The 144,179-nt window shown below is 37.4% G+C and overlaps 1 protein-coding gene and 6 pseudogenes across 1 annotated transcript; 3 read left to right on the top strand and 4 right to left on the bottom strand.

The window, feature by feature from the left end:
• The window catches only part of LOC113175349 (protein arginine N-methyltransferase 6-like), a 7,909-nt pseudogene extending 7,589 nt beyond the window's left edge, over positions 1-320 (bottom strand).
• Positions 321-27,707: 27,387 nt separating this feature from the next.
• Positions 27,708-28,986, top strand: LOC144249239 (proline-rich nuclear receptor coactivator 1 pseudogene; annotated as a pseudogene).
• Positions 28,987-35,414: 6,428 nt separating this feature from the next.
• On the bottom strand, positions 35,415-37,584 carry LOC113175352 (BTB/POZ domain-containing protein KCTD5 pseudogene; annotated as a pseudogene).
• A 7,644-nt stretch (positions 37,585-45,228) lies between these two features.
• On the bottom strand, positions 45,229-47,171 carry LOC113175353 (pantothenate kinase 2, mitochondrial pseudogene; annotated as a pseudogene).
• Positions 47,172-57,489: 10,318 nt separating this feature from the next.
• On the bottom strand, positions 57,490-67,274 carry LOC113175354 (protein FAM50A pseudogene; annotated as a pseudogene).
• An 11,648-nt stretch (positions 67,275-78,922) lies between these two features.
• LOC113175355 (uncharacterized) lies at positions 78,923-80,395 on the top strand (annotated as a pseudogene).
• A 2,813-nt stretch (positions 80,396-83,208) lies between these two features.
• Positions 83,209-136,697, top strand: LOC113175356 (mitochondrial adenyl nucleotide antiporter SLC25A24-like). The gene is made up of 10 exons (XM_077791578.1): positions 83,209-83,391; positions 93,147-93,273; positions 98,375-98,462; positions 106,069-106,180; positions 119,378-119,536; positions 124,063-124,215; positions 131,046-131,153; positions 133,168-133,335; positions 135,220-135,370; positions 136,522-136,697. Exons 1-10 carry the CDS (start codon positions 83,209-83,211, stop codon positions 136,695-136,697), a joined length of 1,425 nt encoding a protein of 474 aa, XP_077647704.1.
• Positions 136,698-144,179: the final 7,482 nt, after the last annotated feature.

The following is a 144,179-nucleotide window of genomic DNA, read 5'->3' as shown; positions in this document are numbered from 1 at the left end:
TGCAGAAGCCAAGGCCAGCCTAGATAAACCTATTTGCGTCCTGACTGGTTTCAGACCAGTCCCTGAAGGACAGCGAGCTCAGGAGGCTGGCTGGAATGAAGGGGCCAAGGGAAGGAATGCTGTCCATGAACCAGCCAAGGCTGCGCAGGGGGCGTGGCAGCTCAGGAGGAGCAGGAGGCGCGGAGGGCGCCTTACCTGGAGGACTCCGGGGTGAAGCTGCTGCCCTCTAGCAGCCCCATCTTGCAGAAGAGGACCCCAATGAGGTAGGGTACCGAGGAGAGCTCCTCCAGCTCTAAGTCCACATTAAACTTCATTATCATTGTGAGAGCCAGGCGCCGGCGAGCGGGCTGCGCAGGAGGGCACCCGCCGTCTTAGCTCCGCTGAGCCCGGTCCTCCCAGTCCCATGGCCGGGCCCCAGCTGGGGCCGCGGGCACTGCCGGCAGGCCGGCAGGAAGGCAGCCGCTGCCTCTCCTGGCTGGAGCGGCAAGAACCCGGCCGACCTCCACGAGTGGTTGTGCTGCAGCTGGCCCAGGGAAGGGTGTCCTTAGGTGCGCACCTCGCCGCTGTGGCCATCCTTCTGAGAGCTGTGAAGGGAGAAGTTCAGAGTATGGTCGCTGTCTCAGCCTCAGCGACTGGAGCCCGGGGCGCCCCCAGCGGCAGGGATCTGCAGTGCACTGCCCGGCGGAAGCGGGAAGCACGGGGAGGGCAGAGAGATTCAAAGTGGGCGGGCGCCTGGGGAGGAAACTAATTTTGAAAGCAGTTAGTGAGTCACGCCTCTCTGGGCTTAAAGACAAATGCAGCCAAAAAAGCTTCCTTCTACAGCTTCCTGGGCGCCTTTGGTTTCAGTTTTTGCACCGCCTCTTTTCTCCCCTTCCCCTTCCAGCGATTTCTTTCCCTTGGGTTTCAGAGTTAATAGGGACTGTCAGAATATGACATTGTTTTAGTCAAATTGAAATCCAAAAACTAAAATTTCTTTTAAATACTCAACATTCTCGAACCTTCAAATGTGAAATAAAGAAGAGGAAAAAGGAAAGGGATTAAAATGTGTTGAGGGCCTACCAAGTGCCCAGCCCTGTACTGATACAGGCATTGTTTTTTTTTTGTTTGTTTGTTTTGTTTTGTTTTTCTTTTATCTAATTCCTGTCACCCAGGGTAAAAAAGAGCATAGAAGGAGTTAAAATCACACAATCACACCTTCCCTTTTAAGATTTGCCCATACTTGGAATTGAAAATGCTTAAAATCAAATTCTGCAGGGTAAGCTTAAAAAAAAAAAAAAATCTTGCTACATGCATAGCAATTACCTGTGGTGCATAAGCACATGCAATATCTTATTAAAGTTTATGTTCACTTGATTACATAAAGTTCAGGTTTTTCAACTGAGATTTTTATCCTTTAATCTCAAAGATTCTCTTGCAATAACCTCTGAAAGGGTGTAATTGAAAAGGTTCTCTTTCCCAGTTAATTCATTTATTCATTCATTCATATAAAATATTTTAATTGCATAAAATGACAATCACAAGCTAGTCCCAATGATTAAAAAAAAAAAAAAAAACTAAGAATTTTACCCTCTACTGATGGAGACTTGTTTAGATCCAACATTAAAAAACATGGCATCAAGCCAGGTGCCTAGGAGTCCACTTGGCTCAGCTACCCATCAAGCCCAGTGTCTTCAGAGGCTGAGGCAGGATGATCACAAGTGTCAGCCCAGCCTGGAAACCAAGACCCTGCCTCAAAATTTTAACAAGCATATATGCATATATGCATATATGAACATAGAAAAGTGATATCTGATTCATTCTACTGTCTTTCCTATTCTCATTGCCCCTCCCTTCATTCCCCTTTGTCTAATCCAATGAACTTCTCTTTTTTCCCTTCACCTCCCTCCTTTTTATGTTCTGCATATCAGAACACTTGGACTTTGATTTTGGGGGATTGACTTGTTTCACTTAGCATGATTGTCTACAGTTCCATGCATTTACTGGCAAATGCCATAATTTCATTCTTCTTTATGGCTGAATCCATTATTATGTATACCACATTTTCTTTATTCATTCATCTTTTGAAAGGCACGTAGTTTGGTTCCATAGTTTAGCTATTGTGAATTGAGCTGTTATAAACATTGATGTGGCTGTGTCACTATAGTACTCTGATTTTAAGTCTCCTGGGAATGTGCTGAGGAGTGGGATAACTGGGTCAAATGGTGGTTTTATTCCAAGTTTTCTGAGGAATCCCTTATTGCTTTCCTTAGTACTTGCACAAATTTGCAGTCCCATCAGCAATGTATGAGTGTACCTTTTCCCCCACATCTTCACCAACATTTACTGTTATTTGTATTCTTGATAATTGGCATTCTGACTGGAGTGAGATGAAATCTCAGTGTAGTTTTATTTTGCATTTCTCTAATTGATAGAGATGTTGAACATCTTTTCATATATTTATTAACCAATTGTATTTCTTCTGTGATGTGTACATTCAATTCCTTTGACCATTTATTGACTGGGTTATTTATTTGGTTTATGGTGTTAAGTTTTTTTTTGTTTGTTTGTTTGTTTTTTGGTACCAGGATTGAACTCAGGCCACTGAGCCACATCCCCACCCCTATTTTGTATTTTATTTAGAGACAGAGTCTTACTGAGTTGCTAAGTGCCTCACAGTTGCTGAGGCTGGCTTTGAAATCACAATTCTCCTGTCTCAGCCTCCCAAACTGCTGGGATTATAGGCGTGCAGCACCACGTCCAGATGGTGTTAAGTTTTTTGAGTTCTTTATATATCCTGGAGATTACTGCTCTATCTGAGGTGCAGGTAGCAAAGATTTTTCCCCCATTCTGTAGGCTCTTTCTTCACATTCTTGCTTCTTTTGTGTGACTCATTTACTTCCAAATATAGAAGCTTACATTTCTAGGTCCATATGTAGATAGGACCATGTGACTAATTCTAGCCAATAATATCTGAGAGGAAGTAATGTGTCACTTCCAGGATCACACTGTCACAAGCTTGTGAGCACTCTCTAGACTGTCTCTTCCGTGCCACAAAAGTCATGGAAGAGACCCTGGGGTAACATAGTACCTACAAAATTGAAGCATCCTAGATTCTAAGAACATGGAGAGCAACTGTCCACATCTGCAGTAAACATTTTGGTGTGAGAAAGAAACTTTTACTGCATTAGGCTACTGAGATTTTGGGAATCATTTGTTTTTTTTAAAATTTATTTTAAATTTTAATTGTAATTAAACACAATACCTTTATTTTATTTACTTATTTATTTATTTTTATGTGGTGCTGAGAATTGAACCCAGGGCCTTGCAAGTGCTAGAGGAGTGCTCTACTGCTGAGACACAACGCCCGCCCCCCAATCATTTGTTACTAATAAGCCTGGCTTATTCTGACTAGAATGTACCTAGGATTAGACACTGCTACTGCTGCTGTCAGCACTGATTCTCACACCATGAAGACCACAAGGGGAGTGTGAATGTCACATACATGTCATCACACCTCACAAGTGACCTGCAAATGCAGCAAGGTAACCTTCATTTACATGTACATTTTTTTCTAAGTATATCTCTTTGGCAGACCTTATTTGTACCTAGTAATCAAGTGGGAAGGGATTCTAAGAAATGTCATTTTTAGCTTTTCAACTTCTTCTAACAGGAGGGTGGAGTGGAAGTTGGAAGTAGTGCCAGTAATGTACCCATAATGCAAGTTCTTCAAAGGCAGGGGTTGTTTTGCTAATTATCTTTGTATGTTTTGTATCTAGTCTGGGACCTGACATTAGTGGGTGTCAAAAAATAGTTCTTGAAATAATCTGAATTTATGGACCAATCCTAAGTTTTTTATCTCTCAGGTGAAATAATAGAGATGTAAAATAAGTGCTAAAACTACTCTCTGCTAAAGACTTGAGAGTTCTGAAAGTACTCTAGACTATGACAAGGAAATAGCAGAAGTCATCAATACAAAGGAGTGGAGGAGGGCAGAAGAGAAAATAGCCATACCAAACAATTAGAGAATACCTTGTAAGTTAAGTTAGATTCAACTGCAAATAAAACTCAAAACTGCAGTGGCTTAAATATGACAGGAGCTCATTGTTTCCTTAAAGACAGTGGGTAAACAGCCTGGAACTCTGCCATGGGAGCTCCTTGACCCTCAGGAACTCATGTGCTGTTATGCCATCATCTTTAATGTGTGGTTTTGACCAGATGGTTGATGATAGCTGCTTGTGCTCCAGCTACCACTTCTCAATTTCAGTCAGTGAGAAGATGGTAGGAAGAAAAGTATGCTCCCTCCTTTCAAGAACACTTCCTAGAAGATGCATACTCCTCTTTTATTTAAATCTCATTTAAATGAATGTGTAATGTGAACAGAAGTGATGATACCAATTGAGGCCTGGTCCATAGAGACTGCCCTTACATGATCCTCTTCATTTCTAGCATCTTCTGGTCAGATTTTGCCATCAAGGGAAACATTGGATATCACATATTGGATGACAGAGCCTCTACTAGCCTGGATCCCTAGGTGATTATGAAGCAAAGAGTTACTCCCTTCACCCACCCCCCTTGGCCAGGAAATGCTTACACTGAACTATTAAGTGAGCAAGAAACAAAAATGTATTGTGACCCTTTGAGTTATATTTGCCACAACAACTAGCATTGTCTTCATACAAAAATTGTTACAGAAGCAGGATGCTATTTTAAAAATCTCAATCTAGTCAGGCAGTAGACAGCAAGAAATCTTACCCGAGGCTGGAAAATGGAAATCCATGGCAAAATGTCTTGGTATCATTTCTCCTATTAAAAACCACAATTTGGATAAGTTACAATGAAGAGTGGTTTATTTTGGCTTATAGTTCTGCTTCTAGATCAAAGGGTTGCATCTAGTGATAGCCTTCTTGCTGGCAGAGTCCCAAAGTGGTGCAAGGCATCACAAGGCAGGAGACAGGGACCATGAGAACTGCCTTTTGTAGCAAACCCACTCTCAATCCATTATCCTATTAATGTGTTAATCTATCAATCACATAAAAGAGGTAATAGGTTAGAGCTGTAATCACCTCCTAAAGATCCTCCCTCTTACTATTCCATATGGATTCAATTTCAGTACAAATTTTGGATGTTGAAACATAGTGGGGTATCTAATCCCAGTTTGGATTAGTAAAAGACATTTGGTAAGAATTGCCTGCAGTAACTTGGAAGGACAATAAGATGCCTCCAAATCCCATAGCTCTAGAAGAGGTTGGAAAATGAAATGCTGGTAGGCTGTATCCACTGGCTGTATTTAACAAGATATTGGAAAAATAAGATGAGCTCATAGAATAATTAACAGGTTTCCAAACATGAATGAAAAAGAAATATAGAGAGTTCAGAACTTTGGAGCCTTGAGGGCTTGAAAAAACTGACTGTTCTATACTTCAAAGAATAGGAAATAAATCTGCAAAGGCATTTGAGCAACAAAGTCCCATAAATAGTCAGTCATGCAGCAAAAATTAGATGTAGGGCATGGCCTCACATTGGAGGTCTCAAGTAGCCCCCTCAAATTCAGAGGAAAAGATGCATAGGAGTGAAGAAGCAAAGAAATAGGATCAAGAATTATCTCTAGGAAACTTTCATGTTTACTGGCTTATGGAACTGACTGGGAAGCAAATTGATCAGAAGTCTCTTCAGTGTTTGAGGAATTGTACTGCTAAGAAAATCACTTGAGAGCTTAATTTAAAAGCTGTACTCTCTCTACAGAAGTCATGCTTCTCAATACCCACTTCAAATGCAGGCTTAGAGGAAGTACTTTCAGTACGCAGAGCCAGTGACCACAGAGGACCAAGGACAAGGGGGTTTCCCACTGAGAGTGTTACCAGGGTCTAGTGGAGGAACTTCCCATTCAGGTCCATCACAGTGCCTCCTAGCAGAATCTCATCTTTGCATAGGCCAGTGTCTTCTTTTCCCTGCTTTCCTACCTGGACATGTTGACTGCAGTAAATTTGCTGCATTGTTACATACTGGGTGCCGGGTGGAAAAGATATGAGTTCATGGGTTGCAGTAGAGTTTCTCACCCTCAGCACTGCTGATATGTTGGACTGGAAAGTTCTATTTGTGGGGCTGTCCTGTGTATGTTATAATGTTCAGCAGCCTTCCTGGCCTCTGCACACTAGTTGCCAATAGTATCCACGTCACTCCCCCAATTGTGTCAGTCAAAAAGGTTCCAGACATTCCACAAAACCACCTCTGGTTGAGAATTATTGGGCCACAGGATAATATGGAGTGATATCACGACCAGATGGAGAATCCTGTGCATTACCTGGGAATCCTGTATTTTGAATTTAATGCAGTGGCTAGGTGGGATTTTAGGTTATCTTACTTGATGAGGGAATGAGCATATTATTTGTTTGCAAAAAAGAGGGATGAAATGGTGATTTGGTGGCCAAATGGATGGACTATAGCATAGAATTCAAGGTTATCACCAGACCTGTTTTCTTGTAATTCATGATAGCTAAGATCCAAACTGGGATTAGATACCCCACTATGCTTAGCCCTAAACATAAACATTCAACAAACAAGAATGTTCTCCAGAGTACTACTAGCAATGGCCTAAAACTCAAAGGACTTGGCAGTACTTTACATCCCTCTAGAGGAGCCTATTCTATAATTGATAAGCCCTGATATACCTCCCCACCTTTAGCATTTATCAGCCTACATACTGCCATCTTCAGCAAATCCTAACAAGGCCTTAGAGTAAGCAAGAGAATTTTACATTAATACATTAGATCAAGGTGTAGCCTATAAGGTGGAAAGTAATGGGCTACATTTTCTACCTCCTAGAACAAATCTTCACCACAGCTTTTATGAAACTTAAAAGCCCAAGGAGGATTTAGTAGTAAGTTAAGAATAGAAAGCTTACTGAATTGGGCAATAAAGTATACACACACTGCTTGTCACCCTCTTCAAATATAATTACACAAAACCTGATACATAATCCACTTGATTAGACCTATGAGAAGAGATAAGTCATAACAAGGTAGACATACTGGAAAGTGTGTTTGGAATAACCAAAATGTAGCTTATTCACTAAATCACCCAGCCTATATCCGGGAGATTTCACCCACTATGAACATTTTGAACTAATGCTAGCCCACAGCCCTTTCCTACTAAAATATGATTCATTTTAATAAATAAAACATTTATCTTAAATAAAAGCATAGGAGATAGAAATTATTACCAGGAATTATAGAGAAAGTACCGTAGGGAAAGATGAAAGAAAAATTTTATAGTGTAAAAAAGCAAAGACTAAAACTTTTACCTTTTGCATAATGATTTAACCAGAAAACACTTGACAAAAATAATTTAAGCCAAGCACTCTAATACCAGAGGAGCTACTTATGAGCAGCTAATGAGAGCTCATCCGTCTATATTGCAAAATAGTGGAATGACTTATAAGTAGATGTGAAAAGTCTATGGAGCCTGGTGATAGCTGGTTGTCCAGATTAGAATTTTAGTCTACTTTAAATTTACCTGAAGCCAAATGTAATTTTAAATGTTAATCTAAAGAAGGACAGATCTTTAGAATCAAGGAAAAACCATAATTAGAGAGTACATCTGCTAATTTCCATAGTTGGCCTAAAAGCAGCCATCAATTGAAAAAGCGTTAAAGCTTAACCTAATCATGAAAACTTAGTACCTAACTCTCAATAACCTCCTAAACCAACACTGGACTAATCTATTTTTCTTGTTAAAGAAATTATGTTAAAATGAGTAACAAAAAGAAAGTTCTCCCTGCATAAATTTATATCAGACTGAATAATTCACTGATAGTTAACAACTTCATAATATTAAATAAATCATAAAACCATTATTAATAACATTGTTAACCCACCACTGGTATGCACTTAAGGGAAAGATTAAAAAAAGTAAAAGGAACTCGGCAAACATTAACCTTGCCTATTTACCAAAAACATCACCTCTACCATAATCAGTATTAGAGGCACTGCCTGCCCAGTGACACATGTTTAATGGCCGTGGTATCCTGACTGTGCAAAGGTAGCATAATCACTTGTTCTTTAAATAGGGACTAGTATGAATGGCTTGACTAGGGTGTAACTATCTCTTACTTTTAATCAGTGAAATTGACCTTCCCGTGAAGAGGCAGGAATATTCTAATAAAACGAGAAGACCCTATGGAGCTTAAATTTAATAGTCTAACAGCCTTAACTTCACCTTTGGGGTCAAAATAATTGTTAACAGGCTAAAAATTTTGGTTGGGGGTGACCTCAGAGTACAAATAAGCCTCCGAATGATAATAATCTAAACAGAACATGTCCAAATTACTCATCAATTGACCCAAACTATTTGTCAATGGAACAAGTTACCCTAGGAATAATAGGAAAATCCTACTCAAGAGTTCATATCCACAGCTTAGGGTTTATAACCTTGATGTTGGATCAGGACATCCAAATGGTGTAACCTCTATTTATGGTTCTTTTGTTCAAAGATTAAAGTCCTAGTGATCTGAGTTCAGACCAGAGAAATCCAGGTCGGTTTCTATCTATTACTATATTTCTCCCAGTACGAAAGGACAAGAGAAATGAGGCCAATTAAATACTCATGCCTTAGATAAATAGATGAAATAATCTAAATCTAGTAAACTATTATAAGTACCCTGCCCTAGAGCAGGGCTTGTTAAGATGGCAGAACCCAGTAATTGTGTAAGACTTAAAACTTTATAACAGAGGTTCAATTCCTCTTAAGATTAATGTTTCTAGTAAACCTCCTCCTCCTAATTATCCCAATCCTAGTAGCCATACCTTTCCTAACCCTTATTGAACGAAAAATACTAGGATATATACAACTCCATAAAGGCTCCAGTGTTGTCGGGCCCTACGGCTTACTCCAACCATTTACCGCTGCAATAAAACTATTCATTAAAGAGCCTATAAAACCTTTAACATCATCAATTATACTATTTATTGTTGCTCCTACCCTAACCCTAACCCTGGCATTTACCATGTAAATCCCCCATCCATACCCCAACCCCTGATCAACATAAATATAGGCTTACTATTCATTCTCACTACCTCAAGCCTAGCTGTATATGCAATCCTGTGGTCAGGCTGAGCACTAATCAGAGCATTAGGAGCAGTAGCACAAACAATCTCATATGAAGTAACACTAGCCATTATTCTCCTCTCTGTATTACTAATAAATGGCTCCTTTACTCTATCTACCCTTATTACTACTCAACAGTTCACATGACTACTACTATCGACATGACACCTAGCAATAATGTGATTCATCTCAACACTAGCAAACCAAACGAGCTCCATTTGACTTAACAGAAGGAGAATCACAACTTGTATCAGGCTTCAATGTCGAATATACAGCCAGCCCTTTCACTTATTTTTTACAGCTGAATACACAAATATTATTATAATAAACGCACTAACAGCAACCCTCTTTATAGGGGCATTACTCAACTCTGCCCTTCCCGAAACTTTTATACTCAGTTTCACCCTAAAAACTTTCATTTTAACTTCTGCTTTTCTATGAATTCGAGCATCTTATCAATGATTTCACTATGATTAGATTATGCATCTTTTATGAAAAAACTTCCCACTCCTAACTTTGGCCCTATGTATATGACATAACTCCCTTCCATTGTTACTGCATGTGTACCACCCCTAATCTAAGAAATATGTCTGATAAAAGAGTTAATTTGATAGAGTAAATAATAGAGGTTTAAATCCTCTTATTTCTAGAACCATAGGACATGAACTTATTCCTAGGAATTCAAAATTCTTCGTGCTACCTTTACACTTATGTCCTAAAAAGTAAGGTCAGCTAAATAAGCTATCAGGCCCATACCCCAAAAATGTTGGCTTATAAACTTCCCGTACTAATTAATCCCCTGAACTCCGCAATCTACCTCACCCTATTTTCTGGAACAATAATTACCCTATTCAGCTCCCATTGACTACTTATTTGAGTAGGCTTAGAAATAAGTATACTGGCAATTATTCCCATCCTCATTGATAAAGGGAATCCCTGATCCACAGAAGCTGCGTGCAAATATTTTCTAATTCAAGCCACCACATTGCCGCAGTCCGGCTGCAGCAGAATAACCAGGGGGGTGATGAGCAACTTGTATAGATTGATACAGCAGGAGTGGAAGCCGTTTATTGTAGGACAGGAGCGGTGTATATACATTCCACACAGCTTATCTTAATTAACATAAACTAGATACAGCAGTCAACCAATAAGGAATCTCCACACTTAATGGCTCGCTGGCGTTACTTTACAAACCACTCCCTCTGGCATTTTGCCAGGCACCATCCAGACTTGTTTACAGACTCTAACATTTCTCTGGCAAAATGCCAGGTACCATCCTGACTTGTTTACAGACTCTAATACCGCATCAATAATCTGAATAATAGGCACAATTATTAATGTTACATACTTAGGCCAATGGACCCTATACAAATCATGCAACCAAATCTCATCATTTATATTCACAATAGCACTCTCAATAAAAATGGGACTTGCCCCATTTCACCTCTGAGTATCAGAGGTCACTCAAGGAATACCACTTATCCTACTAACATGACAAAAAATTGCCCCAATCTCCATTGCATATCAAATTGCGTCTTCCATAAACTCCACCCTGATATTACTTATGGGAATCCTATCTATTATGTTAGGAGGCCAAGGAGCACTCAACCAAACTCAACTATGAAAAATCTTTGCATATTCATATATATTTACAGTCTAATGCTTACTCAGCCATTTTACCACCTACCTATGTTCATCAACTGTTGATTCTTTTTTTTTTTTTTTTTGGACATAAAACAACCATTTATTAAGCTTAAAAATTGTGCAGATGGAATTCACACAACTTGTTTGTGTATAATGTCTTTGTTCTTGACTGGAAAACTCAGGGTCGGGGCAGGAAGCATCTGAAGGCTTGCTCAATCCCTACTACTTGAGGCTGGTAAGTAGCTGAAACCTTAACTAGTACTGTCAGCCAGAGTACCTATGTATGGCCTTTCCATGTGGCTGCTTGCCTTCCTCACAGAATGGTGGCTTGGTTCCAAGGTCAGGCATCCAGCCTGGATCAGCCTAAGAACCGTTCGGGTAGCCACGCCCCCTTTGATTGGTTTTAAGGGTTGAAGGGCTTCCTCTGGACTAGAAAGCAGGGCAGGCCGGGCTTCCTCCTCTCGTCTGGGCTGGGCTGAACTGTTGATTCTTCTCAACAAATCACAAAGATAGCGGAACACTTTACCACCTATTTGGCGCTTGAGTCTATTAATTCGGGCTGAATTAGGGCAACCCAGAGTCCTGTTAGGCGATGATCAGATCTATAATGTTATCATAACTACAAACGCATTTGTTATAATTTTCTTTATAGTCATGCCAATTAAGATTCGTGGATTTGGCAACTGATTAGTACCCTTATAATCAGAGCCCCTGATATAGCATTTCCCCATATAAATAACATGAGCTTCTGGCTCCTTCCCCCTTCTTCCTCCTCTTGCTCGATTCTTCTATAGTTGAAACAGGATATACTTATAGTTGAACAGTATATTCCCCACTAGCTGGAAATCTTGCCCATGCAGGAGCCTCCGTAGACTCCCTTCACTTAGCAGGAGTATCATCAATTCTAGGAGTGATTAATTTTATTACTACAATTATTAACATAAAACCCCCTGCTATATCCCAATATCAAACCCCTCTCTTTGTATGATCTGTACTAATCACAGCAGTATTACTTCTTTTATCTCTTCCAGTCCTTGAAGCAGGGATTAGGATACTTCTAACAGATTGAAATCTAAACACTATATTCTTTGACCCGGAAGGAGGTGGAGATCCTATTCTCTATCAACATTTATTCTGATTCTTTGGGCACCCTGAGATCTATATTCTTATTCTACCAGGGTTTGGTATTATCTTCCATATCATAACATACTACTCAGGTAAAGAGGAACCATTCGGTTATATAGGAATAGTATGAGCTAAAATCACTATTGGTTTTCTCAGATTCATTGTATGAGCACACCACATGTTCACTGTTGGGGTAGATATCGGTACAGGGGCTTACTTCACATAGGCAACTATAATTATTGCTATTCCAACAGGGGTAAAAGTATTCAGTTGACTAGCAACCTTATATGGAGATAATGTTAAATAGTCACCAGCAACACTATGAGCCCTCGGCTTCATTTTCTTACTCACCATTGGAGGTCTAACAGGAATCCTTCTGGCTAATTCTTCATTAGATATTGTCTTACATGATACATATTATGTTGTAGCCCACTTTCACTGTGTCTTATCTATAGGAGCCATATTTGCCATCATAGGAGAGTTGGTTCACTGATTTCCCCTTTTTTTCTGGCTATTCACTAAATGATATGTGAGCTAAAATCCACTTTACTGTAATGTTTGTAGGGATAAATTTAACTTTCTTCCCTCAGCACTTCTTGGGATTATCAGGAATACCACATCGATACTCCAACTACCCAGATGCATACATGGCATGAAACACTGTATCTTCAATGGCTCATTCATTTCCCTCATGGCTGTCATAATTATAATTTTTATAATTTGAGAGACATTTGATCAAAACGAGAAGTTCTTACCATAGAGTTAACACCAACTAACTTAGAATGACTACACGGGTACCCTCCACCTTATCACACTTATGAAGAACAGACTTTTATTAAAGCCTAGACCAAGAAAGGGAAGAATTGACCTTCCTAAAACTAGTTTCAAGCCAGCCCATAACAATTATGACTTTCTTTATGAGATATTAGTAAAATAATTACATAATTTTGTCAAAGTTAACTTATAGGTTAAACTCCTTTATATCTCTATGGCATACCCCCTTGACTTAGGATTTCAAGATGCCACATCACCTATTATAGAAGAGCTCCTACATTTCCATGACCACACTCTTATAATTGTGTTCTTAAATAGCTCTCTAGTCCTCTACATTATCTCATTGATATTAACTACAAAACTAACCCATACAAGTACCATTGATGCCCAAGAAGTAGAAACTATCTGAACTATTCTTCCTGCGATTATTCTCATCTTAATTGCCCTTCCCTCACTCTGTATTCTATACATAATAGACAAAATTAACGACCCATCTCTAATGGTAAAAACTATAGGCCATCAGTGAATATTGAAGTTATGAATATACAGACTACAAAGATCTTAATTTTGACTCCTATATTATTCCAACCTCAGATCTGGCCCCAGAAGACCTTCAACTTCTGGAAGTAGATAACTGAGTAGTACTTCTAATAGAGTTACCTGTGTGAATACTAATTTCATCTGAAGACGTGCTCCACTCCTGAGCGGTCCCATCCCTTGGCTTAAAAATGGATGCAATTCCAGGTCGACTTAATCAGGCTACCCTAACATCAACACGGCCAGGGCTTTACCATGGGCAATGTTCTGAAATCTGTAGCTTTATGCCAATAGTCCTTGAACTGGTCCCATTAAAACACTTTGAAAATTGATTCACCAATGTTATAAATTCATTATGAAGCTACAGCAGCATCAGCTTTTAAGTTGAAGATTAGAAGCCAAAATCTCCTCATAATGAGATGCCCCAATTAGACACATCAACATGATTTGTTACAATTTTATCAATGATCCTAGCCCTATTTTTTATATTTCACCTTAAAATTTCAAACCATCTGTACCTGTCTAACCCTTCCCCAAAACACATTAGATTAATTGAACACAAAACCCTATGAGAAGAAAAATGAATGAAAATTTATTTGCCTCTTTCATTACCCCTACAATAATAAGACTTGCTATTATTGTCTTTATTATTATATTCCCCAAAATCCTCTTTCCATCTCCCAACCGACTTATCAACAACCGCCTAAAATCATTCCAACAGTGATTAATTCAACTTGTACTAAAACAAATAATGGCCACACATAACCCAAAAGGACGAACCCTGATCCCTAATACTAATCTCACTGATTATATTCATTGGCTCTACAAATCTCTACGTCTACTCCCTCACTCCTTTATACCAACAACCCAGCTGTCAATGACTTAGGAACTGCTATTCCCCTATGAGCAGATGCAATAATTACTGGTTTCCACAACAAGACTAAATCATCCCTCGCCCATTTTCTTCCACAAGGAACCCCTATTCCCCTCATCCCAATATTAATTATTATTGAAACAATTAGCCTTTTTATTCCACCCATAGCGCTAGCCGAATGACTAACAGCTAATGTTACAGCTGGCCACTTTCTTATACACTTAATCAGAGAAGCCACCCTAGTATTAATATCGATTAGCCCTCCCACAGCTATCCTAACTTGATTCTAGTATTATTAATACTTGAATTTGCTGTAGCACTAATTCAAGCCTATGTCTTTACCCTCCTAGTAAGTTTATATTTACATGATAATACTTAATGACCCACTAAAACCATGCCTATCATATAGTTAATCCTAGCCCCTGATCTTTAATAGGAGCCCTTTCTGCCTACTCTTAACATCCGGTCTAGTAAGATGATTCCACTTTATTTCCCCTTTTCTCCTCATGTTAGGCCTAATAGTTAACATCCTTACAATATACCAATGATGACGAGATATTGTACTTGAAGGTACATTCCAAGGGCACCATACAACAATTGTTCAAAAAGTCTTATGATATGGGATAGTCCAATTCATCATTTCAGAAGTATTCTTCTTCGCTGGATTTTTCTGAGCATTTTATCATTCCAGCCTAGCTCCCACTCCAGAATTATGCAGCTGATGACATCCAATGGGAATTAACCCAATTAATCCCCCAGAAGTTCCACTACTCAACACCTTCGTGCTTTTAGCTTCGGGGGTCTCCATTACCTGGACCCATCACAGTCTAATAGAAGGGGACCAAAAACACATAGTTCAAGCATTATCCAAACGATTGCACTAGGATTATATTTTACCTTACTTCAAGCCTCAGAATACTTAGAAACATCTTTTACAATCTAAGATGGTGTATACGGTTCAACAGTTTTCATGGCTACAGGCTTTCATGGTCTCCACCTTATTATTGGGTCAACCTTCCTCTTAGTATGCCTTATCCATCAACTAAATTTCCACTTTATATCTAATCATCATTTTGGATTTGAAGCAGCCACATGATACTGACATTTTGTAGATGTTGTATGACTATTCCTTTACATATCTATTTATTGATGAGGCTCATATTCCCTTAGTATCAATCTGTATAGTTGACTACCAATCAATAAGCCTTGGTAAAACCCAGGAGAGAGTAATAAACCTTATAATCTCCCTACTTATCAATTCTTCTATTGCACTATTACTAATCTCAGTGGTATTTTGATTGCCCCGGCTGTGTACACTGAAAAAGCAAGTCCCTATGAATGCGGTTTTGATCCCATAGGATCTTCCCACCTACCATTCTCAATGAAATTTTTCCTTGTTGCAATTACATTCCTTCTATTTGACTTAGAAATTGCTCTACTTCTCCCCCTTCTCTGAGGCTCCCAAACAATCTCAATCTTATACTAACTATAGCTTTTCTTCTAGTTCTAATTCTCACCCTTGGATTAGCCTATGAAAGAGTTCAAAAAGCCTTAGAATGAATTGAATATGATAATTAGTTTAAGATAAAACATGTGATTTTGACTCACTAGACTATGGGTTACCATGATTATCAAAATGCCTATTATCATACTTAACACCCTCCTAGCTTATACTACATCTTTACTAGGGATATACATCTATCAGAATCATTTAATATCATCACTCCTATGCCTAGAAGGCAAAATATTATCTATATTTGTCTTATGCTCCCTCCTAATTCTAAACTTTCACTAATTCCTATTGTCTTACTAGTATTTGCAGTGTATGAAGCAGCCATAGGGCTAGCTCTCCTTGTAATAGTGTTTAACACATATGGACTAGACTATGTTCAGAACCTAAATATCCTTCAATGTTAAAAATTATTATACCTACAATTCTACTCACCCCCTTATATGTTTCTCAAAACCCTCAATAATTTGAATCAACCCCTCGATCCATAGTCTGATAATCAGCTTAATTGTGCTCCTTACATTAATTTTCTCACTAACTTTCTTCACAGACCCCCTAAAAAATACCCTTATATGGTCTCCAGCTTTGACTCCCCAAAGCTCGTGTTGAAGCCCCTATTGCTGGCTCCACGTTCCTGACAGCTATTCTACTCAAACTTGGCTGATATGGAATAATCTGCATTTAAGCTCTACTCCACCCTATCACAAGTAATGTGGCATATCCCTTTATTATGTTATCACTATGGGGTATAATTATAACAAGCTCAATGTGCTTACAATAAATAGAACTAAAATCCCTCAATGCATACTCATCAGTAAGTCATATAGCATTTGTTATAATAGCAATTATAATTCAAACATCCTGAAGCTTTATAGGAGCCACAGCGCTAATAATTGCCATGGATTAACATCCTCCATACTATTTTGTCTCTCAAATACTAATTATGAGCGAATTCATAGCCAAACTATAATGCTAGCCTGAGGCTTACAATCCATTCTTCCCCTTATGGCAACATGATGAGTTCTGGCTAGTCTAACTGATCTAGCTCTTCCCCCCACAATTAACTTGATTGGAGAACTATTCATTATCATATCATCATTCACCTGATCAAATATTATGATTATTTTAACTGGTCTTAATATATTAATCACTGCCCTTTGCTCATCATATATATTAATCATAATACAACTGGGAAAATTTACATACCATACGTCTAACATTAATCCTTCTTTTACATGAGAAAACACACTCATGTTACTTCACCTCTTCCCACTTATCATTCAACAAATCCTACTATCATCCTGGGTCATTTATACTCTAAATATAGTTTAAATAAAATTTTAGATTGTGAATCTAACAATAGAGAATCATAACCTCTTATTTACCAAGAAAGTATGCAAGAACTGCTAATTCATGCTCTCCGTTATCACACCCACAGCTTCCTTAACTTTTATAGGATAGAAGTAATTGGTTGGTCTTAGAAGCCAAAAAATTGGTGTAACTCCAAATAAAAGTAATCAATATATTTTCTTCACTCATCCTTATATCACTTGTTACACTAACTTTCCCCATTCTCCTTACCATAACCGACTCCTCTATACACAGCAACTACCCAAACTACGTAAAAACATCTATTATCTGTGCATTTTCATTTTGTATAATTCCAACACTAATACTTATCAATTCAAATTATGAACTTGTTATTTCAAACTGACACTGAATGACAATCCAATCTTTTACTCTCTCCATAAGCTTTAAATTAGATTAATTCTCTATGCTATTCCTGCCCATAGCACTATTTGTTACATAATCAATCATAGAATTCTCAATATGATATGTACACTCAGACCCCTTTATCAACCACTTCTTCAAATATCTACTAATATTCCTTATTACCATGGTACCATGATAATCTTAATCACATCCAACAACCTATTCCAACACTTCATTGGCTGAGAGGGAGTAGGCATTATATCATTCTTACTTATTGGCTGATAATATGGCCATAAAGACACTAATACAGCAGCTCTCCAAGCTATTCTATACAAATAAATAGGTGACATTGGATTTGTTTTAGCCATAACATGATTTCTTTTTCTTTTTTTAAAGAGAGAGAAAGAGAGAGAGAGAGAGAGAGAGAGAGAGAGAGAGAGAGAGAGAATTTTTTAATATTTATTTTTTAGTTTTCAGTGGACACAGCATCTTTATTTTTATGTGGTGCTGAGGACCTAACCCAGCACCCCGCACATGCCAGGTGAGCGTGCTACCACTTGAGCCACATCCCCAGCCCCATAGCATGATTTCTACTCAACTCACACTCATGAGAAGTACAACAGCTCTTCATAATAGATGTATCTCTACTTCCCCTCCTAGGCTTACTTCTAGCAGAAACAGAAAATCCGCCCAATTTGATCTACACCCATGATTACCCTCTGCCATGGAAGGCCCTACTCCCTTATCAGCCCTACTCCACTCCAGCACTATAGTAGTAGCAGGAGTATTTGTCCTTATTCACTTTTATCCCCTAATAGAACATAGTAAGACTATCCAAACACTTACCCTCTGCCTGCTAGCCATTATCACCTTATTCATTGCCATCTGTGCCCTCACCCAAAATGATATTAAGAAAATTATTGCATTTTCTACCTCAAACCAACTAGGATTATTAATAGTCACTATTGGAATTAACCAACCCCACTTAGCATTTCTCCACATCTGCACCCATGCATTCTTCAAAGGCATACTATTTACATGTTCTGGGTCAATCATTCATAACCTAAATGACGAACAAAATATTCGAAAAATAGGATGCCTATTCAAAGCCCTTCCATTCACCTCATCCTCACTCATTATTGGACTACTAGCACTAATGGGGACCCCTTTTCTAACTGGATTTTATTCCAAAGACCTAATTATCAAGTCCGCACACACGTCGTATACCAATGCCTGTGCCCTTACTGTCACACTTCTTGCCACTTCCCTAACTGCTGCCTATAATAAACGAATTATCTTCTATGCTCTTATAGGACAGCCTTGATTTTCAACATTAATCTCTATCAATGAAAACAACCCCCAACTACTTAATTCAGTTAAACACCTTCTGATCAGCAGTATCTTTGCAGGATTTATCCTTTCCTACAACATCTCGCCTATCAATGTTCCAGTACTAACCATGCCTATGTATCTAAAAATCACAGCACTACTAATCCCCATTCTAGGATTTATAATTGCTATGGAACTAAATTTAATAACCCTCTGTCTTAAAACTAAAATGTACTCAAGCACATCAAAGTTTTCCAGACTATTAGGCTATTTCCCTACTATTATTCACTGCTCAGTTCCCTACCTTAACCTTGTTATGAGTCAAAAACTCTCATCAACCCTGCTAGACCTAGTCTGATTAGAAAAAGCCATCCTCAAACTCATGGCCAACCTTCACTCAATGGCCTCTGTTAAAACCTCAAACCAAAAGGGTCTCATCAAATTGTATTTTCTATCCTTCTTAATCTCAACACTACTAGCAATTATCACTGTACTCTTATTTCCACATGTAATTTCAATTACAATAAAAATACTAACAAACAACCATCAACCTGCTACAACCATCAATCAATTCCCATAACTATACATAGCTGCCACCCCATTGAATCCTCATGAATCAACCCTAACTCATCCCCCTCAAACGTCATTCAATTCTCAGAATTCTTAAATTCAATCACAATCTCTACCTCATCATACAATACCATAAACATAACAATCAAAAACTCCACTAAAAACCCTGACAACAGTACACCCCAAATTACTACACTTGACCCCCACGTCTCAGGATATTCTTCCATTGCTATAGCTGTGGTATAACCAAATACCACTAACATATCACCTAAATAAATTAAAAATACTATCAAACCTAAAAAAGACCCTCCAAAATATAATATAACCCCACACCCAATTCCTCCACTAACAATTAACACTAATCTACCATAAATAGGAGATGGCTTTGAGGAAAAGCCCACAAAACCTATAACAAAAAGTATGCTTAATAAATATGTAAAGTATGTCATTATTTTTACATGGAATTAAACCATGACCAATGACATGAAAAATCATCATTGTTATTCAACTATAAAACATTAATGACAAACATCCGCAAAACTCATCCCTTAATTAAAATCGTCAACCACTCCTTTATTGACTTACCTGTACCCTCTAATATTTCCACCTGGTGAAACTTCGGTTCCCTTTTAGGCCTCTGCCTAGCTATCCAAATTCTCACAGGGCTATTTCTAGCAACACACTACACATAAGACACCTTAACAGCCTTCTCATCTGTCACTCACATTTGTGGAGATGTTAATTACAATTGACTCATTCCTTATATACATGCTAACAGCACCTCAATATTCTTTATCTATCTCTTCCTTCACGTAGGCCTAGGGTTGTATTATGGGTCCTACACCTACGTTGAAACATGAAAGATTGGAGTTTATTCTTCTATTAGCTATAATAGCCACAGCATTTATAGGCTATGTTCTTCCCTGAGGCAAAATATCATTCTGAGGGGCAACCGTAATTACAAATCTTCTATCTGCTATCCCCTACATGGGAACCACCCTAGTCGAATGAATTTGAGGAGGGTTCTCAGTTGACAAAGCTACTTTAACATGATTCTTTGCATTTCACTTTGTACTACCATTTATTATTGCAGCACTAGTAATAATTCACCTTCTTTTCCTCCAGGAGACAGGGTAAAACAATCCCTCCGGCCTTATCCCTGACTCAGATAAAATCCCTTTTCACCCATACTATACTATCAAAGATTTCCTCGGGGCCCTTCTCCTTATCCTAGTCCTAATAGTCCTTCTCACCAGACCTTCTAGGAGACCTCGATAATTACACACCTGCTAACCCTTTAAACACACCCCCTCACATTAAACCAGAATGACACTTTCTATTTGCCTACGCCATCCTCCGATCTATTCCTAATGAACTAGGAGGCGTATTGGCCTTAGTTTTCTCTATCCTAATTCTTATACTCTTTCCTATACTCCATATATCTAAGCAAAGTAGCATGATGTTCCAACCATTGAGTCAGTGTATATTCTGAATCCTGATAGCTGACCTATTTACACTAACCTGAATCATCGGAGGCCAAGCTGTAGAATACTCATTCATTATTATTGGTCAACTAGCATCAGTCTTATACTTCACCAGCATCCTCCTTATCCTTCCAACTGCCAGCTTAATTGAAAACAAACTCCTCAAATGAAGAGCTCTAATAGTATAAACATTACCTTGGTCTTGTAAACCAAAAACGAAGTTATAAACTTCTTAGAGCAAATACCTCAGGAAGAAAATAGACTATTCCACCTTCAACTCCCAAAGCTGATATTTCTTATTTAAACTATTCCTCATAATTAGATGTAGCTGCAAGACAATTTCAGTCAACAAAATGTGTGCAACTTCCAAGCCTGGTTTATGAAGAACTCCTGGGTGTGATCCTGTCATTCTTCTTCCCATCTAATGGCTGCATATTAGTGTCAAGAATGACCTTTGAAGCCAGGTATTGTAGTTGGAGAAGGCTCTAAAAGCCGGTTTCCTACTGGAAGTCTATAAAATTGTGTGTGTGTGTGTGTGTGTGTGTGTGTGTGTGAGAGAGAGAGAGAGAGAGAGAGAGAGAGAGATTTAAAAAACACATAGGAGCTCAAAATAATTACATTCCTAGCCAAGAAAAAGCTTTTTTAAAAAAATTTTATTTCCTGGGTTGGAGCTGTGGCTCAGTGATAGAGTGCTTTCATAGCATGTGTGAGACACTGGGTTCAATTCTTAGCACTGTATATAAATAAATGAATAAAATAAAGGTCCATCAACATCTAAAAAGTTTTTAAATTGTTAATTGTTATCCTCCAATTATCAGAGACACGGCGTCTGATAGAAGAAAAAGTTGGCTACGATCTACATACTGTGGGGTCGGGCTCCAAATTCCTCAATAGGACACCCCATAGCACAAGAGTTAATAACTAGAATCAACAAATGGGACTTACTCAAATTAAAAAGTTTTTTTCTCAGCAAAAGAAACAATAAGAGAGGTAAATAGGGAGCCTACATCCTGGGAACAAATCTTTACTCCTCACACTTCACATAGAGCCCTAATATCCAGAGTATACAAAGAACTCAAAAAATTAGACAATAAGATAACAAATAACCCAATCAACAAATGGGCCAAGGACCTGAACAGACACTTCTCAGAGGAGGACATGCAATCAATCAACAAGTACATAAAAAAATACTCAACATCGCTAGCAGTCAGAGCAATGCAAATCAAAACCACCCTAAGATACCATCTCACTCCAATAAGGTTGGCAGCCATTAGGAAGTCAAACAACAACAAGTGCTGGTGAGGATGTGGGGAAAAGGGTACACTTGTTCATTGTTGGTGGGACTGCAAATTGGTGCAGCCAATTTGGAAAGCAGTATGGAGATTTCTTGGAAAGCTGGGAATGGAACCACCATTTGACCCAGCTATTCCCCTTCTCGGTCTATTCCCTAAAGACCTAAAAAGAGCATGCTACAGGGACACTGCTACATCGATGTTCATAGCAGCTCAATTCACGATAGCAAGACTGTGGAACCAACCTAGATGCCCTTCAATAGATGAATGGATAAAAAAAAATGTGGCATTTATACACAAAGGAGTATTACTCTGCATTAAAAAATGACAAAATCATAGAATTTGGAGGGAAATTGATGGCATTAGAGCAGATTATGCTAAGTGAAGCCAGCCAATCCCTAAAAAACAAATGCCAAATGTCTTCTTTGATATAAGGAGAGTAACTAAGAACAGAGTAGGAACGAAGAGCATGAGAAGAAGATTAACATTAAACAGGGATGAGAGGTGGGAGGGAAAGCGAGAGAGAAGGGAAATTGCATGGAAATGGAAGGAGACCCTCAGGGTTATACAAAATTACATACAAGAGGAAGTGAGGGGAAAGGGAAAAATAATACAAGGGGGAGAAATGAATTACAGTAGAGGGGGTAGAGAGAGAAGAGGGGAGGGGAGGGAGATAGTAGAGGATAGGAAAGGCAGCAGAATACAACAGACACTAGTATGGCAATATGTCAATCAATGGAAGTGTAACTGATGTGATTCTGCAATCTGTATACGGGGTAAAAATGGGAGTTCATAATCCACTTGAATCAAAGTGTGAAATATGATATGTCAAGAACTATGTAATGTTTTGAACAACCAACAATAAAAAAAAAGTTCACTTCTGAAGAAATGTGGTGGTAAACACACATTTTTTTTTGGTCTTGTGGTTGAATAGATATTATTGATCCCTAAGAACTAATACATAATCATCTTTAATACTAGTTTACCTGATTGAAGAATAAAGGCTTTCAAATATAGAACCTTTCTGAGTTATCTTTTAATGCTAAAACTTGATCTCTTTCATCACTAGTTCTTTTTGTTTGACCCATGTTGAAATTTCTATGAAAAGATGAAAAATTGCCTTTGTAGCTTTTAAAAACAAATATTAGATTGTAGAATTTTCTATCAGAAACTATAATGTTTAGCCAGGTGTGGCAGTGCACACCTGTAATTCCAGCAACTCAGGAGGTTGAGGCAGGAGAATCACAAGTTAGAGGCCAGCCTGGAAAACTTAGTAAGGACCTAAGCAATTTAAGAGATTAAAATAAAAAATAAAAAAGGGTTGGGGATGTAGCTCCATGGTCAAGTGCCTCTGGGTTCAATTCCTAGAATAAAAACAAAACAAAATAGCATGAATTTGTTGGGATGAACTCAACTACTATGTATAAGTAGAAAGCTCAAATTAACAAATGAAGAGAGAAAAAGAAAGGAGAATGTTTTTTCAAGAATTTTTTTCTAGTTAGGAAATAACTCAAGCGGATCAAGAGTGATCTTCAGCTGAGCAACTGTGAGAGCTCTAAGTCCTCTAGGGGATAACCTGAAGGGGATCTCCAAATTCTTACTTGGTCCTTCCTTTCCTAGCCTTCTTGACAGTCTTCTGTTAGAGAAGCCACAGGAAAGATCCAGTCAATTTTTACAAATCAGTAAACCTAGGACTGCATTAAAAGAAACCAAAACAAAAAGCACCCTTTAAAACCAGAGCCCATTCTACGAATCAATTTTCTATTAAATTGGCACAAACCCAGAATATTTTAATATTTTGTTTTGCTGAACACATTGAAAGCATTTTGAAAGTTAGCATCATTTTTTCCTCATGCACCAGAAGTACAGAACACCTAGATACATTTTGTACCTGCTGAATATTTTTTATAAAACATGCAAATTGATAATTAAAATACAAATAACTTCTATAGCAATCATAAGACAAAGACCATGTTTCATATAATATCACTGGAACTCTAAGTTAAGGTTACACATAATTGGAATTCTGCACTGAATCATCTATAACCTAACAATGGATTTGACTTAGGAGTTCCTGATTTTACTCCCCACTCTGCTTCTAGTAGCTTGTTTTTGTGCAAGTGACAACTTCCCTGAGCTCATTCAGTTCTGCAAATTGAGGGAAATAGTCTAGATCGGCAATGGCCAATAGAACTTTCTACAATGATGGGATTGTTCTCTGCTTATATGGTAGTCACTAGCCACATATGGTGACAGAACACTTGAAATGAGGCTGGTGTGACAAAGGATAAATTTTAAATTTTATTTAATTCTAATTAAATTGCTTATTGGACAACAGAGGGCTACATGCACTCTCACGCCATCACTCAGAAGGCTTTTGAGTGCCTACAATATCCCAAGTAACAGGTGAGCAGGTGAGGTGAAGGCAGGGATGGTGGTCATTATAATGTCTTTGCCCTCAAGGAAGAAGAAAAACTAAATGTTTTTGCTAATACAGATTCAAAACCACTATGTACTCATAGAGGGGAGAGAAATAACTGGAATTATCTCTAAGGTCCTCTTTGGCTCTAAAATTGCATGAATTAAACATAGCAAGTATTTACTGTTATCTGTGGAGCTCTTTATTGGCTTTCTTTCTTAATACAGAGATAGTAGGAACCAAGCTCTTTATTGGCTCTATTTATTAATATGGAGATAGTAGGAAACAAGTACTATGAGCACTCTTATTTCATTGATTGATTATGTGACTGATTAATTCATTCATTCATTCATTTATTCAATATTTACTAAGGTATTGTTTTGTTTTGTTTTAATACCAAGACTTTGCTAGACACATATGGGAAAAAACAAACAAAACAAAATAAGAACAAATCTGATGATGTCTTAAGGGTGATCTAAAAAGTTCATAGTGAAACAAAGTAATGGAAATTATTTTTCAGGAAATGGTTACTACCAGGTGCTGTGTTCACTCGGGGCATAGTTAGAATTGATGGTGTTTCAATGTTATTTGAACAAGCTAGGGCCAAATCAGGAGTATTGCTTCATCTTAATAATAAAGAAAGTAGAATAGTTCTGCATATCAGTCTGTTAGGCAGTAGCTAGCAATGGGTAGTGAAATGCATGGCAAGGTCACAAGTGTTCTTTAAACTACTTTAGGGTCTTCTTTAAACTACTTCCAAAGTAGATGAGAAAGCAAAGAGTGGTAGTTTGTAGAAAATAAACAGAAGCAAAGGTGCTAAAGGGAACACACATCAAGAGAAAAGGATTAATGGGACTAACTCTTGACAGGGCCCATTAAGATTGGTGTGAAGCTAGGAATTACGGCTAGAGGTCTTTCCATCGGTGTGGGAAGGAAGTCTCCTTTAGTAGCACAGGTGCACTAAGGTTACTTCTAACTGGCTATTGACTCCAGTACCCACATTAACATGGGATTGACTTGTAGATGACCACTACCCACCCCCCAAAAGGATGGCCACCATGACAGCTCCAGAGAGGACAGTTAAGGTCAAAACTCCACTGCCTGAGGTGAAGGAGGAGTTGAACATCTGATTGGCAAAGAGTGCAGAAGGCAGTCCCCAGTTCTCCTGGTAAACAGCACACAGTAATGAACCTGGAGACAGCATTGTCTCCTTTGTCATTCTCTGCTGAGAGACAGCCCATCCTCTCTTGACAGTGCTCTCTGCTTAAGCCTCAATTGGATATTACTTTACTTTCACCTCACTTTCTCTTTACATTTACTTATAATAAAGTTCTCTTGAATGGCTTTTCTTGTCTGACTTTAAATTTTCTTTCATCAGAATGCAGAAATAGAGATTTGGAGTTTTAGCTCCCTGCTTTCCTGTGAAATGTCCATTAAAAATTATGCACAAGGACTGGGGTTGTGGCTCAGTGGTAGAGTGCTTGCTGAGCACATGTGAGGCACTGGGTTCAATCCTCAGCACCACAAAAAAGTAAATAAATAGAGAAAAGGTATTCTGTACATGTGGTAGTCGCTAGCCACATATGGTGACAGAACACTTTTTAAAAAATGTTTTTTAAAAAGTGTGCACAAAAGCTGGGCGCCTGCTGGGGTTTTGATTCAGTGGTAGAGCACTCACCTTGCACTTGTGAGACCCTGGGTTCCCATCCTCAGCACCACATAAAAGTAAATAAACAAATAAAGATATTGTGTCCATCTGCAACTAAAAACAAAACAAAATAAAACAAAACAACAAAAAAAAAACAGCTGGGCATGGTGGTACACACCTGTAATCCCAGCAGCTCGGGAGGCAGAGACAGGAGGATCAAAGACAGCCTCAGCAACAGAGAGATGTTAACTCCATGAACCTTCTTCCTTTAAATAAAAAATATACAAAATACGGCTGGGGATTTGGATCAGTCATATTCTGGTTTTAAATGCTAGAGAGGGGCATCTAGATTTTGTTTTGTAGTTTGTAAGGCATTTGAGAAGGGAATGAAAAATCATAGTTGTTCATTAAAAGATTGATTTGACAGAACTATTGCCTTGAGATAGAGAGAGGCTAAATGCAGGGACAAATTGTAGTAGTTATCACAGCAGAGTAGGTAATCCCTCGAGTTAGGGGGATTGGAAAGGAGGGCACTTGAGAGGTTATTGCAAAGCTACAACCAATAGAACCTGGCAACTGAGTGCATATGGTGATGAAATAAGGGAAGAATTTTTAAAAATGACTTTGGTATTAAAAATCTCCCTGATAGATAGGAGGGTGGTACTTCAAGAAAATTTAAGAAATGCAGGAGGAAAATCAGATTTAGGTTGACGTTAGAAAATATGCTCTTGTAAGGAAGAAACATATTTAAACTACATTTTGGAAAAATAACATACATAATTTTTAGGCATCTATATACATATATTCATCTCTCTCTCTTTTTTTTTTTTTTTTTTTTTACTTTAATTGATGCCAATGACGAAAATGAGAAAGGTACTGGGGACATCTTGAATTTTTGCACTGAGGTAATGAGTGTCCAGGTTACTTGTATCTAATACTGTTTCCTTTATTACTTAAGTGTATTTATTCTCTCAGACTGAGGGTTGGAAAAATGCCTCTTGTAACCTTAAGCTGACCTTGCTGGTGAGCTAAGTGTCTGAGGTCTATAGATTTTCTTACTGCATTCAAAATCTTTAGCCAAGGAGATTCTTAAAATAGCACAAAAGATCGTTATTGTAACAACAACAAAAAGTGTCCATCCTGGAAAGAATTGATTTAAGCTTTTAGCTCACATGCTCTTTGAACACTTAAAATGAAGGACTTTCTAGATTAAATCTGATATGCTTAACAAATTTAAAATAAATAGCCCATAGACAATTGCTGTCATGAAATGAAATACAATTTCTCAGTTGGAAATCTCTCTGAGAAGGAGTATTCAGATTTCCGAATTGGTTAAGATTTTAAAATAATAATAATAATAATAATAGCTTAACTAATTGCTTCACAAGGTACAAATAGGGAGGGAATATCTGTTATTAAAAGTGAGTCATTTTATAACACAAAATGTCCTAAGCAATACTTTATTCCATATCTACGGCTTTGCATTTTCAATCTGAAATCACAGTAGGAATATGCGGTAGGCTCAACTAGAATGGTATTTATAATGCAATAGTTAACTTCACTGATTTTTAATTCTCCCTTGAATCTTAAGAGCTGTCTTTATGAGAAGCTCTTCTTTTGTCTGGCTGTTGGAGGGACAGGAGGGCTGAGGCTCAAAGAATGTTGATACACCCAGCACAATTTCCTTTCTGCCTGCCTCCTAGCGCTATGACTGTCGTCTCTGTCCCACAGCAGGAGCCGCTCGTCCTGAGCGGCAGTCTTGCTCCGCTTGGCTTTTCCACCCGAGGTTACTTCCGGGCCCTCCTGATGGTGACCCGGCACCGCTGCCTTTACCTCGGATCCCAGACCCCAGGGCACTGCCCCCAACCCTCTTCCTCCCTCACCTCCTAGGGGGAGACTGCCCCTGTCTGACTCCCCAGCCTCACGCTCCAGCAGCTCTGCCCAATGGTAGCCTGGCCGCGGAGGCTCCCCGCGGGCAGCGCCAAAGAATCGACAAAAAAAAAAAAAAAAAAAAAAAATGGTGCGGGCCAGCCCGGCGGGGCAGCTACCCAGTCGCTTCCATCAGTACCAGCAGCACCAGCTGAACCTGGAGGGCGACCAGAGCCCGGCAACTGGACGGAGTGGAGCGCAGGAGGACCCGGGTCAGGCCACCTTCTGGGTCCAGAATCCTGCAGCCGCTACCAGAACTGAGGAAGGGAGCCCCATCCCTGGGTCACTGAGGCCCGCGGTACCCGGTCAATCCCCGCTGAGAAAAGAGGTTTTAAAATCAAAGATGGGAAAATCAGAGAAAATTGCCTTTCCCCATGGCCAGCTTGTTCATGGTATACACTTGTGTGAACAACCAAAGATAAACAGACAGAAAAGCAAATATCACTTGCCACTAACCAAGATCACCTCTGCAAAAAGGAATGAAAATAACTTTTGGCAGGATTCTGTTTCGCCTGATAGAATTAGAAGCAGGAAAAAAAAAAGCCTTTTAAAAATACTGAGAACATTAAAAATATGCATTTGAAGAAATCACCATTTCTAACTGAAGTGAGCCAAAAGGAAAATTATGCTGAGGCAAAGTTTAGTGATCCACCTTCTCCTAGTGTTCTTCCAAAGCCTCCTAGTCACTGGATGGGAAGCACTGTTGAAAATTCCAACCAAAACAGGGAGCTTATGGCAGTACACTTAAAAACGCTCCTCAAAGTTCAAACTTAAATTTCAGATTTCACTATGTGTGTAAAACAGTTTTCCCCAAATCTTTGGACTCTAAAAAATTGGTACAGAAATGGAAATTTGCCTTGTTGCAACCTATAGGTGCAAAAGATGAGCTTAAAAAGTTACATACAAACAGCTTGTATAATATTTTATATTTTGTAAATACTGTATACCATGTATTATGTGTATATTGTTCATACTTGAGAGGTACATTATAGTTTTGTTATGAAAGTATGTATTTTGACCTGCCAATGTGGTAGGTGTTTTGTATATATACAGTGGAGAAATTTTAAGTGTGTGCTAAGGCACAAGGAAGACTGATTTATTTGCACAAGGTACTGAGATTTTTTTTTTTTTCCAAGAAACAGCTCTCAAATCTCAAAGTGAAGATCCAAATGTGAAGTTTACTAATGCACTACTGAAGTTTAAATCTGTGGCACAATCATTGTAAACATGATTTTGTCTGTTTCCCAAAATTTATTTCTGCCTTCTGATCTGTAATTACTGGAAAACTATTCCCATTTTTGCCAAACTTAATTTCTGAGTTTTGGTACATAAGCCATTATTCAAATTTAAAATGACTCTAATTTTAATGCCAACAAAATTGGTTGTAATCAAATTTCAAAGTAATAATAATAATTCCTCCCCTTAAAAAAGCAAATTTTATAAAAAATATCCATATTTTTGTGCCACAGTCCGGCTACAGCAAAATAACTGGGGGGGGGGGGGGTGACGAACAACTTGTGTACATTGATATGAAAGGGTAAAAGAAACTGAAGTTAAAATGTAAAGGACCAGGTATTGTAAAGTTTCTAAGCTACAAAGCCAGAGTTAAAATGTAAAGGACCAGGTATTGTTAAGTTTCTAAGCTACACTCAAAGCCTGAAATTCCTGTAGCTGTTAAGACAATTACCTGGATTGCCCATTAGATATGTGTAGGAATTCCCCCTGACCACTTAGTTGCTTAACAACTTGGGCCCAGTGCAGCTCAGCACGTAGGCACCTCAGGGCCTAAATCAATCAGTTTGAATGTGTACCCCGCTTTAGGACTGACCTATCACCCCTGCCCGACCTGTTCCCGCCAATGAATGTGCTAATCATGTTTGAGAGTTGTTGTTCGATTTTCCCACGCCTCATGATGATTTGCTCTGATGTCTGCAAAGCCCCCGCCCTCCGCAAAAGGTGTACTTAAGCACTGCTTAACCCCTGTTCCGGGCTCTGGGCTGCTCTCCCTTCTTGAGCATGGAGCCCCAGCATGCTGGATCTGCAATAAACCCCCTTTTGCTGTTGCATGAGTCAGTCTCTTGGTGGTCTCTTCCTCCGACATTCGCTGGTCCCTTACAGATACAGCAGGAGTAGGAGCCATTTATTGTAGGACAACAGAGGTATTTATACATTCCACACAGCTTATCTTAATTAGCATAAACTAGATACAACAGTCAACCAATAAGAAATCTTCACACTTAATGGCTCCCTGGCATCACTTCACAAACCACTGCCCCTGGCAAAATACCAGGCGCCATCCTGACTTGTTTACAGACCTTAACATTAACCACTCCCTCTGGCAAAATGCCAGGCGCCATCCAGACTTGTTTATAGACCCTAACATTTGCCAGGCGCCATCCTGAATTGTTTACAGACTCTAACATTTCCCCATTTTGTTTAATTTAAATAACAACCATAGTGGTTTTTACACAAACACCATAAATAATCTGCTACAAGCAGAAGGAGAGGATACAAAATGCCACAATACCAAGCCAATTGATGGCTCCATGCAAGAAGCCCTTAGAAAAATTATACCAGCAATGACACTGTTAGCAAAGATACCGAGTTACAATTTGTTGTAGATTACAATTTGTTGTCTCAGTCCAGGTAAAGCAGTGTCTCAATAGATTAACTCACAGTCCAGGTAAATCACAGTCCAGGTAAGTTCTGCAGGCAGCTAGCTTGATCCGAAGTCTCCTCCGGTTCTCAGCAACACTGGAAATTCTTCCACCTTCATCTTCACTGGCACTGGGATGAAGGCAGGAACTCCAGATGGCTAAAGAAAATCCTGTAGTATTCCAGCAGGCGCTAAGAAAACAACCTTCTGAACAATTTAGTACATTATCTCAAGGTTTTTTACATTTGAAATAAGCCTTAATAGTGCTCATTACTCATTAGCTTCCAGGTGTGGGAGAACCATTGTAGCTTAGTTATTTGCATTGAAAATGACCAAACCTCAGGGACTCCTAGCGTCTTTTGCCGGCTGTAGCATCCAGATGGCCTGGGGAGTGTCACGGACTCAAACTGCTACTGGACACAGGGAGCAAGAGCCCATGAGACTGTGCCTCCAGGTCAGGTCTAGATTTGGGCTGGCGGCACTGGAAGAGCCGGCTGCCACCACTTGGAAAGTACTTGCTGCGCCATGACCGGCTTGCGCCCTGATTCCAATTCACGCACCCTCCGGTAACGAAAAGTATTTAGTAATAGCCTTTTGCTGCAACTTTTTTCCTGATAATCCTTCTTCTTCTGAACTTTCTTTGTCTTTCTGAATAGAGTTCCTGGGCTTCCATCAACACATGCCCTAATTAATCTTCGGTCCACTGGGGTGCCTCTTTCCCTTAGTAATTTACTTCTCACCCCTTCCATATTTTCATCACAAAGACAATACAATACACCGAGACAAAACAAGACACAAACATACTGTATCAATCTTCTCCATTTTATCAAAATGGCCATTTTTCCTCTCGCCCTATCTGTCTAGGCATGAGCAGATTTGCTCCTGTCCTATCTATGGACGGGCAGCTTTTTTTTTCCGTCACTTACCCCCAAGTGTCCCGGAGCTCCCTGTAACGGGCCACCATCTGCCACAGTCCCGCTGCAGCAAAATAACCAGGGGGTGACGAACAACTTGTATACATTGATACAGCAGGAGAGGGAGCCATTTATTGTAGGACAGGAGGGGTATTTATACATTTCACACAGCTTATCTTAATTAACATGAACTAGCTATAGCAGGCAACCAATAAGGAATCTCCACACTTAATGGCTGGCTGGAGTTACTTCACAAACCACTCCCTCTGGCAAAATGCCAGGCGCCATCCTGACTTGTTTACAGACTCTAACATTTTTGCTTCACGTTTTGGCTTATTTTTAGTGCAGAATTGATAGTTAACACTTAGCTAATCAATCACCTTCATTTGTAGAACCCTTTTTGTGGGTCAACTTTATTGGCTCTGCACTAATGTGATAAGTCTTAGCTGGAGCAAAAATGATGTTGCTTCCTCCAGATCGAAGCTGTTAGTAAAGAGGGACATGCTGATTATGTGTTGTAGAAGGCGAAAAGATAGTGGGAAAGGATCTCATCTTCTGTGGTGATATTGTGGAATTTAGTTTTAAAGATACAGATGTGCTTTGATATATACTGCAATTATTATCTTGCAAAGTTGTATATAAACTAATTTTTTGGTTGTTAATCAAATTCGAATGGCTCCATCATAGTTTCAGACTTCCTTTGTCTTTATTGCTGATTTTTATTTTATTTATTTTTAGTATTGGGGATTCATCTTAGGGGCACTCCAACACTGAGACACATTTAGAGACAGGGTCTCATTGAGTTGCTCAGCACATGCAGGTTGCTTTTCCTGAAGATGGCTTTGAACTTGTGATGCTTCTGCCTTAGCCTCCTAAATGCTGGGATTACAGGCATGCGCCATTGAACCCAGCTGCTGATTGATTTTTAATTGGCAGAGGTTTCTAAGACTTTCATTTCAAGTTTCTCTGCTATTTTTAACCTCTGCTTTGCAAATCCTAATACACATTCATTTGTTATAATTTTCAAATGTCCTTTATAATGTGAAAAATGGCCCTTTCTTCTACCTCCTTAATTTAAACTTTGAAAGTCTAGATTTCTGTAACAATAACAATATCAGGAGGCTGGATATAGCTCAGTTGGTAGGGTGCATACCTCACATGCACAAGCCCCTAGGTTCAATCCCAAGCACCACCAATAAATAAATAAATAAATAAACAAATAAACAAATAAATAAATAAATAAATAAAACCCAATAATATCAGCAAGCACTAATAGAATACTTATATTATTAGGCATTATTCCAGAATAAGCACTTCCTGTATTCATTTATTCAAACCTCATACTCAATGAAATAGGTGACATTTTCTTACATTTCACAGATGAAGAAATTGAGGCACAGGAAGATTAAACAACTCTCCTAAGATTACCCAATCAGTAAGCAATATATAGGGTTTGCTAAATTAGATTCACAACTCTAATTAAGTGAAACAGGCACATTTGTTTAGAATCCATTAATTCATTTGTTCAATATATTTATATATATATATATATATATATATATATATATATATATATATATAGCATTCCTACATCTTTAGAGCATTTTTTCTATGCACTGAAGAAACAGCAGTGGACAAGGCACACAAGATTCCTGTGCTCATGAACTTCCACAGGCTTTAAATGGACACATAATAAGCAAGTGAATATGTAATATCAAGTAGTAATAGTGCAATGGAAAACAGTAAAACAGTGGAAGGAGATGGTCAAAGTGGATGGGGGCCATGGGAAGAGGTAAGATGCTATTCTTGGGGGATTATCAGGGATTGGACCCACAGTTGCTTAACCACTGAGATACATCCCCAGCCCCTTTTGTCTTTTATTTTTTATTATGAGACAAGGTCTTGCTAAGTTGCAGAGGCTGACATTGAACTTGAGATTCTCCTGCCTCAGCCTCTCAAACTGTGAGGATTACAAATGTGCACCACTGCACCTGGCTAAGGTGCTATTTTTTGATAGATTGTCCAGAAAGGCTTCTCTCGGATGTCTGAATGATGTGAGTGAAAAAGCCATGAGCACACATGGTAGAAGAGTATACCAGGCAGAAGAAGTGCTGATGCAAAGGCCCACAGGCAGGAAGGAGCTATTGCCTTCAAGGAACAATCACAAAAGTAGAGAAGAGTAAAGAATCAGGAGAGTGGTAGAAAGTGAAGTCAGAGAGGTATCCAGGAAGGAGGAGGCCATGAAAAAATGTTTGAATTTTACTGAGTGTGAAAGGAGAATGTATGAGGATTCTGCACAAGTGTGTGGCATTATCTGATTTGTGTGGTTTTTTTTTTTCATTCATGAATACACAATTTTATTTGCTATTTTCAGGGGAAACTTAGGCATTAAATGGTAAGCTGATAAAACATGGATACCTAATAAAGTATAAAACTATAACTATCCCCTTAGAATAAATTTTAGTGAATTAAGTCTTAATATCTCTAAGTTAAAAAACAAAAACAAAAACCCCACAAGCCTACCTATTATATCAATGTCAAAATCAAAAAATGCTAAGCACCCAGCAGCTCTCCAAGGCCAACAGGGACACCTTCCCTTGGAGCTCTGCTGGGGAGGACCAGTTCAGCCAGTGACTAAATCTGCCCTATAGAAAGGTTTTTATAAATTGTTTAAGCTGAACCTTTAACAACATAAAAGAGGCCTTATGAAAGGAGGAGGTAAATACTAGATGCTGGAAAACTTGGTTAATCAGGTTATTGGCAAAGAAGAAAAAAAAGAGGACCTAGGCAAGAAGTTTCTGGAAGCATTGACATTAGACAGTGTCAGAGCTCTGACCTCACACAGGCAACTCCAGTGGTCAGTCTTCACAGCTCCACTGGGAAGCAGAGTTCAAGAGGCAGAGCTTGCTCACTGGGACCAGGCCCCCAGCCCCCACTCAAGAGTCTCAGAACCTTCAGGGGGCAGCCTCTATAGCAATCCCAGTAGCCTCCATGGCACACTGGCTGGTTCATGTAGGTTGTGTCAAGTCTCAAATGCTCCAGGAGTATTAGAAAGAAGAACTGCATAGTTTTACAGAAAAAAAAACAGAGCCAGAGAGGATGCACTGTAAACATCCCGACTCTTCAACATGACTCGGAATGTCAGCTCCAGAAGCCAAGGGACAGGCCTCCGCCCAGCCTCCATCCCAGATGCGACAAAGGCACTGGTGGGCACCAGCTCCCCGAAGAGCCCTCAGGTGGAACCCATGAGGCAAAACTTCTACCTCCCTTTAAACTATTTGACAGATCCATCTAAAACATAGCAACACTTTTAGGCATTTCTAAAGAGTATAAACATTGGGTAATCTATCCACACTGATGATGCAGAGTCCACCATTGTCAGGGGTCTTCGCCAAGGTTGAGAAACTGTCAAGTGATCACACTGGAGGCAGAGCAGCTTCCCTGACCCGAGGATGATGTTCAGGTGCTCAAGCAGTGATCACCAGGCATCTGGACCTGAGCCATGGTGCTCTGGACAATCCACATGGCAGCTGCCCCTTCCTCCTGGTGAGGCCTGAACTGCTATTGCAGACTGTGAATGTAGCACCAAGGGCCCTGCCCTTTAAATGGTCTTCAGGACTGCTAAGGCTAGTTGGAAGCACCCTGCCTCAGTCCCAGGCAGCACTCGGAAAGAACAGAGCAGACTCCCAGAGAGAGCCCACCTGGCCCCTGTGCCTCCTCCCTGTGGGGATCCCTGGCCTCAGACAGCTGGGCCATCTCTCACCACCCATCTCTGAGGCAAAAGAGGATGCACACCCAGATCTCTAGAGAAATTATCAAAAGCAGGTTTCTTCTCACAGATGTACTTCCTGGACATGGTGGTTCACTGAATCTTGGGAAAAAGTATATCATTTCTTCGGCTGTCAGTGCTGCATCTCACATCCTTGAGCCCCGTTCCTGAAAAATCTTGGCCTTCTTGCTGGGCTCACTGGTTGTGCCATATGGGGTGTTGGGCAGCTCCTTGGAAACCACACGGAGGAACTCGGCCTGGTCTTCGTTCCCATAGTTGTAAGAGGAGCCGATACTGACCAGCTGCTCAAATTTCCAGCCATCAGGCCTGGTGAACACCATCTGTGTGAGCTCCTCCTCCTGACACTGAACACAGGGTATACATGCTTCACGGGCACCTGTGATGTTTACTGTCTCCTTCTCTAATTTTGTCCTTTACAAGTTTTGTGAGTGAAGTGATGTTGTAAAATTCTGCTTCTCCCCACACTCCTTCCTCAGTGAGGTCTTTGTTAACTACCAGCTTCCCATGTCTCAAGGAGTTCAACACAGCTCCAAGGTCCTTGGGATCTCTGTCAATTAAATAGGCACCCCTTTCACCCCAGGGCCAGAGGCCATGGAGAAAAAGTAGGTCTGCAGCCAAGTCAGGGGTCTGGGGGACCTCCTCCTCCACCACCAAAGGCGGGAGCCCAAGGGCGAGGGGCGCCCATGGCACAGCAATGGGTGTCCCTGAGGCAGCGGGCTCCAGGGCGCCTTGCTGTCCTCTGGTCCAGGGCCGGGGCCAGGCTGGCCTGCGCAGCCCTCACCTTGTCTGAGTCCAGGTCGGGGTCGACCTGGCACAAGCGGTACAGGAAGGACTTTGGGTCCAGGCACAGCATCTGCCAGGTGGTGAGGAAGTAGGTGCCGTCAACGTTGAGCCCAATGAGCCTGACCCACTTGGACATGCCACTGAGCCCTGTGCTGCAGCAGCATAGGCCGCCCCCCCCAGTCCCTCCCTAAGGCCGCCTGGGGCTGGTGGCAGCAGCTCCAAGAGATCCTCTGCCAGGATCTCAGCAAGACCAGCCACTGTGCTGATTTGTGTTTTTAAAAAGGTAACTGACTCTGGATGTTGTGTGAAGAATTTCCTACATGGGGCCCCTTAGAAGATTGTTACTGTGAGTGCCTTGGTGCTTACCTCTAATTCCAGGGACTTGGGAGGCTGAGGCAGGAGGCATGAAAGTTCAAGGCCAGTGTTGGCAATCTAGCAAGACCTTCAGCAATTTAGTGAGATCCTGTCTCAGAATAAAAAGGGCTTGGGATGTGGTTTAGCAGTAAAGTGCCCCTGAGTTCAAAGTCCAGTTGAGAGAAAGAGAGAACTCAATGGATTAATCCAATAAAAACTTGCTTTTGGTTAGAGAATAATCCAACCAGGCTGTTGCTGATGTTTTGAAGATCCTGGACTCTCTCCATTAGCACTAACCCACCTCTGCTTTGCAGTTCTATACTCCTCTGGGTCTTTAAATCTTATCTATGAAGTTGGTGAATGGAAAAAGAGAATGGAGGATTACATGTGGCAGAACTCTGCAGGCTAGACCCAGAAGCTGCTTTTTGCTGCCTGTTTTCCCTTGGTTAGAACAGTCATCTGGCTGCACCTAACAGCAAGTGAGACCAGGAAATGAAGTATAGTTGTATGAGAAAAATGGAAATGCTTTGGCAAATAGTTACAACTTATGATTATAACCTATGATAGAAGCTGTAAAGTAAAATAATATGTTTGGATGAGAATAAAAGAATGAGGGAAGGAAGCAATTTCAGTAAAGTCCTTTGTTATGAGATAAACATAAAAACCCTAGGTCTTAATGCATACCTGGGATCATGCTTAAGAGGCCTAAAAAATGAGAAAGCAAGAAGCAGTGGAAGAGCTGAATGAGGTGGCTCAGGTCTATAATCCTAGCAGTGGGGGAGGCTGAGGCAGGAGGATCACAAGTTCAAGGCCAGCCTCAGCAACTTAGTGAGACCCTGTCTCAAAATAAAAAAAATAAAAAGAACTGAGTGTATACTCAGTGGTAGTGTGCCCCTGGTTTTAATCCCTGCCACAGTCTGGCTGGGCACAAATAACCGAGCCACCAGGAAGCACTTGTAGGTTCAAAACAGCAACTCTTTATTGCCGAACTCCACCAGCACTCCCCACACACTCCACGGGAACACACACGAACATCACCCACGTGGCCCCCAGGAACACCACACCAGGGAACTCCCTCCCCTCACCATCCAACTGGAACTCCCCAGGAAATCTAGTGAGAACTCCAAAGTAGCAGGCGCTGGAGGCAGCAAGAGCCATCCTATTACCGAACAGTTAAGGTCTAATATACAATTGAATCAATCCAGCATCATCTTAATGGCTCCCCTCTCAACCATTACTTCTGGCAAAATGCCAGGGGCCATTCCGACTCTGTGGCTCTCAACAAATCCCCAGTACTTGGAGGGGGGAGACTTTTAAAAATGTACTCTAAAACAAAGTTCCCTTTCTAACCCATTGCCCCACTATTTTGAGGAATTGGGGGAGGGGGAGGTAATTATGTGATAATAGGGGTTTTCTTTCAAGAAGCAAGAATGACCTTAAGGGACAATCAATCCTTGAGTAATATCATTGTCAGAAAGAAAATGGAATGATATTAATAATTCTAAAATGAATGTCATATTTGATGACTTCTCCAAATTTTTATTTTATTTATATTGTATCTTTTGTTGCTGGGGACTAAACCTAGAGCCTTGTACATGCTAATCATGCACTCTAACAACATGCTACTCTCCAAACACCCCCTTCCAAAATGTAATCATTAGAAGTTTTATAAACTTAATAAACTACATAATAAATTTACCTGTGTGGACTGCAATACAGCCTTCAGGCCTTTGTTTCCAAAAGTTCACACATAAATGCACAGGTAAAGTTTTTGGGCCCTGTTATCTTAAACACCTTAAATGGCTTTTCTCCCACACACCCCACCCCTTATCTCCCCTTTTCCTGGTGCTGGGAATTGAACACAGAGCCTCCTATATGCTAGGTAAATCTCTACCACTGAGCTGTATCCTCCTCGGCACTTTTCATTTTCTCTTTTGAGACAGGGTCCCACTAAGTTGCTGAGGCTGGTCTCCAACTTGTTATCCTCCTGCCTCAGCCTCTCTAGTCATTGGGATTGTAAAGGTAGAATTTCTAAGCTGATTCTAAGCCGCAAAGCCTGGGTTAAAGTGTAAAAGACCGGGCATTGTAAAGTTTCCAAGCTGCAGGGCCTGAGCTAAAAAGTAAAGGACCAGGTATTGTTAAACTCCTCTGTTAGGACAATACCCGAACTGCCCAGTAAATATTCCTCCTGATCCTCTGGCTGTTTAATAGCTAAGGGCTCTGAGTAGCTCAGCACATAGGCATCCAGGCCCTAAAACCAATCAGTTTGAATGTGTACCCCGCTTAGAAGTGACCAATCACCCCTGCCCAGTCTGTTCCCGCCAATGAATGTACTAATCATGTCTCAGAGTTGTTGTTCAATTTTCCCGTGCCTCATGATGATTTGTTCTGATGTATGCAAAGCCCCCCGCCCTCCCCAAAAAGTGTACTTAAGCTCTGCTTGACCTCTGCTCTGGGCTCTGGGCTGCTCTCCTTTCTTGAGTGGGCATGGAGCCCCAGCATGCTGGAACAATAAATATCCCCTTGTGCATATTGCATGAAGCTGGTCTCTTGTGGTCTCTTCCTCCGAAGTTTCACCGGACCCTTACAGGATTAGAGGCATGTGGCACCACAGGCCAGTTTGGTTTGGCAATTACCGATGTTGTAGTCAATTGATCTTTGTAACCAGTACAACACACTCATTCCCATGCTAAAGATCTGCTGTGGAGATACAGGAATATTTTGTTGTTTTCTTCCCTTCCTGTCTGGGATAAAAATCAGGGGTAGAGAACCAGAATTTCTCTTTTGCTTGCAGTCTGGACAAAAACTGTCTTTATTATTCCTCCCTGCCGGCTATGGTTTGGAAGAGCATTTGCATCAGTTGCCAAGGCTGACCCATGAATAAGCAGCAGAGGCCACTTTTAGTCTTAGTCCTTGAGTTTTATAGAAACTATGGAAGTGACTCAAAGAACTCTTTGTAGACCTGCCTATCGCTTCCTCATCAGAATTTCCTCCCTGTTCTCTTCCTGGACATCGCTTCACAAAGAGAAGCTGAGCCCTCCAGGGCTCTGTGAGCATGGGGAGAAACTTGCTGTGATAGACCCAACCTGATCTTTTCTTAAAATTGGGAGCCATCTTGCCACAAAGCCATGAAAAGATAATTTCGGCTTTACTATAAATTACTGCAAATTCTGAAACTGCTTGGAATGCCTGCCCATGCCTTGAACTCACCCATGCCTGGCTCTCTGACCAGATAGCAGCCCTCTCTGAAACTTTAAAGACGCCTCAAAAATCTTGGCCTTCCCTGGCCAGATAACGACCTTCTCTGAGGCTCTAATGACCCTCATAAATTCTGATGTTGGGGCCAGAAAAAAATGTAAACTACCATCAGTGTTATGCTCATCAGAGTTCTGTTATCTGTAATCCCCCCTTTGTGTAACTTTCTAGGCTATAAAGCTGGGCTGCAGGAAAGCTGGGGTTGCTGTCTTGTTCCTGTGGTTTTGGGAGGGAGAGGCAGCCCTGCCGGTCAAAATAATAAGCTTGCTTTAATTTGATTTTAATTGGAGTCAGTGGTCTTTTCTTGTGTCCTAGTCTAACAGCTGCTCCCTGAGACCTTGAAGTCCAGCCACACCATTCACCCCGGCTGGGTCCTCATCTTGGCTTAATGACAACAGAGTTCTTGGTGTAGAAAATACTCTTTTAGGTAAGACCAATAAATGTTCTGCTACCTAGTGACAGATGTTTGGCTTGGCATTTTACACTTGTGTTTGGAAATCTCATAAAGAGACCAAGCCAACCATGTGATCCAGAAGGGAGAAAATAAGATCAAATGCTAAAATACTGAACCAGTTCCCCAGCAGCTGACAGGTGGATAAGAGAAGAGGCCCTGATGTCCATATAATGGCTATGTTGTTAATAGAGGGACATTATTAAATCCTTGCGGGTTGACATCAAGAAGTTAAAATGCTTAAAACCAAATGTTTCATGTTATTTTATTAGTGAGCAGCTGGTAATACTTTGAAAATTTCCAAATCTAGCATCATCTCAGTTGTGATGGTACTTTGGGGGTTCTAGTGTACATTTTTTGTATGTGATAGACTGAACTGAAAACTGTTTATTCTTTTCCTTTTAAAAAATTGATTTTCTTTAATTTCCATCAAAGTAAAAATAAAATACTATTGAAAAGTTTTTATAGAAAAACAAGTGTTTTGCCCTCTTCCTAGTCCCACTTGCCAAGGCAAATATTCTCCCCCTTTTTGGCAGGTTAAAAAGACTAAAACCTTTAATACTGATTTTTATTCCTGTATTCCTTTCAACTGATACCTGAAAAATTATGTATGCAAATAATCTGCTGTGTACCATTCAAGAATTCATTTCTCAGCTCATCACAAACATACATACGATCATGCATTGCCTATGGTTAGGCTATGTCCTGAAAAATGTATCTTTAGGCAATTTGTCATTGTATGAACACCACAGTATCTACTTATACAAAGTGGGACAACTACTGTGTCAATAACCACTAGATATCATCTTATAGGGCAACCGTTGTGTTTGTGGACTGCTGTGTTATTCAGCACATGACTGTACATATGTAGTACCAGCAGCCACTTTTTAATCACCAGTACTGCAAAAAATAATTATTTTTTCTTTTTAGTATTCTGGTAATTACCTCCAGACATTCAATTATATGCTTTTGCTGATATTTCTTTATTTCTCAATTTAAAAGTTACTATCTTCTGAGTATGGTGGGTCATACCTATAATCCCAGCTATTCAGGAGGTTGAGGCAGGAGGATTGCATGTTTGAAGCCACACTGGGCCACATAGGGGACCCAGTCTCAAAATAAAAATAAATAAGGGCTAGGGGTATAGCTCAGGGGTGAAGCACCTGCCTAGCATGCAGGAGGCCCTGGGTTGTATCTCTAGGACCACAAAACAAAACCATGAAAGATACTATCTATTCACTTTTCATATTCCATGTGAATACCTTTGGAAGAAAGTTCCAGACAGGGGAAACAGCAAGAGCCTCAAAGGAGGAGTGTGAGAAGGTGGAGGGCCACAAGGATGAATTTAGGGATTTTTTTTAAACTCTAGGTTCAATGGGAAACCACTGCAGGTTTTGAGCAGAGAAGTGACATGGTCTGACCTGTGTTTAGAAGGCTGTGTATGCCTTCCATGTTGAGAGGTGCAGGAAGACGTTGGTGGAGGCAGGGCACTGACCATGCAGCTCATAAGTAACCCAGAAAGATGAGGTTCCTTCTGAGTAGGCAGTGCTCTTAGAGTTAGTGAAGTAGCCCATTCTGGATATGCTTTTTTAAGATATATTTTTGTATATTTAATTGGTATTTTAAAATTTTAATGTATTTTTTTTACTAATCATTCATTTAAAAACAAAACATGCATGTAATTGACTGAAATACATGTAAATAAAAAGCAGATTTGAAAATACTTAGTGTTCAAGTGTGTGCCTTTCAACTCAGAGTAGTTGCCTGGGTAGCAAGACTTGGAATACAAAGGGAAAGGTTATGCTCAAGCAGAGGAGGTAGGTGCTAATGCCTCTGGCCTGTCCACTTCTGTAACAGGCAGTAGTGTGAGAATGCTAGGCTTCAAATGGAGATTACAGTGGAAGTCCAGGCCTTACCAACCACCCTGGCTTCAATTATACAGGCACATGTTGACAGTCTCCAACCGTGAACTCAGGGTGGCCTGAAGTAGCAGGACTAGGCTTTTTCCCATTCAGCCCACATGACCCCAAGGACTCACCCCCAAACCAACCCTCTTGCTAAATATCCCAGACCTGAAAGTATTTGTCTTGAAGAGAAAAAGTCTTGGTCCAAAGTCCTCAAAGCCAGTGCTACTCCTCACTCCTCATTAGGACATCTGTAGCTTAGCTTCAGTCCCATGGCTTCAGGAAAACTTGTTCTGAGGTCATCTATGACCTTATAGTTGAATCTGGACAGCCTCATTCATTCTCCACCAGGTGCCTGAAGACCTGCCCTCAGTCTGAGCCACAGGCCCCTATGAATAGCTTGTTTTTCCTGTTATTCCTTCACTGACCATTTCATTACTATTATTTTTTCTCATGCTTTTGGAATTCACAAAATCTCCTTGGTTTTCCTATCTGCATGCACATTATCCAGCTCCTTATCTCTGACCTAAACTCAGCTGTCTATATGATAGTCCAAAATCAAGCATAGGTGCCCTTACTGCCCTTATCTCCCTACACCCAGCCAACTCCTACCCCTTACCAGCCACCCTCCTCCTATCAGTTCAGGCCATATATTTTACTCTGCACCATAGCCACAGCCCACATACTGCTTCTACTGGGGGTAGGATAAGGTGAGACACTCAGGCCACCAGGTGGAAAGCAGACTAGGACAACTGCAGAGAGCAGACAGTGTGTTGGCCATGGTGACCACCCTGAGTGCACCTTATGGGCTGGAGGTGGTGAGATGGCAGGAAGCTTGGATGAGGAAGTACACATCTGCAGGGACAGCTTGGAAGTTGACAGCTGGAGGGGAAACGGCATCTAGGGCTTGAATTCAAGGGCCAGGTCTGGATGGGGTGCCACCTTGAGGAGATCCAGGATTGTGGAGATGGCTTGAGGAGATCCAGGATGGTGTCTGAGGACTGACACCATCTGTCATCAGAGAACAAGCTGGCATAGAGCTGACACAGGTATGATCCTGAAACACTCATTAGATTTGTAACTTGAGATTCATTAGTGGCCTGTCAAGAACACTCCCATGGAATGACAGGGTGGGCTGAACACAAGGTAAAAAGTGAGGAAAAACAGCTTCTCAAAAAAGAGAGGAGCAGTGGGTTGAAGGAAGGCCAGCGAGACATTCACAGCTCATGCTCTGGGTCCAGACAGATCTGGGCTTGATTCCAGTTCTGACCATTTTCAGCTGTGTGACCTTAGGTAAGTTTGCTCTTCTGGGCTTCAATTTCCTTCTATGCTACACTGTAGGAATAGCCAGGGCTAAAAAGACTGCCCACGTGGAGCACCGTCATAATCTCATGTGCTCCATGACATGGAAGTTCATGGGAATAATCTGCCCAGAGGAGCAGCAAAGCTAATGGCACAGGAGCTGAGAAATCCCTACCTCTAGTCGCAGTACAAGTGGGTAGATGGTGGTGGTGTTTTGGGTAGCAAGGAGAAAGTGCAGCCAACAAGCAGACAACTGAGAGTGGAAGGCCTAGAGATGAGGGGCTGCAATAAGGGTGAACTGCCATCCCAGCAGCATCCCTCTTACTCTGCTGCAGGAGGCTCCAGCCCAGCTGGACCCACCCTCTAGATGTGTCAAGGCACATGCATAAAGGCACATGTCCCTCAGGGAAAAAGCTATGGGATGCCCTGCGTGTGGCCAGCCCTCTGCTGCCATCACACAGCCTATAACAAATCTTTTACCCTACTCACCCCTCCCTTCCACCCCAGAAAGATACTGAGCTACGTGTAGAAATCACAGAATAGGGAGAATCTTGAGACCTTCCTTCTGGTTACAAGGCTGCTTTATACCAGGCCTTTCCTTGCCTTCAACTGTGATTCCCACATCACTTGGTACATTAGATATAAAAGCTGCACTGTCTCCAAGGGGAAGGCTTCTTAAATTATTCTGCACAGCAGAAAGAAAAGGTCCAGCCCTTAGCAAGACACTCAAGTAGTCTGAAACCCACAAGCACCAGAGGCTCCCAGAGTTCATCAGCAGACACCTCAATTCTCCTTTGCTATGAAGCCTGAAAGGATACTCTCTACATGACCCTTTGAAGAGCTGTCAATTCCAGAGGCTCTTTGGTGTCACACTGCCAGCCTCTGCTTTTTCCACTAGCTCATCACCCACTTTGGTCAGGTCATTATGTCCCTTACCCTAGGAAGTTCTGCCAGAAGTTTTCTCCTTCCACAGGGATCTTTCCATGATTTAGAGAAGTAACAAAGAGTTGCCCTTCTAAAAGTTGCTTTGTCAGGAACAGAATTAACCCACCCAATTAAGTTTGCAGAAGCTTAAAATAAACCGTTTTTCAATATGTATAAACAAAGGCTAAATGCAATCCAGAGTAATGCACAAGTGATCTCTAAGGCCTTACTGAGAAAATAGTGATTAGATTATCACACAAAGCAGCCTGTCCTGCACACAGCAAGTCAAAAAAGGATGCACAACCACAGCCAGCTCAACACGGGACAGCTCTTCCAAGGTGTCTGCAGTGAGTTATGCTGAGATTTCCAAAAACACCACAGGTGTAACAGCGCTACCCTGAAGGGCAACTTAAATACAGCAATCCTTACACTGCCTGAACATGGTCCACTGCTGAGAGCCATAGCCAAGTAGGAATGACACATGGCATTTTTCCTTAAAGGTGACACCAGCAAGCCATTGAGATGATAATGATTATGTTAAGATGTGCATTCAATTGGAGATTAGACCCCTGCTGTCTGGCTCAGCCTGCTACTTTGGAGCTCTCCAGGGACTCCCGCAGAGTTCCCATTGGTTGGGGAACTGCGGTAGGAGGGAATTCTGGAGGAGGGATTTGCTGTTGGTGTAGTGTGTCCCTGGATAAGGCCAAGTGCATGGCATTCACGGGAGTTTTGGAAATAAAGTTTGTTCCTGTTTGAGTGGTTGGTGATTTTGTGCCCAGCCAGACTGCAGCAGTCCACTTGTTTTTCAATGCTTCTTTCCTTACTGGTTGCTAGTTTAGAATGAATTTTTTAAGGATTTATCTTGATGACTTAGAAAAATACACATCATTTCTCTCTTTGATCTGGATAATACATGATCATAAAACTAAGTAAGGCTTTTAAAAAACAAAAGTTCATCGATCCCATTGTAGAAATTTCCAGGACGCCCTCCCAGGTAACAATCAGGGAATCTTCAACAGCTCCAGGAGTGCTCCAACAGCGCCAAAATAACCCTCATGTTCTGAAAAAAGTGCTTTCAACTGTCCCTTGGACCAATAATCTAAAGCATATGCCAAAAGCCGCATGGCCAATCTTATTAATTCTCAAGAAATTTCCAACAAATACCACCTGGTTAATGTTCTCAAAGATACAGCCCAGCCTGGCAATCCAAACCTCTCATAATCTCCTCCATAATGTCTCGAACTGGTTATCCACTTTGGTGCTACCTCCACGAGATGCCATTTCAAGAGCTTCTTCAAAAGTGGTAGAGCCATAAGAAGATAGCAGAGACCAAAAAAAGTTCCTCCTCTAAAACTTGTGCCTTTGACCCCCTTGTAATTATCTTTGGAATACACTGCTAAAATGCTAACCCCTGAGCCAATGGGTTCACCAGAAGCAGAGGATGTGGGTTTTTCAACTCAAATGGTAACTTCTGACATTTTTCAGAATCAGCAGGATTTTCAAAGTAATAGCACTGTGATAGTCCATTGAAACCAACTGAGTCAATACATACAATTCCTTGGATTAAGCAGTCTAGTTCATGCAGTTTGAAAAGCTGAAGACCACCTATCTTTGCATCCACACAGAGTCAGGTCCTTCATCTCCAGGTGCATGTCTCTAATGCCCCTGGACCCATAAGCCACGTTGGAGTTCAAGTACTTCCAAATGCTTGGAAGACTCTCCACTTCTTCCCCTTCTTCTTCAGCAGTGATGTCTTTGGGTTCAAAATAAACCAGCTTGACCAGGGTTCCACCAATCTCCAAGCCAAACCATGGAAAAAGCTGCCGCTTTTTCCGGAGGCTTTCGACCCCAGGGCGGGGGACCTAGGCAGGGCCGCTGCAGGAGTTGGGCTGATCATGCCACACACCATCCGCCAAGGCCCAGACAGCAGGCGCTGTAGTGCTGCTTGCTGGGCGCCACAGTGGCTCCCGCCATCCTCCGGAGCCCCTTGGGCGCTGGCTTCCCAGCCCAAGAGGGTGAGGTGGTGGAGGCCCTACCATGGCGCTCCAGGGGCGCACTAAGCTGGCCCGCTCCCAACAGCAGCAGCCAGGGCTACCGCCTGAGCCAGCCCCCCAGCGCGGGAATCCTCCTGCCTCCTCCTCCGCAGTCCAGCCTGAGCCTCTGGATATGCTTTGATGAGGCAATTGGACCTTTTCTCCTTTCTTCCATCTTCCACATGCTGTACCTGAACCCCCACATTCTGTCAGCTGTATTTTTCTTTTTGCATTTCAAGGTCAATGCCAAATTCATTCTTTACTGAGACCCATCTTTCACATGTTGCTTATAGGTTCATCTGGAAAATTGAAAATTAGTGCTTTCCCTAATTTATATTATTGTGTCTTTTTAACTATCATTTACTGCATAGTCAAATAATGTGCAACAATTAAAATTTTTTATAGGCTTAAGGTCATGATCTCTAGAATCCTTGGAGAAGAATGTTCTAGTGTCCAAATGAAATAAATTCTTTTTTATCATTTCAGAAAAAGCTTAAGATGATGCTGCATTTTAATGGGCTTTGTATTTGGTTCATGACTTATTTTACACAATTTTTGTTGTTTGTGTTTCCTGGAATTTCCATTTGTCTTTCTTTTATTTTTACTGAGAGAAAATTTCTTTACTATATCATGGATATCACCCATTTCCATAGTTATTCTATCTTCAATGTAGACCACATTTCATTTTTGTTCTTGAAGGCATTGTATTTGGGGGCCAACTAGCTTACTATTCTGATTTAGATAGTTTAGCAAACTCCATGCACAACTCTCACCCTGGAATTGTTTTTGACTAAACTTCACTCCAAGTTCCACTCCCTCATATTCTACATCTTTGTTGGTTTGTACCTCACTTCTCTGGAATACATCCAAAGGCATATTGAACAGAAACAAACAAACAAATAGATGGGAGATGAAATTTATGAGTACTTGCAAATTTGAAAATGTCTTTCATATGCCTTCACCTTGATTTATAGTTTGGCAGAGCACAAAATTCTATATTCAAACATTTTTTTCCCTCCTCAGAACTGTAAAAACATTGTTTCATTCTCTTCTAGCACAGAGTGTTCCTAATAAGGAGTTTGATGCCAGTTTATTATTGTTTCTTGGTAAGTGACCTTTTTTTCCCTCTTCTCGAGAGACTTTTAAAAAATGTACTTTTCCTGTGCTTATTGCAGCACTGTGCACAACAGCCTAGATATGGAATCGACCTAAATGTCCATCAGGAGTTGAATGGATCAATAAAATGTGGTATGTGCACAATGGGAATTCTATTCAGCCATAAAAAGAAGGAAATCCTGCCATTTGCGACAACAGAGATGAGCATATAGGGCATTATGCTAAGTGAAGTGAGTTTATGACAGAAGGACATATTCTGCAATATTCCACTTACAAGAGATTCCTAAAATAGTCAAATTTGTAAAAGCAGAAATATAATGGTGGCTGCCAGGGACTGGGGGAGGGGGAAATGGGCAGTTTCTGTTCCATGTCTAGAAAGTTTCAGTGAACCAGGATAAGTAAGTTCCAGAGATCTGCTGTACAACACTGTGCTTGCAGTGAACACACTGTCCCATAAACTTAAAATGTTGTCAAGAAGGTAGACCTCATCTTATATGTTCTTACTACAGTAAAAAATAAATAAATAAATAAAAATAAAATCCTTTCTCTAATCATTTAGTGTTGTAAAATTTCATGGTGATGTGACATGGTCTTTTTTTTTTTTCTTGATACTCATTTATCCCCTTTACTAGGAATAGTTATGTCTTTAACTTTGGAGGAGATCTCTTTATAATTATTACCATTTCATTCTTCCTTATTTTTATTTTTTCTTTATTCTTTTTAATTTTTTTTACTATTTATTATTTTTTATTTGTATTTGGACACATTATCTTTATTTCATTCTTATGTGGTGCTGAGGATCAAACCCAGGGCCTCACATGTCCTAGGCAAGGGCTCTACAACTGAGCCACAACCCCAGGCCCAACATTTTTTTTTGTGTGTGTGTGGTGCTGGGGATTGAACCCAGGGCCTTGTACATGTGAGGCAAGCACTCTACCAACTATATCCCTAGCTATTTTTCTTCTCTATTCTATTTGCAGGATGTTGGAACTTCTAGACTTATTTTCTTTGCTTCACCTTCTCCTGAAGCTTTCTTTTTCTAATCTTTTGATTTATGTTCTAGAAGGGGTCCTAGGCTTTGTCTTTCAACACTTCAATTTTATTTGGGGGGTTACTGGGAATTGAACCTCAGGGCACTTTACCACTAAATTACATACCTAGTCCTTTTTATGTTTTTATTTTAAGACATGGTCTTACTAAGTTGTTAGAGCTGTCCTGGATCCTCCTGTCTGAGCCTCCTGAGTCCCTGGGATTACAGGTGTGTGCCACAAAACCTGGAACACTGTCCCATAAACTTTCAATTGATTTTTAAAATTTTAGCAATCATATGCTTAATTTACAAGAATTTCCTTTTGTATTTTTATTTTGATGTGTGTGGTGGGGGACAGGGCGAGGGGTAGGATTATCTAGTGTTAGTTTTGTGGAAGTAATAATACATTTTCAAATTTCTCTAAGAACACAATTCAAATATTTTAGTTTTTTTTTTTTCCTATTCTATAAGCCTACAATCTCTGTTCTTCTTTCTGGATTAGTGAATCTTGGGTTTGTTTTTTTATTCTGCTAATTTTCTTTCTTGTGATCTTTAGTTGTCCATCATATGGGACTGTTCTAGATAGCTTTTCGGAGTTTCTTACTATATAGGTTTCTTAATATATAGATCTTTCCTCCCACAGGTTAAGTGCCTGTGCTGGGAGCTCCATGTACATGGGAAGGATAATTAATTATGGTAATGCTTGTTATCAAAATAAGCCTGAAAACTTCATTGGTTTTCTATGATATTTGCTTGTTTCTCAACTGCAGCATGGTTCAGATGTTCCTGATTCATGGATGGCTTTCCTTCATGTAGTGACTCAGAGACCCAGGCTCCTTCAACTGATGCTACAGGCATCTTCGTGCCTTCTGCTTCTGGCTGGAAGAGGGTGAGTGAGAATGTGAAAAGGCACTTTTTCTTTCTTTATTCCTTCCTTTCTTCCCCACTTCCTCCCTGCCACCCCACCATCCACTCAGTACAGAACCCATGGCCTCACAAATGTTTAGCATGTGCTCTACCATTGTGCTATACCCCCAGGTCCACAATTGCTTTCTTAAAAACCCTGGCCTGAGAGTGACACACAACACTTCTATTCACATTCCGTGTAGTTAAATGGCTACATTTGGATATGAGGGAGGCCAGAAGATGAAACGCCCAGTCTGGTAGTCCCTTCCTAGGAAAGCATCAGATTAAGGAATGAGGAAGCCAAGTTTTTGGAACATAGCTAACCATAGCTTTTTTTAAAAAAATTTTTTAATATTTTTTTAAAATTGTGGATGGACAAATACCTTTAATTAATTAATTTATTTATTGATTTTTATGTGGTGCTGAGGATCAAACCCAGTGCCTCACACATGCCAGTCGAGTGCTCTACCACTGAGCTACAACCCTAGCTCTAGCTAACCACAGCTTTAATAAACAGATTTACCCACTGGTTACCTTAATCTTGGGATAAGAATGTTGATGCCTTTTAGTTTTTCAGGGAGAGGTTTGGAACTCCAAAGAAGAAGTGAGAGGGCTTTACTTGGGACACTGATGTCCATCCTCAGCATACCTAATACTCCTCAGTTTATTCTGTTTTTCAGAAGAAGAAACCTTATTTTATTTTTCCCAGAGGTGAAATGCTAGTTGGTATTCCATGTATTTAAAAATGGCAGAGGAAGGCAGGAAGTGTAGGCAGATATCTGATGCCATCATGTGCTAGGCCCACTTTCAAACAACCCTTCCATTTTAGCCTCTCAGCTCCCTGCCCTTAGAGGCACCTGCAGACTGAGCCTGAAGCTTCCTTGGGTTTCTGCCATGGAGACTGATCTCTCCTACACTAACATCACTTCCTGCATATTCCATCCTGCACTGGCAATTCTCCTCCTGCTTTCCTTGGTGTTCTGAATTAATTCCAATGTTATCATTAGGCCTTAGAAAGGTAGGGAAGAAGAAGCTTTGTGCTGGGTCTTAAAGCTCCCAGAAGTTTCCTTGCAGGAATGTTTCATGTATTCAACCAGAGTTTGATTTGGCTATATTATCTTTAAAAGGTCACTTCTCTGACTGCTCAATTGTTTTAAAGCACGTTCAGAACTAGCAGCTCAGACTACTATCTTTGGGTTTTCATCAGGGAGCATGGCTCTTAGAGTCTGTCATCCTCTGCCTACCAAAAGGCCAGGCAGGAGGGTGATATTTGAAGGAGGACATTTGTTTCAATTCTTTAACCTCTACTCTTGAAATAAGTTGGAACAATCATTGGCTTAGTCTTAGCCATAGCTGCCTTGAATGAGTTGTGGTTTAGCATTATGACCTTCATTTTAACAAAACAACATAGTACTCTTATTAAGCCTGTTATTGTGATTATTTTAGGAAATTTTAAGAGACATTATCTGATATCTTCATCTTTCAGAGAGAGATTTTTCAAACAACTCATTGTTACAAAAACTTGACTTTTTTCAAAACCCAAATACATTCCCTCCTTTCTGATAATGAGAATTGTGCAAATCATTGTAGAGTCATGTGCTGCATGCAGATGCTTTGATCAACAAGACAAACCGCATATGTGGTAGCTAGAAGATTCAGCCTCGTGTGTAGTGGGGCTATGCCACCTAGGTTTGTGTATGTGCACTCTGGTGTTCACTCAATAACATTGCCTAAGGATGGGTTTCTCAAAACACAACCCTGTCATTAAGCAACATGATGGCATTTTCCTTTATCATCTTTTTAAAGTTCTTTAGTCTTGATTTTATTCTCTAAAAACTCTGAAAGTGTCTCTAAGATCATGGGAATTCAGGGCTGTGGTTGTAGCTCAGTGGTAGAGAACTTGCCTGGCACATGTGAGTTACTGGGTTTGATCCTCAGCACCACATAAAAGTAAATAAATAAATAAATAAATAAATGTATTTTTCCATCTACAAATAATAATAATAATAATAATAATATAAATTGAGGTTGAACTGGGTTGGTAATTGACTTCATACTTCACCCAGCTGCAATTCTCAAATGGGACAGGATAAAGGTGTGCAGGGTGAAGAGTCAGGAAATGAGTGCTCTGTGATTATTTATGGCTTTCTTAATTTAATTTATGGTACAATTTTAAAATAATTTGTCTGTTTTTTACACATTTTATAAATGTGAACATAAATGAAAATACACATTAACTGGAAAGCTAATTGAGAATTTTGTGGCTTTTTTCAACCTTGCAATAATGTGGTCATGATTCCCAGATGATAAAACTTTTTGGACTCTACTTATAGTAAGATTTTACTGTATCTTCCTTTATTTATTAATTCTATAGGGTTAATAAAATGTACACACTATTTGTTGACAATGAACAGCATACATTTTATGTTATACATATTGTTTATTGAATGGGTTATTTTATTATACACTTCAAAACTCCTGTACAAGATAATATAAATAACATGAATATGAAAATAAAGTAAATTAAAAAATTCAGTTGAGTACATTTTGGTATGTATCTATTTTGAATATAATATATTTGGTACTCATTTCCATAGAGAAAATACTTTTCTTCCTTTTAAAGATTTCTTTGAAGACATACAAAATAGCCTTACTATTTGTAGTGGATTGAAGAAGGAATCTGAAAAATTCATGTCCATTGCAACCTCAGAATATGATCTTGTTTAGGAATAAGGTCTTTGCAAATGTAATTAGTTAAGATGAGGCCATACAGGATTAGGATGGGCCCCCAAATCCAATGATTGGTGACCTCGTAAGAAGGTCATGGGAAGACACAAAGACATGTATAAGGCGAATACCTCTAATGACAAAGGCAGGGATTAAAGTGATGCAGCTACAAGTTAAGGAAAACCAAAGATTGCTGGCAACCTAGAAAAGGGGCTAGGAACAACAGAATCTCCTCTGAGCCTTTAGAAGGATTCTACTCTGCCAACACCTTTATTTTGATCTTCTGCCTCCTGAACTAGGATAGAGTAATTTTGTGTTGCCTTAAGCCATGGGGTTTCTGGTAATTTGTTACAGAAATCCTAGGCAACTGCCCTGGCTCAAATTTAAAACATCTCCTTCTGTGAATACTTATAAGTTGAGTATTTAGTGGAATTCCACAAATAACTGCCAGCTGATAACTTTCCAAATGAGAGTTAACTAACTCACTGGTACCTAGAGGAGCATTTCCACAGTAATCTTAAAGAAAACTTTATGATGAATAAAAGCCATTTTTCCCCTTCTTTTTCATAGAAAACTCACTGTGGATCAATATAAAATGCTTTAGTGCAATTTAAAAGCTTTGATCACATGAATATTTTTATATGAATTATAGTCAAAGGAGATGACATAAATGAAGGTTATCAAATTTTATGCTGCAAAGAGATGCTACTCACAAGTAACTTGAAGAATGTTTTTTTATTCTGTCAAAACCCACAGCTGGTGCCCACATTATGTTTTATTAATTAATCTTGGGAAGATATCAATAAGAAAGAAGTGTTCTGCAGTACTTATGAGAAAAAAACAGATTAAATGTATTTTCTTGAATGATGAATTTTCATGATTTTATAACATGGAGAAAAAAATATAAAAAATGAGAAATGCCACAGGAATAAATTAAAATTATTATTTTTTAAAAATATTTTTAGTTGTCAATGAACTTTTATTTTATTTATTATATGTGGTGATGAGAGTTGAACCAGATGCCTTAGACATGCTAGGCAAGTGCTCTACCGCTGAGCTACAACCCCAGCCCCACAAAATTGTTATTTTTGTCAAACCATGGATGTATTTTATTCAGAATGAATTTGTGCAATTTGTATATTCATAGCTAAATATGTCATTGAGTCTGGGAAAAAAACACTTGGTTGAATAAATTACTTTTATAGAAAAAGGCCTACAACAGGGTCCACAGGGGCTTACTCAAGCTGTCATTTTGATGTTGTGTCGCCCTCTACTGCTCAGAGAGACAAATTACAGTTAGCCCTTTTCTCTACCAAAATTGATTTCTTTTCTACAGGTTAAAAAAAAGAAAAAAAAATTTTTTGTCCATTTGCTTAATCAACTACTTATGTTCAAAAATAAATAATACTGGAAATTATAATACATAAAATCATGTGTTTATATCTCTGTGAACTCCTCAATGGTTAGGGACTCTTTGTTTTATCTTCATATCCCTGGCAGCCAACATACTGCTTAGCATGTTATAGTACTCAATAAATGTTGGGTAAAGAAAATGATGAGTCAATCTGTGCAATTATTCATGTCTTAATTTATCATTTTTATGAAATTCCCTATTATAAATATCATTACCATATATTTATAAAATTAGTAAAAAAAATTCTAATATATTAATTCCATAAAGAATTAAAGTTATTTTAACGTTGACATAACTTACCATTTCAAACCCTTTATTTGTAGACATTTTGACTGTGGTTTAACATGGGTACTTTTGTGGCTATGTTATTCTGATTAGTCAATTGGAGATTTTTTGCTGGTTAGTTAGGATCAACTGTGGGAGGCAGAAAACATGAAATAAACTCAGACTTAAGGTCTGAGTTTATTTCTGTTACACACAAATCTATGTATGTCAGGTGTGACTTGAAGTTTCCATTGTCCACAGGATCCTGACTCCTTCTGTCTTATAGGTCTATCATGTATCAGCCATGTGTAGTAAGTGGCACGAGGAGGCACAGAGCCTCTGTGAGAGTGCATTAGGACATCTGTATGCCACATAAGAGTGGAGGTTGGCATATGGGTATTCTGACAGAAAGTGTGATGTAATGGTCTGTTACAACTGTATAAGATTGGTGTGCTCAATGCTTTTTTATTTTTTATTTAGAGACAGAGTCTCCATAAGTTGCTTTAGGACCTCACTATGCTGAGGCTAGCTTTAAACTTGTCATCCTTCTGCTTCAGCCTCCCAAGCTGCTGGGATTATAGGCATGTGTCAGGGCTGATGTGCTCAATTCTGAGCTACATGATGCCCAGTAAATTTGAGAAATTGATATTCTATAAATTCATAGCCCAAAATTGGTACTCACAGGGCCCAAATACCTTGTTTCTTTTGTAATACAGCCTTCTCATTCTTCACAGTAATGATCTTGAATCTCTTATTTCCTCAAATGTCTGATCTTCACATCCTGTCCTTCTGATACTTTCTGCTTCACACTCTTACATCCTCATTTTCCCCGTAGCTCTTTATGTTTTAATTTAAGAAATGGAAGCTACTAAATGGGCTCTTTCTCACCAAGGTCATATCTATAAATTCTCAATAGAGTTTGCACCTTTTCTTTTTTCTTTCTTTTTTTTCTTTTTCTTTTTTTTTCTTTTTTTGCATTGAAGGAGGAATATCTACAGCTGAAGTCAGCTACAGGTGTGAATACAGAGAATTGGATTTTCTCAAGGACACAGTTTTGAAAATGAATAAGAGAAATGGATTATAGAGCAGGGAATAGAGGGATGTGTAAGATACCAATTAAGATGATGGATCTCTAGTCCCACTTAGAGATGATGGATCTCTAAGTGGGACTAAAGAGAGAAATGAGGACATGATTAAGTGAGGACTGTGACAATATGGAAACATTAATAAATTGTAAGGGGGCTGGGGATGTGGCTTAAGTGGTAACAGGCTCGCCTGGCATGCGCGGGGCGCTGGGTTGGATCCTCAGCACCACATAAAATAAAATAAAGATGTTGTGTCCACCGAAAACTAAAAAATGAATATTAAAAAATTCTCTCTCTCTCTCTCAAAATAAATAAATAAATAAATAAAATAAAAAATAAATTGTAGGTCCTGTGAGGTCCTTTTTCTTTGACTATTAGGTTATTTGTGTTCTTCTTATTGATTTATAGAATTTCTTGTATGTTCTGAGCATCATCTTTTGTTGGTTGTAAGGTTTGTATTTTTATTCTATCTGGGGTTTTCCTCACAACTTTTTATGATATATTTTGATGCACAGATGTTTTAAACTTTACCAAATTTATATTTTATGATTTGTTTTTTTATGTGTGAATTTGGAACTCCTTTTCTATACTGAGATTTTAAAGAATTAATCTAAATCTAGGAGATTAAAATTCCTCTAGAATTTAAAGGTTAACCTTTTAAAATTTAGGTCTTCACCTGAAATGTATTTTTATTTCTAGTCCTTAATGCTCATTAACTACCCCATCAATTCATCAAAGATGCTTAAAAAAAGCTGATGCATTTTTTTTTGCCAAATTCAGAAGATACAATTCAGTCCTAGATTTTCATTTTATTCAATTTTTCAGTTGCATTTGGCATTTTTGGCACCTCTCTCATCCTAAAATCCATTGTTCAAATCCTTTCATTAATGATAGACTTCCTTATTTTCTCCCACTTCTTTCAAGGCTCTTTCTCCTTTAATAGAAGTACCAATTGCCATGACTTAGAAAGTACTTTTCTATGTGGTAGGCTGTATGTTTGTACATTTTTTTCAATGCAATCCTCACAACAGACTGGTCCATCAGAAATGGTGTGGATGAGGAAACTAAGACTCAGAGGATTTATATAACCCAGTATTCAAGTCCAGGCAGATTGAATTTGAGTTTGAATTCTTAAATGCTTTACTGTGCTAGTGCTGTTGCTCTCATCTAATATCTACATTTTGGAGTTGTCATAACTTGGTCTAGGATCCTATTCACTTTTACAGCTTTAAAAACTATTTATATACCAAAATGACTTACGCATTTATGTTTTCATCTCAAACCTATTTCTTTTTTTTAAGTATTTTTTTAGTTGTTGATGGATCATTACTTCTTTTATTTATATGTGGTGCTAACAATCGAACCCAGTGCCTCACACATGCTAGGGAAGCACTCTGCTAGTAAGCCACGACCCCAGCCCCCCAGCCCTTTATTTCTTGAGGTGTGCATGTAATTTATATGACTCATAGGTGCCTCAAACTTAGCATGTCTAAAATTGGACCCTTGATCTTATTATTCCCAATCTCAGAGATTGGCAATTCCATCTATATGGTGTCTCATGCCAGAAACCTGACAATTATTTTTGGTACCATTTTCTCCCTTCATCCAATCCCTCACAAAAATTTTTAATTCTACTTTTAAAATATGCCATGATCTGTCTGCTTCTCTCTCTCTCTTTTCCACTTCTATCTGCCACTATCATAGTTCAACGTGACCACTCTTAGACTCTCCTAATTGATCTCACTTCTCTGGCCCTTGAATTTTTTTTCTATTCTTCATTCAGCAGTTAGAGGGATATTTTATACTGTGAATTAAATCATGCTGCTTAAATGTCTCTCTCTTTTTGAGGATCTGGCGATTGAAACCAGGGACTGACACATGCTAGGAAAGCAAACTACCAATGAGCTGTGCCCTCTAATTTTAATTTTTTTTAGGTTTTATTTTATAGACTGGGTCTTGCTAAGTTGCCAAGGTGGTCTTGAACTTGAGATCCTTCTGCCTTATCCTTTTGAGTAACTGAGATTAAAAGTATGTGCCACCACATTTAGCTTTCAGCTCAAACCTCTCGAATGGTTCCTGGAAAGCATGTCATATTGTCTATTGTTCACTACTATTCTCCTTTCCTGCAGGATAACTTTAAGGTAGGAGGGCCTGTCACTTGCTTTAGCTAATACAATGTGCACAGAAATTGTACATGCCACTATAGACAGAAGCTTTAAGAACTGAGCTTGCTTCTACATTTTCTTGTTCCTTTTACTGTGGGTAGTAACTGTGTTCCACATAGTGGATACATTGGTCCCAGAATAAGGACAGTGACATCCCAAATGCAGATCCCACTGCTAAATTATAAAGGACACATATATGAATAAGATATTCATCTTTGTAAGCCACTGTGCTGGTGAATTGGCAAATTTATAATATTAAATTTTCTCTCATAAACACTACATCTTCATTTATTTAGTTCTTTTTTTTTTTTTTTTTAACATGAGCACTTATTTATTGTAAAAGAAAAAAGCAATGACAGTGCCAGGAGATGAGTGGCTACCATCCTCCTAGCACACAACAGCACAGTCGCAGGGGAGTCAGACCCTTGAGTTCTGGAGACACGGGGGTGCACCAGGGACAGCCGAGGCCAAACCACTTTCTAGATGTTCACTGGATCTTATACTTGTCCCACTTATTTTCAGGGTCATAGGGCTCCCAGCAGATGGCAGGGAAGATGTGCTTGTTCTTCTCATACCAGCTCCTCAGCACCACCTTTCCTGCATGAGACTCATCCTTCTCCACAGTGGCATCACTGAGTAGCCACCCATCATCATGAACATCAAAGTTACAGAGTGGCCAATTCTTCCCATGTGCCTTGGTAACGATGAAGTCACAGAAACTGTGATGATGGGGAATGATTAAGTCCTCCTTGGTGTACATGAGCTGCCCCAACCCTGCTGACCTGAGCTTACTGAAGTCTTCACACAGGATCTCAAGTGCCTTCTGGAGGAACTGCTGCATTGTATTGCCCTTTTTCATTTTGACTGTCTGCTGGTGTCCAGAGCCAGCCCAGTAACTGAAGGTGATTTCAATCTCTTCACTCTTAATCTTCTCCTGCTTTGCTTCCCACTCCTGCTGCAGCTCTTCCCAAAGACGATTTTCCTCCTCCTCCCTGTCTTGGTCAGGCAAGAAGCTGGTGTCCACATCTGGGTTCTTCCCCAATTTCCTTCTCTTTGTGGTGATCTCTTCCCTTTCCAGCTCCTCCTTATGCATGGCCACCTCCTCCTCTTCTTCGTCTCCCTCCTCTTCTTCCTCCAAGGTGAAGGACAGGCTAGAGATCTTCTGCTTGGCCTCCTTTTGGCGCTCTTTTCTCGAAGCTTCTTCAGCTTTAGCTGCAGCTCCTTTGACTGCTCCCTCTTGGCCAGCTGCTTTCCCTGCTCCTTCACCAGTGCTTCCTGTTAGGCTTTCATTCACTCAGGGTCACAAGGCCGACAGTGCTGGACTTGAGCTCTGCCTTCACAGCATCATAGTGTGCAGAGAACTTCTTGTCAATATTGGATTTCATTATGTTCTCCTCTGTGACCCGCTGCTTCCTCTGCTCCATCTGCCCCCACTGCTCTTCCCATTTCTTCATCAGATTTTTGGCGCATCCTGCCTCACTTGGGGTGCCCTTGTACTGAGCCTTGGCAGCGGCAGAGGTGGGGGCTGCGGCAACAACTGTGACAGCAGCCCTGCTAAATCCTAGATTTTTTTTTTTAACAGAAAGGATCAATACTGAAAAATGTCCATTGGGAGATTTCTCAGTGGAAGCAGTTTCAGCAGTGTGACAAAGGGCTACATCAGACTGCAGAGGGCTATTGAATGAAAGGGAGGTGAGGAGGTGAGGTCTGTTATTGGGTTTATTGTTTTAGAAATATGAGACAAAGAAAGAACAAATGAGCAAGTCTAAATGTTATTTATTTTTTTAAGGATAGGTGAACTTTGAGGAAGAATATCTGTCAGAGAAGGACATGTTGCACATGATGTAGAGAAAGAGGAGGTGGCTTATAGCAGACTGGGAGGGGTTGGAACCAACAGCTCAAGATGTGTGTGTGTGTGTGTGTGTGTGTTGAGGTAGAAACTACAGTTTACACATGGTAAATAGAGAAGACCTTGAAGGTGACATTTGAGTAGATCTGAAGGAGGTGACATGGAAGACTTGATGAATCCTGGGGGAGACCTTTCCAGACAAAGAAAATAGGAAGAGATAGGGGTTGAAGGGGGTTTGGAATAGAGTGAATGAGAAAGAGGATGATAGGAGGTGTGTAATTGAAGAGGTAACAGGCCAGATCACATGAGGTCTTGCAGGAAATTGTGAGGACTTGGACTTTTATTATTGGATGGTTTTAAACAGGTGTGTGACATGATCTAACATAAGTTGTAACACCCTCATTCTGGCTGGTGTATTGAGAGTAGCTAGGGTAAGGATGAAATAAAAAAGAGCAATTAGGACAGTTTTACATAATAGACAAAATTTGAGGGTGGCTTGTATTAGGATGGAAGAAGTAAGAACTGTTTGGATTATTGATATATTTTGAAATGGCGACAGGATTTACTTCTGGGTCATGTGTGTGATTCAAAAGAGGGTAGTTAGGAGTTTTGATATGAGCACTTAGAAGACTGGGGCTGCCATGTAGTGGGATGGACAAGATTGTGAGAGAAGCTGGGTTAGGACAGAGTGCATATCAGAATCTAGTTTTGTTTTTGTTAAGTTTCAGATGCTAATCTGACATCTAAGTAAAAATGCCAAGTAGGCAACTTGAACTACTAGTCTTGAGTTCAAAGGAACACCCCAGCTAGAGATTTGTGAGTTGTTACTTTCAGAAAGTCTTTAAAGCCATGAGGCTGGAGAGATGATCAGGGAGAGAATAAAGTATACTGAGTCCTAATATTTTCCAATGTTAAGAGACGGGAGATGGGCAGAATCAGTCAAAGTGACCCAGAAGGAGTAACTAGAGATAAAAGGGGAAACCAGTAGTTCTCTCTGTCAAATGACTCTGATAAGCAAAGACAAGGACAGGGGATAGACCACTGGATTTAGCCCTGTGGAAGCCATTGGTGGAATAATGGTGGTGAGAGCTTAGTGGGTTCAAAAATGGCAAGGAGAGATTGGAGACAAGGTAGATAACTGTTGATGAAGTGTTGCTGCAAGGACAGAGACAGAAACAGAGTGATAGTGGGGAAGGTGGGGACAAGAGTCTTTTTGTTTTTATTTATTTATGATGAAACTGCTTGAGCACTCATGTTTTGGGAAGAATTGGGATGACTTGGGGCCTGAGAATGAGTGTTAGGAATTGAACTGGTGGCTTGAGGAGATGCTTTAGGATTAGCAATAATCCCTGAAAATAATCCCTGAAAATAATCCCTGGATTTAAATTGGCTGAGACAAAAATTTAAAACCAAAATTAGTAAAGCAATGTATCTCGCTGTCTTTCTTCAAATTCTTAATTTCATTTAGTTATTTGAGAAATTCTTTGATGGGAATATTTTTGGACTGAGGTACTGAGGATTGAACCCAGGGGTGTTTAACCATTGAACTATATTTCCAGCCATTTTTTATGTTTTATTTAGAGACAGGGTCTCTCTGAGGCTGGCTTTGAACTAGTGATCCTCCTGCCTCAGTATTCCAATCCATTGGGATTATAGGCTTCTGCCACTGTGCCTCACTCTAATGGCAATTTTTAAAATTCTTGAAATGGGCTTGAACAGTATCATCTCAATGGGAATTATAATTCCATGGCTATTCAGATTTCTTTTGACATTTTGGATATTAGATATTTTAGATCCATAAAAATGGAATTTGTCTTTTAAAATCTGCAACAACAAAGGGTATTTGTCAGCATGACTCCATAGTTAGAGAGATTAGCAATGAAAAGAAGTTAAAAGATGAGGTTTTAAGCAGAAAGAAGGAGAAATGTTGAAGAAGAAGCACTGGCAGATTTGGATGTAATAATACAGACTTACATTTCTGCAGTTCTTTATAATTTATGGTGACAATGTATATATCATCTCATTTAATACTTTGAATAGTTCCTTATTGTAGGAATTATCCCCACATAAATTGGAGTTTAGGGCTGTTAGGTGACCTCCTATATCACAAAAGTAACAATGGACACAGCTCTACTATAATTCAGATGTTCTGACTTGATGTCATTGTTGATGTTTTTGAAATTTATGAATCACAATTTCTATTTGAGCATATTCTTTTTAAAAAAATGTATAGCATGGATCTTGATGGGTCAATGACAGTGGACTGGGATGAATGGAAGAAGAATTTCCTATTGAAATCTGTCAGAAATATTGAGGAAATTGTTCATTACTGAAATCATTTTACTGTAAGTAGTCTCTTTTTACTATTTGTTTATTTTATGTCATGGGTCATGGGCATAAAAATGTAACACAGTCTATAAAATTATATGTCAATGTGACCTGTGCCTTAGGTCATTGTGGGGATTAAAGAAGTTAAAAAATAAAAAGCATTTAGAATAACAATTTTTTGTTATTAAAAAATTTTGTTATTAAAAAATTGTCATGTTAAGCACCGTACTTTCTTAGCTGTTATGATTAACAGTAGAAAATAAAGGACTTTAACTGAAACTGATATTTCAAAGCTGTGATGTATGTTGTTTCTTCATGAAATCTGTTTCTTTCTTCAACACTTGAAGTTTCTCTTAACATTCTGTGTTGTAGCTGGGGGCTGTGGTGTACCTGTAATTGGGAGACTGAGGCAGGGGAAGCACAAGTTCTAGAACAGCCTGGGATTACAGGTGTGTGCCACTGTACCTGGATTGTCATTTATCTTAACAATCATACAAAGAAGGAATTAGTATTTTTTCTACTTCACATTTGAGGAAACTGAGGCCCAGAGAAGTTGTTCAGTTAGGATTAGGGAGGTTAGGATTTGATTCCATCTAATTCCTGGGCCCAGGTTCTTAATCAAAATCTATGTGACCAATCTTCTGGCCCCTCAAAAATTCCAAGTTATGATACATGTATAGCAGAACTTATTTTCTGCTTTAGGAACTACGTAGAAATGATCAGACTTCACCACTTCTACTGTAGGTCAAGATTTAAAAGAAAACTCTTTTAAATATGTATTATATATTTCATATTTATTTTGTTAAACTATAGTCTGACTGAAGATAACATAGCAATTCACTAGATCTTGAACTCTAAAGAGACTCTGAAATTATTGTCAATTAAATAGCTACTACCTCACTAGTAGTTTGTTTGAATTGAGTTTTGCCATAGCTAAAAATATTTATGAGAATTTGAAAGATTATTTTTTGTATTCAATCTTAGACAAATAACTTTCAATTGGAAATGAAATATATTTAAAATTGGTAAAGATTATCCTAAACATGATAATATAGTTATTATTAATTTATAATTGACAATATAATAAGTTATTTAAAATTATACTGGTTGGTAGAGCACAATATTTGAGGAAAGATATGTACACCATTCCTTAGATCTTATGAGGAGATAAAACTTTCATTTGAGACCATCTAGTTGCTATTTATTTTGTTTTAACAGGGAACTGATATAGGTGAAAGATGGACTTTTCAGGATATCATTGATGAGGAAAGAAAACCTGGCCAGTTGTGGAAATACCTGTTGGCTGGGGGCATAGCTGCCACCTGTGCTCAAACATGCACAGGACCAATGGAATGTCTAAACATCCTAATGCAGGTGTGTTGCATGGCTCATGTGTATGTTTTTGAGTAACATGAATAATATGTGATGCTTCTCATAGAGAAGATTTTAGACAGGTCAATACTATTTTTTATACTCTCATGTGCAAACTATTGCCAGTTATCTGGATTCATTTATTCAGTAGCTGCCAGGTGTTGAACTCATCTTGAGGTTACAAAAACCTAATAATATACTGTTTTTTATGCATGCACAATTTCTATGGATGGAGATTGATATGTAAACAAATCATTGAACACAGTCTAATAATCTAGCACTAGTGTTCTAGGGAGGGGCAAAATTAGAAAGTCTCCCCTTTTATTGAAGGTGGGTGATGGACCTGCACCATCTTTTGATTCATGGAGAGAATAAAAAATTGTGACATGAAGAAACAGAGGCTGGTCCTGGAGTTAAACTAACCCTTTGTTCTCTCCCAGGAACCTGTAATTGGTTGTGGTCCCTTTGAAGTAGGCCATGCCTTAAATTGATTGCCTGTGCCTTGGGGACTACTTTCTATGGATCTCGTGATATAGCTGTGGCAGGAGGTGAGGAGGGTTTCCACTCTTTCCATTGTTGTACTTAAGGCAGAAATTATGGGCCTCTAGCAACAACCACTACCTACTTTTACCTTTTTGAGCCACTGAGGAACACATTTCTCTCTAATTTTTACAGAAATAGAGATGAAGCAAGTGTGCTTGGTTGCAGATATTCTGAATTCGAAGCAGGGGAAAGGGGCTCAAGTCTTATTTTTTTCACTGTGCATATTTTGTCAGCTGTGTTCAGTCCTATAACTCATTGAATGAGAGAAGAGGGTGATTGATTTATAATGGGAATTGGCTCATGTGATTATAGAGGCTAAGAAGTTCTGTGATGTACTGTATGCAAACTGGAGAACCAGGAGACCTGCTAGTGTCCAAATCCACAGGCCTGAGGACCATGGTTCAACTCTCAGTCCATGACCAAAGACTGGAGAATTGGGCTGAGGGGTGAGTCTACTGGTCTAAGTCTCTGAGTCCTGAGTGTCTGACAGCATGAAGACAAAGATGTCCCAGCTCAAGAAGATAGAATGAATTTGCTTTCCTCTACCTTCATGTTAATTAGCATCTCAATTCTTTTAGGTATACTAGAGGCCACTTTATATTGTTGTGTTTAAATAATTGTAGTTTCCCGAATTGTAATTATTTTTTTCTGGAATTAGTAATTCTATTTACCTCAGTTCCTCAGTTTTTTTTTTTATGTTGTAATCCCCCTCTTCCCTAGATAAACCATGATTCTTTGTCATGCTTTCATACTTAATAATGAAGCACTGGATATTTTAGGAAGCTGATATGGATTTTCTATAGAGTATAGAAATGTTTTTCCCACAAAAGTTTTATATATATAAGAAGTATGCACATCCTGTGTTTTGGTCAGCTTTTTTTTTTTTCTGCTGTGACCAAAAGACCTGAAAAGAACAATTTTAGAGGAGGAAAAGTTTACATGGAGCTCATGGTTTCAGAGGTCTTAGTCCATTTACAGCCAGTTCCATTGCTCTGTGACCAAGGTAAGGCGGAACATCATGGCAAAAGTGTGCAGGAAAGCAGCTCAGGACAGGGCACCAAGAGGCACAGAAAGAGCTCTGCTCACCAAGGACAATATAAAGTCCAAAGGCTAAGGACCCAACTCCTTCAGCTACACCCTACCTTCTTACTGTTAGCACCCAGTTAATCCCCATCAGAAGATGAATGCACTGATTAGGTGAAGGCTCTCATAACCCAAGCATTTAACCTCTAAACTTTCTTGCATTATCTCACACATTAGCTTTTGGGGTACACCTCATATCTAAAACATAACATCCTGTTTATGTTTTCTCCCTTATGAGGCAAAGAGTCCCAAGAAATGCCTGAATAAATTCCCTGTGGGTTATGTTCTTGAATATTCCACAGAGGTTTTTGTAGTCTCATTGTTTCCTTTGCCAGTTTCTCTTTCCCCTCTCTGTGTGGCAGGATCAAGGTTCTTCTTTCCATCACATTTCTCAGACTTCTCACATTGAGGCTGAGCCACCAAGGTCAAGTTATAGATACCTTCCAGAACTTGCCTTTTCTTATGGCTGTCAGTTTTTCGTTTATATATCATGAGGCCAAATGATAGTCACATAAAAAGATCACCACAGGAAAAAATAGCGGAACTGTCTAGCTCAGCCTAGTCCACATTGCTAATCCATAGAATCACAAGCAAATAAAATGGTTGTTTCAAGCCACTAAATATTGTAGGGTAGTTTGTTATGCTTTGGTGGTTAATTGATATACTTTTTAATGTCACTCAAAGAATGTCACTTAAATTATGTTTTGACTTCACTCAATAGGAGGAGTGATTTTAAAAATTTTTAGTAATCCATATAAATTAGAGGCTAGCACAGAGGCTACAATACCAGTAAATGGACTTATGAAAATAACTTTTGTAGTGTACTGGCAGGTGGTGGGCTGTCACAGTCTCTGAATAAAAATGGATACCTAGAATTTGCCTGTCAGAGTGCAAATGTCACCATCATGGGTGCATCTCCCCTGTCTTGGTTTAGATCTGTTCTGAATACAGATCCAGCAATGACATGAGAAGATAACTGGGCAGGAAGAAAGTATGTAGACTGGTTACTGGCCACCCAAGCAGGGACTCCTTCAATGTGGAACCCTCTGAAACTTCCTGGGGCTAGAGAAACTAGTGCAATAGGCAGTGTGTATGCAAGAGCTTCACTTAATGATTATGTACCACAAGTCCTTTTGTTGAATATTGGTCTTGAATGTTAATTGTATACTGGCTTTGTATATTGGCTCCCTTATGTAGATTTATTATATAATTAAAGCAAACACACTTATTATTGTTGCAATACAAAACATGTATTTCATTCTGAGTTTAAACACCTTTTTGTCTTCAATATAAAATTGGTGATTGTCTTTTAGCTACAATGGACAAGACAAGATATTTTCATTTTGGTTCTTAGTTTTTTGTTCTTCATATTTTAGTCAGTTTTTCCTCCTTTCCTCTCACATATATATTGCAGGTATTTTGCTGATTTCCTCCACAATCACTAAGTATCCAAATGTCAGAGTGCAAGGTTTGGTGGCCTGCTCTAGCCCCTAGAGACAAATAGCTTTTTTATTTTTTAAATAGAGCCTCTTTATTGGTACCTGTCAGCTCAGGTACAATGTGTTCCCATAGCACAGGATGGCAAGACTGCCTAGGTAAAGGGACAGGCTCAGAGCCTAGCTTTCTTGGCACAGACACAGAGAAATGAATAAATTATAGTTCTGACAATGGGACAATATAAAAGTTGATGTAAGATTCAAAATTCATAATTCAACATCAGCAAAGGGCATAAAAGCCTTAAGGAGCCACCCCTTAGCAACTGGCCTCAGGGTACATGGTGGGCTGAGATGGAGTGCAGTGCTCCAAAGCCCTGCATGGGGGATGTTCATACCAAGGCAAGCCCCTTGCCCTTTCTGGGCATCTAGTATCCCCCTCCTATATTATGGGCTGGGAATGGAGGCCACTTCCTTTTGGAGGGGAGAAAGTAGATCAGAGGGCAAGAAGCAGAGGGGCTAGGTGGGACAGGCATAAAGGGGTTTTGGTCACAACTGGCAGCCCAGCGCCTGCTTTCACAGCCATCTCTGAACCAGGCAATTAATAGGAGATCACAGGGCTTGTATCCACACCTGGTACACACCAAAGCCCAGGCAGGACAGGATGCAGGACAAAAGGGACCCTGCCCCCAGCACTACCTACCAGCCAAAAAGGCACAGCTAAAGCTGCTTCAGTCTCCAAATAAATTATGGAAATAAATTACAGTCTTCACAGTCCAGAGGATCTAGCCACCCATAGGTCTAGTGAGTGTGTGGATGAAATGGGTTTGCACATGCGCCTGATTAAATTCCTCAAGGCCGTTGGGGTTCTCACAGCCTCCTTACAGCAGCCACAGAGGAACCCTGTGTGGTCCATCTGGCACTTGATACCCGCCAAAGCTGCAGCTGCAGGTCTCAGGGTCACAGACCCTATTGCAGTTCTCACCGGATTGGTGCAGAGCCTGCACTTCCTGTTTCTACTTGAGGTGGATCCTTTGCACACCCTCAGTCCACAGCAGAGCACTCCTCCCTGAACTGGGTGGGGTTGTAGGAAGTTCACTTCTTCCAACCGGCCGCCTGCCACAGCCACTGCCAAGTCCTCTTCCACAGAGGCATCAATGATGGCATCCACTTTAAGTGGCAGGCCTGCCTCCCCCTCAGGTTCTCCAGAGGCCAAAAGCTTCCATCACAGCATCTCCAGCTTCTCTTCTTTCAAACACTGGAGGAATGTCTCACACCAGGCCTGGACTTGTTCCTGAGCAAACTCACACAAGGAGAAGTGGCGCAGGCGCTGTGGCTAGAGGCCATGCCCAGAGCACAGCCACCACGGCTGGGCACACTGGGGAAGCCCTGGCATGGTGGGAAGTAGAAGATAGTGATCCCAGTGAAGGCAACATGGCCTGGGCAATCCCGAGGAGCTGGTTTCAAAATGGACCGAAGGGTAAAACTTTGGGAACCACAGAAATCCCATTCAGCTAGGGGCATGTGACCCCAGGGGCTCTGTTCACCTGAGACTGAAGAGCTTGGGGAGCGGGAAGGAGAGACACAGTCAGAGGAGGTGGAGGAGCAGAATGAGGAGAAGTCTTCCTCCAGCTGGTCAAACTTCCTCTTCAGCAGCCCAGTCATGGTTGCCGAGGTGCTCTAGGGCCTGGTGACAGGGCCTGAATCCTAGCGCCTTTTAACAAATAGCTTTTCAATACCTCTTATTTAAAAACCAGTTTTGCGTCTTCTCTTTCTGGACTATATTTAATTTGTTTTCTTCTCCTGCTGTCTTCGCTCACATGCTGGATCACATTGTTCTGGGATTGATTTTTCTTCTTTAATGCTCAATGTGTTCAATGTATAGAGCACATTCTCTGTCACTCTCTCAAAGCTAAACTGAATATCTTTTTTCCAATATGTGCCCTGGTCTGTTGGTCACAGATTTAGTTAGATTCCATCTTTTTTCCTCTGCCCACACAGACCATACTGATCACACTTGTTAAAGGTCTCACAGCCACTTGTTAGCTATTTTCTCATTTTCTTAAAGACCAAGACAGGGGAGATGCACCCATGATGGTGACATTTGCACTCTGACAGGCAAATTCTAGGTATCCATTTTTCTTCAGAGATTGTGGCAGCCCACTACCCACCAGTACACTACAAAAGTTATTTTCATAAGGCCATTTACTGGTATTGTAGCCTCTATGCAATCCTCTAGTTTATATCGCAGTCACATTTATGGCATATTGGGCAGTGTCCCTAATCTAACATGTCTTTGGAAACTGCAGAATTAAACAAAATATACATGCTTCCTAAGGTGTCTGATCACCAGAACAGAATAGCAAGGCTTTCCCTCCAGATGAAACGTGCAACACTTTTTAGACTCTCAAAGTTCTTCAAATTGTATTGTGATTCTTTAGAGTTCTTCTTTTCCTTTCAAAGGTCCAGAGTGTAGAAACAAAGAATGTGAAGATGGTGAGCCATTTAATAGTGATGGTGAAAGAGGATGGCGTCATTTCTTTGTGGAGAGGAAATGGTATGAAGTTCTCAAGATTGCTCCTGAGACAGCTGTTAAGGTCTGGTCATATGTAAAGCCATATGCCCCAGACATTCATTAACAAAGAAAAGTGATTACATTGTATTTTTTAAAGAATCATATTATTACAAAACAAAGGGAAAGTTGTTAATGGCTATATGGTAATATTATTATAATGTCATTATTATAACATCATTATTTTATTTTGTAGAAAAATTATTCTAATTAGTTATACATGACAGTAGAATGCATTTGGACGCATTGTACACAAATGAAGCACTTCGCATTCCTGTGGCTGTATATGGTGTAGCGTCACACTGGTAGTGTAGTCATACATGTATATAGGGTAATAATGTCTCATTCCACCATCCTTCCCACCTCCAAACTCCCTCCCCTCCCCTCTTCTCACACCCCTCTGCCCAATCCAAAGTTCCTTCATTCTTCCTTCCACCCCACCACCCCCCATTACGGATCAGCATCTGCTTATCAAAGAAACCTTTCGGCCTTTGTTTTTTGGGGGTTATTTTCTTATAATACTGTTTTTAAAAGACCTTTTTTTGGTCAATATTTACTAAATATAAGTTTAGGTAATTTGAGACTTTACAGAGAAACTTTACAAGAGTATACTAAAGTTCACTGAATTCTACAGGAATATCAGTGAATCAAGGGAGATAAAATGAAGTAGTGGGCAGAGTAAAAACTTTAGAGACAACAGATTTGTATTTTAATTTTAGCTTGGCATGTTCTAACTACGTGCCCTTGGAAAAGTTTCCACACTCTGAACTTCAGTTGTCTCATCCACAAAATGTGGAAACTCTCTGTCAAGTGGCCTGACATATAGGAAGCACTCAGTAAATGGTGGTCCTAGTATTACATTCAGCATAGTACAGGATACTGTCTGAGGAGGATACAGAGGGACCCAAACTTGTTGAGGGAAGGCTTCCTTGAGGAGGTTATGTTTACATGAAAAGCCAAAGAATAAGTGGAAAATTTCATTAAAACTCAGAAAATAGAATGTTCCAGGTAGAGGGAGAAACATGTCCAAAGCTCTGAAAGTAAAAAAAAAAAAGAAAAAACAAGGTATGTTTGAGATACTGAAAGAAATGCAGTGTGGCTAGAGTGGAGAGAGTGGTTAAAAAATGACATTGAAGAGGTGGGCAGGCAAAGTAAGGAAGGGGCAAGGTGTATGCAAGGAGGTAAATTAGGGTGGTATGAAGGAGCCCAGGAGGGAGATGACAGTGAGGCCAGTGAAAATAGATCAGTGGAAAGATTGAATATATTTAGGGAATAGAGAAGATAAGGTTTATCTATATTATGCAATATATATATATATATATATATATATATATATATATATATATTGTTTTGGAATGTAAGCTAGAAAGGGAAATTTCTAGTTTGTTCATCAGTGACTATTTGTCTGTTTATTGTAATAAGGAAGATCTGGGAAGACACATCCCTCCACAAGGCACCATTAACAATGTATGTACTTTTTATTTTTGTTATCACTTAAAAAGATCACAATATCTATCTATCTATCTATCTATCTATCTATCTATCTATCTATCTATCTTTCTATCTTGGAGAAAGTGGGGAATTTGTGTATCCAATTTGGAGCCTGTTGAGTTTGAAGTGCCTTTATCAGTGAGAAATATTCAGGTTACAGAAAGTGGCTTACATCATAAAGGAAATAATTTTCTGATATTGTTGGAAGGCCTCTAAATGAGGAAGACATTTGATGAGAGTTGGTTTAGGGGTTCAAGAGTGTCACCAAAGACTCCATTGCCTCCTATCTGCTCTCTGGCATTGACTGCCTGTCTTATCCTCCCAATTTTTCCCCTTTGTGGTTGAAAAATGTCAGCAGGAAGCTTCCAGGGACTTATGTGTTCATGTGAAGCAGAAGACATGTTCATGTGAAGCAGAAGACAGCTGACTCCTTATAGTTCTCCAGGAAGACTTTCCTTTATCTTTTTTCTTTCTGAGTGCTGGGGTTGGAACCCAGGGCTTTGAGCAGGCTAGGCAAGCACTTTACCACTGAGCTACATAGGCCCCTGTACCTCCAAAGACTTTTAAGAAATGTCCCACCCAAATTTCCTTGGGTCTTAATGGTCCAGACTATGTCAGATGTCCATCCTTGAACTAATCACTATGTCTGAATGATAGGATCCACTGATTGTCTTGGAACGAGAAGTTAAAATAAAGACCCCAGAGGCCAAGGAAGTATTCTGCTGAAATTTAATTCTGTAAGGAAAAATTGATCAGTAAAGATTTAATAATAATTACCACTTCAGTTTCTATGTGGTAAGCACTTACACATAAAGTATTATTGCAATCAATCTTCACAATAGTTTCAGAAAATAGGAACCGCTAGTGTACTAGTGACCAGAATAGCGAAGACATTTGCCTTCATTTTCTAGGTGAAGAAACTGAATTACAGAAATATTAAGTAATTTGCCAGGTGTAGTGGTGCACACCTATAATCCTAGCTACTTGGGAGAATGAGGTAGGAGGATCATGATTTCAGGGCCATCCTGGGCAACTTAAGTGAGACTCTGTATCAAAATAAAAATTAAAAAGGGATGAGTACATAGCTTAGTATAGAGTGCATCTGGGTTATAGCCACAGGAAATCAGAAAGAAAGAGGAGGACGTGGAGGAGGAGGAAAGAAAAGTTAGGTAATTTGTCCTGGAATACTAAGTGAGCAAACCAAGAAAACTGTTTTATTTATCATGTTATGGTGAAACCAGACTTTTGAAATGAAATTATTTTCTGCCTCTACTGGCAGGTGAGTCTGGAGTTTTTCTAACCTCTGCCCATAGGTTGCAGGCCTATGCAGGTGAGAAGTGTTGCAGCTCTTAATGGTGGGCTGTTCCCTCCAGGGTTGCAGCAGACCCCAGCAGCTCGCCATCAATTTCTCCTTCTTTCTGGATTCTTGTCTCCTGAATTCAAAGAATGAAATCCACAGACCAGGATGACTGCCTGTAAGAGCAGGATTTATTGAAGAATAGAAACAGGAACAGAATTCTGGCAATACGAGAGGGGGCCCGACAGCAGGTTTTCTCCATCTGACTGCTAATTTAAGGGTTTGTATAGAATTTGGGTCACTGTTATTGGTCCAAACTTATACTAATTAGAGATTGGAAAAAGTAGCAATGTTATTGCTCCACATTTATGCTAATTAGGGTTTAGAAACCTACTAATGTTATTGGTCAATTCTTGAATCCAACATCCATTCAGATCTGCCCCACTTCCATTTTCTCTTCACAGGTCAGGAAGTGGAGGTCGAGGTCATGGGATGGGGGTTGCAGCACTGTGTGGAGCTGGCTTCTGCAGCAGTCCTCCATACCAGGCCTGGTGGGAGAAGGATGATAGGTCAGAGCACCTTGGCTCACTGGGCCTGTATGGGGGAGGGAGGTCCATGGGGTTGAAGGCTGTGTTTGCCACCCTTCCTGCAACCTACCTGGGCTGCCACTCTGCTGCTCCACTGCTCTGCTGCTTCTTCTAGGCAGGGACTCGTAGGCTGGCTACAGGGCTTGGCAGATGGGAATCCAGGTCAGTGGTGCCTCATTAAAATTTGACACAGTTGGGCTGGGAATGTAGCTCAGTGGCAAAGCACTTTGCCTAGTATATTATGAGGCCATGGGTTTCTTTCCCAGAACCAGAAAAAAGAAAAAAAAAAACTGGACACAGTTGTTATCAGAACTTATTGCATAAGATTGTCAGTTTCCATCTGAATGGTTTCTATTCTCATTAAATGAATTCCTAACCATAATCAACACTTATTAGATGTCTGCTGTATAACAAGATCACATTCTAGGTAAAAAAAAAAGCTATAAGATGAAGTTTCTACTGTTAAGATTTGTAACTCTTATTGAATGTATATAATTTTATATAGGTACTGGTTGATGTGCATTATAGTTTTTAACTATAAATATCCAGGTATATATTGATAGTGAATAAATTTTATGGTCTTTGAGATTTCTGAATACTGATACAGTTTTGACCTTTTGTTTATGCAGTATAAGATGTTTCTTTTTAGGGAAGGAGTCATGTTTGACATTGCTGAGAAACTTTTTTTCTGCATGTTTGGTTGGTGCTACATCACTGTCTTTTATTTACCCCTGGGAGATAAGTACTATAGAAAAAAAATATATGATTTAATTGATGTCTTTAATGAAAATTATATCTGAGTTTTTTCAGTGAACTCCTCACAAGGAAACTCAGAATATGCTTTTATCATTAGCAGTAATTATACAGAATAGGGAAGATCAATTGCTAGGGATGTATCTCCAGAGCCATGACATCTAAGCAGGAATTTCACATTTTCCTTCCAAAGGAACTTAAAATTGTGCTCCCTATTCCCTGCTGAAAAAAATCAAGGTAGGATTTTGGAAGAAACCAGAATTACAATATTGACTCTTTTCATCTAGGAAAGAGCAATTTCTCTTTTTCTCTCTCTTCTATTATATTCTTTGATAAAGTTATACTAAATTAAGATGGATAAGACTGCAGGTAGAGCAGATTGAGAAAGAAGAGCCAAAGTTCAGTTTTGAAAATATTGATTGAATAAAAATGTTCACTGACTTTTAAGGCAAGCATTAAAACAAAATACCTCAATGTCCGTGGCCATTCACAAGGGGTGTGTGTGTGTGTGTGTGTGTGTGTGTGTGTGTGTGTGTGTGTGTGTAAAATCCAACTATGATATGGGGGTTATAATAGCATCTTTTTGGTTCTTTCTTTTGGGTTCTTTTTTTTTTGGGGGGGGGTCTTTGGGTCAGTACCTGTAGTTATACCCTTACATTATTTAGTTAGAAGAAATATTATTGAATTCAGACAGACACTATTTTATGCAAAGTTCAACTCAGAAATTTGGTAAAAGATTTTAAGTACTATACTTGTAAAATATTTTTATGTGAAGCTCAAATATCCTTAGAAACAGTAGGAAATATTTAGATACACTGCCATTGAAAATATAGCTTGACCTAAAATGCTATTTTCTTTTACATCCTTTAATAATAAATGAACTCTTATAGTACACAATTTAAATTTAATTTAGCACAGAATGCTCTGGGTTGGATAGTTGATCAGTGACCTTATAACATTATTTTCTATCACATTCAGGTTTAAATACTAATTTGACCATAGGTAAAACTGGACAGTACTCTGGGATGTTGGATTGTGCCAGGAATAGTTGGAAGCTTGAAAAATCTGGAGGCTTCTACAGAGGCCCTGTAACTAGTCTTCTTGCTGTCATACCATATGCAGGTGTAGATATTATGGCTAATGAGGTGAGTGGGTTTCCATGATGGAGTGACATTAGAATTATTTGGTCTGAAAACATAATACAAGTTATAAACTTTTACCAAATCATACATTTAAGTCAGAGTTAATAAAAAATAAGATTTTCATAGTCTATTTTCCTGGTTTCTCTCTTCCTCAGGAATATATGCTAATTTCCTAAAAGTGTTGATCTCAGCCTTTCTTCTCTCCCTGCACATCACTGCTCCCCCTTGGTGACTCTATCTATTGCTGTCTTTCAATACCATACACTTAGAGATCTGGACTTTTAACTCCATTTCTAATTGGCCAGATCACCAGAGATATTAAATGACATTGACTTGCTTTCTTTCTATCATCAGAAGTCTGTTTGACTTGTTGTCACTTTTGTTCTGAGTTTCCTTGTGCATAATAATGACTATCTACTACAAATCAATTATAACCACTTGATTCTAAAAAAAAAAAAAAAACAGAAAAGTAAGGGATGAACGTCATCTTATTTTGGAGTGCGAAGGGATGCAAAATGATAATGACCTGTTTTCTATGTTGGTAGGGTCTAGAGTTCATAATTCTCTCTAGCTGATTCTGACAAACTATTGAGCATGGCCTTCCTTATCCAGCTTCCTCCCTTTTTGGTAATCTTGAGTACCTCCCACTGCGGCAGACATTTTGATTTTTACTAGTGATTGGGGTAGTGGGTAGCATCATGTACTCTACTTTAGAATAAGGGATTCAGACTGCTGGAGTTTCTATGGCAACATTTAGTTTAACTTCTCTGGGCTTGGTTTATCTCACCTTAAAAGGGGGGATTTATTCATTCATTAAATAGTTATTGTTGCAAGCACCAGGCTCTGTTTTAGGTGCACCAAACAATAATACAAAATAAAATAAAACAACAACAACAAAATAGACATTGCCCTTGGGAATCTTGTATTATTTTATTTGGAGACAAATGATAACCATTTGAAACATGTTAATGATAAGAGCTATGGAGAAAAAAACAAGGCACTGAAGGAGGATGGATAGTACTAGAGACTTGAAATTTTAGAGGATGGTTCAGGAGGATCTTTTAGAAGCTGACTTTTGAAGGTGTGAAGGAAGTGAGGATCAAGACATGCATGTATCTACAAGGAGAACATTCAGGGTGAGAGCATATGCAGCAGGAATGAAGAGAGCCTGAAGGGACTATGGGGGATGGGGTAAGAGATCAAGTGGGAGGCTTGATGTAGCAGGGCCTTGTCCATCATAGAAAGGCATTTAATTTTTACCCTAGGTAAAATGGGAAGCTGTTAGAGGGTTTTGAGCAGAGAAGTGACATATAGGACAAGTTTTTTTTTTTTCAAAGTAACAGCTTTATTGAAGTATAATTCACAAAATTTTATCACATGAATATAGCACTTTTTCATTAATTAGTTGAAGAACATTTGGGCTATTTGCCTTCTGGCTACTATGAATAATAGTGCTATGAAATATAAGAACAGGTTTTTTGGTGGAACATGTTTTCTTTCTTTGGCTATACGTCTAGAAGCAGAATTGCTGTGTCAATTGATAATTCTAACTTTTTAGCCTTTTTTAAAATATTTTTTTAGTTGTAGGTAGACACAACATCTTTATTTTTATTTATTTATTTTTTTATGTGGTGCTGAGGATCGCACCCAGGGCCTCACACATTTGAGGCAAGCATTCTACCAGTGAGCTACAACCACAGCCTTTTGAAAAAAAAGGTCAGACTGTTTTCCAAAGAGGCCACCTGAATTTACATCCATATCCTAGAAAACACTTGTTACTATATATTTGAGTATAGTTATTTTAGATGATACTAGTTTAATTGGTGTATCTTTTAAGTGCTGGGTTGTAAGATTTTTGTACATATTAGATACAAATCTTATATCAGATTGTTTAAAATGTTCTCTCCCTTCCATTTCTGCTTCTTTTTTCTTTACTTTCTCTATGGTGTCCTTTGAAACAAATGATTTTAATTTGGATAAAGTCCAATTTATCTATTTTTCTATTTTTTACATGTGTTTTTAGTGTCATATCTAAGAAACAACTAAGGTCACAGAGGATTAATCTCTATATTTTCTTATAAGACTCTGATAGTTAAGAGTTCTTACATTTAGGTTTATAATCTTTTTTGAATTAATTTTTGAATATGGTGATAACCTGGAGTTCAGTTTCATTCTTTGCAAGTGAATAGTCAGTTGTTCCAACACCATTTGTTGAGAAGACTGTTTTCTCTCCCTTTTGCCAAAAATAAATCGATCATAAATGTAAGGGTTTATTTCTGGACTCTTGAGTCTATTCCATTGATTTGTATTTCTGTTCTTAGGCCAGCACCATTCTTCCTTGATTCCTAAGCTTGGTAGTTATATTTTGAAATCAGGAAGCGTGAGTCTTCCAATCTTGTTCTTAGGATTATTTGGATATTCTGGCTTCCTTGAATGTGAACTTTAGGATCATCTGATGTTAATTTTATGAAAATAGAGAAAGTATGAAATAATGGTCTTGATATGCTGGGAGAGTAAGGGAATGTGATATAATTCCAGGGAAAAATGAAAGTCTACTTAAGATGTGATAATCATAAATTTTAAATGAAACCAATAAGCTTGGGTCTGGATTTTTTTCAGCCATGTTTAGCTGAATGGGAGCAGGCATAGAGAAAGCAGAGTTGATTTTAAACAGGTTTTTCTGTTATGCCAACATGATAAAGAGAGAAAAAATAGACAAGGGAATTATAGGATAATAATAGAATTATTATGTCATGGAGGTTTTATGAATATAATTAATATGTGTAAAATGGTCAGGTCTTCCCAAGCCTATGGAAAGCTCTCTATATTATGTGAAATATCATTATTATTTTCAATTATGTGTCAGAGATAACTTTCCTTTTGCTGAGGCTTGTTGTTCTACTTTGACTCTTGATCCAGGTCTTCGCTCCATCAGTGTTCTCTTATCTCAGTTTAGCAATCACCTTCAGATCTATTTTCAACATAAAACAACAACTAAAGATAGCAAAACACAAATCTTCTTTTTAACTGTTCTATCACTAGCGACTACTATTGCTGATGGAAATGTAAAACAATGCAGCCATTCTGGATAACATTATGAATTTCTCATTCATGTATTTCTAAAGGATATGAAATATATTTTATTATTTTATTATTTCCTCACTTTTATGCTTTCCTTAAATGATTATAGTCTATTTTCTAGTCCCTGACTTGCAGTTCAAAGTTAAGTAAAAAACCCAAGTGAATTTGACAATTAGTCAAGTTTGGGAAATATTGAATGAAGAAATCCTTAAAAGCAATGTATGTGTTTGCTAAGCCTGCCATAGCAAAATGCTCATTGTAGATGGTTTAAACAGCAGAACTTCTCATGGTTCTGTAGGAATGAATTCTAAGATCAAGGTGCTAGCAGATGTGTATCTTCTGAGAGTTGTTTCCTTTGCTTGCAGACTGTCACCTTCTCTGTCCTCACGTGGCTTTTCCTCTGTATGCATGCATATCTCTATTCAAATTTCCTGTTATGAGGAAACCAGTCATATTGCATGAGAACTCACCCTAAGAGAGCTCATTTTAGGGCTGGAGTGGTGGCTCAGTGGTAGAGCACTTGCCTAGCATGTGTGAGACTGTGGGTTTGATTCTCAGCACTGCATATAGATAAAAATAAGTAAATAAATAAAGGTCTGTTAACAACTAAAAAAAATTTTTTTAAAGAGCTCATTTTAGGTTAATTACCTCTTTTAAAATCCTTGCCTCCAAATATAGTTACATTCTGAGGTGCTGGATATTAGGGCTTCAATATAAGAATTTTGAGAGGACACAATCTGGCCATAAAAGAAGTCACTGGCTATGTCTAACATTTTTAGATTAAAATTATTATTAAATGATCACGAAAATTATTATATATGAACTTTTCATTAAGTTGCTCAAAATTGGTGTGTCCTAAATATATATCCAGTAGGTTTTACTACTTTGGAGTACTGCATTCTATGTCTTACGATCTTTGCTATGATATAACACAGAAGATAGAGGAGTTTATGCCTACATAAGAAATTATGTAAATTATTCTATTATTTTGGCTCATCTTGTAATTGTTGTTTAAGTGTATTATCATTTTGTTCTCTGTTAAGTTTTAAAGACTTTTGGTTAAACACATATGCAGAGGACTCTGAGTTGGTGACACTGATGGGATGTAGTGCCCTGTCTAATTTTTGTGGTCAATTTTTCAGCTACCTACTGTTCCTAGTAAGAACTCTCATGCAGGTTCAAGTGAGTTTTTGTGAGGATGACCATGTCAAAACCTCTACCTGGTTTAGAGATTTTTTTTTTTTTTACTTTCTTTTCTGGAGAGTGTCTTGGGATCTTCCTCATTTCTATCAGTGCTTGGTTTCTGGAAAATATGGAATTATGAAGTTCTTGTCAGTTGAGTGTTAATGGTGCTAATTATTTCAAATCAAGTTTAAACTTTATAGTACATAAAGATGGAATATAGTGAGTGTCTTGGAGGACACAAGTGACTTTACATTGGAGTAGTCCAATATAGCTTTATTCATTAATTTGTGTTTATGTGGTGCTAAGGATACAACCCAGGGCCTCACACATGCGAGGCAAGTGCTCTATTGCTGAGACATAATCCCAGCCCCTAGCCCAGTCTATTCTTGAACTAGCATTTATAAGATTATGATTATTTCCATCATGATGAATAAATTTTTTTGCAACTTGAGACCCAATGAGTTTATTCACTTAAAAGCACTCAAATAAAGTATGCTATGATCACTAAGAAAATCAAAATGACTATATTTTTTGCAACATGAGATACACTCAGTCTATTTTACTTTAAAACAGCTCAATAAGATAATAAATATTACAAAAAATATCTATATAATGGAAGTTAATTGTAAGAATTTTTACAAATATATACTCTCATCATGTAACATTAAGTATATGAAGACAGTCATTTCCAGCACTCCAGAATGTTGCTTTGTGCTCCTCCATCAATGCCCCCACTCCTAGCTATATATTATTGTGGTTTTTATCACCATTGATAAACAAGTTTGCCTGTTCTTGAGAACTATGCATTCTCCTGGAGGAGTCATCTGTGTTGTTGCCTGCAGTCTTTTTCTTTGTTGTGTATTATTCTATTATATGAATGCCATTTTTAATCCTTTGTATTGTTGATGATCACAAAATTAAAATAAAATTACATTTTCCCTTACTGTGTTGGCTGTGGCCTAGCACTAAGGGGTGGACTGGTGGAGGGCAGACTCAGTGGTCCCAGCAATTATGGACCCAGCCCAGACATTGATGTAGGAGGAAGTGTTCAAGTTTATGAATTCCACAGAGAGAGAAGACTGTAAGAATGGCAACTCCCCACAGGAAGTAATACCAGAGAAGAATTAACTTAGAAATAAAGGACACTCTTGATGAATTCTTTGAATTTTTTTTGTTCACTGCTGCTTCTACCTCAAAAGACTTACAACAGTTGTGCCACTCTGCTTAATCCAAGAAACAGTTTGTCTAGAAAGCATTGCTTTGAAGGCTGAAAATTATGTGGCCAAAACTTGCCAGTGACACTTCCAGTATGGTTTCCCTAACAAGTGGAAACTCAGCAACCTATGAAAAGGAAAAGGAATTGTGGTCAAATATTTTGAGCAGTGGTCTGAGTCTGATTAAATTGAGTTTGTGGAACATCTTATATCTCAAATGTGTCTTTACCAATGTGGGCACATAAACCGATATCTTAAACCAATGCTGCAAAGGGATTTCATAACTGCTCTGCTAGCTTCAGGATTGGATCATATTGCTGAGAACATTGTCAGATTGGGATGCCACATCACTTTGTGCTGCTGAACTTGTGTTCAAAGAATGGTACTGAGTAATGTTGGATGGCATGTTTTGAAAGAAGCTCATCAAGACAATGGTTAGGACAGATTCTTTGTGGAGAGGCCTAGCAAAATAAAGAGGGTGGGGACAGTATTTATCAGAAACAAACCTTCTGATTGGAATGCTCCTCCCAACTCTTACAGTCTGTTACAATCTGACAAGTAGAAAATAATAAGCAGCCTTTGAGACAACACAATCAAGATATGGATAAATACACATTCACTTGAAGTTCAAGTGAATCTTCACAGCTCACAGGTTATGTCCCATGCTTCCAGTATGATGAGAGGGTGTTGGTATCTGGATCATCAGATTCCAGGGTCAGGGTATAGAATGTAAATACAGGTGAAATGCTAAACATTGATTTACCATTGTGAAGCAGTTCTGCACTTGAATAGCATCATGGGACCTGCTCCAAAGATCACTCCATTCATTAGCTTCCTTTAATGTTATTACCTTCCAGAGGCTGCTGTTTGGAACCGAGCTGCTATCAGTGTTGTAGACTTTAATGAGAAGTACATTATTTCTGCATCTGGACACAACTATAAGGGTGTGAATTTGTCGGCTCTAAATGGACACAAATGAGACATTGTCTGTTTGCAGTACAGAGACAGGCTGGCGGTGAGTGGCTTGTTGAACAACACTATCAGATTATGGGACTTAGGACATGGTGCCTGTTTAAGAGTGTTAGAAGACCATGAGGAATTGGTGCATTATATTTGATTTGATAGCAAGAGGATAGTCTGTGTGGACTCTGGTTGAAAAATTAAAGTTTAGGAACTTGTGGCTGCTTTGGGCCCCCAATGCTCCTACAGAGACTGTCTACAGACCCTTATGGAACATTCTGGAAGAGTTTTCTGACTTCAGTTTTATAAATTCCAGATTATCATTAGTTACATGATGACAGGATCATCCTCTGGGACTTCCTAAATCATCCAGCTTCCCAAGCTGACAACCCCTTATGGGGTTCTGTCCAGTTCCTCTTCTCAAATGCACATGTACATCACCAGATAAATAACCAGCACTCCTTAAAGTTGCAGTATTTCACATACCAGCCAAGAACACAATGAGCAACAGCAGCAATAGTCAAAATCCCACCTGGATTCCCTGGAGCAGTGAGGATCAAGGCTTTGAGGCTCCTGTTGGGACATAATTGGTTTATTGCAAACCAAGACAGTCCACCTGGCACAGCTGACTGCTTCAGTGCTGCCATCAGAGATGCCTTCTGTCTTATGTGAAGGATTGGAACTTTTAGATCTCCTCTCCCATCTTTTCCCACTTCCCCTCTGCACCTGTTTCTCTTTCATTTGTTTGTTAAGATTACTTATAAATATATTTAGTATTTTGCCAGGAAAAAAGGAAAAAGCTAAGTGGCATTTTTTGGACATTTGAGAATTTGAGAATTTTAATTTTATAAGATGTAATTATGACATTTTGAAGGTATAAGCTATGTTCTTACTTTTAGGAGATGTTGAGGTACTTAAGAGTGACAGGAAGAGATGTCTCAGATACAAATTTACATATGTGTATAGGTTGGCAAGAGGAAGAAACATAAATTAAGTATGGCAAAATGTCCCATTTTTAATATAGGAGGTAAGTATACAAATGTTCATTGTGCTTTTCTTTCTGACATTTATAATATTCAAAATAATTTGAGGAAAGAAAATCAATGATCAAAGTGGGTTTACCACTAGAAGAAAATAATCATGTTTCATATACCTTTACAAAATTATAGAAATTGGAGTAAATGTATAGCTTCTGATAAAAAAAAATGCATATAGAACATTCTTTAAGAAATTCTATGGCCAGATAAATATTTTCTAAATTTTCAAGGGAACTTTTCTAGATTTTAGAGGGATTATTTAATTTGTGAGTGGGGTGGGAGAAGGATAGAGATGGTTAGAGTAAAACAGAGGATACTTTTTCAGTTCTCTACTAATTTTGACTCAATTTAAGGATTCTGATAGAAGAGTTAGAGAGAAAAATGCTAGCTAGAGTTTAAGAATTTATGTTGCTAGGCACTGTGCAATGTGGCAGACATATGGTGATCAGGTAAACAAAAAGAGACATTGGTCCCTGCTCTCATGGAATTGATTTCTAGTAGGGAAGATAAATACTAATTAAATTTCTCTACACAGATGTTTAGTTATAAACTATGATAAGTGCTACAAAGGCAGAGTTTTCTACAGGCTGTAAGGGAGGGGTCTTTCTTGGGGAAGCACTGCTTGAATTGGGAAATGAAGGTTGAGGTGGGATTAAAAAGGCAAAGATGCAAGAAATAACATTCAGGCAAAAGGAAAACCATGTGCCATTTGTCTGAAGAGACATGCATGGGACACTTGAGAAAGGGAAAAGTAGCTTATATGGCTGGAGTACAGAAAGTGAGTGGTCTGAGTGAGGTGTGGAGAGGGGACAGAGGCTGGATCATACTGTCTTTAAGCCTAATGGTAATTACTGAAGTGGGAGAGTAACAATAAGTTTTGCATTATTAAAAGTTCATTCTGGTTAAGGCATGGAAAAAATAAAAAGAGTTGGTAATAGTTTACTACAGCAATCTAGGCAAAGATGATGGTAGTTTGGAGACTGGTAGTGTGGAGAGAATGGGATGGATTCAAGAGACATGTGGAGAGAAAACTTGATTGCTGGTGGTTTGTATGTGTAAGATGAGGGAGAGGGAAATGTCATGGATGCCTTTAAGCTTTTCTTTTCTATTCAGTGGGCTGCACCATGGACCAGAGCTGGCTGCAGTCCTCCAGGCAAGGCCCAGCACCAGGCATGTGGGTGGCCCTGAACAGACACTTGACAACCAGGCTGAGCAACTGGAGAGTGGTTTAAATTCCCAGAGCAGAACCAGTGCACAACAGGTTAACACGGACAGCACCTCCTCTGTCCCCTGCCTCCAGTGACCACCAGGCCAGGAGCCCGGCACCGGCCAGGTACCTGTGAAAGGCATCTGCGGAGAGGTCCTGATTGTTGTGGGACAGGATCTAGTCGTTCTCCAGGAGGCTCTTCCACTTGGAGATGATTTCTGTGCCTTAAGAGAAACACGTTGCAGAACTAGTTTTCTATATAAACCCTGAAGCCCATCTATCAAAGTTCTCAAGGCTCACAGGCCCTTGAAGGAACCTGAGAATGAGCTTATGAGAGGTCAGGGAGTGGCAGAGGTGTGTGGTGACAAAGGAGAAGGCAGCATCTAAAAGTGTCCTTTGTATTTCAGGATATGGAAGTTGCCTAAGGCAGGTGGTGGTGGTGTGGTTGAAAAGAGTAATCCTCAAGAAGAGAAGTGTCATGTGAAGATGAGGAAAAACACCGGCAGAGGACAGGAACAAGGGTTCCTTCCTCCAGTCTTCAGACCTGTCCAGGAGGGGCAGCGGGGTCCAGATCCTTAGGTGCTAGTCTTCCCTGACCCCTGGGAGCAGATCCGCGCTTCCCACCCCTCAGTTCGGCTTCGCAGCCGCAGTCACTTGGCTGAAGCACTGAGTTTGTACCAGGAGATTGTAGATCTCCAAAGGCCTCTTTCAGGGTCCCCCAAACTTCTCTGGGCTGGGCGTCCACTTTCCTGCCGACCATGCTGGGTCCCTGCTGCTGCAGCCCTGGGAGCTTCCACTTCCAATTTCCGGGACGGGACGACTCTCCCGGGGCGCCTGGGCCCAGCGTCCCACCCTGGTGCTCCCCAGGTTCCGCAGGGGGTCTTCTCAGCGGCGTCGGAGAGGCGGCCAGCGCGGGCTCCCAGGCCCGAGGCAGCTCCGAACCGCCACGGCTCTGCCAGGCGGTTGCAGCCCGCACGGCCCTGGCGCAGATTCGCAGCCCTGGGCAGCCTGGCGTCGAGGAGGCGGCGGCAGGTGGCGCAGTCGCGGGGGTCCTGGCCGCCAACGGACCCGCAATGCTTCGCTGGCTGCGGGGCTTCGTGCTGCCCGCGGCGGCCTGTCAGAGTGAGGATGATTACTTCCGCTACCAGATCCTCTTCGAAGACTTGGACCGCAACGGGGACGGCGTGGTGGATATCAAGGAGCTCAAGGAGGGGCTGGAATACTGGAGCTCCTCCTTTGGCAAGGACTCGGAGAAGGTGAGCGACCGAGAACTCTGGGAGTCTAGAGAGGCTTTGGGCAGAGGGTGGTGCCTGACTTGCCGTCCTTTCCAGAGCCTCTTTCAAAGGCCCAAGAAGTAAGGTTGGGCCTCTCTGCGAGCATCGCTCAGAATAATGCAGCTCTGTATAGAAGGTTCTCACCCTTCTCAAAAGAATCACTTAGCCTTAACACGGTGATGAGAGGACAAAAATCTGTGTGTGTGTGTGTGTGTGTGTGTGAGAGAGAGAGAGAGAGAGAGAAAGAGAGAGAGAGAGAGAGAGAGAGAGATTGCGAGTGAGTTTCTGGCGACTCATTGAACTTTTACTGAACCTGCACAGAACATCTCGGGAGTGTCAGTCATCGTGAGTGCATAAGTGAAAAGTAAGGTCTGTCTTTTCTCAAGAGGTTCTTAGCTTGAAGGTCTTCTCCAAACTATAGGCACAATGGGTGTCCCAGAGCTGCTCTTTCCTGACATCCACACCAAAGGTTGAAGGGGAGTCAGACCTTAATCAAAGCGTTTACGTTTCAGCCGATTGTTTTATTATGTTGCCTAAAATACAGATGTCTTTCTTCTCTAGGCTGGTCTTGACTTGATACTTCAACAACTATTTAGGCCGAAGTTTCAGAATATCAAATTTGTTTTCCTTCCATCAATGCTAAACAACCTTCAGATGTTACTCCTATCCATTTTAGCTCTCTCTCAGTGAGGATTTTTGTTTTGTTTTGTTAAAAAGGTCCAAACCATCTACACCCTTATTTATTTAGTTTTGGGACCAGACATAGGAAGATCTGCCTTAAATTATTTATTCTAACTTGTTATACACGATAGCAGAATGCAATTCATTTCATGTTACACATATAGAGCACAATTTTTCAAGTCACTGATTGTACACCAAGTATTTTCACACCATTCGTGTCTTCATATATGTACTGCCTTCAAATGAAGGAGATTTGCCTTATTTCAAAGGTGAAGAGGGTCAGAACATCACAATCCCTCACCTTTGAGACAATCACGTTGTACATTTATGGGGTCCTTTTCTGTTTCTTAGAAGAAAACTTAAAATCACAAGCAACTAGCAGGTTCTTAAAAAGAATTTTTGTCAGCATTACAATTTTTTTAAAATTTTGATATTTACCTTTTGGGAATAAATCTGTAGAGCCTTGAATTTGTTTAATATTAATTTTGTGCTAATTATATTTTTTCAATTTTGTAGTGTAAAATACACATAACACTAAATGTACCACCTTAACCATTTTTAAGTATACAGTGCAATGGTATTAAATAATTCATATTGTTCAATAATCTCCACCATCCATTTCTAGAACTCTTTTCATCTTACAAAACTGGAACTCTGTATCCATTAAACAATAACTCCTCAATTGTCCCCTAAATCTGACCACCAGCATTATACTCTTTGCCTCTATAATTTTGACTACTCCTAAATATCTCATATCAGTGTAATCATACATATTTGTCTTTTGGTTACTGGCTAATTCCACTTACCATAATGTCTTCAAGATATGATGTAGCATATCTCAGAATTTCCTTCATTTTTAAGTATTAATAATGTTCTATTGTATGTATATACCACATTTTACCTATTCATTTGTTGATGGACACTTGTATTATTTTGTGTTGTGGTTACTGTGGCTAATACTGCTTTGAACTTAGGTGTTTAAATATATCTTTTAGATCTTGTTTTTAATTTTTTCACTTATATGCCCAGAAATGGAATTGCTGATCAGTAGTAATACTGCATTTAACTTTTCGAGGAACTGCCAGACAAATTTTCCATAGTAGCTATATCATGTTACATTTCCACCAGTGGTACAAAAGTGTTCAAATTTCATATGCTTGCTGACATTATTTTTTTTAAGTAGTAGCCATCCAAATTGGTATGAGGTGGAATTTAATTGTATTTTAGGTGTGCATTTGCTTAATGGTTAATGATGTTGAGTTTCTTTTCATGTGCTTACTAGTCATTTGTTTATTTTCTTTGGAGAAGTGTCTGTTCTTTCGAGAAAGGTCTATTCAAGTCTTTTGCTTATTTTTAAATTAGGTTTTTTGGTGTTTTGTTAGGTTTTTTTTGGCGTTTTACACACACACATATATTTAAATATATATTATTATGGCTAATACTATTATTGTGGCTAATACTGCTGTGAAGATAGGTGCATAAATATCTTTTTGAGATACTGCCTTTAACTCTTCCTAGTGTTTGTGCAGAAAGAGAATCGCTGGATTAATGGTAATTTCTGCCCTTTTGGAATCAAATCTAAGAAATCATTGTCCAATGTCATGTAGTTTTTATTGTGTGTTTTCTTTTGTAGTTTAATAGCTTTAGGTCTGATGTTTAAGTTTTTAATTTATTTTGAGTTAGTTTTGTACATGGTTTGAATAAGATGGGTCCCAATTTCATGTAAGAGTTTGAAAACAACTAGTATTAGTTCTTCTTTAAACATTTGGTAGCAGCTGGATATGACAACACATGCCTATGATCTCAGTGACTTAGGAGAATACAGCAGGGAGATCACAAGTTCAAGTTCAGCCTAAGCAATTTAGTGAGACCCTTTCTCAAAAAATAAGAAGGACTAGCAATGTAGTGGTAGAATACCACTGGATCTAATCCTCCATACCAATAAAAAGTGTTTTAAAAGTGAAGCCATCGAGGTCCTCTTTTTAATACAAATTAAATATATTTACTCATTATTGGTCTATTCAGATTTTCAATTTCTTTAGATTTAGTCTTGGTAGATTGTGTAGGAATTTATCTATTTCTTTTAGGATACCCAATTTGTTGGCATATAATGTTTATAGGATCTCATTTGTATAGTATCATCATTTGTAATTTTTTGGTACAGTTGTAATATTTTCTCTGACATTTCTGATTTCATTTATTCATGACATTTCTTCTCTCTTAGTCTAGTTAAAGGAACATTAGTTTGTTTTACTTTACCTGTTCTGTGAATTTTCTGAAATTCCTTCTGTTATTGTTTTGTTATTGTGAATATAAAAAAATACTTGATATTATTTCAGTCTTCTTAAATTTGCTAAGGCTTATTTGTGCCCTAACATGTGAATCTATCCTGGAGAATGTTCCATTTGTTTTTGAGAAGAATGAATGTTTTGTTGTTGTTGAATGAAATGTTCTGTATATATCTGTTAGGTCCATTTGGTTGAAAGTATTGTTCAGGCTCAATTGTTTATTTATTTATTACCTGTCTGGGTAATCTGTCCAATATAGAAAGTGAGGTATATACCCTATCATTGAATTGTACTTTCTCTCTCCCTTCAGATCCTTTGATATTTGTTTTATATATTTAGGTGCTTCAGTGTTGTATGAATGTTTTAATTGTTATATCCTCTTGATTGGTTGGCCCCTTTGTTGTTACTTAATATCCTTGTCTCTTTTTATAATTTTTGACTTAAAGTTTATGTCATCTGATAGATATCTTTGCCTTTTTGTTTTGTTTTTTGTTTGCATTGAGCATATTTTCCCATTCTTTCACTTTTAGTCTATGGGTGTCCTTAAAAGTGGGGTGTCTTAAGTAGACAACAAATAGTTGAGTCTTTCAAAAAAAAAACCAGTCATAAAACTAGATCCCTATTTTTGATCCAGCACAAAAGTCAAATAAAGTGGACCAAAGACTTAGGAATTAGATCAGAAACTCTGCACCTTCTAGAAAAAAACATAAAGTCAACACTTCAACATATTGATATGGGCACTGACTTCTTTAACAAGACTCCTAAAGCTTAAGAAATAAAACCAAGAATATATTAGTGTAATAGCATCAAATTGAAAAGCTTCTACATGGCAAAAGAAGTTAGTAAGAGCACAAAAAGACAGCGTATAGCATGGGAGAAAATCTTTTGTCAACTGTTCTGTTTAGAAGGGTTTAATATCCAGAATATAAAGAACTCAAAAAGTTTACCAAACAAACAAAAAACCCAGTCAATAAGTGGACAAAAGAACAAAAGGGACACTTCTCAAAAAGAGAAACACAAATTGCCAACAAGTATATGAAAAAATGTTCCACTTCCCTAGCTATATTAAAATATCATCTTACTCCAGTCAGAATGGCAGTGATCAAGAATATAATAATAAATGCTGGTGAAGATGTGGCAGAAAAGGTACATAAAAGTTGAGTTCATTTTGATACATTGTTGTGGGACTACAAATTATTGCAGTCACTCTGGGAAGCAGAATGGAGATGCCTCAAAACACTAGAAATGTTTTATATTAACTTATATGAATCTTCATAATTTCCTAAAATCTATTTTTTTTTCTATTTCACATATTGCAATACAATTTAATAACATTTCTTCATGATTTCAATCCTTTTGACTGAAAAGACATTTTTGATCTTAATTTTTTTGATTATTAATATTTTTAAATTTTATTTTTTTTAAATTTTTATTTGTTATATATGACAACAGAATGCATTACAATTCATATTACACATGTAGAGCACGATTTTTCATATCTCTGGTTGTACACAAAGTAGAGTCACATCCTTTGTGTCTTCATACCTGTGCTCAGGGTAATGAAAACCATCACGTTCCACCATCTTTCCTACCTCTGTGCCCCCTTCCTTCCCCTCCCTCCCTTCTTCCCCTTTGCCCTATCTAGAATTCATTTAATCATCCCATCCCCCCAGATGCTCTATGTCTTTATTAGAGAATTTAATCCACTTACATTATTAATAGGCAAGACATGCTAATGTCATTTTGTTTGTTGTTTCCTGGTTGTTTAAAACTTTGTTTCTCTCTCACTGTCTTCCTTTGCAGTTTGATCATTTCTGTACTGGTATGCTTTGAATCCTTTCTATTTTTGTTTTGTTCTTTTACTAAACATAAATTTTTTTTGTGGTTAACATGGGGCTGACAGAACATCTTACAATAGTTTAGGTCAAGCTGATAATAGTTTAACATTGATTGCATACAACAACTCTGCAGTTTTCCTCCACTCTTCACAATTCTGTTTTTGATATAAGAATTTACATCATTTCATAATGTGTACCCTTTGATAATTTATTTTAGCTATTTTAGTTTTATCTTTTTGCCCTTTTACTAGAGTCAATATTGCTTCATATGCCATCATTACAGTCCTAGAATATTCTGAATATGGTACTTTTTCATTTATACCATTGAGTTATTTTTCTTGTTTTGTGTTATCAATTAGCAGTCTCTTGTTTCAACTTAAATAATTTCCTTTAGAAATTCCTATAAGGCAGGTCTAGTGGTGATGAACTTCCTTAGCTTTTATTTCTATTTCTATTTCTTCTTCTTTTTGGTACTAGGGATTGAACCAGGGGCAATTTACTATTGAGCTACATCCCAAGCCCTTTTTTTCAATTTTGTAAAAATTTTGAGACAGTCCCATTAAGTTGCTTAGGGCCTTGCTAAGTTGCTGAGGCTGGCTTTGAATTTGCAATCCTTATCTCAGTCTCCTGAGCTTCTGGGATTCCAGGCCTATGCCAGTGTACCTGTCTCTTCCTCATTTCTTAAAGACAGCTTTGTTGGGGAAAATATTCTTGGATGGCAATTTTTTCTTTTGGTGCTTTGAATATCTCATATCATTCTCTGCTGGCCTACAGGGTTTCTGCTGAGAAATATTTTGATAGCTGTTTTGACATTCCTTTGTATATATTTCTTATCTCTTACTATTCTCAGAATTTTTCTTTCTTTCTTTATATTTTTTATTATCTGTTCATAGATCTTTATTTTATTTACTTATTTATATGTGGTGCTGAGAATTGAACCCAGTGCCTAGCACATGCTAGACAAGTGCTCCACCACTGAGCCACAACCCCAGCCCTTTTTATTTATTTTTGATTTTTGATAGTTTGATTATTATATTTCTTTGACTTGAATTTAATTGGAGATCTCTGAGCTTCCTGCACCTAGATGTTGGACTCTACCCACACATTTGAGAAGTTTTCAGCCATTATCTTTAAATATACTTTCTCCTTCTTCCCTTCACTTTCTGCAGCTCGTATTATGTGAAGATTTGTGGTCTCTCATTAGGTTCCTATAATTCCTATATGCTTTCTTTGTTGTTTTGCACTTTTGCTCCTTTGATAGGATAATGTAAAATATTCTGTTTTACAGCTCATTGATTCTTTCTTCTGCTTGAATTGGCTGTAGAAGTTTTCTCTTGAAATTTTCAGTTCTATCATTGTATTATTCATTTCGAAGAGTTTTCTTTGGTTCTTTTTTCTTGTTTCTAATTTTTTGTCAAACCGCTTGCTTTGCATATTGTTTTTTCTTTTTTATATTTTTTTAGTTGTATATGAACACATAGTATCTTTATTTATTTTTATGTGGTACCAAGGATGGAATCCAGCCCCTCACATATGAGAGGCAAGCACTCTACTACTGAGCCCCAGCCCATGTATATTGTTTTTCTTATTTCATTGCATTTTATATTCATATATTCTAGTGGTTTACTGAATTTCTTTAAGAGGATTATTCCATTTTTTGTCAGTCATTCCTATGATTTGGATGTGGTTTGAATGTCATCTAAGGGTCCACATGTTAAAACCTTGGTCCATAAGATGGAGGTGTTAGGAAGTACTTTAAGAGGATGGACCTTGTAGAGATCCTTATGTCATTGTGGAAATTCCCTCAAAAGTATTGTGGGACCCCTGTCCTCTCTTTCTTTGTGCTCTGGTTTAGGATATGACTGTTTGCTTCTACATATATTTCTGCCACAATGTGCCACCATCTGCCACCCTCACCAGAGGCCAAACCAATGTAGGTGCCCAATCATTGATTTTTGAATCTCCAAAACTATGAGCTAAATAAACCTGTCTCTTCATACATTATCTGCCTCAGGTATTTTGTTATAGTAATGCAAAGGTGACTAATAGCCCTTCATAGATCTATACTTTCATAGAGTCTATTATCAGAGCCTTGCTGGTTTCTTTTGAGGTACCATGGTTCCCTAATTCTTTGTAATTCTTATCTCCTTGCATTGCCGTTTGTGAATTTGAGGAGATAACCTCCTCTTCTAGCCTTTATAGATGTTCTTTGTCAGGGACTAGATGGTCACTATTTAGTTTAGCCTGTGATTTTGAAAGGACCAGGTGGTGATTACCCTAGGCAGGCAGAGCTTGTTTCAGGTTCTCTAATTGGTAGTGCTATCTTTGCTCTGCTGTTGGGCCATGCTCCTGGCTGAGTACTTCAATGACAGTCACAGCATGTATTCCTTGACTGGAAAATTCCCTATTTGGGATCTGTAGTTGGAAGGCTGCATGCTGAGCTCCAAATTTAGGAGGAGTCACTGCTTGGGACAGGTGAGGCTATGTTCCTTAGAAAATATACCATTAAGTATTGACTTCTTGTAGGGTGGAGCCATGGGGTAGGCTTTTGGCTGAGTTAGTGGCTGTCTGATCTCTTAGGTCATGCAAGTATAGCCCTTTATGCTCTCCAAAATGCTTGAGGTGGTATTCTCCCTGCCTTGGCAAGGTTTTAGGGAAGGCCATCCTCCCCCGCCCTTTATACTGGGGATTGAACCCACGGGTGCTTTACCACTGAACTACATCCCCAGCCCTTTTTATTTTGAGATACGGTCTTGCTAAGTTACTGAGGGTTTCACTGAGTTGCTGAGGTTGGCCTTGAACTGGCAATCCTCCTGCCTCAGCCTCCTAAGTTTCTGGGGTTATAGACATGATGAAACACTGCTTGACTTCCTGTGTCCATCAGGTCTAACCTCTATGCTTTTTTGAAATGGGTAGGGGCAAGCATCTCCCTTCATGTATGGGATTGTTGGAGAGGGCTCTGAGGCTGGGCATGGAGCACAGCTATCTCGAACTAGGTTGAATTTCTTACCATGTTTCTGAAGACACCCAGCTCAGCTTTGCAGATAAGCTATTTTCTTTGATCAAAGTTGACTATTGTCTTTGATCAAATGCCATAGCTGGCAGTAACATGGAGATACCATGAAGAATCACACACTGATTACTATAGTACCAGACTCTTTTTTTTCCTCCTACTAGGCCCTCAGTAGTCTAGCCATGCTGCTACCTGCAGTGTTCCTTGTAAGGTGAGAGTTGAGTGGGCTTCCTGGTAAGTGTCTTAGAATACCAGGGAAGCTAGATGACTGCTTCTGGTTCCCTTTTCTTTCTGCAGAAATGGAATTCTACCTGGCAATGTGCCAACTTGGGGGAGGGGAAGAGACAGCATACCTGAAGTGAGACTGTTCTTTTTACTTTCTAATTCAGTTTTCATTTAGCCATGCAGGTGTTCCAAGCTTGCTTTCAAGTAATAGGGATTTCAAAAAAGATGTTCTTATCTATGACTAGTTGCTAGTTGAAGTTTCTGGTGGCAGAGAGGAGAACCTGAGACTTTTTATTTCATCACCTTGATGACATCACTCACAAGAATTAATTTTAACACAAAACATTGTCTCTGGAATAAGTAGAAAGCTACTAGATTAAAAGTAAGCATAAAATAAATAAACTGAAAATAAATTAGTATTCTTAAGTTGTGATGAAATACCATATTGTCTAATGAAGTAGAGGCATCCCCTCTGATTTTTTTCTGTGAAATGTTGTCAAGTTTTGAGGCATATTATAACAAATTTGAGAGAATTTCCATGATATGATTACAAGGATTGAAAGATAATTGAGAGAGGAATAATTTTATTACCCTGTGATTTAGTGCAATTTAACACAATTTTCATGTATATACTATATGTATCCTACTTACTGGGAATTACTAACCTGGAGAATTAATTTGAAATCCTTTTTGTGGCATATAAGTCTTCTCATGGTCTCTCCCCAGCTTTTCTGATCTATTTTTCTTCTATGTATTTTGTCCTTAGCAAATTGGAACTGTACAGGTTTTGTTATGAATATTAAATGAGTTTATACATATAAAGTTGCTTAGAAGTAAATGCTCAACAAATATTAGCTATTATCACTACTGTTATTATTATTCCATGTTTTTTTTTTCTAATTAGCATCTGTTCTGCCTCCATGCAAGTACTGTCACAAATTCTTGGATTCATTGTTCTAATGCCTGTTTTTCTTTGCAAATATTGGCTCAAGCAGTCTTCCTCTGTGAAGACTCTCCAGAGCCTCTCCAAACCTTTCTGTACCTTGAATATATTCCCATTATGTCACCTTACATATTGTCTTTGGTAATGGGTTGTTTCTTTTAGTCTTAACTTGCCTCTGACTTGTTTTCTTATCCTAGCACAAGTCCAGTTCTCAGCTCATGGCATTTATTTTTTCAATTCAGTAAAAGATAATTATGAATTACATAATTTTTAAAATTAAGGGCCTATGGATACCATATTTTATAATAGACACCATCAGTATCTAGCTCCCATTCTTATTTTACAAGGCTAGGTCTCAAACCATTAAGCTAGGGGATATACTAGAATTTCACATATTTTATCACATGTAGTTCACATTTTATCCCTGATGGCAAAGGCTATGTGTTATGTTTATTCCTGTGAGGTACTTGACATTCATTATTTAACTCAGGCAAATACTTATTTATTAAAGTTCATAATTATTTGAGATGACACAATGGCTATTGACTCTACTATTGCACAAATTAAAAAATACCACTTGATACACAGATTTAAAAATTTCTTAATGTACTTTGTAGTTGTGACAGAAAACATAGATAATGGATGCTTATGGCATTCATAATTACTGTAAGTGAAATGTACAAATGCTCACATGGTTTAGTGACTTGACTTATAATATACTTCTACAATGATTTTCTTTACTTTTGTAGGATATTCTTAAGGCAGGAGATGCCAATCAGGATTCAGGATTGGACTTTGGAGAATTTGTGCGGTACCTTGAAGACCATGAGAAAAAAATGAAGCTGGCATTTAAGAGTCTGGACAAAAATAATGATGGTGTGTGTGTGCTTCCTTCACAGTTAGCTTAATGTGAATAAGTGTCAGTACTAGAGGGCAACTTCGATAGCCTTTAATTTATTCCTGCTATCAAAGATTCCATTATTTCTACTAGTTGTCTAGCAGTAATTTTTAGCATCCTAGGAATAACACAAAACTATATTTATTAGCCTTATATTTCTATGTGGTTTCTGTCTTTTTAATAAAATAATTTTTGTGGAAGTTTGTATCTTCTGAATTTAAAGCTTCTTTACTTAGTGAGGAGGCCTTCCTCTTTTTTGTCATATATGAGCTAAAATTATTATGGTAATTTAGAAAATGATATTTTTCTCTGATTGTGAAAATTTATCTCTTGCTGGAGAGTTGGATAAAACAGAGAAGCTCCTGAAAGAAAGTATAAATTTCTTATAACCCTGAAATTTAGAGATGAATTTTCACATTTTGTTATGTTTTTCATTTTCTTCAAGACTTTCTGTTTTTTTTCTTGATTTCTCTCTCTGCTTACCTCTCTTTAAATAAAATTGCAGTCATACTATGTATATAATTTTGCATTCTATCTTGTATGTTTAATGTAATATAGTAAGCATTTTCACTTCATTTAATATTTTTTACAATTTTAATTACTGTGAAATATTCCATTTATAAATATTAGTTATTCAACAATCCCCATATTATTTAGGACATTTTTAATCTTTTATAAATAATAGTGCCATCTATATCCATGCTGATTTGAAGAGGAAAGATCTACTCTGTTATATTTTGTACAGATTCTTAGAGAGACTGAATATAAAAATAAAATACTACTTCTGCATCCATATGTAGTTAAACCTCCTTGGGTAATTAGAACCTTATTATACCCTACTTAAGAAATATATGTTAATTTTTAAGTTGTATGAAATCTAATTTTTGATGACTGAAAAATTCAACATGGAACTAAAAAGCTACTTAAAGGATTCTACTGATGGATTCTTGAATGAAACAGGGTGTAACCTGAACATCTGGGGCTTTAGAGGCTAGAGAATACAAAAGTGACCACATTTCCCTTCATACTCAAATCTCAGTGGTCCAGTTTCCATTTACTTTCCAGAAGAAAATTTAGACATTTCTGAACCTTTATTTCTACTGAAATAGTACTCAGAAATTTTAGAAGTACTAACCAACATCTGCAAATCAGACCTGGCCATCTGCAGATCTAAGACTGACAGATCTACTATAATGCTGTTCTGGAATTTTACTCTGTTGTTGATTGTTACCATCATGATCATCATTTGTGAAGCTGAAAATCCTGTCAGCTAATCAGTAAAATTAGGATGCTATTAGAAAAATATAACACTGTTCTGGTAAAACTGCATATAACTGCTTATGGATCTTGGTAGTAGAGAGTACTTGTTCTGAAGGAAATAAGTTATACAGCAATGAGAAAGTCTCAAAGTGATATATTAAGATCCAAGTAATAAGGTCTTGACAAGTCAAGTTGGAACATCACAGCTCAGCCCTCAGCATCCTGCAGAGGTAATGTTGTGGGAGAATTACCATTTCTATTCTACTGGCTTCATTGTTTTGAAACTTTGAGCTGTAACAGTAGTTAGAGTTGAGTCTCTACTGCTGCCCACCTGGACTACAGAGCTCAGGTTCCAGAAGCCCTGTAGAAGTGCTGCTTTGATTGAGCTGTCTGCTCTGTTGCTGAGTTGTTGTTATTGCTGATGTTACAGTTTCCAACTTTGTGTATAGTTCAGCTAGTTTACTTTGGCCATACTACTTATTGAGGAATTGAAAGAAAATACTTCATGTGTTAGGAGTTTAATTGTGTCTCTTCCTAATGTACGTTCCCAGTATCTTTCTAAAAGCAATCAAGTTAGAATGAGGTCATTAGCAGGGCCCTATTCTGACTGGTGCCCCTACTAGAAAGAAATTTAGACTGAAAAGACAGGGACACGGGATCTGAATGATTTTCTAAATGCCAAGGAGTGCCTGAGGCTATCAGAAGCCAGGAGAGAAGCATAGAGCAGGTTCTTCCCTAGCATCTTCAGAAGTACATGACCCTTCAGACAACTTGATTTTAAACTTCTGGCTTCCAGAACTGTGAGCTAAGGCACTAACTTATGGTACTTTGTTACAGTAGCCTTCGGAAATGAATATATTTTCCCTTCTGTGTTACACTTAATTAGAAGCATCTGAGTTCCTATTGTGTTTAGCCAAAAGGTCCATGGTTACAGTTGCAAATATATGCATAAAGAAATTATTAAACATGATTTCATCATTAAGGTTCTTTCTTGAGCGGGGAGTTTTTTGTGAGGGGGAGATGAGGAAATGAAGGAAAAGGAATTAACATTTATTAGACTCTTCTATCTGCTGTGTTTGTTCTAGCTACTTTACCTAATACCTCACATTTTTTATTTCACATAGTCCTTGCAGTCTGAGAACACTAAGGCTTTGGAAGGGTGAATAATTTTGCTTTTCTTTGCCTGTTCCAATTAGTCACATCTGCTAGGATTCATACCCATCTGTCTCATATTGACCTGGGCTTTATCATTTGATTTGCTTCAGCCATTGAGACATGAGCAAGGCTTAATAAAGAGTACTTGTACATTGTAACTTGCTATTTTGGACTACTGCCTCTTAACCATCCTGAGACACCAGAAAAGAAGTCTAGCAACCCATCTGGAGAGACCACATGGAGAGAGATGCTCATTTAATTATTAGCTGTTCTTCATTCTCTCCTGAGGTAACAGATATATGATTGAAACCATCCAGCTGCCAGCTACAGTTGAACCTTCAGTTGAGTGAATTCACATGAAAACCTAGGCAATACCAGTAAAAGAGCCAACCAGTTGAACCAAGCTCAGATTTTATATTTGTGATCATATATTCTTTTTAAACCATGAATGGTGATGCTTTATAGCAATGGATTACTGGTTTAGGAATGGAATAATTTGCAGTTATTCCTGGAATTACAATGCTGGAATGGTTGCAGTCTGTTCCATCCATCTAAACACCGTCATTTCATTGAATTATTTTCAAGTTCATCATTGCAGTGAAAGCAATTTCGATTTTTCTGGGTCAGTATATAAACAAATAAAAGGGTTTCTTGAGAAGAGTCAATAGCTTGAACAAAGAGAAATTACCATACAAGGTCAGAGCTAGTTAAAGGCCATTTCATGTTTGGCCCCAACTCAATATTTTTTGGGAAAATTTCATTAATAACAGATTCAGCAAAATGCATAAATTATAATAAGTTATAAATTACACATATAAGCTGCATGAATTTTCGTAAGGCCAACCTTGCCAAGGTACCTATTGTCATGATTTCTAATGTTATATGTAAGTTTGCAATAAATCTTTAGTAAATAAATATGCCTTGCTCATAATGTACCTTGCTCCTTTTATGAAAGTGGTTTTTTTCTTTGATGGTCTCTTATTTATCCTTTATGGTACTTTATTTGTAACTCTTGTTTCTTACACCTTTCTTTACCTTTTCATCACATTTTATTTATAAATCTTTTTTTAATTAAAAAATTTTAAACGTTCTTTTTTTCTTTTTTTTAATGTGGTGCTGAGGATTGAACCCAGTGCCTCATATGTGCTAGGCAACCAAGCACTCTACCACTGAGCTACAACCCCAGCCGCTATTTGTAATTCTTCTCTTAACATACATTTAACACAGTGTGATATTTTAAAAAAATAATTAGAGCATTCATATAAATTTGTAAACTCATTGGTGATTTTGTTAACCCTTGAATTCTTTCACATTTAAAATAGAGACATGCAGGGTAGGTTGTCAAATTGTTAAAAATTACTGAATTGAATTCATGAATATAGTGTTTGAAGATTGTAATGAATTATAAGGCAGAGGATGCATGCTTTCCCAGTTGATGACGCTTTATTTTCTAAGCTGAGGAATAGTCAGTAAATTCCATCCTATAGATCTTGGAATGGAACACTTGGGGCCTTGGAGTCACTGCAAGGAGTCTGAGATTGTATGTCTGAATAAAGGTCTTGGGCTAAGTAATGTTGTATACTTATGTGGACTATTATTTATGAATGTAAGCATATATAGCCCTTGTTAATAAAATACAAATGAATGTGTGGTTGAATTTGTGATAGCTTTTTTGTATTACCTATTTTTCAAGTAGGAGACACTAAAGTTGACCTTTTTCATTAAAAATTATATATGTATTAGAATGAAATAGACATTGTTAATACTGTGTGTATATACATGACTGCATGACCAATGTGATTCTGCAAACTGTACACTCAGAAAAATTAGAAATTATATCCCAACTGATTCAAATGTAAAAAATTAAAAAAAAAGATTGAATAGCCTCAATTATCTTTATGAGAGAGAGGAATCAAAGATATTTTGGGTTTTGAGAATAATGTGATTAGATTTGTGTTTTAGAGTTTGAGGTGAATATGGAATATTTAATTTTCCCTTCATGACATCCAGCAATGTGAGAATGTACAGCATAGTGAAATTGTATTAACTATATTTGTTGATTTGAGTTATTTAACATAAGATGTGTTTACATAAAAGTGTTTGGCTTTTTATTCTAAGTATGTTGTATATTAAGTATTTTGTCTTTATTGAGTGGCCTTCTTTTCATGCCCCTGAATCAGGTCTTCAGAATTAGAATTAGCTTTTTCAGTTCTTTCCAAATAGATATAATAATCAAGAATCTGTTATAGATCTACTTGGGGGTCAGATGTGTTTTGAAATCTAGAATTTGGATTTTAGAAAAGTAATATAGTGTATACATACATATTATGTAATAATACAAGTGGGATCTGGGTCACCATCATGCAATTATAGTCATGATATTTCTGCAGTGAAACATGAATGTTCACATTACATCAGATAAATAATTGACCAAAGTTAACCTCACATCAGTCTTATTTGGGTTTTGCTACCAAATAAACTTTTGATTCTAAATTTACAAATAATTTTTGACTTTTTAGAGCTTCTTAAGCATGGGGTTATTGATTTGGGATTATAGACATATAGGACTGATGAACTTTTTAAAAGACTATTGCACTCTAAGTATAGTTTGCCTCATTATCTTTTCAGATACTTTAATGTGATATTTTTTTTCATTTCTTAAAGGAGTAATAGAGGTTTCAGATATAATTGCTGCGGTGAAATCACTGGGTATACATATTTCTGAAGTTCAGGCAAAAGAGATCCTGAAAAGGTAAACCCTTATCCTCATTGCTAGTAGTTTTTTAAATTGTGTTTTATTATCTATGTCAGAAACTAATTGCTATAGTTACAACATTTCTACCCTTATTCTGTAACTTTGTATTTGCTTAATTCTGTCTGCTTTGAATCTGTTCCTCTGAAAGCAACTTGCAAAGGCATTCCATTAAGTGCTTGAACATTTAAGTAGCAGAACCAAATGAACTCTCATATTCTCTCAGCTTCAGGGTTCACAGGCTGTACTTATATTGCCACCCCCTACTGCCCCCCACTCCCCCCCCCTGTGTGTGTGTGTGGGGGGGAGGTGTCAGAATGAGCTTCTGGCCTCCCACTATTGCTTGAATCAAACAGTAGCACCTTTATTTGTTCTGTATCTTAAGCTTTCAGGGAGATTTCTTTTGAAGAAGGAATTCCATGGTTGAAACTGCTGTGCCTTATACAAAGGGACGAAGATAATTTATTTTAAGGAGAAGTTTTAAAAGAACAGGAGGAAAGGGGAAGGCTGAGAGATGAAAGGGAGACTTAATGCTGGCTGTATCCTCCTACTCCGCTTTACTGTGCTGCTAAATTTTCTCCCCTTAAAGAAACTGTTAGAGAATTGCTTTCATAGGTCCAGAGAAGCTTGATTGGTGGTATGCTCATTCTCAAACTTCCTTGGGTTTAAGAAATAAGCACAGCAAAGTACACATATTGATTCACTCTTGGGTTCTCTTCAGGTGATATATGTATTCCCAAATCTACTCTTTCAGTCCATTCCTAAAAATTATATCAGTTTGGATTTGCCCATAAAGCTCCCAAGTGTCTGGTGCTTTGATATGCTCTCTGTATAGAGTCTTATGTGTTAGAATGGCATGTATGATGGGATCTGTGACTTTAAACAGGCTCAGGCAGTGGTCTTCTGGCTTTTAGCAAGGATAGAGATGTGTTTAAAGCTTGAGAAGAACCAAGTAAATTGTAATGTGGGAAAGTTGGGGGAACAGAAACTGTATTTTCCACATAAGATGTTACTTCAAAGATAATGCTTTGAATTCTGGCAATTTTATTTCTTCTTTTCTAACACTTATATCTTTGATTAATCAACTTCTCTTGCTAGAATGGTGTTGATGGTAATGATGGTCATTCAGTCTCCTGATTATAAAGGGAATAATTTAATATTTATCATTAAGAATGGCTTATAATCTTCCTCATGTTAAAGAAGGTCCTTTCTTATATTTTATAAAGAAATTTTTTTAAAAAAATTACACATGGGATTATATTTGTGAGAAGATCAAATATCTTTCTTTAATGTGTCAATATGGCAAATTAATTTATAGATTTTTTTCCTTGTCAACTTATCTTTGCATTCCTGGATTGTATGCATCTTTTAACAATACATTCTTCCAGAGGTTTGGGAGGCTGAGGCAGGAAAATTGCAAGTTCAAAGCCAGCCTCAGCAATTAGTGAGGCTCTAATCATCTTAATATGACCCTCTCTCAAAAAAGGATTGCGGTTGTGGCTCAGCAGTTAAGGACCCTTAAGTTCAATCCCTGGTACAAACAACAACAACAACAACAAAAAAAAAACATTTAACAAATGTTAATAAACAAACAAAGAAAAAGACATTCTGATAAATTTACTTTGCCAAAAATTTGTGAGTAACTTTTACATTTTATGCTGTGGGAGAGATCACTCTGTTCTTTTCTTTGCTTCACTGTCCTAATTTAATTTTGATTTTTAGGCTACATTGACTAAAATCTCATGGAGTGAGTTGAGGAAAAGTTTTCCTTTTCACATTCTCTGTAAGAAATTGAATAACATTGCATTGATCTACTCCTGGAATGTTTAAAAGAAAAATTGTAAAATCAGCTGAGCCTTATGTTTTCTTTATGTTCCATTTAAAATAATTGATTCAATTTCATTAAGAATTGTCAAATCATTCACATTTTCTAGTCCCTCTTAGATCAGCTTTGTAAAGTTGTAATTTTTCCAGGAATACTGTTTGGTATATTGGAAATATACTACTAAATCTTACTTAACATAAATTACAAACTGCCAATGGTTTATTAAAAGTGTATTTATACAACTTCTGTAAATTCTAGGAATTATTTTATCTAAATTTTCAAATTTATTGGGATAAATTTGTGTATCTCTTATTTGGTCTCCTCCAAACCTATAGTTATTTATTTATTTACTAACTGTCCCTAATATTCATTGGTGCTTACAAATTTTTTTCCACTGAAATTTTCTCATTGTATTATTAATTATTTCAAATAATTAACTTCTGACTTCTTGCACTTGTCATTCTGTTGTCTTGGCCACAGCCTGTGTGAGGAAGGAATAGGTAACCTTCATAGTGTGGGCTGGCTGGAAATAAAAGTCTGAAAAAGTAGTACTAAGAGATAAAGATAAAGGACACAAGAAATATAGTTTGAGCGGGTGCTTTATGGGTGGAAGGGACCTGATGGGTCTGCTCCTAACAAAGGGGAAAAGCCTGTGAATACTTTATTTATAGTGAAACACACCAAAGAAATTTATGGTGAGGAGGGGTTCTTCACGGTAAACCAGAAGTCACAGCTGTGGGGAAGCTGGCCTAATTGTGGATCTAGCACTTGTGCTGCAATTCTTCCTCCTGGAGGCAGCTGGTGCCACGGGGTGAGTTGGGGCACTGGTATCTCTCTCCACCTGTGTTGAACCATGGGCTGTCTGAGCCAATAATTCAGGGGTATCACAGAACTCTCTCTGAGCATAATGTCTGCCAAACCAAGGGAGCAGTCTCACATTGGTGAGATTACACTGGAGTTCTCCAAAGGGCCTACTTCTGGTTTAGACCTTGGCTTACACATACCCACAGTTCATTCAGGGCTTCAAACACTACTGCAGCTATGAAATGGCTTGAACATGAGAGAACCTCCAAACACATACGACTAAAAATGCTATATCTGTTCTTTTCTGTTTAATTAATTAATAATTAGTTCGCTAATTTCCAAATTTCTGTTATAACTGAGAGCAATAACTCCAAGTACTTTTGTAAGTGCTTTTGATATGTCATACAAATTCTTGTTTTTTAAAAATTATTTATTCATTTATTTTTTTTTTTTTAGTTTTAGGTGGACACATTATTTTGTTTTTATGTGGTGCTGAGGATCAAACTCAGTGCCTTATTCATACTAGGCAAGCACTCTACCACTGAACCACAACCCATCCCTGATATCTCCTACAAATTCTGATATATGATTGGTATTTTCATTCTTATTTAGTTCTTAATTTAAAAACCTGTAAATACTTTTTCTTTTCACAGCAGATATTTAAATGTAGGTGTTTAAATTTCAAAATGTATTTTTGGGCTTTTAAGTTTTTTTGTTATTGATTTGTAACATAAATGCATTTTATAAGGATTTGAGTTTTAATTTACCTAGAAGATATAACAATTCTAAATTTCTATGGATCTAATAATATAGCCCCAAATTTATAAAGCAAGAATTGATGGAACTACAAGAAAGAATACATAAATGATTGTAGAAGTGAATTTAACACATATATATCAGTAATGGAACAAGCCAACAAAATGTTCGTAAGGATAGAATATTTGAACAGTATCATCCTCAACCCTTATTGCTTGATTATTTATATATATATATATATAAATATATATATATATATATATATAGATCTATATAGATAGATAGATAGATAGAGAGAGATCTATATATATATCTCATATATATTAAGGATATATATATGATATATATGTATCAGATATAAAGATATATATATGTGTGTATATATATATATAGATAGATAGATATGTGTGTGTGTGTGTATATATATATACACACACACATAAACACATGTATTAAAGCACATATAGAAAATTTGTAATATTTGACTCTAAGCCCTGCACTTACTGGAAGGCTAAGGCAGAAGGATCACAAGTTTGAGGCCAGCCTGGGCAACTTAGCCAGACTCTGCCCCAAGATACAAACAAACAAACAAAAGGGCTGGAAATATAGCTTAGTGATAGAGTGTTCATGGGTTTAATCCCCAGTACCCACAAGCCCCCACCCACCCCAAAATAGAATTGACTCTCTGCTAGGTCATAAAGAAATGCAAAAAATTAAAAAGAATTAGAACCATATAGAATATATTCTCTGTTCATAATGCAATTCAACAAGAAATGAGATTTCTTATAATATTTTTAATAAAAAATTTAATAGGACAAACATGATAAGAGACTTGGTAGTAGTATCAGTCTATGGATTTTTTAAAAAATGATATGACAAGGAGTACTTAGTAAGGCAGTACTCAGAAAATTATATGTTACTGTACTGTTTGGTATATTGGAAATATGCTTCTAAATCATACCCTAGGGTAAATTACAAACTGCTGACAGCAATGATTTATTAAAAATTTATTTGTACAACTCCAGTAAGCATTAGTCATAGCTCTAGGTGCAAAGGATGCAGCTATGAACAAGCCAAAATTCCTGCTTCAGCATTCAGGCCAGTAGGGAGAAAATACTAAATGATTATATGCAGCAACATAATCAAAAGTGGATGGAAGTGGTACATATTTCCTTTTGGAGAGTTTTGTAGTAATTATTTATCTGAAAATATCTTCACTTTCATTTTTGGTAACTATTTTGTTGTTTACAGAATTCTATGAAGACAGTCTTTTTCCTTTCAACACTTTGAAATTATCATTGAAGATGTCTAACAACACAAGATTTTTCTAATGAAAAGTCCGTAGTTGCATTTTAATTTTTTTTCCAGTATATAATTTTTTTTTGCCTTCCCTTTCCTCTTTTCCTCTTTCTTTCCTCTCTTCCCCTCCCTTGTTCTCTTCTGTTTTGAACCCAAACATTGCTCAGCTCTAAAATTCCCATTAAGGGGCTGGGGATGTGGCTCAAGCGGTAGCGCGCTCGCCTGGCATGCGTGCGGCCCGGGTTCGATCCTCCAGCACCACATACCAACAAAGATGTTGTGTCCGCCAATAACTAAAAAATAAATAAATATTTAAAAAACAAAACAAAACAAAACATTCTTTAAAAAAAAAAAAAAAAAAAAAAAAAAAATAAATAAAATTCCCATTAAGCTCACCGTCCTCCAGTAGCTATTTTAATTAGGCTAATAGTATTATACAGTAGCTTAGTATTTAGTCAAAGACTGAAAGGGATACCTGTCTAGAATATTTGCACTGTAAATTCCTGCCCCTTCACCAGCCCTGAACCCAACTCTTATTTTATTCTACCCACTTGCTCTCTATGTAGACTCCTACTCTTCTATGTTGCAGTTTGAAATTGTCATCAGTCAGAAACCAGAGTGCATGGGAAACTCAACTCATGTTTTCCTTTTTTCAAGTATCACAACCCCGTCTTGTTCTGAGACCAGTGCCTGAAAACAATTGTTTCTTTTGTTCTGTGTAGTTTCATAATTGTTGATAATGGAAGTATAAGTTCTATAACCATCCATTATTTTTTCTTGGCTGGAGTTGGAAGTTATACTAAATTTTTTGTTGGCAGAATAGGTTTCATTTTTTAGAATTTCCATTTAGAAAAATGCTAAGGAAAAAAATTTCACTTTCTATTCAGACACAAACAACTTCCATTTTTAAATTTGAGTTATTTAAAAATTGAGTAAATGCTGATTTTGTATTGTAAGAGTAAAAGAAATTGAAGTTAAAGTGTAAAAGACCGGGCATTGTAAAGTTTCTAAGCTGCAAGGCCTGAGTTAAAAAGTAAAGGACCAGGTATTGTTAAGTTCCTCTGCAACCCGCAAAACCTGAAATTCCTGTAGCTGTTAGGACAATACCCGAACTGCCCAGTAAATATTCCTCCTGATCCTCTGGTTGTTTAATAACCTAGGACCCTGTGTAGCCTGGCACGTAGGCATCCAGAGCCCAAAACCAATCAGTATGAATGTGTACCCCGCTTAGGAGTGACCAATCACCCCCGCCCAACCTGTTCCCGCCAATGAATGTAATAATCATATCTAAGAGTTGCTGTTCAATTTTCCTGAGCCTCATGCTGATTTGTTCTGATGTATGCAAAGCCCCCGCCCTCCCCCAAAAGTGTACTTAAGCACTGCTCAACCCCTGCCCGGGGCTCTGGGCTGCTCTCTCCTCTTGAGTGGGCATGGAGCCCCAGTATGCTGGATCAATAAATCCCCTTCTGCCAATTGCATGAGTGGTCTCTTGGTGGTCCCTTACAGTATGATAAAAGTGAGTTTTAAGTTCAAAAACAAAAACTTATTTTAAACTCTATCAGAAAGCTATAAGCAGTTAATGAAGGGTCAAAGGTAAAAATACTACAAGAACCAAAATGTATAAAGTCACTCTTTAGTTTTATTCATATATCATTCATTCATTCATCCAACAAACATTTATTGACTGCTTAGTGTAAAGGTAAAAATTCTAAGCTGATTCCAAGCTGCAAGAGCTTGAGTTAAAGTGTAAGAGACTAGAGAATTGTAAAGCTTCTAGATTACAAGGCCTGGGCTAAAAAGTAAAAGACAATTGTTACAATTGCAAAAGTCTATTGTTACAATTCCTCTGCTATCCCCGGAACCTGTAATCTCTGTAAAGTTGTTAGGACAATGCGGGAACTGCCTAGTAAATGTCTCTATTGATTCCCTGGTTGTTCAATAGCTAAGGGCTCTAGGTAGCATGGCACGTAAGCATCTAGGCCCCAGAACCAATCAGTTTAAATGTGTACCCCACTTAGAAGTAACCAATCACCCCTGCCCAAACTGTTCCCGCCAATGTATGTACTAATCATGTTTCAGAGATGTTGTTCAATTTCCCCGAGCCTCATGATGATTTGTTCTGATGTATGCAAAGCCCACCGCCCTCTCCAAGAAGTGTACTTAAGCTCCACCTGACCTCTGCTCTGGGCTCTGAGCCACTCTCCCTTCTTGAGTGAGCACAGAGTCCCAGCGCGCTGGAACGGATCCCTAATAAATTTCCCCCCTGCGATTGCATGAAGTGAGTCTCTTGTGTGGTCTCTCCCTCCGACACTCCGCTGCACCCCAACACTTAGTACTAGATATATACAGGTGATTTAGAAATAACCTTATTCTTCAAGGGATAACAGGAAAATATGAGAGAAATACAAACAAGTAAAAAATTAAAAAGCAATATAAATGAATCCCAGCTGAGGAGTTTGGTACTCCTTCAAACTGTCAAGATTATCAAAAACAAGGAAAATTGGAGAAACTACATAGCCAAGATTGTCTTAAGGAGGTATGACAAATAAATAGAATGTTGTATTTCAAATGGGGTCCTGGGGAAAAATGAAGTTTGAATGAAATGTGAAATTTAGTTAATAATGATGTATCAATATTGGCTCATTAATTATAGCAAATGTACTATAAAAATGTAAGATGTTATCAATAGGGTAAACTGAATGTGGGGATAGATGGGAACCATGGATTATCTTCTCAATGTTTATAAAATCTAAAACTTTTATAAAAAATATAATCTATTTTTTAACGTGTGAAAATACAGTGATATTTGTGGAGTCCAAAGGAATGGTGTCAGTAATAAATATTTAGGAAGCTTTGATTAATTTTTTAATGGTGCTAACTTTATTATAGATGTTACAAACACTATTTTAAAATTTATTTCAGCATTGATACTGATGGAACAATGACAGTAGACTGGGATGAATGGAGAGACTACTTTTTACTGCATCCTGCAAAAAATATCAATGAGATTATTCATTTCTGGAAGCGTTCTACTGTAAGATTAGTTTGTGTTTTACTGTTTTCATTTTTCTCTAAATGTCATAGCTGTTATTATCATTGTATAGTTCCTACAACATTAGTTACCTTACTGGCTAAAGTTAAAGTACTCCTTCCTAAAATGTTCTACTGATTTAGTAAGGTAGTGGTGGGGGCTTAGTAGTCTATAGGCACAGCAACCACAGATTTGTTTGTTTGCTGAAACCTGGAAATCAAAATAATGCTTATGAAAAGGGCCTACTTTGTGTTAAGAATTCATTACTGTGCAAAGTTGGCCTGCCTTAGAGAAGTGAAAAATAATATGTATTATTTTTTCATGACCTACTACTCTTGCCTAACCTCTTGGGATTTGCTTCTTCTCCATAGACAATATAGAGGATGAAAAATGGCAAAAACTCTGGGGTGAGAATATCTGGGTTTCAAGACCACATCTGCCACCCTCTAGGTATATAAGCCCCTCTATGATTCAGCTTTCTTAATTATGTGGTGGAGAAAATAGAATGAGTTTTGAGAATTAAATTAGTATATTAATATATTTAAAACAATATGAGTATATAAGTATTCAATCAATATTATAATAGGCACTTATTCTAGTATGTTTCATCTGTGTTCCCAAATATTTATGTATTCTTGGGAAACATGTAGTATTATTTCATATGATATTTTATTTATATTGATAGTATTGTGCTAGAGGCCATATCTGATTTATTACTTGATGAATTTGTTCTCCTTACCCAGCCCCCCACCCCCTTTTTGAGGTGCTGGGGATTGAGTCCAGGGACTTAAGCATGCTAGGCAAGCATTCTGCCACTGGGCTATACCCCAGCTCATCTGATTTGTCCTTATATGTTCATCTAATTTGTTGTTTCTAACTATTACATAGCATGCATTTACCATATCTCATTTGTCCATTACCATAGTAATGGGCATTAGGTTTTCTCTAACTCTCCACTCACAGAAAATGCTTTCCTGTTATGTACCTTAGAGAATTTCATGTTTATTTCTGAATTATAGGGAATATGCATATATATTAGAGTGAGAGAGGAGAGAGAGAGAGAGAGAGAGAGAGAGAGAGAGAGAGAGAATTTTTAATATTTATTTTTTAGTTCTCGGCGGACACAACATCTTTGTTGATATGTGGTGCTGAGGATTGAACCCGGGCCGCACGCATGCCAGGCGAGCGTGCTACCGCTTGAGCCACATCCCCAGCCCTATATATTTTTTTTAACTAGGGCATCATTCTTATTTTATGAACTATTGTCATGTTGTTTCCAAGAATGGCTTGCAATACCAGTTAACACTTCCATCAGCAATGTGAAGTTACCTGGTTATTTACATATTGTTTATTGTTTGACATCATCCAGTTTTCTATTATTTGCCATTCTATTGGGTATAAAGTTGTATTTCATTGTTTTAATGCATTTATTTAATTCCTAGTGTACTTTGGACAGTTTTTCATAGAAATATTAGATGTTTTCATGTTCTTCTTTTCTGGGAGGAGTCCTTATCTTTCTTATTTATTGAGAGACAAGATCTCACTGTGTTGCCTAGACTGGCCTTAGACTCCTGGGTTCAAGTGATTCTCCTGCCTCAGCCTCCTAAGTAGCTGGGAATATAGATGTGTACCACAGTGTCTGGAGGGGTCCTCATTTTTTTTATTTGTTCTTTTTAGGTATGAATATTCTTTTAATAAATTATCTGTTTATATCCTTTGTCTATCATTTATATTCTTTTGATGAGTTTTTTAATCTTTGTTATTTTATAGGTGTTGTATATTTATTCTAGGTATTAATATCTATTGAGCTTAGACTTACAAACATTTTTTCTAGTATATCATTTTTCTTTTTTTATTGTTGTTTTTTTGTCAATGCTGTTTTTGGTTAAAAACAAATTCTTAATTTTTTGCTAACTAAATCCATCAAAAATGGAATGGTTTCCAGTTTTTCTATTATATTTAAGTATTTCTCTACCTTTTGTTCACAAAGAAATTCTGTATTTTCTCTTTTAAGCTATAGTTTCATCTTTTATGTTTAGGTCTTTAATTCATCTGTAGTCTGTTTATATATATATAATAAAGGCAGGCTTCTGATTTTATTTTTTCCATATATTGAGGGAATTTTGATAATATAACTAACCTGTCTCTTTCTTCCACATTTGTTTATAGTGCCACCTTTCTTGGATATGGAGCTTACATATGAACTTGTCTTTTTTTCTTGAGCTCTCTTTCTGTCTGTGTTTGGTCTATTTCTTATACAGCTATTGAACTGTTTTCATGACCATGGCTCTATATTATATGACTTATCTAGTAAAGTAAATACTCTCTACTTACCCTCCTTCCCTTATTGATCTTTTTTGTTGTTGTTTGTTTATAAAATTAACTCATGTTTTTATAAATGGAATTTTCTTATTTTTCCCCGTAGACTTTAAAATTTCTTAATTCTAGCTGCATTTTTTTTTAGAAACTTGATTATGATTACATTCATCTTAGTTTGGATTGCTATAACAAAATACCATAGATTGGTGGCTTAAACAAAAATTTATTTCTCACAGTTCTGGAGATTAGAAATTTGAGATCAGAGGTGTGGTTTTTGGTGAGTACTTTACTCCTGGTTTACAGAGGGATATTTTCTTTTTGTACTTGCACATGTTCAGAAGAGAGGTAGCTAGCTGTCTGGCCTCCTCTTAAAAGTGCACAACTCCAAATACTAACACATTAGGATTAGGATTTCAACATATGAATTTCGGATAGGGGTACACAGACATTTAGCCCACTGCATTCTTCTCCTTATCCCCTAAATTCATGTCCTTACATGCAAAATAAATTCATGCCATTATAATGGCACCCAAATTCCTAATTTGTTCCAGTATTGAATCTGTAGTCTAAATACCAACATCTTATCTAAATATCATCAAGCTGGGCGCAGTGGTGCACACCTGTAATCCCAGCATCTTGGGAGGCTGAAGCAGAAGGATCAGAAGTTTAAAGGCAGCCTCAGCAACTTAGCTAGGCCCTGAGCAACTCAGTGACAGCCTGTCTCTAAATAAAATACAAAAAAGTGCTGGAGATGTGGCTCAGTGGTTAAGTTCATCCTCTTCAGATAGGAGCCTGTGAAACCAAGCAGGTTATGGAGAGATAGGCATGGGATATAGTTTCCATTCTAAATGGGAGAAACAGGAAAGAATGGAAGGGAAGATAGGCCCCACACAAGTCCAAAATTTAGCAGGGAAAGCTCCACAAGCTCTTAAGGCTTGAGAATAAATGTTTTTGCTTGATGTCCACCTTCTGCACACACTAAAGCTGTGATCCTGCCCCACTACCTACTAGAGCAGTAGTCCATCTTCCTGGCTCTGCCCAGTGGGATTGTGCCCCAGGGGCTTTAGGTGGCTCTGCCTTCATGACCCTGCAGGGTATTGGTCCCACTCTTTGAAACTGAAGTGGAATCTGTCCTGTCCCCAAGCCCAGTCTGTGCATTCTGGGCCTGTGTTGGGAGTGGTAGTTCTGATGAAAGTTGAACCTCATCTGGGTTCTTCTTCCCTTACCTAGTAGCACATGTTTTATGCTGAATAGCTCTTTGGTTTAGTCCTGTAGGATCTAAGAAATATGGCAGTTTTTAAAAATTTTGGCCCATTTTCTGTTTCCATTGATTTTAGTAGGCATTGTTTTTGCTTATTGTTTTTCCCTCTTTCCTTCCTAGTTTCTGTTGAGATGACTTGTTGTTGAGAGGCACAGCGAGTCGGAATGGCCCCTGGCATTTTGCCAGAAGTAATGGTTGAGAGGCAAGCCATTAAGATGATGATAATTAAGTTAAGTTGTTTATGATTGCTGTGACTGGATGGTGCTGGATTGAAACAGGCTGTGTATTCAATTGTATATAGACTCCTGCTGCCTCAGGCACCTGCTACTTTGGAGTTCTTGCGGGAATTCCTGGGGAGTTTGTGTTGGTTGGTGAAGTGGAGGGAGTTCGTTGGTGTGTGGGGTCCCTGAGAGGGTCGCGTGGGTGGCACTCAGGGGAGTTCAGAAATAAAGTTTGTTCCTGATTGAGTGGCTTGTGATTTGTGCCCAGCCAGACTGCGGCAACTTGTTAATTTCATGATTTACACGCACATTTACCTAATAGCAGTTCATTTCACTTTCAGGGTTTTCTTCCATATATACTTTTTCATTTTTTTTTTTGTAAACAGGCTGAGAATTTTTCAAGACTCTCAGTTCTGGTTCTTTTTTTCATGGTAATTCTGTCTTTAATTCATTTCATTTCCCTTATACTTTTACTATAAGGAGTCAAGAGGAGCCAAGCCTCTCCTTTAACATTTTGCTTATAAATCTCATCAGTTAAATATCCAATTTCAATGCTCACATGTTTCACTTCCACAAAACACTAGAGTGTTTTAGATGAACAAAATTCATCCAAGTGCTTTGGCACTTTATAACAAGGGTGGCCTTTCCTCTAGTTTCCAATAACATGTTCATTTCCATTTGAGACCTCATCAGAATGGCTTTTATATTTCATATTTCTACCAATATCTGTCCATGATTACTTATGTATGTTCTAGGAAGACAGGAGCTTTTTATAAAGTTCTATTTTCTTCTGAGCCTTTACCAGAATTACCTTTAAACTTGCTTTAATGGCAATATTGCCATTGTAGAGCATGCACTCTAAAGTTCTTGGAGCATCTCTCCATTACCCAGTTTTAAGGAGGTTTCCATACTTTTAGGTATTTGTTGCAGCAGCGCTTTACTTCTCAGTACCAATTTTGTCTCAGTCAGCTTGTGTTACTATAATACAGTACCATAGGCTAGGTGACTTAAACAGCAAACATTTCTTTCTCAAGTCAAAGATCAGCATGCCTGTATTATAGAATTCTTGATGAATGCTCTATTACTGGTTTGAAGAGGGCTATCTTCTTTTATTCTCATAGTGAAAAGAGTACTAGCTATCTGTCTGGCCTCTTATAAAACCTCCACCCTCATTGTCTAATTACCTTCCAAAGCACTTACTTCCAAATGTCAATGGGATTAGGGTTTCAACATATGAATGGGGGTGGGGCACAAACGTTGCATTGAATTGATAGAATTATTTGGGGAAAAGTAGTCTCTGTAATTTTAAATTACTCCATCCACAAATGTGACTTTGTTCTCTATTTATTCAGGTCTGCTGTTATATTCTTTATAGGGTATTAAAATTTTCTCTGAAATAGTCATCTGTATTCTTCATTAGATTAATTTGTAGATAATGTGTAGATTTTACCTCTATGGTGATATTCTTCTTAATATCTAACAGATTGGCAAAATTTTTATATTCCATTAAATTTTCCAGTTTATTATTTCTGCTTTGATAATCTTATTTGTATGAGTTGATCTTCCTACTTTTAATTTTGTTAAAGTCTCTCATTTATTCTAATTATTTTAAAAATTCTTTTTGTTTTGCTTTATATGTAACCATATTCTTATATAAAAATACCTTGTTTATTTAATTTCCTATATTATTATTATTATTATATTAATATTTTGCTTAAACCCTGGACTAGAATCTTCAGTACTTATGGCAATCAACCCTTCTTATTTATGAGCTAATAGAAAATACTTCTAAAACTTCACTATAAAATATGATTTTTGCTGTTAAGTTGTTTTTATAATTAGCAAATTAAGGGAGTTTTCAGAATTTCTAAGAACAGAATTATTGAAGTTTAATTTTATGTCATAAAATTTACACACTGTAAGTATGCAGTTAGATTCAGTGATTTTAGTAAATTGATAGAATGGCACACCCATCACCACAACCCATTTTTAGAACATTTCCATTATCTCAAAAAGTTCCTTGGTGCATGTTTATAGTTAATTCTTACTCTTCAAACTAGCCCTAGAAACTACTAATCTTCTTTTTGTCAGAGAGATATATTTTTTAATAATAAATATGTGATATACTTTATTAAAGAAGTTCCTCGTATATCTCTCACCAGTCATATCCTTCCCCATTCCCCAAGAATTAACCAGTATACTGGATTTCAGTAAATCATTTTTCCAGTGTTTTTGTTTTTGGGAGGAGGGTACTGGTGATTGAACTCAGGGGCACTCGACCACTGAATCACATCCCCAGCCCTGTTTTGTATTTTATGTAGAAACAGGTTCTGACTGAGTTGCTTAGTGCCTTGCACTAAATGTATCTATGTGTAAACAATAAATTATTTAGTTTTGCCTGGTTTTGAATTATATACAATCTTCTTTATATATATATATATATATATATATATATATATATATATATATATATATGCATATATACATGCATGTGTATGTATTTGTGTATATATATATAGATATATATATATAGTTGTAGATGACACAATACCTTTATTTATTTATTTTTATGTGGAGCTAAAGATTGAACCCAGTGCCTTATATGTGCTAGGCAAGTGCTTTACCACTGAGCCACAACCCCAGGTGAATTATACATAGTCTTTTTAACAGTTTTTTAGATTCATTTATATTGATGAATTGAAACTATATTTTATTCATTTTTGAATACAGGGTACCATTATATAAATGTGTGGATTTTTGATAGAGGTCACTATTGAAATTTGTAGTGTTTCTAGATTTTTTCTATTATAAGTAATTCTGCTTATAGTATCTGTAATAAACTTCTTATGTATGTCTTCTGGAAAAATGAATAAGATTTTTTAGGAATACAAATTATATGCCCAGAAATGGAATTGCTGAATCACAGAGTATTTTGTTCATTTTTATTAGATAACATTGAAGTATTTCTCAAAATGTTCACACTTTTTTAATTTTTATCAGCAATGAACAAAATTCCCCTTCTTTCATTACCTTGCCAAAGGTAGTATTGTTTGACTAAAATGTTTGCCAATCTGGTAGATACAAAACAGAATATTATTATAAATTTTATTTGAATGCTTTTGTGAATCTTCTGATGGGCCTCATTCTGTCTTGAAACTTCACAGATATTCTTTTCAGTGATTTCTCAAACTGGCCAAGATTAACAACCACCTACATTTGCTGACTCCAATAGTCAAGTCTCATATCTCATCTTGCTATCTTAGTTCCATTTCACGCTATCCCCAAGATACCTGCTTTACTTGGCTTCTGAACACTGCATTCTGTTGGTTGCTCCGCCTCCCTGTCCTTTCCTCTTTACTTTCCCTTGTTTCTTTTTCTTCTTTTATGTGATGTTAAAGATTAAATTGGGTTATGTTAAAGGATATGAAGTCTTAATCCTTAGGACATTAGAATATGATCTGATTTGGAAATAAGGAATTGCGGATATAGTTAATGATGCTTTCTGTAAGTTGTTGCTTTTATGATTATTCAAATATCAAATTTTAAAAACATGTTAAAAAGAATCTTTGAAGTAAAATAAAGTAATCCTGAAGTATAATGGACCCCTAATTCAATGTAACTGGTGTCCATATAAGAATATGATTATTGCTTGATGCAGTCATGCATGTTTGTAATCTCAGCAGCCAGGGAGACTGAGGCAGGAGGATCAGGAGTTCAAAGCCAGCCTCAACAAAGGCTAGACACTAAGGGATTCAGTGAAACCCTGTCTTGAAATAAAATACAAAATAGCGCTGGGGATATGGCTCAGTGGTTGAGTGCCCCTGAGTTCAATCCTCAGAACCACGCAAGAAAAAGGGGGCTGAGGATATTGTTCAGTGGTTAAGTGCCCCTGGGTGCAAACCCAAGTACCAAAAAAAAAAAAGGGATATGAGAATATGACTATGATTTTGGGCAAGAATACTTAATATCATGTGAAATATTTTTAATAATTGCTGCTTCATCAAAACTGTCAGCATTAGATGACTCTGGGAGAGTTTCACAATCAATACTTTGACCTCTTAAGAATTTCTCTTTGGAAAGATGATGGAATAAAATATCAGAAATGTTTGACTTTGAAGTAGTGCCTTTAGTAGCTGGAACATGAAGAGTCATGGTGTGTTGATTCTCTTTATCACACTTTTTATTGGTAGCATTTTTAGTAACTTTATCCCACATCGTGGCCATGGCTATATTTCTGTATGTTTCAGCATGTGCAGCCTTTACTTGAGGGTCATCTCCTATTGGAATAACATCGAGGGTGTCAGTATTTGCGGTAAAATTGTAATCATTGCATGCGTTCATTTGGGAGAGATCACCATCATAAGGTAAATCCTCCTGTTGCTTATAAGTTGTATCTTCTGAAAAATTGTTTTCATCCATGATTGTGCAACCTGGTGCTTCTTGACCTCTGCTGCCTGGTCCTGCTGATCTTATCATGATAGTTCATCTAGTTTTTATTGATTGTCTTCATTTTGCACCTCTTCAATGGGAAATGAGTGTCATTGTTAAATACATTAGAATAATGTACTATGATTAGTTTAGTGTCTATGCCATAATGAAATGGATGATTTTCATTTATAGAAATTCAGTTATAAACATGAAGGCAGAAAACTCAGCCAAGAGCTAGCTAATCCTAAATACCATGAAATAGTGGAGGGGGCAGGGAGATGTTATAATTTTCATTCTTGTTTTCAGTGCTGGGGATCAAACCCAGGGCCTCGTGCCCCTGATCTCCAACCCAGCCCTCATTCATCTAATTTTGAAGAGACATTTTTGTCTAGTTAATGACCAAATTTTTATCATTCTCCCTTAAGAAATATTCTTTGGAGTTTGTTTTCCCAAAATAGGAACCTGGCATTCAAGTAAAGGATGGATTTATTTATTTAGGTACTGAGTATTGAATCCAGAGTTGCTTTACCACTGAGCCATATCTCCAGGACCCACCCACCCCCACTTTTTTCTAGTTTGAGCCAGAGTTACTGAGGGGTTTCCCTAAGTTGCTGAGGTTGGACCCAAACTTGAGATCCTTCTGCGTAGCCTCCTGAGTTGCTGGGATTACAGGCATACACCACCATGAATGGCTAGAATAATTATTCACTCCAATAATCCATCCCTATCTATTTCTCCCCAATTCAATGATCACACAGTTTAACAGACTAAAAAGCCTAGGAATTATCCCTAATACTTTCTTCTTCTCCTTTTTTTTAAGTTGTGGATGGACACAATATCTTTATATATATATATAGTGTTGAGGATTGAACTCAGGGTTTCATCCATGCTAGGCAAGCACCCTACCACTGAGCCACAACGCCAGCCCCTTGACTTTCTTAACAATGATACCCACAACTGTCAGGAAATCTATAGCTGCTAAAGTTATCCTGAATCTGATCATGTTGCCATTTCTGCTTCTGCTCTCCTAGTTTAAGTCATTGTCTTCTCTTTCTTTAACTATTACAGTAGCCTTCTAACTATTTGTCTACTTCCACTCTTGCCAGGTTATGATCTCTTTTTGCATAGTGATCTTTTCAAAATGTAAAAACTGTGTGCCTGCCCCTGTGATTCCCTCTCTCCTTCTTTGTTAGAAAAAAATGGATGTTTCTATTTTTAAAACTATATCTTTACACTCTGAATCCATTTTCCTTTCCTCATCAGAGGCTTTATTCTCTCCATTATCCCCTTATTTCCTGTATGTAAGCCCACTGCATTTAAACACAACATTTTACATAGTTAAGTTAGTGTTAGACCAGGACGCAAGAAAAGACCACTGACTCCAATTAAAATCAAATTAAAGCAAGCTTATTATTTCGACCGGCCGGGCTGCCTTGCCCCTCAAATCGTGGGAGCCAAGGACAGCCCTGAGGCTTCTTTGTGGCCCAGTTTTATAGCCCAAAAAGTTACACAAAGGGGGGGTTACAGATAACAACATTCTGAAGAGCATAACACAAGTTTACATTTTGCTGGCCCCGGCATCAGAATTTATGGAGATCTTAGAGACTCAGAGAGGGTCGTTGTCTGGCCAGGGAGGGCCAGAATTTATGAGGCGTCACTAAGGTTTAGGAAAGGGTTGTTATATGGTCAGGGAAAACCGGACCTGGGTGAGTTCAGGACACGGGCAGGCATTCCAATCAGCTTTACAACATCAACTAATGGCCAGGCCATACAGACATCCTGATATTTTTACAGAAAACAGAAATGAATCCTTCATAACTTGTGACAAGCTGGCTTCTAATCTAATGAGATAACTAGGCTAGGTATATCATTAGTACCATTAAAATAAAATAGAGTCTTCTGTCATGTCTCCCAGCTACCTTTTCTCCCCCCCCCCCCTTAAGTTATACTTGCCATTTGCTTCTCAACCAACTGTAGTCTGGCTTTGTTTTCCCGATGTAGAGATTCTAACCAAGCCCACCTGCCTCTTGTTAAGTATTATGGGTGTCTTCTGATCTTTCCACTGTCTAGCTTTTTAAATGTCCTCCTCCTCCAGCTTCCTGAGCACTGTATCCTCCTGGTTTTCTTCCGACCTTGCTAGCCATTGCTTTTCAGTCTCCTCCCAAGTATCTTCTTCCTCAGTCTGTCTTTATGTATGTTTTCTTTTATGTTCAATTTTCAGCTTTCTTTTCCCTATTTTTTTTTTTGCCTTTCAATCTATACATTTTTCCCATAGGGGATTCCACATATTTCTCAGGTTGAATAATCAAACACAGGCTGATTGATAATTCCACATCTTGTTGTTAGACTGTACTTTCCTTTTGTGTAATACAAGTTTTTGTTTTGTTTTGCTTTGTTTTTTGGTATTTGGTGCCGAGGATGATGTAGTTCAGGGGTGCTTTACCACTGAACTACATCATCAGTTCTTTTTTTAATACTTTTTTTTAGTTTTAGTTGGACACCTTACCTTTATTTTACTTATTATTTTTATGTGGTGCTGAGGATTGAACCCAGGGCCTCACCCGTGCTAGGCGAGCACTCTACCTCTAAGCCACAATCACAGCCCTCAATTTTTTTAACAAAATTTCAAATTATTGAGACAGGGTCTGGGTGTCACTAAGTTGTTGAGGCTTGCCTGGAATTTATAGTCCTCCTGCTTTAGCCTCCTGAATTGCTGGGATCACAGGCATGAACCACTGTGCCCAGCAGCATATGCAAGTATTTCTTGGATACCAGTTGAGACACCACAAGCACAACATGTGTAAACTACTCATTATAATTCCCTCAGACCTTTTGTTTTTCACTTTTCATCACCTCCCTAGTTGCCCAAACCAGGAACCTCAACATTAAGTCTTGTGCTTCTTACTCTCTTTCCATGCCACATAAAATCTTGTGGCTATTGGAATATGTAATGTCTTTGAGCACACTATTTCCTTTGCCTAAATATTCCCTTGGTTAATCCCTATTTTTTTTGGCATTGAATTGAACCTAAGGGTGCTTAATCACTGAGCTACATCCCCAGCTCTTTTTATATTTTATTTTAAGATGAAGTCTTGCTAAAGTTGCTTAAGGCTTCGCTAAATTGCTGAAGCTGGCTTTGAACTCTTGGTTTTCCTGCCTCAGCCTCCAGAGCTACTGGGATTACAGGTGTATGCCACCATGCTGGACAATTAATTCCTAGTTCTACAGGGAGATAGTATAGTATGATGGACAGGAAGGTAGCCTCTGAGGTCAGAATGCTTGGGTTTAGATTGAGGCTTGGCTGCTTCTAAATTACTTTAATTCCCCTCCTCAAAAATAAATAAAGAAAGAAAGAAAGGAAGGAAGGAAGGAAGGAAGGAAGGAAGGAAGGAAGGAAGGAAGGAAGCCTGTGTTCTCCTTGTTATTGTATTTATTTCATTGTGTTATAGTTTGTTTCTTTTCCTCTTTTATTACAGAGATAATATTAGTAATGGAATTATAAGTTCCTGGGGGCAGAAACTAACTTCTGAATCATCAGACCAGGGCCTGGCATATTCATTTATTGACCTACAAATATTTGTTGAGAACCCTTATCTTCATGTACCAAGATACTAGTTTTACAACAGTAAACACAAAAGATCAGGTTGCTGCCCTCACTGGGTTTACTTGCTAATGAAGTACTCAAGCAATAAACAGAAATATATGGATCAGTTTAAATTGTGCTACATATTGGAGAGGAAGTGACAGAAAGATCAAGGAGAAATGTTGTAGGCAGAGGGAAACTCGAGTACAAAGGGTCTGAGTTGGAAAGGTATTTGCAAAGGAGGGAACTACTTGAATAAATAAACAAAAGTTGGAAAACTAAGAAGCAGCAAAGTAACTTGTCTACCATAATTGTAAAGTAATGGAATCTATATCCTCTGAGTCCAGTTCATCAGTCTTTTAACTGAAACATATTGCTAAAACAGTCTTAGCAAAACCGAGTATGGTTACTAAAATGCAGTGAAATGCAAAACCCATTATAGTGCTGATTTTTTTTAATTTTTAAAAAATTAGTTGTAGATGGATGCAATACCTTTACTTTATTTATTTATTTTTATGTGGTGTTGAGGATTGAACCCAGGGCCTCGCATGTGGTAGGTGAGCACTCTGTCCCTGAGCTACAACCCCAGCCCTATGGTGCAGATTTTTATTTTTTATTTTATTTTATTTTATTTTATTTTATTTTAGAGAGAGAGAGAGAGAGAGAGAATTTTAATATTTATTTTTCAGTCATCAGCGGACATAACATCTCCATTTGTATGTGGTGCTGAGGATCGAACCTGGGCTGCACGCATCCAGGCGAGCACGCTACCTCTTGAGCCACATCCCCAGCCCTGGTGCAGATTTTTTTTTAAAAAATTATTGACCTTAAAGAGAAAATGAATGTAAATAATAATGAAGCATATAAAATGCTTACCCCCCCCCATGCCCTTTGGAATTATTACTATTTTAAAAAAAATTTTAGAATTTTTTTTTAAGAATAAGATACTATTCTTGAATTCTGACTTAGGTTTAAGTGTACAATACAATTTGAGAGAACTTGAACAAAAGCAGGGAAAATTTATTAAGTGTTTATTCCTTCCCTAGGGTGTGACAGAAACTGTGGTGACTTGGACATGATTCCTGCTCTCGGGGTTTATGTTTATCAGGGAAGAGATTTTCCAAACAGTTTGAGAATTTTCAGTTGATAACTCTAACTTAATGGAAATAATTTTACCATTAAATCTGTAAGATGTGTTATTCATAATCATTTGGTCTAGTACAAGTGCTAAACAAATTGTCAATCTTGAGTAATAGGAGGTGACATAAAAGAAAATTTTGGAGTTTTTGGTTCTCGTGAAAATTTATTCCTGGTCTTTGTAAAAAGTTGTCCTTTTAACTTATCAAGTATTCATACTTTATTATCTAATTATTTTTTGCATTTATCAGCTAATTGATATAGGAGAGAGTATAGCAATTCCAGATGAATTTTCTGAACAAGAAAGGCAGTCTGGAGATTGGTGGAAACAATTGGTGGCAGCAGGAATAGCTAGTGCAGTGGCACGAACATTCACAGCTCCTTTTGACCGCTTGAAAGTCATGATGCAGGTAGCTTGCATGCTTTTCCTACCTTGTCAGAGTAACTGGAATAGTTCTTTATTATTTTCACAACAAATATTTTAAATGTCTTGGAAAATTTCATACTATTTCTTGTTAAGGTTTTATGCTTTATTTAAAACGTAGATTTTAAAATTTATTTTTAAATAAGAAGTTGTTCTATAGAAGCAAGTCTCTTTTTTATAACCTGTGTTTTATTTGTTTTTATTTTTATGTGGTGCTGGCAAGATTCTTCTAAGAATTAATTTTTATTTGAAATAATAATACAATCACCTTATTAGATTGATTTTTCAGAAATAAAACTAAATCCATTAGAGAAATGACAAGACACTATTAGTCTAATTTGTTATGTTTATCCCCTGACACCAACATAATTGCATGATTATACTTTCCTATGAAAGTACTGATAATATTTCTAAGAATTATAAAAAAATATTATATGGTATCTAATTACCTTTATTTCAATGAGTGATGTTTTATCAGCAGAAGTTATGAAATAGTATATGGTTTAATCTAGTAAGAATCATAACTAAAATCCATAATTAAAATTTACTATTTGGTGCATACTTTCTCTGCAAGGATATACAAATAAATAATATATAATCTGGTGAATTTTTTGTAATTAAATTTACATACCTGGGTGTCTTACTGTCTATGGGTATTTTTTTGGTAATATTGGTAACATTTTGGTAATGGACACAGTGTGAAGTGTGTAAAAACTATAGTGTTACATAAATAAGAGCTAAGTAATTTATCTATGCTTCTGCTTAATCCAAGATTTTTTGATATCTTACAAACTATATTTACATAAATATGTAATTTTTAGAAAATAAAGACTGTTGAAGGATAGCTTTTAGGAAAAAAAGGCTTCATATATTCATTTCACATATATACTTAGGATCCATTGTATACTAGATACTTATTAGGCATTAGGGGCTACAGTAGTAAGTTAGACACAATATTTAGAATTAGAGAATAGAGGGGAAAATAGATAATTAGGCAAGTAATAATAAAAGGCAATAATTAGGCAAGTAAGTAATGAAACATGAAACCTATGTTATTCTGAATCCAGAGAATACACATAGTACTGTGGGAACACCTAAAAGGGAGTACATACCATTTTCCCTGTCCTTATCACTTCTCACATAAATGTATAATGATATCTTGGTTAATGTATCCAGTAGAAATAACGACCTTTAATTCAACAGACTAAGTGTTGGGAACACACTTTGAAGTAAGGTAATAAGACAACCCATCATCCTTCTGAGTGTTTGATTCCCCAGTTAGTGACTAAATTCAGTCAGTTGTTAGGAAAGAGTAAGACTCCAAAATTCTCTATCACATATAAAGATCAAAAACCTGGTTTATTCACTGGGCTTACTGGCTAAAGATCATCTCCCAATATGTCTCTGTGCAGCACCGTACTGTACTGTATATTTTCCATTTACACCTCATTTTTTTTATTTTTTGAGAGACAAAGTTACTGAGGAAACCAGGTTTTTGATCCAGAACCTGTTAGAGATAGTCCACAACATAGCTATTCGATGATGATGATGATGATGATGATGGTATGGTGATATTGAAATTAATGATTGTCACTTCTAAGTTTTCATTCTGTGAAAGATAGAAACTATATGGGTGTCATAGAGACAGAAATCAGTGATGATCTGTTTTCTGAGCAGAAGAAAATGGATTGGATTAGGGAGAGTGAAAAAGTATGTACCAAATAGAGGGGGTGTGGAAAGAATGAAAAAAAAAGGAAAGAGAAGAGGATGGGAGACAGAAAAGAAAATGAACGTGGAGAATAAATAGGACAGAAGGAGGGAAGATGATAGGGGGAAAATGAGTTAGAAATAGGGAGGCAAAAGTAGAGAGGAAGGGAAAAAGAAGGGAAGATTAGGAAGTGGGAGAAGGAGGGAGGAATGGAAGAAGTCTGTCCTTTTACACTGTTCTGATTGTTTAGGCTTTCATTTATAAATATATTGGGCAGTGAAATAGGTTCATTAAAACTTGCCCTCTTACTAATGGAAGTATTACTCTTTGAGCTTCATGCATCTGAAAAGGAATACTGTGAAATACAAAAGGACACATGTCTAAAACAGCTTAATTGCAAGGATTTATAGTCTGAGAGTTACTGGGTTTGAATTCAGACTTTGATATACTTTATCTGTGGGCAAGTTATTTGACTACTCCATGTTGGGGCTATAAATTGAAAATCATCTCACCAGAGTTATTTTAATGCAGGGAGGTGGTTGGATTTGGCTAGGGGGTGGGTAACTTGGTGGTGGACAACTTGGCCTAGCATGGATGAGGCCTTGGGTTGGATCCCCCTCACCCCTCACTCCCCACACATGGAAATGAGGGGAAAATAAATGAGGTTTTATGAAGTGTTTAGCATAATGTCTGTTACATAGTACACAAAATGAAGGCTGCCATTTTTTTGCAGAGAAAAAAGATGAGAAAGTAGAACTATTACTATTTCATCAAAGACATATTTAATTTTCTTTAGCTATTTGTTTTGAGTTTTAAATACTTTATTTTCAAAACAAAATAAATACATGCCTACAAAAAATCTGGAAAATAGGACAGTAGAAAGAAGTTATATATCTTCTCATCACTCAAAATAGTTATTAATAATGCCTTAGTGCATTACCTCTTATCTTTTTATGTTTTTTGCAGAATAGTGATTACTTTTAAATAATTGATAGTTTTTTGTGGTTAATAGTATAACATGATCATATTCACATTACTTTATATTCTTCAAATATAGTTTGTAATGACTAGGCAATATTTCAAGTGGAAGTGTCATACCTTATTTTGTCATTTAAAAGTTTCTTAGACATGTAGATGACCTAAATTCTCCTCTTTTAAAACTGTTATTCATAATTTTGTGATGGACAGAACATCATTACCTGAACCTTTTTTCATTTTAGGATTATTTGTTCAGAAAAATTCCTGAAAGTTTAATGATGAACATATTTAAGTCTGTGTGTATCTGTGTGTGCATGCATGCACACATATACAGCTAAATTATTTTTCAGATTGGTTCTAACAGAAGATGAGAATGCCCATTTTGACTTACTTGCTCATTATTGTTCTCTTAGAGGGTGCTTTACTACAATTTAACTTTCACTTTCTTAAAATTAACATCTTATTATAAAATAATATATTAGAAAAAATAGGAAAACAGAAAATCATAAAGGCAGACATTAAAATGATCTGTAATTCTTATGTGTTCCTTTGCTAGAAATTCTATAACAAAGTACCACAAATAGGCTTAAACAACAGAAATCTATTGTCTCATAATTCTGGAGGCTTAAAGTCCAAAATTAGGGTGTTATCAGGGTCGGTTCTTTCTAAGGGATATGAGCAAGAGTCTGTTCCTGGTTACTCTTCTCCTAATCTATGTTATATCTCTGTACCAAAATTTCTCCTTTTTATAAGGATAGCAGTTGTATTAATTACAGTACACCATGAGGATCTCATTATAATTTGATTCTATCTGTAAAGACCTTATCTCCAAATTAGGTCATTCTGAGGGAAAAGGAATTAGGACTTTAATATATGAATCTTGAGGGGTACAGTTCAATTCCTAATACTGTGATACCCCTAAGTATACATTATTGAAAAGCTCAGTACATTTTCATTCGTTCTTTTTTCAGTGCATATTTAAATGTACTATTACAATCTTATAATATTAATTTATTTCTGTCTTCCATAAGTTATTCTTTTGATTTTTTATTATATTCCAATACCTTCAGTGGTTAACTAAAACTTCAGATAGTACCAAAACGTATATGTACTATGTTTTATCCTATATATATATACCCATGATAAAGTTTAATTTTTAAATTAGGTACAGTAAGAGATTAACAACAACAACTGATAATAATAAAGTGTAACAATTACAATAATATACTATAATGAAAGTTATGTGACTTTCACCTAGGAAGCACGTTACAGTGTTTCTTTGGCATATCCAAATTGCAAACATCACTACTCTTGTACTTTGGGACCATTATTAAGTGAAATAAGGGTAACTTGAACATAAGCATTTTGGTAATACCAGAACAGTAAATATGATAATTGAGATGGCTACTAAGTGATTAATGGGTGGGTTATATATATATAGCGTGGATACACTGGACAAAGTGGTGATTCATGACCCTGGAGGACAGAGTGGAGCTGGACAGCCTGACTTTATCATGCTGCATAGAATGGTATATAATTTAAAACATATAAATGATTTATTTTTATTATTTTCCATTTAATATATTTGGACCATGGAAACCATGGAATTCAAACTATGGATATAGGGGGACTGCTATGATTAAAATATGTTTGGATACAAGAAAATATTAATATATCAATTTTATATGTCACTGAAGGAAAATTAAATTGGGGGTTGAAAAATTATGAATTCATATATATATATATAATTATGTCATTAGTAATACCAATGCTATATTGTCAGAAAAATAAACTGAAGAATAAATAGATTTTCTATTTATTTCCAGGTTCATAGTTTAAAGACAAGAAGAATGAGGTTGATGAGTGTGTTTGAGCAGATGGTAAACGAAGGAGGAATTTTTTCTCTTTGGCGAGGAAATGGTACAAATATTATCAAAATTGCACCAGAGACGGCACTCAAGATTGGGGCCTATGAACAGGTAAATTTAATTGGCTAAGGAATTTTAAATGAAGATTAGATTTTAATGTAATATAAAATTTTAGACTTTTATGAAAGAGAACACGGGAATGTACATAAGCAATAGTTATCAATGTAAACATTAATTTTATTTTCATTTGATGACTGTTTGATTGCATATTGCTATTATCTACAAAGAAAGGCTGCATGGATAACATTATATCATCAAAACTGATGTTTGTTAGTAATTCTTCTAATTTCACTGTCATAATGTGACATTAAAAACATTTCATAATTGGTTTTTCCTTTAAATAATTTGAATGTTTTGTGGAATTGAATGTTTCAGTTCATTTATTACTAAGTAAAGGATTAATCTCAATTTAATCAAGTGAATAACAGATGAGAAATATACATTGAATTAAAAAATTTGTTAATCTAATTTAGGATTTTACTTCAGAGGCTTGGGTAATTTACTTTGAGATGAACTATATTTATTTTTGAATATTATATGTTATTTGTGTCACATAAGTGCCCAAGAATGCTTTGAATGTGGCTCAAACTTTTCATCTTAATTGTATACCTTGTAGTAATTCTTTAAATTTTTTTTTTTTTTAGCATATGACAATCAAAGTGCTTATAGAGGAAATTTTGTATCCTAAATTGGAAATAAGATTGCTGGGTACAAAGGATCCAGTTGAAGTTAGTAGTCCTGAATATAACGTGATATCAGGAAGCATGCAGATTTATAAAATCTTGCTTACAATAGGTTTTGAATTTTGGCAATTTCCTGGATTCCGATATTTATTCTGTAGCTACCATGAGCAAGGTCTTATGCTGTAGTCTGGGGCTACATGAGTAAACAAGATAGAAATAGTTGATCTGCTCTTTTAGACTTTACTTCTATCAAAATTAGTTGTTGGGAGCTGGGTTGTGGTTCAGTGGTAGAGTGCTTGCTTAGCATGTGTGAGGGTTTGATAGTCAGCACCACATATAAATAAATAAAACACAGGTCCATCAATAACTAAAAGATATTTTTAAAAATTAGATGTTGAAATTTAAGGAGGGTTCATCCAATTAGTGTACAAAAACAGCATGTTATAAAAGTACAAAAGAAGCAGGGAAGCCTGTGTATTCCTTATTGTTACCAGGAACATATAGGTTTTATTAGTGATATCACATACAGGTGGGAAAAAATGGCCTAGACCTTAAGTCATCAATATGCCTACTCATGGTGACACAGGACAACACAGAGAGTGCTCCAATGATGCACTGTTCATTATTAATTAGGACTTTGGCTTCACAGTTCTTTCTAGTCTGCTACACTGGCAATAAGCAACCATGGACACACTTTCCCTGTTTAGAACAAGACTTGACTAGAGAAAGCAGCAGGTTTCCCACTTCTTATCTTTGGCCTCATCTTGGTTACTGCTAGCCTTTCCAGGGTACATCACTTCACGGGGTTAAGAGCTCTTCCAGGACTCTAGCACATAGATAGCTGATTTATTACAATGAAAAGATACAAAGCAATATTGACGAAGAGCAAAGGTGGATGGGATGAAGTTCAGAGGAAACAAGAAGTAGGCTTTCAAAGGTCCTTTTCCAGAGCTCTTGCTTGATTACTTCAGAAATGAATTGTGACAACACATATAAAATGATCTTTACCAGAGAAACTCGTTAGAGTCTTTGTGCCCAAGGTTTATTAGGGCTGGTCTCTCTGCCTAGCATGTACCAAAACAAGCAGGCATTCAGCATAAATTATATTGTCTGTGTAAAGAGTTTATGCACAGTGAGCCATTCTTGACAGAGAATGATGGGAACCCTCCCCAAATCCAAGTTCCCAAATAGAAGCCAAGGGAGAACTTTGCAAAGAGGACTTTCAAGGGACACCACTCTCTGGCATGCTGAATTAATTCTTTTCTGTACATAAATCATTTTAGAAATGTCACAATGAATCACACGAATTTCTCCTGTAAACTTTTATTTAACTTAAAAAAAATACTAGTTGATTCTTTGACATCAAGTGATGCTATTATTTCTTATATTGTTTTTCATCTTCTCCCTCTGGTTTATTGATGTGTAACTGAAAATTAAAATAGTTTATTTATGGCATAAACATAATTTATGTTTTAATATATGAGTACATTTATTACTTTAATATACATATCTATCATCTTAGCAAATTTCAAGTGTACAATACAATATTGTTAATTATATTCACTGTTATGTAAGAGATCTCTAAAATTCAGTCATCTTGTATAAGTGAAACTTTGTGTCCCTTGATCAACATCCCCCCATTTTTCCTCTTGCCAACAATTATTTTACCTTCATATTGCACATACAAAATAATGTTTGTCTTTTGGCATCTGGTTTATTTGATTTAGCATAATGTTTTCCAAGTTCATTCATATCGTTAAAAACGGCAGGATTACTTCTTTTAAAAGACAATTCAGTCTTTAAAATTTTCTATGTATCTTATAATTGTGTTGTACATATACCATGTTTTCTTTATCTATTCATCAGTGGACATTTAGGTTTCTTTCATATTTGGGCTATTGTGAATAATGCTGAAATAAACACAGAACTTCAGATATCTTTTTTGAGATACTGATTTTATTTCCTTTGGATATATATATGCAGTAGTATGATTACTGGATCAAAAGGTAGTTATACTTGGGGTTGAACCACCATTTGACCCATTCCACTCCTTGACTTATACCCAAAGGACTTAAAATTAGCATACTACAGTGATGTAGCCACATCGGTGTTTACAGCAGTTTAATTCACAATAGCCAAGCTATGGAACCAACCTACACGCCCTTCACACAGATGAATGGATAAAGAAAGTGTGGTATATATACACAATGGACTACTACTCAGCTATAAAGAAGAATTTGCCAGTAAATGGATGGAACTGGAGAATGTCATGCTAAGTGAAATAAGCCAGTCTCCCAAAAATCAAAGGCTGAATGTTCTCTCTGATATATGGATGCTAACCCGTAACAAGGAAGGGTAGGAAGGGGAAGTATAGAACATCATTGGATTAGACAAAGAGAAGGGAGGGAGAATGGGAACAGGAAAGAGAGTAGAATGAATCGGACATAACTTTCCTATGCTCATATATGAATATATGACCACTGTGACTCTACATTATTCACAACCACAAGAATTGGATCAAAATTATAATAGGTTGCTCTCTCTCTCTCTCTCTCTCTCTCTCTCTATATATATATATATATATATATATATATATATATAATATGTCAAAATATATATACCCTTTTGTCATGAATATCTAAAAACAAATAAAAAACCAGTAAAATAAAAGGTAGTTATATATTTAGTTTTTATGGGAATCTCCATATTGTCATCTTTGGACTTTATGATAATAGTCATTCTAACAGTTGTGAGGAGATAAGTCCTTGTAGTTTGAGTTTGTATTTCCCTGATGATGAATGGTGTGCATCTTTTCATACAACTGTTGGCCATTTGTATGTTTTCTTTGAAGAAATGTCTATTCAAGACATTTGTCCATTTTAAAATCAGATTATTTGTATCTTTTGCTATTGCGTTATAGTGGTTCCTTACATATTTTGGATATTAATTCTTTATCAAATATATGGTTTGTGTTTATTTTTTCCTACTCTGTATTTTGCTTTTTAAATCCACTTTGTTGATTATTTCTTTTGCTGTGCATACATTTTATAGTTTAATAACGTTCTACTTGTTTATTTTTGTTTTTGTTGCCTGTAATTTGAGGTCATATCTGAAAAATCATTACTGTGATCAGTATCAAGAAGTTCTCTCCAATGTTTTATATGAAACATTTAATTTTAATTCAACTTTAATAAAGATATATCACTTAAAAAAGAAGATATTCCTCTAATAATTTTAGTTTTATGTCTTAAGTCTTTAATTTGAGTTGATTTTCTACATTTTTTCTACATCTACCTATTAAAATTCTCAATGGTCTCATTTCTCAGAACCTAGTTTCTGTATTAGAAAATACAGCTTTCTATTACTATAACAAAATACTTGAGTCACGTTGTCATTCAGAGGAATATTGACTGCTTTCACATATGACCAGGTTCCCTTAAAAGATAAATCCTTGAGTAAGAAAATGATGTTCTCATTAAATTAGTTCTTTTAGAGTAGTTGCTGAAGAGTTAATCAATAGGATGGCATCAAATTAAAAACTTCTACACAGCAAAGGAAATAATTAGGAATGGGAAAAGAGAACCTACAGAATGGAAGAAAATCTTCACTAACTACTCTTGTACAGAAGATTAATGTCTTGAATATATAAAGAATTAAAAAACCCTCTACACTAAAAAATCTAATAACCCAATTAATTAATGGGAAAATGAGTTAGACATTATCCAAAGAAGAAATGCACAAATTGTCAACAAATATATTTAAAAATGGTCAACATCATTAGCAATTAGGGAATTGCCAACCAAAACTTCACTGAGATTTCATCTCACACCAGTCAGAATGGCAATCATCAAGAATACAAGTAATTCCTATGTTCATATATGAATGCACGACCACTGTAACTCCATATCATGTACAACCACAAGAATGGGATACTAATTAGAATAGGCTATACTCCATGTATGTATAATATGTCAAAATATACTCTTCTGTCATGTATATCTAAAAAGAACAAATAAAAATATGGGAAAATATTTTAAGAATACAAAAAATAATAAACACTGGGGAGGATGTGGATAAAAATGAACCCTTTTACACTCTTCGTGGGATTATAAATTAATACAACCACTAGGAAATCAATATGGGGGATCCTTAAAAGACTAGGCATGGAACCACCATATGACCCTGTTACACTACTCCTCAGTATTTATCCTGAGAATTAAAGTCATCATACTACAGAGATACACGAATATCCATGTTTATAGCAGCACAGTTCACAATAATCAAACTATGGAACTAAGCTTAGGTGTCCATCAGCAGATGAACGGATAAATAAAACATGGTATACATACACAAAAGAGATTTATTTAGCCATAATGAAAAATGAAATCATGTTAATTGCAGGAAAATGGATGAAACTAAAGACCACCAAGTTTAGCAAAATAAGTTAAACTTACACAGTCAAGGGTCCTATATTTTCTTTCATATGTGGAAGCTGGAGAAGAATAGGAAAAGAAAGGTGGGAGCAGATCTCATGAGAATCAAAGGGAGATCAGTAGAGGAAAGGGACCAGGGGGCAGGAGGCAGAAAGAGAGGGTGGAAGTGCTGGGGGGTGACACTGGCCAAATTATATTGTTACATTGTATGCATGTACACATATGTAACAACAGAGCCTATCAATATGTACAAGTATAATGCACCAATAAAAATGTGGAAATAAGTAGGTGGCGGGAATTGTTGTCAATCTAATGGATTTAATAGTTCATATACAAAGTCTGTAGATCAGAAGTAATATTTTGCAGCTGAGTAACTGTGGATTAATCAATCTTTAGAATTTTGGAAGCATCTGTAAAACTGGAAAATTAATTTTTTCTTTCCTTTTTTCAGGCACAACTGTACTAAATATATTTCCCAAATACTTTAAAATTAAATTATATTCACATAAGTAAGTTTATTAAAATATATGAAGTATTGAAATAAAACCATTAAGTGTAAAAGTTAGGTTCTTCTTGGCTACATTTACTCTGGTGTCATTCTGTTTGGAAGGGCTACAATGTTAAGTGTTCCCAAAGGTCATCTGTAAAAAAAAAATTTTTAGATGGTTCCTCAGCAGCTTCTGGTAGTCGATTTTGGTTTTCAACTGAATGAAGTGGCTCTTTTAGAGTAGGTGGTAAAGTCAGATATTTAAGCTTATGTTCAGGCTTTCTCTTCAACCCCTTCAAAGACTTTTACTTTTATTCTACCCACTGAAAGCCCTCTTTCTTTGTCAGGAAAGTCTAGTCATTCCCTTTTCCTTTCATGCCCTAACCTCTAATGATTGCTTGGTTCTCTGAAGATAGGGGGATTCCCAGGACACATGAGAATTTTAATAGGTTTGAGTGATATACTGAAGCTATGTTTGTAAGAACATGAAAGGGGGTGGGCTTTGTTCATGGTTCATTTCTCATTTAAATTACATATTCCATTCATGTGTTATGATTTACGTTAGTTCTTGTTAAAACTTCACTTTTAGGTTTAGATTTCTGTTTTCCTTTTTTTTCTACATGTTTTTATAATAGCTTACCCATTACTTGAGCTAACTGGAATAAACTATGCCTTATAACAAAAAGAGCCTCTCATGTTACTGTTCTTGATTATCCAGTAACCAAACAATGTTAAGTGTTTTCTATGTGTAAAGCATGATGCTAAAAAGTGATAAAAGGTGCAATCCTGTCAGGCATGGTGGTGTCTGCCTGTTAATCCCAGCTACTCAGGAGGCTGAGGCAGAAGGATCACAAGTTCAAAGTCAGTCTGGGCAGTTTAGTGAGATCCTGTCTTTAAAAAACAAAGTCTGTAGGTGTAAGTCAGTCATAGATTGCCCCTGGGTTCAATCACCAGTACCAGGGGGAGAAAAGAATACAATCCTTGTCCCCTTTGTGTAATTTGCATGCCACATATGAAATAACACATTCATGAATGTGCTTAAGTAATTTAACACTCCTATTAGTTTATTCCACAAAGAAAAAGGAAAAAGGAGACTGAATAGAGAACACTTAACTTTGTAATACAAGTAATTGGAATCAGGTATTCTACTGGGTTGTGCTAATGTCAGTTATCTGATATATGTTTTAACATAAATTTATACTATTAATGTTATAAATTTAGAAAGGTATGTATTACATTTCATTAATACTATACATTTTAATACTTTTGTTTGCACAGTTTAAGAAATGGCTTAGTTTTGATGGTTCTAAAACAGGAATTTTTGAAAGATTTATAGCTGGTTCATTGGCTGGAGCAACTGCCCAGACCTGTATTTACCCCATGGAGGTATGTATTATTTTAAAATTTTAACTAAAACCATGTTTTAATGCAAATTATAACTTCTTATGAATGAATTCCAGATAAGTATTTTATATAATAATGTAATAAATTGTTTTATAGCTACAGATTTTAAATCTCATGTCACTTGAACTCAGTGTTTTTTTAAAACAAAGATAGTATTGGAGATAGATAAGAAGATAAACAGTAATTTATTGTTTGATTGATGGATGGATAGAATCATTTGTTTAGTAATCAGGGAAATTTGGATAGCATACCCACTAAGTTTAGCTGTTTTACTTAGCTAGCTGTTATACAGGATCCAGAAAAGAGTCAGGTATTTTGATCATGTAATTTATAGTAGAAGGGAAAATAAATACATCATTAATGATGATTCAAAATAGGAACAGTAAATTCTAGGAGAGAGATCCATATACCATGTTATGGAAACTCAAAGGGGAGAAATTATTTTTAGTGAGGAATTTCATGAAAGGGGGGAATAAAATGTGTGAGCATGGCTTAGAATTTGGCATGCAAGGATTATGAGGAAAGGCATTTTAGGCAGACATAACAGCTTGAGCAAAGGAATGGAGGTTAAAAATGTCAGTGTGTTTAGTTTTGGACTGGACTTTTAAGTGAAGGGTTGGGACCCAATAGGAAAGCCTCTTGAATTTAACTTTAATTCCTCAAAAAATTAGAAGCCATTAAAGACTTTGAAGCCTGCAATGTGATCTTAGTTATTGTATCCATTTTTTTTCTTTTTCTTTGTCTCACTTTTTTTTTTTTTTTTTGAGAAGAGATTAGAGAGATCGTTCCCTCAGTCAGGGAAATGATAATAAGAGCTCAAATTATAGGGAAAATTGACTCCTCTTAGAGCTCTTGTGAGAATGGACAACTTGAAAAATGGAAAATAGGAAAAAATGGAAGGAAGAAAGTGAAAAAGTCTGTGGGCTGTGTGCCTGAGTGTTAGAAGAGTTGTGACTAGGTTAGAGTCCTAATAGAGGTAGAGGATGAGGAAGGGAACCAGATGAGATCAGATCTACATTTATTTAATTGTAGCAGTTGGTGGGACAACCAAGTTATTATTTTCAGCAGGCAGTTGCAAATGTGATACTGAGACTTGAGATTTCAAATGTTGGCATACCATCTGCAGAGAGGTGTTAATTGAAGCCATGAGATTGCCTAAGGAAAATGCAAGGGTTCTGTTTTGTTGCTTTCTTTCTTCTTTAATGCTGAGAAAAAAAACTTTTGAGATATTAATTTAGGGAATAAGAAGAGAAAATAAAAGCATGACAGTGAAGATTTACTTGTATAAGAGGAAAGCACACTTCCTTGGAGAAGACAGAAAAATTTAAGAATGGGTTCTGCAGAAAGATTCATGAAGCAAAAGACTTCCTATTGATGGCACAGAGGCAGCCCCACCAAGCTATGTAGTTTGCCCAAACAAGACAAAATTTATTCTTTTGTCTTCCCTGTTTGGGAGAGCAATTTCTCCAAGCATGTATAGAGTGGCTTTTAATCAAGTTAATGGAAATTAAGACAAAGAATGAGACTATTAGAATTGTATCTGGCTTGGGAATATTTACAAAGTCACTGGAGCCTGCTGTTGTCTTTGTAGTTTCTGTGATGTCACCACTTTAAGAGCCCAGAGTTATTTTAAGTTATATATTATAGGTCTTACTATTTCCCTCAGTGTACATTTTAAGCATATATAGAATTTTTTTTCCTATTGGTTTTTCACTTTAACATGGCCACATATTTTTTTTATTTCAAATGAATTTGTTTCAGAAAATGTTGCCTTATAGCACATTAAAGGCACACTGCTTAATTTTCTTGTTTGAATATTTTTAATGTATTTGCTGTTGCTAATTAAGACCTAGCTGTTGAAAAATTATAGTTATTGTTTTCTTTTTTGGTTTCTATAAAAGTTTGTAAACATCATAGTACAATAAGCCTCACTAGTTTGCTAGATTAGCAGAGTGAATCTAATAAATATATTTTTCTTATGTTCTTTCATATATAGGTAATAAAGACTAGACTGGCTGTGGCTAACACTGGAGAGTATTCAGGGATTGTCGACTGTGGCAAGAAGCTTCTGAAACAAGAGGGTATCCGAGCTTTATTTAAAGGCTATGTTCCTAACTTGCTGGGCATTGTACCTTATGCAGGCATAGATCTTGCTGTTTATGAGGTGAGTTCATTCTCAAAATGTGAAGTTATGGGTTAAATTTGAGAATATGCACAACAGTTTTTTATTCTAAAAACATGATTATAAAACACTTTTCATTAAGCAGCTTTTGAGTGAGGAGTGAACTGAATGTTTTTATTTTTGTTTTATATGTAAATATAAAATATAAGTTATTTTATATTTACATATATAAGGTATTTTATATTTGCATATGTATTTTATATTTACATATAAAACAAAATAATAATAACTAATAATTTTAGTTTGTTTTTGGTGAATTACTTCTTGGTAAGGATTATAGATAGATATTCCAATAATATAGTGGTTTTCAACCCTGGATGCAAAATTGAAATCATCTATATGTAGATCTTTTAAAAAATAAGATTGTTGAGCTATTTCCTGAGACTTTCTGACTTAATCATCCCAGGGAGAGGTCTGGGATCCAGGTTTTTTGACTGCCCAGAAGTATCTGTGTGCAGGTAAGATTGAGAACACGAACATATCATTGCCATCTAGGAAGATTAGACCTGAGGGGAGAAATACCTGGGTTGGAAATGAGAGCCAGCATGGAGATAGGCTAAAAATCCTGACAGTGCTGTCCTGATGAGGCAGGACTCTAGGGTATTCCCTTTTAGCTGGTCATTTCCTACATCTGTCTCAGGAAAATCCTTTTAACAACATTCACCATTTGTTTGTACGAACTAGGTGGGAGTGTATGATTAGAATAACTCAGATTTCATTCTCAATATGCAAAGGAGAGCTTTCTAGGCATAGGCCTGTAGTATTTTTGGCAAGTAGTACCTCTATCATGTGAAAAATAGCTCATCTCATTTATCACTATGACAAATAAATTATATTTTTGTAGATGTTTAGAGTATGAATATTATGGCACATATTTTCCTTTCCTTTGTGTTTCCTGGTTTCTGTGATCTTATTAAAATAAATGTGTCGCTTCTGTATAAACAGAAGAAATGGGCTTTCTCCATTCTTTTATGTCTACAGTTTAATATCTGTAGCTTTCATACCAGTGCACCACTTCTCTTTTTATTGTTACATGATTGTAATAAGTGTGTACCATGGAAAGACATTATGGAATTTATTTTTCAAAACATCAAATTCTACATTTGGATAATTGTCAGTACATAATAATAAAGTAGCTGCTACCCTTTATAAATGAACAGTTCTTGGGCTGGAGATGTGGCTCAGCGGTAGCGCGCTCGCCTGGCATGCGTGCGGCCCGGGTTCGATCCTCAGCACCACATACCAACAAAGATGTTGTGTCCGCCGAGAACTAAAATATAAATATTAAAAAAATTCTCTCTCTCTCTCTCTCTCTCTCTCTCTCTCTCTCTCTCTCTCTCTCTCTTTCTCTCTCTCCTCTCACTCTCTCTTTAAAAAAAATAAAAAAAAATGAACAGTTCTAAAAGCACTCAGTGATGTTTTAAGTCTATTATTTATAAATATTTTTTCCAGCCACTTTTATTCAAGGAAAAGAAAATTTGGAAAGAGAGTCTCTCTTAAAAACTGAGAAAGTGTGGTTTCATTAACCTGTAGTAGATTGTGCAGTCTTCCTCTCTATAATATTTTGTTGATCTCTGAGAATCTTCAGAACTTTGTTCTGGTCTCTATCTTTAAAACCAAAATAAATAAGCAAAGGAAAACAAAACAAAATGCCCCCCCTAAAAAACAAAAAAATAAAATAAATAAAAAAATTAAACACACAGAGAAACACAAACATATGAGAACTCAAAATTCAGGTTACTTATTTGAAAACATTTGTGCATCCTGTCCTTGATATGTCAGTGCAGTAGCCTCTCTGTACTAAAGTTTATTCATCTTAGAGTTGCATAGTAGTTAAAAGGATATTTATTATTCTCTCTCTGCCAGTTTTTGAAGAATCATTGGCTGAAGCACTATGCAGAAGACTCTGTAAACCCTGGGGTAATAATTTTGCTGGCCTGTAGTACATTGTCTCACACTTGTGGTCAGTTAGTCAGCTTCCCTCTGTATCTCATTAGAACTCGCATGCAGGCTGACGGTGAGTTTTGTCTGTTTAATGAAGTAATAACTAAGTAGTATGTTTTAAATAAGTGTAAATTAATGATTTCAAAAACAGAAGAACTTATAAAAACTTATAAATAAAGAAAAAGTTAGCTTTCTAATTTAAAGCATGAAATTTGAAATAATAATTTAATTGACTAGAGCCTTTTGTGAATTGTAGGTTTTATTTCTTCTTCAAAGCTCTCTTTGGAACTCTCCACATTTTTCTTCAGTAACTGATGATCTCATTGAGGAGTTTTTGTTTTTATTTAGATTCAAAAATACCACGTAGAACAATAGAAAAGGTTTTGTCCCTTCAAACTTAATCAAAGTTTACCCCATAGAAACAAAGTTTTTTTCTTCTTGGTTCTGCTATCACCATCATGTCCCACATCGGGAACTTAATATATTTGTGGAACTGAATTCACTTACATTGATTCAGTCTACTTAAGGAGGGGTCATTAATCAGAAGGATGATATCTGCTTTGTTCCTCTCAGAGTGAAATTTAGGAATTTAGATTTTAAGAAAATACCTTTATGACTTTTAAAGAATAAAATAAAATAAACAACTTCACATTATCCCATAATCTTCTTGAGTGAACCATTTAAGGAGTTTACATGGCATGTGAGATTCTTTTACATTCTCTTTCTTCCTCTTTTTTTTAGTTAGGCCTTGGGATTTAATTTATATTGCATATTTAATTTATATTGCATTTCCCTCTCCATTCCACCACACATCCATTCTTCTATCGAACTAGCTGTATCATATGTAATTCCAAATGCTCCTTGGAGATGCTTTGTGAAAACTTTCAGCTTTTTCAATAGAACTTTCTGCAGTTATGGAAATATTTTATAACTGTACTATTTACTACAGTGGTCACTAATCATATGTGGTTGACTCTCATGCACTTGAAATGTTACTAATGTGACTGAGGAGCTCAGTTTTTAGTTTTATTTAATTTTAATTAAATCTCAGTAGCTACATGTGTCTTGTAGATATCATATTGAACAGCACAGGACTATTCTATATGAAGGGAGAGAAGCATACTCTGAAGTAATTTCAACTTCTGTAAATTCTAATTTATCATTGAACTATCTTAATACATAAATATTAAATACTGAATTATACTGATCTTTTTAAACTTATAGCTCTGGTGGAACAAGAAAGAACACCTATGATTCAGCTCATCCAAGAAATATATAAGAAAGAAGGAAAAAGAGGATTTTACAGGGGTATCACCCCTAACATCATAAAGTTGCTTCCTGCAGTAGGCATCGGCTGTATCGCTTATGAAAAAACGAAACCAATTTTGGGATTAACCTAGAAGTGAAATATCAAATTGTTATCATTGTCATAATCACTGAATCATAAGATAATGCCTGGGTTATAAGGAGATCATACCTTTTACTAAAAGGAAAGAAGTATCAAATAACTGTTAAAAATATTCTCTTTATTTTATCTATTATAAAATGTATAAATTAAATAATAATTTTGGTAACGTTCTTTAGTAATTTTAAATCCTTAATATTTACCAAATTATTTTTAAATTTCCTGCCAGTCTCCCTTGAATCCTAACTTGAGATTTATTTTGATTGGATTTTAATATGGCATAGAGTAACATAAAACATTTGATCAGTTGTAAGAGTTTATGTGAACCTTTTTTGCATTTAAAAAATTTTTTTAAAGCTGAGCTTTAAAAAAAATCGGTGCATTTAAAATTGATGTTTCTGTTAATCATTGGAGTCCTTGCTTCTGTTCTTTAAGGAAAATGGAAAGTTGGTTTCATAATTCCTTCTATCATATTGTAGATAGAATAATGATAGCATATTATTTACTACCCTGGGCACTTTAATTTGTAAATATAAATATTGTTGTCTCATTTCTTGAAATTTTTGGCTAATATAAGGAAGTTGACATTGAGAAAAAGACAGCATTGGACAAATTTTATCTTCTGGTTGAAAAAATTTTTTAAAAATTTTTAAAAATTAAATCCACTCTTTCATGTTTACTGAAGCAACTCCTACTTAAATTTAAGAGTTGGTTGAATTAACCCTTTGATATTCTAAATAGCTGCTTCTAACTTTTATTTTAAAAAATCACAATCTCTATTGGAATTGTTTTGAAGAGTGAGAAGGTGGTAGTTGGCTGGTTGACCACTAATGGTCATTGAATGAAGAATTGTTATATTAAACTAACTAAAGTCCAGGTTTTGATCTTTTGCCTTAGTGATACAAAACATTTGACTTAATTTCCTCAAAATTATCAGTTTCTTGTTGCTAGGTTAACAAAAATAACTCTAAAGACTGAGATATAGATCAGAATACAAAGTCACTAATTTATAGTAGAGCTTAATACTTACTATTAACCAAAATACTATCGTCTCTTCTCTAGAGCATATTGTTGCCCCAAGTGCTCTTTCCCGTACCACTCAACGTGCATGGAGCAGAGTGCACCAAAGAGACAGGGCTGAAGAGACAGGTGTTGGCATCGGGACTAAAACACAAGCTGGAAATCAGGCAAATCCAGAAAGTAGAGAGCCATAGAGTGAGATAATCCAAAATATACACACAAATTACTCTTAAATACTTGATGAATTCCTAACCTGTATAGAGGATAATACTCTAGGGAGAAAAACAAAAAGTGGCAAAGGGACTTCAGCAGCTTCCTGGTTCTGGGCAAATAATTTGAAGTTCAAATCCTGCCAAGTTACTGGGACGTGGGAAATTCCTTGCACTTTCCACTGAAAACCCTCAAAGGGCCATGTTTTAGAAGTAAATTCAGGATTACAGGCTAAAATAAAAATGTCCTAACAAAACCTAAAACTTAGCTACCATACAATTAAAATGATCTGCCAGAGGTTTTAACACATCATAAAAAAAAACACCAAAACCAAAAAAAATGACAATTAGTGAATATAACAAAATCCAGAACCTCTACAATGTGTTATCAGTAATGTCCAAAATTTTTTAAAATTATAGAAGTAGGAAAACATCATCCATAATTAAGAGAAAAACATCATATATTAATAGATTCACAGTTAATCTAAGTGTTGGAATTAACAGAGAAGGACATTAAATAGCTACTATAAATAGGATAAGGAAAAAATAGGATGGTTCAAAAGATGGGGAATTCTGGCAGAGAAATGAAACTATAAAAGAACCAAGTAGAAATACTAGAATTGAAAAAATACCTGGAAACAAAAACTCTTAAATTTGTTAGTAACAATTAGTGATGACTAATCAATCACTAACAGTTAGTGAATAGTTAATGAACTTAAATATAGATCAATAAAAATGATCTCATGTGAAGCCCGTGTAAAATAACCAAGCATTGTGGTACACACCTCTAATGTCAGTGATTTAGGAGGCTGAGGCAGGAGGAACACAATTTTGAGGCCAACCTCAGCAACTTAGCAAGACCCTGTCTCAAAGCAAAAACATAAAAAGGGCTGGGGATGTAGCTCAGTGGTAACACATCTCTGGTTCAATCCCTAGTACCAAACAAACAAAAAACCCCAAATAAACAACAACAACAAAGCAAGTGAAAATAGATTGAGGAAAAATGAGTATCCGTGATCTGGGATACAATATTGACATGTAATACATTTAATTAGAGCCAAGAAGATGACGAATGAGAAAATAGAGTGTAAAAAGTACTTGAAAAAATAATGGCTCAAAATATACTCAATATTTTGGTGAAAAGAAAATTTACAGACTTAGGATACTTAGCAAACTTTAAGCAACATAAAATTAAAACATAATAACACATAAAAGTAAAACCGCTAAAAGGCAAAGATTCCTGTTAACTTAAAATCCCCACCTGTTTCTTTTCCTCTGCTACTTTCTTGAGTCCTGTCAGTTACACTTCACATCTTCATGTTGTCCAGTCAAAACCCCTGTTATTTGAACATCTCTTAAGTTTTTTAATGTCTATTTTGTGATCTTCTTTTATAATTTCAATAGGGTTCATTACATGTTTTTCTTTATAAAAATAAGTGTAGGACTGTTACAATTTTCATTTACCTGTAGTAGACATTTTTTATTTATTTATTTATTTATTTATTTATTTTTTATTGGTCGTTCATAACATTACATAGTTCTTAATACATCATATTACACGGTTGATTCACGTGGATTATGAACTCCCGCTTTTACCCCGTATACAAATTGCTGTATCACATCAGTTTCCCTTCCATTGATTGACATATTGCCTTTCTAGTGTCTGATGTATTCTGCTGTCTGTCCTATTCTCTACTATCCCCCCTCCCCTCCCCTCCCCTTCCCTCCCCTCCCCTTTTCTCTCTCTACCCCTTCTACTGTAAATCATTTCTTCCATTTGTATTATCTTGTCTTGCCCATCCTTTCCCCTTATATGACATTTTGTATAACCCTGAGGATCGCCTTCCATTTCCATGTAATTTCCCTTCTCACTCCCTTTCCTTCCCACCTCTCATCCCTATTTAATGGAAATCTTCTTCTCAAGCTCTTCGTCCCTACCCTGTCCTTGTTTACTCCCCTTATATCAAAGGAGTCATTTGGTATTTGTTTTTTAAAGATTGACTAGCTTCACTTAGCATAATCTGCTCTAATGCCATCCATTTCCCTCCAAATTCTATGATTTTGTCATTTTTTAATGCAGAGTAATACTCCATAGTATATAAATGCCACATTTTTTTTATCCATTCATCTATTGAAGGGCATCTAGGCTGGTTCCACAGTCTTGCTATCGTGAATTGAGCTGCTATGAATTTCGATGTAGCAGTGTCCCTGTAGCATGCTCTTGTTAGGGCTTTAGGGAATAGACCGAGAAGGGGAATAGCTGGGTCAAATGGTGGTTCCATTCCCAGCTTTCCAAGAAATCTCCATACTGCTTTCCAAATTGGCTGCACCAATTTGCAGTCCCACCAGCAATGAACAAGAGTGCCCTTTTCCCCGCATCCTCTCCAGCACTTATTGTTGTTTGACTTCCTAATGGCTGCCAGTCTTACTGGAGTGAGATGGTATCTTAGGGTAGTTTTGATTTGCATTTCTCTGACTGCTAGCGATGGTGAGCATTTTTTCATGTACTTGTTGATTGATTGTATGTCCTCCTCTGAGAAGTGTCTGTTCAGGTCCTTGGCCCATTTATTGATTGGGTTATTTGTTATCTTATTGTCTAATTTTTTGAGTTCTTTGTATATTCTGGTTATTAGGGCTCTATCTGAAGTGTGTGGAGTAAAGATTTGTTCCCAGGATGTAGGCTCCCTGTTTATCTCTCTTATTGTTTCTTTTGCTGAGAAAAAACTTTTTAGTTTGAGTAAGTCCCATTTGTTGATTCTATTTGTTAACTCTAGCGCTATGGGTGTCCTATTGAGGAATTTGGAGCCGGATCCCACAGCGTGTAGATCATAACCAACTTTTTCTTCTATCAGATGCCATGTCTCTGATTTAATATCAAGCTCCTTGATCCATCTTGAGTTAACTTTTGTGCACGGCGAGAGATAGGGATTCAGATTCATTTTGGTGCAAATGGATTTCCAGTTTTCCCAGCACCATTTGTTGAAGATGCTATCCTTCCTCCATTGCATGCTTTTAGCCCCTTTATCAAAAATAAGATAGTTGTAGTTTTGTGGATTGGTTACTGTGTCCTCTATTCTGTACCATTGGTCCACCCGCCTGTTTTGGTACCAGTACCATGCTGTTTTTGTTACTATTGCTCTGTAGTGTAGTTTGAAGTCTGGTATCGCTATACCGCCTGATTCACACTTCCTGCTTAGTATTGTTTTTGCTATTCTGGGTCTTTTATTATTCCATATGAATTTCATGATTCTTTTATCGATTTCTACAAGATACGTTGTTGGGATTTTGATTGGCATTGCATTGAACTTATATAGGACTTTTGGTAATATCGCCATTTTGATGATGTTAGTTCTGCCTATCCATGAGCAGGGTATATTTTTCCATCTTCTAAGGTCTTCTTCTATGTCTTTCTTTAGGGTTCTGTAATTTTCATTGTATAAATCTTTCACCTCTTTTGTTAGGTTGATTCCCAAGTATTTTATTTTTGGGGGGGATATTGTGAATGGAGTAGTTGTCCTCATTTCCGTTTCAGAGGATTTGTCGCTGATATACAGGAATGCCTTTGATTTATGTGTGTTGATCTTATATCCTGCCACTTTGCTGAATTCATTTATTAGCTCTAATAGCTTCTTTGTAGACCCTTTTGGGTCTGCTAGGTATAGAATCATATCATCTGCAAATAGTGATAATTTAAGTTCTTCTTTTCCTATTTTTATGCCTTTAATTTCTTTCGTCTGCCTAATTGCTCTGGCCAGTGTTTCGAGGACTATGTTGAACAGAAGTGGTGAGAGAGGGCATCCCTGTCTTGTACCAGATCTTAGAGGGAATGCCTTCAATTTTTCTCCATTCAGAATGATGCTGGCCTGTGGCTTATCATAGATTGCTTTTACAATGTTGAGGTATGATCCAGTTATCCCTAATTTTTCTAGAGTTTTGAACATAAAGGGATGCTGTACTTTGTCGAAAGCTTTTTCTGCATCTATCGAGATGATCATATGGTTCTTATTTTTAAGTCTATTGATGTGGTGGATAACATTTATTGATTTCCGTATATTGAACCAACCTTGCATACCAGGGATGAATCCTACTTGATCATGGTGTATAATTTTTTTGATATGTATTTGAATCCGATTCGCCAGAATTTTATTGAGGATTTTTGCATCAAGGTTCATTAGAGATATTGGTCTGTAGTTTTCTTTCTTTGAAGTGTCTTTGTCTGGTTTCGGAATCAGGGTGATGTTGGCCTCGTAGAACGAATTTGGAAGTTCTCCCTCTTTTTCTATTTCCTGAAATAGCTTGAAAAGTATTGGTGTTAGTTCCTCTTTAAAGGTTTTGTAAAACTCTGCTGTATACCCATCCGGTCCTGGGCTTTTCTTAGTTGGTAGTCTTTTGATGGTTTCTTCTATTTCCTCTATTGTTATTGGTCTGTTTAGGTTGTCTATGTCCTCCTGACTCAATCTGGGCAGATCATAAGACTTAAGGAATTTATCTATGCCTTCACTATCTTCTATTTTATTGGAGTATAAGGATTCAAAATAATTTCTGATTATCATCTGTATTTCTGAAGTGTCTGTTGTGATATTGCCTTTTTCATCCCGTATGCTAGTAATTTGGGTTCTCTCTCTTCTTCTCTTCGTTAGCATGGCTAAGGGTCTGTCAATTTCATTTATTTTTTCAAAAAACCAACTTTTAGTTTTGTCGATTTTTTCAATTGTTTCTTTTGTTTCAATTTCATTAATTTCAGCTCTGATTTTAATTATTTCTTGCCTTCTACTTCTTTTGCTGTTCTTTTGCTCTTCTTTTTCTAGGATTTTGAGATGAAGTATGAGATCATTTATTTGTTGGTTTTTTCTTTTTTTGAGGAATGAACTCCAAGCAATGAATTTTCCTCTTAGAACTGCTTTCAATGTGTCCCATAGATTCCGATATGTTGTGTCTGTGTTTTCATTTGACTCTAGGAATTTTTTAATTTCCTCCTTAATGTCTTCTAGAACCCATTGATCATTAAGCAACCTATTGTTCATTCTCCAGGTGATGCTTGATTTTTCCTTCCTTCTTTTATCATTGATTTTCAGTTTCATTCCATTATGATCAGATAAGATGCATGGTATTATCTCTACCCCTTTATATTGTCTAAGAGTTGCCCTGTGACATAATATATGGTCTATTTTTGAGAAGGTTCCATGTGCTGCTGAGAAAAAAGTGTAATTACTTGATGTTGGGTGGTATAGTCTATATATGTCAATTAAGTCTAGGATATTAATTATGTTATTGAGTTCTATAGTTTCCTTATTTAACTTTTGTTTGGAAGATCTGTCCAGTGGTGAGAGAGGTGTATTAAAGTCTCCCATGATTATTGTATGGTGGTCTATTAGAGTCTTGAACTTGAGAAGCGTTTGCTTGATGAACATAGCAGCACCGTTGTTTGGGGCATATATATTTATGATTGTTATGTCTTGTTGGTGTATGGTTCCCTTGAGCAGTATGAAGTGTCCTTCTTTATCCCTTTTGATTAACTTTGGCTTGAAATCTATTTTATTAGATATGAGTATGGACACTCCTGCTTGTTTCCGCAGTCCATATGAGTGGTATGATTTTTCCCACCCTTTCACCTTCAGTCTATGAATATCTTTTCCTATCAGATGCGTCTCCTGTAGGCAGCATATTGTTGGGTCTTGTTTTGTGATCCATTCTACTAGCCTGTGTCTCTTAATTGGTGAGTTTAAGCCATTAACATTTAAGGTTATTATTGAGATATGATTTGTTCTTCCAGCCATATTTGTTTATTGATGTTACTAAACCTGATTTGTTATCCTCTTTGACTACTTTCCCCCCTTTACTGTCCTACCTCCCATTGTTGGTTTTCAATGTTATTTTCCATTTCTTCTTCCTGTAATGTTTTGCCAAGGATTTTTTGAAGAGATGGTTTTCTAGCTGCGAATTCTTTTAACTTTTGTTTATCATGGAAGGTTTTAAATTCATCTTCTATCCTGAAGCTTAATTTCGCCGGATACAGGATTCTTGGTTGGAACCCGTTTTCTTTCAGTGTTTGAAATATGTTATTCCAGGATCTTCTAGCTTTCAGAGTCTGTGTTGAGAGATCAGCTGTTATCCTGATTGGTTTACCCCTAAATGTAATCTGCTTTCTTTCTCTTGCAGCTTTTAAAATTCTCTCCTTATTCTGTATGTTGGACATCTTCATTATAATGTGTCTAGGTGTGGATCTCTTATGATTTTGCACCATCGGC

This window comes from Urocitellus parryii, chromosome 11 (assembly GCF_045843805.1).
Source record: "Urocitellus parryii isolate mUroPar1 chromosome 11, mUroPar1.hap1, whole genome shotgun sequence".
In the NCBI taxonomy this organism is placed as follows: domain Eukaryota; kingdom Metazoa; phylum Chordata; class Mammalia; order Rodentia; family Sciuridae; genus Urocitellus; species Urocitellus parryii.
Note: the sequence above shows the minus strand (reverse complement) of the source record. Positions and strands in the feature narration are given on the sequence as shown.

What these genes read in the sequence shown, in the direction of transcription:
- LOC113175356 (XM_077791578.1), top strand. Translation starts at nt 83,209, where the DNA reads ATGCTTCGCTGGCTGCGGGGCTTCGTGCTGCCCGCGGCGGCCTGTCAG. An exon ending in GCTTGAAAGTCATGATGCAG is followed by an intron (nt 119,537 to 124,062) that starts GTAGCTTGCATG and finishes ATTTATTTCCAG; the next exon opens with GTTCATAGTTTAAAGACAAG. An exon ending in CCTGTATTTACCCCATGGAG is followed by an intron (nt 131,154 to 133,167) that starts GTATGTATTATT and finishes TTTCATATATAG; the next exon opens with GTAATAAAGACTAGACTGGC.